The 144,179-nt window shown below is 38.5% G+C and overlaps 2 protein-coding genes across 2 annotated transcripts; both read right to left on the reverse strand.

Annotated features, from left to right (window-relative positions):
- Positions 1-2,461: 2,461 nt before the first annotated feature.
- Positions 2,462-62,106, reverse strand: MMP2 (matrix metallopeptidase 2). Its single transcript, XM_072422956.1, has 13 exons — positions 61,812-62,106; positions 52,124-52,347; positions 51,330-51,478; positions 48,672-48,800; positions 42,984-43,157; positions 41,111-41,284; positions 38,157-38,330; positions 34,983-35,138; positions 28,167-28,308; positions 22,231-22,367; positions 21,853-22,012; positions 4,298-4,407; positions 2,462-3,201 (listed from the first exon to the last, which is right to left on the reverse strand). Exons 1-13 carry the CDS (start codon positions 61,950-61,952, stop codon positions 3,098-3,100), a joined length of 1,974 nt encoding a protein of 657 aa, XP_072279057.1. The 5' UTR covers positions 61,953-62,106; the 3' UTR covers positions 2,462-3,097.
- A 54,226-nt stretch (positions 62,107-116,332) lies between these two features.
- LOC140338667 (nuclear transport factor 2-like) lies at positions 116,333-144,007 on the reverse strand. Its single transcript, XM_072422957.1, has 5 exons — positions 143,910-144,007; positions 135,189-135,301; positions 127,732-127,803; positions 121,761-121,859; positions 116,333-116,844 (listed from the first exon to the last, which is right to left on the reverse strand). Exons 2-5 carry the CDS (start codon positions 135,282-135,284, stop codon positions 116,725-116,727), a joined length of 387 nt encoding a protein of 128 aa, XP_072279058.1. The 5' UTR covers positions 135,285-135,301; positions 143,910-144,007; the 3' UTR covers positions 116,333-116,724.
- Positions 144,008-144,179: the final 172 nt, after the last annotated feature.

Genomic DNA, 144,179 nt, shown 5'->3' on the forward strand with positions numbered 1-144,179 from the left:
TAACAACTATAATCGATATGATTATAAATTTGATTTTTTTTTCTGATTATTTTATAATTATGATTTTAAAAGCATCAGAAGGCAAACAAAGCTATTTATCTATATGATTTATTTTATGATATTATCATGGTCTATGTGCAAATTAATATGTTCAAAAAGATGTTTTAATGTTTTGTAAAATAAAAATTAGCTTTTTTAATTAGGAGTTTGGTACCTTGAAAATCTCTCTTTACAATATAGTTAGTCCTGCTTTGCCTCTCTTTTAAACAGGACTAACAAATATTTGCCCTTTACTAATTAGTTTGAGGTGTGGTACCTTTAATTGAATTTGATATACAAGTGGGTTAAGAAAACTTGTGTGATTGAGCTGGCAAATAATTTCCCAGCAAAGATGTAAGTAGGTGCATTGGAAACAGTGAGAAAAGAAATGTATTAATGGCAAGTATTTGAGAGATGTGGGAGGCCCAGGTAGAGGAATATATATATATATTTATATATATATATATATATATATATAGTTTATGTCTTTTGGAGAGGCTCTTCTGATGCCTAGACATACAGAAATTATTGGTATAGCCCTTACATATTCTTCTCCTAAGTTTATATTTACAATTATGGTCTGTTCATATGATAACAATTCATAGTTTGCTTTGCCAACCAGATCACATAAAGGTGCAAGTTAGGAAGGGGAGCAAATCAGCCAACAGGTACAACTAATGGCATAACTTACTTTTCCAGATTGACATTTCTTTTGGTTTGCTTTAAATAATTATACAAATTGACATATGATAATCTGTGGCATGTAAAGTGTCAGTAAGACAAAAAATGTATTTTTATTAAAAATATGTTTCAATGATAATGTGTGCTCTTTTTTAAAAAAAAAATAATTGCCTGATTATCAGGCCAGTTACTGCTACTTCCAAGTTGAAAGTGGAAACACTATTCAACCTGATCTTCTGTTTTCTGTGTTGACACACATATGCTGTTATTGTATATTGAAGCTGTGTAATTTCAAACACCGCAGAGCAATAAAGTTGACTAAGAAAAATAAAAAAAAGTCTTTACACTTCCTATTACAATAAAGCTAATTGAAAAAGAGAAAAAGGCCTCCACGTGAAGCCTCTTAGCTTTTCCAACATATCAGACAGTTCAATTGGAGGACATGAAGGATGTCCACATGACAACTGTAAAGAAAAAGAGGAACATACTATTATTGTAAAGTTTCTGTTTATTCACTATTATTTTCATGTATTTAATCTATGCACAAATTGCAAAATGGTGATAATGGGTTTATATGTACTTTATTTTCAGGGTTGTTATTGATCTTGATATACTGGAGTTAAATTCACAATATATTTGTTTGTACTCATCAGAGTGCTATGTTATTCAAGCATTGTTACATAGCGCTACAAAGGGGAAATAGTTTCTGATATTTGTGACAAGCAAAAAACATTGGGGATAGTTTTACACAAAATATCCTACTATAGATTTAATTATCCTAGAACAGCGGTCACCAACTGGTGGTCTGCGAGAAGATTTTGGGGGTCCACGGCTCTGGTCCCATTCAAATCCCTCGCTCAGAGAAGTGGGCAGGCTGTGTTTGATGACACAACCCGCCACTCTCCCATCGCAGGCTCAGATCTGCGATGGCAGAGTGAACGGGGTTATGGTGTTATGACAGCACTATGGGGGAGGTTCCTCCCCTTTGATTGTCAACCGGCTCCCTATGCATGCGCATTCAGGAGCCGGTAATCTTAGTGGTCCAGGGGACCAAAGAGGTTGGCGACCGCTGTCCTAGAATGCATGTGTAATATTTACAGCAGCACATACAAACTTACCACTTTTAAAACCAATTGCTATCAATTGGCAAAATAAGTTGATTTATATTCAATATGTTGAAGGCTATATAAGAAAGCAGTGTTCCTAAAGGGTGAATCTTGGCCTTTATTGTGTTGTTTTCATTGATTCCTGTCCACATTTTTTTTCGGGGCATTCACCAGCCACAGCCACCATGCTTAATTAAAGGTTTTCAGCAGCTTCAGCCACCAACTTCCAGACTTTTCCTAGCTACAAACATCTGTCCTTATTCTGGAAAGACTCTCTACAGATACTACCCATATTCCAATTATGACAATGGTTTTACATACAGTAGTCCAAACAAGTCTGGGAAATAATACAATTATAACAATTGTAGATTTTATTTTCTGCCTTCTTAGGATCCTAGCCCAGTTATGCTCTTTTGGGTGTCTTATGATAAATAAATCTATTCCTTTTAAGCTTAAAACATTAGTTTCTGCTAAATGCTATTATTGTGGTAAAAGCAGTATTCTTATCAGTCAATATTAAATGTAGCATTGTATTTTATAGGAACACAAGTGGGTTACTTAATTAGTGGTTTTGCGGCACTAATTCAGGCCACTGGATAGTGGTATTTAAACAAATCAACAAATTCAAGCAAACATAAATAAAAGAGAATTTATTTTGCCACTCAAATATTTTTAGCAGTGCAGTATCTCACCTCAATATCTTAACACATTTGCTAGTTGCGATCATAATGTTTATTCAACTAATCAAACAAAAAAGGGAATGTTTGCAGATATTGCTTTGGTGATACAGTTGTGCATATTTAAATATGAGAGCCTTATAACTGTACTTTTATTTTCTCCTGAAATTTAAAGCATGTTTATGTCTAGAATACATTGTTTGTTTCAGTACTCAGTACAGACCAATTATATATAATGCATATCAGCACCATATGCCTTCCTGCATGTATTCTATTGTGACTATGATCATAAAAATGCCACATTGAAAACAGCAAATTTCAAAACTGCTGTTCCATACCAAAACAGAAATTAAATAATCATCTTATAGAAAACAGTATATCAAGCTCAAAGAATAGTTCACATAACTGAATTAAAACACACAATGCCTCATTAAATATTTCTAACACAAAAATGAGGTGCATTTACATGCACGGTCATCATACCAGTGCCAGACTGGTCCTTCACAACAATTCTGTAACCAGCAACAAAAATCATACACATGTAGACTGGAATATTACAAAAATTAATGTTTTAAAAATGTAAAAAAACATTCTTCAGCAAGCCAGCCAATCGTTTTTAATATTTCCAATTTTAACAATCTTTAGTATTCTATCTTCCATTTCATGATAGTATTGATCTTTAAAGAAATAGCTGTAGCCTGAAAGACAAAAAGGGGAATTAAAAATGGAATAGCATTTAGTCACATTTAAAAGAAAACATAAAGTACACAAATCTGAATCAAAACTTCCTGTATCCTGGTCAGCTATATGCTTGATTTATTGATTTATGGCTAAAGGTTAATTGTATTATATTTGGCCTTTCCTATCCATTTATAAACATGCTAATCAAAATTTTTAATGAAGCTAGTTTTTATTACATACCTTATTTTAGACCCATTGATGTCATCACTTGGTCTCTGCTTTTCTATTTAATTAACTGAGATTTGGGGGGATTCTAAACTAAACATAATCTTAATCATAATAGTCTGCTCTAATTCAGTTTCAATGAATATGCAAGAGCTGGTGGGTCGGGTGAATAGCTGTACTTAGCTTTCTGAAAACAGGAAGTTGTGGTAATGCCCACATGTAATTCTAGAGCTCCATAATATATTTCAAAGAATGAAAGGGATTTCAGTATTTCGTATTTTCTGGCATTTGAGTAAGACTTTATGTATCTTCTGATGCACACAGAGAAAAGCCTACAGTGTCCAGCAAAATCAGAGTAGGTAGGACAAACTTCAATGCAGAGCCCTACTTATTGGATTTATTACTGTTTTATTGCTACTGTTGTCACATTAACATGTATTCATTGAGTGTAGATTAATGTAATTGAAGAACAGCCTTTATGATACACTGAACTCTATCATGCTTAATATTGAGACATGTTTCCTAAGATAATATTACCATTGTTACGTTAACATTTTTTGTGGCTGAAAATTTTTAACTAGTTGAGATAACATGGAAAAAGCATTCTTCATGTCTTTGACTTTAGTACCAGTCAGTCATGAAGAAACATAGCAGTTTCTACCAAAACAGCATTTGGATGTAGTAGAGCAAGAGCGAAGCCAGGACTTCATAAGAAATGTGAGCAGGGTCCATGATTAAATGGTAGCAAGGCATGTTTTCAGAACTAACTATTTGAATCTGGTTTATATGGACTCCAAAGGGCCTCTCCTGTCTACAAGAATTTTTTGCCTATTCCTGTCTTCGTTATTTGTAAAGGATGCTAACCATGCAACAAGGAAAGTTTCTTACCACTTCCACGAATTTCTGCCACAGCATCTAAATTATCATGTACGCCATTCCATGCATCTGCAATAAGTTTTGGGAAGCCAGGGTCCATTTTCTTTTTTGATTCATTATATCTGAGACAGTAAGAATAAGTAATAAAAAAGTATTAATTATTTATAAATGTAATGTTTATCAGAGTTATCCAACCAAAAAGAACATTACTTTTGCATGATAAGTCCTTTGTGCAGGGTCCTCTCCTCCTCCTCTGTTTGTCATTTGTAACCCCTATTTAATGTACAGTGCTGCTTAATATGTTAGTATAAATAAAATATAATAATAATAAAAATTCTGGTGGCCTGGCTAATCATCTGCCTTTAATCTCTTCTGAATGACTGAATCAAAATAAGTAAGCAGCTCAGAATAAAGGACACTCTATAAATCTAAAAAATGACTTTTCAAAATTCCATAAATTAGGATCTATGCTTGGTGTTTTGCCTGGACTATAGGAACCCATTCCTTTTGATTACACTGTAAAAAGTAGAAACCTAAACTGAATCATTTGGTCTTTTGTACAACATACAGTATATTGTCTTTATTGAAACAGCTTACACCAGTTTTGTGTACATTATGTTAACAAGTTAAACTCTCTAAATCACTCTAAAATCTCTCCATCACTAAATAGCAAAAATTTTAATATTAAAATCTCTAATGCTTACCCCCTATTTTGGTTAGAACACCTCCAGATTATACTTGGATATCTTTTTTTTTATACTAGAATGTTGCGCTTCAATATGGCATCTATAAATTATTAAAAGAATGCTAAAAGATGTCCGGGGGCAGTACCCATGATGGCGGCTGCATTTTAAATGTGCTCTGTGATTCCCCCCATTCTCCCATGAAACCTCTACCACACAGAGGACTACTCACCTCCACTCTTTTTGGGCCATTTGCAGCTTTGTGGCAGTCCTGAGCCAACAACTGGGACAAATTCCATTCCCTTTGCACCAGGAGTCAGTGTTCACTTCTTCCCGGACACTTTAGCTTAACCGGAGCACCAGAAGCTCCTTTCTCCTCTCTGCCAGATCTGCAGGACTACTCACCACCGTCAGCATCTACCCAGGGACATGTGGACTTCATCCACCTAAACCAGTGAGGGTAGCTGAAAGTCTCCTGCGCCTCGTTGGCACCTACCACTGCCTGCTTTCCTTCCCTGTCAGCTCACACAGCTGCCTGTGTCCAAGAGCCAGATTTAAACCTGTGTCCTGCTGTTGTCCTTCTGCCTAGCTCCTCTAATCTCACCTCATAGTGTGGGAAACACCATGTTTCCTCCAACCCATCCTGACCATAGGCTCTTTGTACCACTATTTTCACTGTCTACCTGTGGCGTTTACTACTAATTCTTTCCTATCTTCACAATAGCATACCAATTGGTAAGCTACCTTGCATGGCTGCACCACCTGGATATGTATATTTCCCGCACCACTCCAACTAGAATGGGAAAGCAGAAAAAAACCCGCACAGCACCACGGTCCCCAGACCATTATGGTACATCAACTCCTCCATGACTCGTGATCTTGAGGCATCATCCTCCCTGCCTGAAACCCCATATTTAGACTTCTCCACTCAACCTTCCCAGCAATCCCATTATGCTACCACTCCAACCTTCTTCTGCCATACTTTGAAAAAAATTCTCCTCTCTTCAGTCTACAATTGAATTGGCCCCTTCAACACGTCACCTCCAACACCACCAGAAATGCTAAGCTCGAGCAACGCACTAGTGACCTGAAGGACCAAGCCATTGAGCGCCAAATTTCAATCACATCCCAACCTCTGTCTGACAAGTATGAAGACCTGGAGAACAAACATTGACATGCCAACCTTCAATTGATTGGCATCCTGAAGTCTTACAAAAGCTCTACAAATGGACCCTCTTCCATAGCAAGCTATCAAGCGTGTCCACCGCCTTGGCCCAGACCAGCGCACTTCAAACACAAAACTTTGAGCTGGTATTGCAAAATTTTCCACCATGCAGAAAAGGAACTTATCCTCTTAGCTTTCTGACGGTTAGGATCCCTTCTGGTCCAGGGTCACAAGATCCTGATTTTTCAAGACTATTTGGCAGCTATAGCCCAGCAACGGCAAGCCTTCTCTCCTTATAGAACGCAACATCTGCTTCACACTACTTTATCCAGCTAAGCTCCGCGTCTTGGTCAATGGAGCTCCTATGTTTTCTGAGAAGCCCACCTTGGCCCTACTCTATCTCCAGGTAATATTTGAATCTGACTCGGCTATTTGATGCTGCAAATTTAGAACACATCTTATCATTTGGACTACAGCTTATTACACCATCCTTTTCTACTCATGGTTGGTAACTAGGCAACTAGTTTGTTATTACTGATTTGTATTTCTAATCTTACCTTATGTAAATTCTAGGTGTATTGTAATTTTAGTTCTTTCTTATATCCTCTTTTGATAAGTTCTTTTGTTTATCAAAAAAACTGGCCTTCTCTGTCCAAGTAAAACACTGTTTTTCTCTGCTCTTGCTCAGGAGTGAAAAAATATGCAAAAAATTACGTATCACCAGCCTTACAACCCTATCAACACTAAGCCTAGATTTTAGGAGTTACCCCAACCAGTCGTTTGACATTGTGTTTTGGAGTGGTCCCCCTTTTCCCATACCCATGGAGGGTCTCGGCAACCTGTGACAACACAGCCCACTCTAATGGCTAAATGTAGATGGTGCAGACTGACCCCCTTACTGCTAGCAACCCCTCCTCTACCACAACATCTACCCTTAAAATAATGTCTTGGAATATGGGAGGCCTCAAACACCCCATCAAAAGGTGTAAGATCACCTTGCGCACATATTTCCCTGACCTGGTTTTTCTCCAAGAAACGCGTTTGAAATCATTAGACCCACTACGTAAGTCTAGATTGTAGGTAGGGAAAGTGATTACTTCTTATTCCAAAGAAAGCGTGGAGTGGCGATACTAATGTGTGGGTAGTTACAATTTCCAATCCTTGATTCTCATATAGACCCCAACTGTTTTATTTTATTGAGGGCAAGCATCCAGGCCACTCTATACTCATTTCTCAACATTTTTGCACCCACCGGGCCCAATGCCCATTTCTTCAACCAAATTCTGAAACTTCTCTTGGAAGGCAACTATTCAAATCTTATCATTGCAGTAGACTTTAAAAGTACCTCAGACAAAAACCTAGATAATTCTGCCTCCAAAAGAACTGATGGCCCATCCCCAGTTCACCAATTTTCTAAACACCTTTCCCTACTAGACGCCTGGCGGGTAAGAAACCCCACAGCCTGGGAAAACTTGTGCTGGTCGAGAGCATACAAAAATCTTCTCCTGCATTGACTACTTCCTTATACAGGATACCCTACAACAATGTAGCATCGGCATACCACTCACATCAAAAATCTCTAAATGAAGAATCCCGGCTTCAGGCGGCTATGATTCTAGACAACCATCTTCACACTCTAGCCCAATGCTGAGCGTGACACATTAAATATAAACACCACCATTGGGGTAACCAAATAGGAACACTATTGGTAAAGTAAGCTACACCCAAGGGACCCAATAGAACGGTACACACATTATGCCACCTAATACAGGGATCCAGACATCATACTCATCCCAAAATTTCACACCATTTTTTGAACAACAGTTTTCCGCTGTTTATTCAGCCCGACCCCCAAACTGCCAAGAGTTAAATTCTCTATTACTGGAAGCTAAATAACCCCTAGAACCCTATCTCTCACCTTTGCTAAAGGAAATCTTTACTGGCATCCCCCTAAACCAACTCCATTTTCCCTCCTTCCAGACGCCCACACGTCCCTTATTCCTAACCCACATAAAGATCCTGAGTCACCCTCTTTTTGCAGGCCTATTGCTTTGTTGAACAACGAACACATTGTGGCAATGGCCAACCGCCACCACCCCCATCCTCCCTTCCCTCCTTACAGATCAACAACTGGGTTTCATTCGCAAAGGACACATATCCAAAGGGATCAGAACAGCAATTGTAGCCATCTTGATCCCTTACAAAAAAAAACATATTTTATTAGGCATTGATGCTGAAAAGGTTTTTGACAAGGTTAAATGGCCTCATCTACATGCTCTACTAGCACATCACGAATTTGGACCATACTTTTCCACTATTATCGTTTCCTCGACACAAACCCTACTACTTCACTAATAGTCAACAATGAGCTGACCCTTACACATGCCAGGAGGCACCCATCAAGAATGTCTTTTGTCCCCACTTCACTTTATTATCGCTTCACGTAACATGCAAGACTCCTTCAAGTCATGGTTATCATCCCGCCTCACTTTTATGAACCGCATAGCCCTGATAAAAATGGTAGCATTCTCCATGGCTGCTTTTCCTTTTTCAAGCACTTCCTGCTGTTGTTTACCCCCAAAAAAACAGTACATGAATGGTTTACTTAAGCATTTTATCTGGGGTGGCAAACATTCCAGAATCCATCGCTCTATTCTCCACCAATTGGTGTTCAATGTAAGCCTACCCAATGGAAACTTACTTAATATTGCGCTGTACAATGAAGGCGCACTTTTATGCATTCTCAGAGACTGGCTCCATGGCACCTCCTTCTATACTACTTTAAATATAGATTTTGTTCTTAGCTGCCTTCAACATCCCATTTTCCTACTACATCTCCACAGGGAGCATTTACCCGACCTCACTGAAAAAAGCCAGCTGTTGTACTCGCACTTGCACCCCTGGCATACCCTTCACAATAGAGCATTCCTTGCCCACACCCCGCTTTTTCTCTTGTTGTGGGGTAATTCTGAATTTGCTTCTGGACTCACTCCCCCTGCATTCCGGCTTCAGACGCAGGTAACCTCGGTGCGATCATTACTCAACCCTAAAACGCGCAAACCTTACTCTTTTTCTGAAATACAATCAGAGTACCCAAAACTGCACAAAAATTGTTTGCTCTCTTCCAGTCATGTGGGTATGGTTCATTCTCTTTAGGCTGCAGTTTGACATAATCCCTTAGACACCATGCTGTTATGCCCCCTGTCCCCCTCTAAAGTGATTTTTTAATTTTATAGATTTCTCAAGGAGGACCTGGATTACAACGAATCTGTGAGCATCTTGGAGAGTGGTGCCGTCAGTACAATACAGTGAGACGTTCTTTAAACTATTCTATAAAGCATATATTTTCCCATCACAGGCACACCACATGGGCCTGTCAGTAGTTGCCATAAATGTGGTGCAACACAAGCAGATCTTTATCATAACTTATGGGACTGCACCCTTATTAAACGTTTTTGGAGACAAATTTGTATACTATATCCAAATGCACTTTCAGTTTTTTGCCCTTCACCTCCTCTTGGGCAATTTTTGGTATGGTGGATGGAGACAGTATCCGCTACTCCTGCCAAAAGGTGCCAAAAGTTTATTACTCATCCTATCCGCTGTAGGAAGGAAATCTGTTCTCCATTGTTGGATATTTACTGCCCCCCACACACACAACCACTAAGACTCAACTTTACAAATGTTTCAATCAATCTACCTGGTATTTTACTAGACTTTTCCACTAATCTCCAGGCGGATTAGCATTCAGGTAAAATCTCCCCCCATACTTTCACCCCCTATTAAAAAATTAACAGTTTTTTTACTGATACTTTTTTTCCACATTGATAAAATTGTGTTAAACTGACCATTTTGTATATTTGTATACCCTGTCAAATTGACTGCTCTATCCTGTAACACATATGTTATTCTGTTATTACTATATTTATTTTTCTTTTGAATGCGGGTGTAGTTCAATACAAATAAGTTTAAAATGCTAAAGAACTCCAGAATAGAGTAATAAAAACAATATTTTAGCTACATAACTTTGCCCAATTCTATGAAGTAAACAAAACATTATTACATATACATATACATGAATGTGCATTGACACAACATTTGCTTACAGATTTTGAAACATATTTGATTATGACTAAATGGTTTTAGTCAAATATGTTAAAAACATTTGTTTATTGAATTGTAATATGCACTGCACTTCAGGTGCATACATTTGAGGATATGTTAAGGTTTGTATCATAGAAATAATTTACATTTACTATTACTATTTAATATTATAGATATTTTATATTTCAAAGTTAAACAAAATATTATATTAAATTCCATTACAATCACATCCTGGTGACAACACATACACAAATATGTCTTCTCTAACTGATATGATTTAACCATTATAGTTGTTGAATCTTTTTATCCGTCGTGGACCAGAGAGATTTTTACATTTCTGCTATGGACCAATTTTTTTCTTTTATAGCAACAACATTGGGGAACGAACTGGGCTTACTTTATTTCATAAGTTTATTTTATTTTTTAGGTAAACTATCTTTTAATTCTTTGCTCGTCATTTTGTCCATGGGATGCATTTGAATCCTTATTCATTCATGTTTGAAACTCCACTCATTCATAAAATCAAGACAGTTGTTGGAGTCAATCTTTTACCTTCTCTATTCATCTGAAGAAAAAAATAGCTGATCCTTTTCTGAATTGCAGGGCAAAGAACTTATATATAGACCCGAAAGATGCAACAATGCATTTAAGTGTTTGTTTTAAAATGTATTTATATTGTATAGAAAACTTTTTTATTTTATTCTATAATTTTTCCCACAAAGCATGGCAAACTTGTTTCTTCTATAAATAATTTCCAGTTTTGCATTTTCAGTTTTACATGTTTCAATGCTATACTGAAAAACCTTCAAACAAAACAAAAACCCTCCAAAAAATTATTGGTTAAAAAAAAATCTGAAGTAAAAAATGAGTGCAAATACAAATAAAGGAAGGACTTGCTGACCAAGGTATTGGTGACTTGTTGGCAGAGCTGTGGGTATTTTGAGTTTTTTTTTCATTTATTTTGGATTTTGTGAGTGAGCTGACTCTATCAGCCGTGTTTTGATCAAGCTTGACCTTTTGGTGCAGCATCTGCACAGACACCCTGCCAAGGTCTTCAGTTATACATAAATGTCAATTGCAGCTTTGATCAACTTAACTCGACCCAATAAATTCAGTTGCCTGGTTACTGCTGGGTGAGGCTCATCTCATTTTGTGGCCAATCAGTAGTGTGCCTGGGCTGCACAAGCTTTTCCAAAGCCTTCTCATTTGAAATGTAATAATAGTTATTATTGCATATTAACAGAAGTCAGAGATACTATAAGTTTTCCCTACATAATAAAAATTTAGGCAAAATAATCCTATGCAGGGCCACAAATACAAATTTCAGAGTTTAAAAGGTTATAGCACTGCAGAAGTCAAGTTGGGAGTCAAGGCTAACCAGCTAGTGAGCTGGGTGCAAGTGGAGGGTCTAGGATAGCCAGAAAGGGAGCAAAGTGCAAGTGTGGGGTCTGTAATAATCAGAAAGGGAGACAGGTGTAAATGGAGCATACACTTGCACCTGACTCCTTCGATGAATAACCCAGAGCATAGTTAGCAAGGGAGTCATGTGTAAGTGCAGTGTCAGGCTAGCCAGCAAGGGTGGAAGTGGGGCATCAGGCTAGCTTGCAAAGAAGCCATGTGTAAGTAAACTAAAAAACTCCACATGTACATGAATCACTTGCTAGCTTACCAGAACCTCCATTTGCATTTGGCTCCTTCTATTTTGACATGACCCTTCACTTGAACCTGACTCCCTTGCTGGCCACAGCATCTAAATTATCATGTACGCCATTCCATGCATCTGCAATAAGTTTTGGGAAGCCAGGGTCCATTTTCTTTTTTGATTCATTATATCTGGGACAATAAAAATAAGTAATAAAAAAAAAGTATTCATTATTTATAAATGTAATGTTTATTGGGGTTATATAACCAAAAAGAACATTACTTTTGCATTATAAGTCCTTTGTGCAGGGTCCTCTCCTCCTCCTCTGTTTGTCATTTGTAACCCCTATTTAATGTACAGTGCTGCCTAATATGTTAGTATAAATAAAGTATAATAATAATAATAAAAATCTGGTGGCCTGCCTAATCATCTGCCTTTAATCTCTTCTGAATGACTGAATCAAAATGAGTAAGCAGCTCAGAATGAAAAATAAAGGACACTCTGTAAATCTAAAAAATGACTTTTCCAAATGTCATAAATTAGGATTTATGCTTGGTGTTTTGCCTGGATTATAGGATCTATCCCTTTGATTACACTGGAAAAAGTAGAAACCTAAACTGAATCTTTTGTCTTTTGTACAACATACAGTATATTGTCTTTATTGAAACAGCTTACACCAGTGTTGTGTACGTTATGTTAGCAAGTTAAACTCGTCTTTTTTTTTTACCTTACCATCACTCTAAATGGCAGAAATTCTAACATTAAAATCTCTAATGCTTACCCCCTATTTTGGTTAGACCAATGCCAGATTATACTTGGATATCTTTTTTTTTTTTACTAGAATGTTGCGCTGCAATATGGCATCTATAAATTATTTAAAGAATGCTAAAAGGTGACTTCTGGGGGCAATACCCATGATGGCGCCAGCATTTTAAATGTGCTCTGAGATTCTCCGCATTCTTCCATGAAACCTCTACCACACAGAGGACTACTCACCTCCACACCTCAGCCCGGAGTCAGTGCTCACTTCTCTCCCAACATTTTAGCTTAACCGGAGCACCAGAAGCTCCTTTCTCCTTTCCGCCAGATCTGCGGGATCAGCATCTACCCAGGGACATGGAGACTTCATCCACCTAAACCAGTAAGGGTAGCTGAAAAAGTATCCTTTTCCTTCCCTGTCAGCTCACACAGTTCTAGAGCCAGGTTTAAACCTGTGCCCTGTTGTTGTCCTTCTGCCTAGCTTCTCTGACCCAGCTATTTGATGCTGCAAATTTGGAACACATCTTATCATTTGGACTACAGCTTACTACACCATTCTTTTCCACTCATGGTTGCTAACTAGGCAACTGTTATGTTATTATTGATTTGTATTTCTAATCTTACCTCATGTAAATTATAGTTGTATTGTAATTTTAGTCCTTTTTTTATATCCTCTTTTGATAAGTTCTTTTGTTTATCAAAGTTACTGGCTTTTCCTGTCCAAGTGAAAGACTGTTTGTTTTTCTGTGCTCTTGCTCAGGAGTGGAAAAATATGCAAAAAATAACGTATCACCAGCCTTACAACCCTATCACCACTAAACCTAGATTTTAGGAATTACCCCAACCAACTATTTTATTTTTTTGAGGGCAAGCATCCAGACTATTCTATACTCATTTCTCAACATTTTTGCATCCACCGGGCCCAACGCCCATTTCTTCAACCAAATTCTGAAACTTCTCTTGGAAGGCAACTATCCAAATCTTATAATTGCAGTGGACTTTAAAAGCACCCCACACAAAAACCTACATAATTCTGCCTCCAAAAAATTTGGTGACCCACCCCCAGTTCACAAATTTTCCAAACACTCTTCCCTACTAGACTCCAGGCGGGTAAGAAACCCCACAGCCTGGGAAAACTTGTGCTGGTCGAGAGCATACAAAAACCTTCTTCTGCATTGACTACTTCCTTATACAGGATACCCTACTTCAGTGTAGCATCAGCATACCACTCACATCAATAATCCCTTGAATGCCATGAAGAATCCCAGCACGCCTGGCTTCAGGCGGCTATGATTCTAGACAACCATCTTCACACTCTAGCCCAATGCTGAGGGTGACACATTAAATATAAATACTACCATTGGGGTAAACAAATAGGAACACTATTGGCAAAATTAGCTTCACCCAACTGTCCCGAATAGAATGGTACATACATTATGCCACCCAATACAGGGATCCAGACATCACACTCAACCTAAAATTTTACGCCTTTTTTTTGAACAACATTTTTACCCTTTTTTTAAAGACAGAATTTTAAATTCTCTATTACTGGAAGCTAAATAACCCTTAGAACTCTATCTCTCACCTTTGCTAAAGGAAATCTTTAATGGCAACCCCTCAACCAACTCCATTTTCCCTCCTTTCAGAGGCCCACACGTCCCTTATTCCTAACCCACATAAAGATCCTGAGTCACCCTCTTCTTACAGGCCCATTTCTTTGTTGAACACGGAACACATCGTGGCAATGGCCAACCGCCACCACCCCCATCCTTCCTTCCCTCCTTACAGATCAACAACTGGGTTTTGTTCGCAACGGACACATATCCAAACAGATCAGAACAGCAATACTCCCTTACAATAAAAAACATATTTTAATAGGCATTGACTATGAAAAGGCTTTTAATGAGGTTAAATGGCCTCATCTACATGCTTTATTAGCACATCACGAATTTGGACCATACTTTTCTACTATGATCGTTTCCTCGACACAAACTCTACTGCCTCACTAATAGTCAACAATCAGCTGTCTCAACCCTTACATATGCAAGGAGGCACCCATCAAGAATGTCTCTTGTCCCCACTTCACTTTAATATCGCCCTTGACCCTCTCTTACGTCTCTTCACCTCCAAAATCCAGCCTGCCTCATGAAATCAATTTTTCCCCTCCCTTACGTAACATGCAAGACTCCTTCAAGTCATGGTTATCATCCCCCCTCTCTTTTATGGGCCGTTTAGCCCTGATAAAAATGGTAGCATTCCCCAGGCTGCTTTACCCTTTTCAAGCTTTTCCTGTTGTTCTTTAACCCAAAAAACCCAGTACATGAATGGTTGACTTAAGCACTTTGTCTGGGGTGGCAAACATTCCAGAATTCGTCGCTGTGTTCGCCACCAATCGGTGTTCAATGTAAGCCTATCCAGCCTACCCTCAAAGACTGGCTCCATGGCACCTCCTTCTATGCTAATTTAAATATAGATTTTGCTCTGAGCTACTCTCTACATCCCATTTTCCTACTACCTCTCCACAGGGAGCTTACCAGACCTCATTGAAAAAAGCCCGATATTGTCCTTTAGCTTTATCATAACTTATGGGACTGCACCCTTATTAAACGCTTTTGGAGACAAATTTGTATACTATATCCAAACACACTGGGTCAGTTTTTTGCCCTTCACCCCCTCTTGGGCAATATTTGGTATGGTGGATGGAGACAGAACCTGCCACTCCTGGTGCCAAAAGTTTATTATTCATCCTATCTGCTGTAGGAAGGAAATCTGTTCCCCATTGTTGGATATACTCTGCCCCCCCCCCCCTACTGCTCACAATTCTTTGAAACATGGGGGAGTTTTATTGAAACATTGGACACAACCACTAAGACTCAACTTTACAAACGTTTCAATCAAACTACCTGGTATTTTACTAGACGTTTCCACTAATCTCCAGGGGCATTAGAATTCAGGTAAAATCCCCCCCCCCCCTCATACTTTCACCCCCTATTAAACCTAACCCTAACTGTTTCTTCACTGAAAAATGTGTTAAACTGACAATTTTGTATATTTGTATACCCTGTCAAGTTGACTGCTCTATCCTGTAAAACATATGTTATTCTGGTATTACTAAATTTATTTTTCTTTTGAATGCTGGTGTAGCTCAATAAAAATAAGTTTAAAAAAATTTTTAAAATAATGCTAAACAACTCCAGAATAGAGTAATAAAAACAATATTTTAGCTACATAACATTGCCCAGTTCTATGAAGTAAACAAAACATTACATTTACATATACATTGAAATAACACCTAACTTGGCTTCTTCATCTATTCTGAGCCCATGAGATATGCCACAACATTTGCTTACAGATTTTGAAACATATTTGATTATGACTAAATGGTTTGTCAAATATGTTAAAAACATTTGTTTATTGTATTGTAATATGCACTGCACTTCAGGTGCATACATTTGAGGATATGTTAAGGTTCGTATCATAGAAATAATTTACATTTACTATTACTATTTACTATTTAATATTATAGATATTTTATATTTCAAGGTTAAAACATATTATATTAAATTCCATTACAATCACATCCTGGTGACAACACATACACAAATATGTCTTCTCTAACTGATATGATTTAACCATTAAAGTTGTTGAACCTTTATATCCGTCGTGGACCAGAGAGATTTTTACATTACTGCTATGGATAATTTTTTTCTTTTATAGCAACAACATTGGGGAACAAAATGGGCTTACTTTATTTCATAAATGTATTTTATTTTTTAGGTAAACTATCTTTAAATTCTTTGCTCGTCATTTAGTCAATGGGATGCATTTGAATCCTTATTCATTCATGTTTTAAACTCCACTCATTCATAAAATCAAGACAGTTGTTGGAGTCAATCCTTTACCTTCCCTTTTCATCCAAAGAAAAAAATAGCTAATCCTTTTCTGAAATGCAGGGCAAAGAACTTATATATAGACCCGAAAGATGCAACAATGCATTTAGGTGTTAAGCTGCGTACACACGTGCAATTCTTGTCGTTGGAAAGGATCTTTCACGATCCTTTCCAACGACAAAGGACTACACGATGCATGAACGAGTGCTGTACATACAGCACCGTTCTGCTCTATGGAGAGGGGAGGGGGAGAACGACAGGTTGGCACCCTGCTGCGCACTCTCCCTCTTCCCTTGCATTAGGATCGCTCATCGTTCATCGTCCATGGATCCGCCAGGACGGATCCACGGACGATGAATGACCTGGGCTGTACACACGCCAGATTCTCGCCCGATATCTGGCCGATGCCGATTATCAGCCGAGAAAAATTTGACGTGTGTACGCAGCTTTAGTTTTAAAATCTATTTATGTTGTATAGAAAACTTTTTTTTATTTTATTCTATAATTTTTCCCACAAAGCATGGCAAACTTGTTTGCTCTATAATTAATTTCCAGTTTTGCATTTTCAGTTTTTCATGTGTCAATGCTATACTGAAAAAGCTTCAAACAAAACAAATAAAAACCCTCCAAAAAATTATTGGTTAAAAAACAATACAAATAAAAAATCTGAAGTAAAAATTAGTGGAAGTACAAATAAAGGAAGGACTTGCTGACCAAGGTATTGGTGACTTGTTCCCAGAGCTGTGTGTATTTGTAGTATTTTTTCATTTATTTTGGATTTGTGTGTTTTGATCCAGCTTGACCTTCTGGTGCAGCATCTGCAGCTTGGTGACCCAGTGGTGCAAGTTAGTACATGGACGCATTGGGCAGAAAGCAGATATGTCTTGCTGAGGATCTGCACAGACACCCTGCCAAGGTCCTCAGTTATACATAAATGTCAATTGCAGCTTTGACCAACTTCAAGTTGCCAACCCCATATATACACTGATATACAGTAGCAGTATGTATGATTGCCAGACCAAGTTTGCAATCTTAGACACTTAGCTCTGGGCAGAGACCCAATAAATTCAGTTGCCTAGAGGACCATCTCATTTTGTGGCCAATCAGTAGTATGCCTGGGCTGCACAAGCTTTTCCAAAGCCTTCCCATTTGAAATTGTAATAATAGTTATTATTGCATATTACCAGAAGTCAGAGATACTTTAAGTTTTCCCTACATAATAAAACTTTAGGCAAATTAGTCCTATGCAGGGCCACAAACACAAATTTCAGTGTTCAAAAGGTTCTAGCACTGCAGAAGTCAAGTTGAGAGTCTAGGCTAACCAGCTTGTGAGCTGGGTGCAGGTGGAGGGTCTAGGATAGCCAGAAGGGGAGAAAAGTGCAAGTGTGGGGTCTGTAATAATCAGAAAGGGAGACAGGTGAAAATGGAGCATACACTTGCACCTGACTCCTTCGATGAATAACCCAGAGCATAGTTAGCAAGGGAGTCATGTGTAAGTGGAGTGTCAGGCTAGCCAGCAAGGGTGTAAGTGGGGCATCAGGCTAGCTTGCAAAGAAACCATGTGTAAGTAAAGGGTCAAACTCCACATGCACATGAATCACTTGCTAGCTTACCAGAACCTCCATTTGCATTTGGCTCCTTCTATTTTGACATGACCCTTCACTTGAACCTGACTCCCTTGCTGGCTAGCTTAAATCCAGCACTTGGATCTAAATCTCTTGCTTGCTATCGAGATGCAGTTAAAGGGTCTGAGCTAAACTAGCAAGTAAACCAAGTCCTACATGTGTTGGATTTGATCTAAACTGGAATGCAGTTGGTCAGGCTAGACTAGTAAGCAAGGAAGCTGGGTGCTAAAAATTGAGGATCAAGCTACCCTGCACATGAGTCTGTTTTGCACCTGGCTCCCTTGCTATTTAGCTCAAATCCTACCCTTGCAATAACTGGCTCTGATTTAGTCAAGACACCCCATTTGCACCTTGCTAGCCAGCAAGGAAGGCAGGTACAACACAGGGGTCTTAGCTAAACCAGAAAGGAAGCCGGTCCCATCCCCCTTCCCATGTAATGGGGCCTACACCTGTTCGGGCAGCAAGCTCTGAATTTCAATATACAGTTTCCCCAGCAGTCTCCAGTTCAAACTGCACCAAACCAAAAAATTGAAAAATTGACACACCTACTTTTGTCTTGCTACCAGGAGTCAGACTTACTTCTAGCACAGGAAGAAAGTGATGCACCAACTCATCCAATGCCATCACTTTTGTCACCTGGTTGCAGTATACAGCACAGGAGATGTCCAAGAAATCTGATTCTGGTCTTGGCTGGGATTTACCAGCACAGCAGAGTTGATGTGGCCAGCTATGTTTTCTAGCTTATATAAACTATGCTATAATGCAAAAAAATTACACTTCCTGGAAAAAGGATTTTCAGTCCTACAGAATTCCTGAAAAACTTGCAAACAGTTAAAAAAGCTTGCAAGAAATGGTAAAAAAAAATATCATTGGAGGTGGTTGGGGTGGCAAAGTACCCCTGAATGCTGCATGTAGAGTTTGAAAAAAAATGCTTGGAAATGCTACCAAAGAAAAGACCTGTAATAAAAATGAGGAAAAAAAATGGGGTATCTTATTATTGTTCATGAGGTTTTGGGACTTAACAGTGATGCTGTATGTTGGCGATTTGTACTTTCTATAAAATTTTTAACAAAACCATGTTTAGAACATAACATCAGCAGCATCACCCAAAAAACATTAGTAAAAAGAAATGTCTATGAATGAATTGTAGTATAAGCCTCATCTGGTGTCAGTTTAGCAGTGTTAATTATGCTTTGGTCTACTCCCAAACAAAAACGAACATTTTGTGTTACCCTTTATAAAAAAATAAATAAATAAAAGAAACCAGTGTTCTGGGTGGCATGACTGTCATTTTTAGATATTATATTGTTTGTCTCCTAAAACTGGTGCACTTTAAAGATATAGTAGAGAAAATGACCCAACATTGGCCAGCTTAAACCTCCCAGCCCCCCTGTACCTCACATATCAAAATAAGTCAATGTTCAGTAAGCTATGAAAAGGTTCTTTGAACTTCTTCCCATGCAAAATCTCTTATGTTCACCAAAGGACTCTACAATAGGTAGTGAGAAGACATGTTTCAATATCCCATTTAGGCTTGCTGATGAACAACTGAAAAAACAACTAGAAGGAGATAATAAAGACATTTTGTGCACTGATGCCAAGTCTTTATTTTCCTTTGAAGAAGAAAAGCATGAGGACTGGTAAAGGGGAACAATAGGTTGTGTCAGTCTGTGAGGGCAGAACTCTACAAACCATGTCCAAAACTAGCTAGAGAAATGAAGAGAGATGCCACCAGCTTGTGATTATGGGGCTAAAGCGTGAGTGATGGCAGAGGGAGAATAAACAGGATAGAGAGTTTCACAACAGCAGCATCCTGGAAGAAGGAACAGAATGCTCAGAGCTATCAGAGGCCCCAAAACCAACAGGGTCCCAATGCAGCAATTATTAATTAGCAGCCACATCAAGCTGTTGTCAACAGAGGTATTCAAGAACAGTTCCAGCCCACCACCTAGCCCTATTCGGAGGACTTCTTCTGTCTGGTTGTTCTTTCGCAACTCACCTTCTGACAAAACCTTTTTATCTCCTACATCTGTTACCAGGACTTGAAATGGGGCACAAATGTTTACAACTTGGGAGGAATCTACTAGATTAACCATAAGAAGCTTCACCAGTCAGTTCTTTTGAGCATTGTCAGAAAAAAGTCCATTAACACGCAAAAAACAAAAACAAAGCGCACCACCCATTCATGAATTGTGAACTGTTTTAGATGCAAAGGTTTCAGGTAGCTGCTTTACCCCCCTTCAGCTGTCCAAGGAAGCTGTCTATATTGCCTACCCCTTGTCCTTTCACCTCCTCTAGCTTTGTCCCCTTCTTGCCACATAAGTAGTCTTTGATGCTTATTTAAACATAGGCAACATTGTACACAGGGTTAGGCAGGACACACTGCTTTCCTTAGTACTTCCAGCAAAAGACTATAATTTAAAATAAAAACAAACCCCATGCTTACTGACTGTCAAAGCATACACAGTAGGTACAGCCACAACTATGTGAGATTGCCAAATTTGTGTTCTTTTCAAGAAATTTCATTAAATTCAATGAATGAATGTGTTATTGATGAGTCATCAGTTACTTAGTCATTTAATGAACAGGTTGGCAAGTGTACATGTCAGCACACATTGTGGTTGGCATTCATTGCTGGGCAATGTGATTTTGTGAACTTTGGATTCACTTATGGGGAACTAAATAAAGGTGATAAAACAAAATCAGTATGTATTGTGTTTTTGTGTAACATAAAATACTTTTTCTATGAGATCAATGTGACTATTTTTTGGTTTATTATTTTAAACTTTCTGGTAATAACTAACAATCTCCATACAGATCCCACTACCAAGTCATAAATGTGAGTTAAAGTAGTTAAAATTAATTTGGCAAAAACAGTAATAAATAAAATAGTCCTGTAACAGTAAATAAATAAAAGTCCTTAGTAAATATTACAGCTGCATTTTTTAATTAAACATTTCCTGGCAAATAGTCCTCAAACTGATATGTAGATACCAGTTAGCCCCTTAATATTACCTATTTTTTTTGTTAAAAATATAAGTTTTAAAGTAAAAATTAGCGTTAATGTAGTTTTTCTGCAAGGAAAATAGTGGACAGCCTACAGAAGTACACTTAACTTTTTGGATCTATATAATTATTCTAGGGTATTATTCTGTATTCTTTAGTGGAATGTATGATATCTTTGTTAACAGTAAACTAACCCAGAACAAACATCTTTAACTTTGAAAGCATTATATACTACAGTAAAATTACATTCATACATTTTGAGAACCTCTGTAAGACCTATGATATCTCCCAAAGAAAAATAGGCATAGGAATACACTGTATACTTCTAAATTGATGTAAAAATGCATATAAATGTATAACTCCAGCCTATCAATGCTATTTAAAAATGTATTTATAAAAAAATATAAAAATATTTGACAGAGAATTTATGGAAAATGTTAGTACCATTTTCTCTCTTTTATGTACAAAACTCTTTATTTAGGAAAAACTCTTATAAAAAAATTGTTTTTAAAATGTACCTTAGTATCTATGATTTGCACTCCCAAGGATCTTATAGATTAATAGATAGGTAGCATTACCATTTTTATCTCTTCCCTGTTTCCTAATTGTCCATTTTGCATTTGTGGAACACTTTCTATGCATTAGCTAAATAGTATTCATGCTAATAATTGATATTCATGTGACATGTATTACCTCCAAAATTTGTCACCAGCAAAAATGTATGTTTTCTTGTTTCTGCCCCAGTTAAATGCAGCATCCACACGTTTGAGATCTGGTGGCAATCCAAGGTTAGTCAACTTCTTTGGGTATCCACTTTCTAGTGCGCTTGAAGAGTAAATCCAATATTCATCACCTGTTATTCAGATGAATAAAAAAAATATGCGAATTGAAAGCCTATCAGTAGTATGCATCAATATAGTCAGATAGATGTTTTGGACAAAAAACAACCACAGAATACTTTCTACATGTAGTTTCTCCTAGAAGAGTATTGTTGTGTTTAGTGTAAAAGGCTATTTAAATACTTTAAAAATATATATTACCTAATAATTATATATAAAAAAAAAATATCACCTGCAAAGAAAACAGTTTTCTCCTCTTCAGGGTCTTCATACACAGCATCTATTTTATCGGGTAGCTCAGGCCAGAATGTAGCAACAAGAAGAGGACCTGATGGCTTCTGTCTGCGGTTCACAGACCGCCATATGAACCTAAGAAAAAAAAAGCCAATATTTATAATAGGAATGTATACACACAGGTTAAATTCATTACCAATTTTTAAGCAAGCAACCATAAGAGACAGGTAAATAGAACTTTACCAATTTTTTTTTAACTAAACACAATTGCACCTGTTTACTAAACTATAAATTCCCTTCTTACGCAATGGCCCTGATTTATTAAAGCTCTTTAAGGCTGGAGAGTATACACTTTTATCTGTACTTTGTAATGTATTGTTTGCTTCCTCAATAAAGTAGTTATTTTTTACCATAGAACAGGGGTGGGCAAACTTAAATGAAATTTGACAGAGGGGCTGGGCCGATGGGGGAGTAGGCGGGGCTATGCCATCATGACGCCACTGAATGTGACATCATGATGGCATAACCCCGCCCACTCTTCTATGGGCGGGTTATGTGCAGTGACACAGCCCATCCACTCTCCCATCACAAGCTCAGATCTGGGGAACGTGTTCAGTGGCTCTGGCCGGTGCCCTCCCCCCCAGCAGGGTGCTTCTCCTGACTCTGCTCGGGGTGGCACCGGCCAGAGCGGCGGACCACCCAGAGGGCAGAGAAACTTCCCAATTGACCACCCGCAGGCCGTAGTTTGCCCATGCCTGCCATAGAACATATGTCTTTAATATTATCAAACACTTTTATATAGCTGACAAATATAGAGGACCCCCCCTTAAAAAAATACTAATTTTCCTTGGACCACCTTCCTGAGACATTAAGCTAAATTTAAAAAAAAGTGAGAATTAGGGAAAAGAACGTAGGGTGTTATAACTTGTTTAGTATAATCCCATTACAGCATAATTTAAAATATCAAAGGCTTTTTTTTTCCACCATAAATTTCAAAATATTTAACTTCATAAACCTAAATTCTGATAAAATATATATGTATGATAGTGACTCATGCACCTTCAATTATAGAAGTTAAACATACAAAATGCAAAACTTTAGGTGGGGATGTTTATTATGTTTAGGCATGTTTTGCAGGGTAAACCTGCTTCTTCAGTGGAACATCACAGAAAAGCAAGAAAAGCAAAGGCGGGACATTAAATAAATAAATGGCAGGACTAAATAAATCAACTCACTGCTCTCATTGTTTTATTTTTTTTTTTTTCAAAATGTTTTTTTTCAATTTTTCAAATATACAGAGACAAGGTTTTATTTTTAAAGTCTAGTTCCACTTTAATGCACTGGACACATGAGAAGGACTTTACATTTTAGGGCTCTATTTATAAAACAGGGAATCAGACAATCCCTTAAAGTTTCCCTTGTGGGAATCTTCCAGGTCTATGTGTTTCAAATGAATAGTAAGATATAGACCTTTGTGTACACCATTTAGTTTTTTTTGGTCATTTTTACCATGTTTTGTGCTTGGTATACCCTGAGTATGCTGCTAGTATAAGCCTCACTATTAAACACATTTGTGTTTTAATAAATATTCTGTTATTCTTTCCATGTTTTCCTGTATGCATACCTAATAAACCCTTGTTTTTCATTTTATTCAGCACACTGTTATTATTCCTGTATGTCACCATGGAGCACTGCATACGCTGCTGTTATACCCCTGTGTTTTATCTTTGTTGTGACAAATATTCCCAAGGTATAGGTCTTGATTGCATTTAAACTCTTAAATGCTTATGTGCTTATGTTGTGCCACTTCCTGAACAAAAGATTTTCTGTAGCCATTTCCAAAAAAAAGTGTGCAAAATTAGGTAGAAAAAATTGACTGCTTGTGAATTTCTGTGCTTAATTTTATTTTCACATATGTTTATGCTACGTGATGCTAATATTACATAAATAAACTTCTAATCAGTTGAATGTCCTCGCCTGCCCCCCCCCCCCATCAACAATAAATAAAAAAAATCATTAATAATACATTAAATAAAAAGTATGGGGTAATGAATATGTATAATTTGTTTATCCATTGTAAAAAAAAAAAAAAGATGTGAACTAATAATTATATGAAGACTGTGCTTTTTCAAAACGACCATCAGATGGAGGTATAATACAAGGTAGGCAAATGCCAAGCCTTAGATTGAGATTAAAATACTAGGGTTAGTTTATTATTTAATTTTCTAAGTTTAGTGAATAAAGATGTAAACAAAGTGCATGTTTTTTTTTTAACATTGTGCTATCCTTGCATGGTGAGTTTCCAAGTGTGAGCTCCTTTAGTAAAATAACCCCTATGTTTCAATGGGGGGATGGGGATAAATCTATATTATATATAGATAAACATAAAACAGAGAAAATATATAACCAAACATGGTAACCAGTAGCTGAAAGCTGGTCATAGGAATTAAAAAAAACATAGTAAAATAATTATGATTCAATAAGAACTAGAAAAAGGGTGTACCAAAGTGGTACTAATGTCTAGTTCCTAACTTAGCCTCTTAGGGTATGCTAGGCATATAGCTCCAAAATGTCTCTTGAAATCTTTTAACTTTTTCCATGCATTCCACTGCATTATTAGAAATGGTTTCTAGCGGATTTACTGACAAACCTTCAGTAGAAGTCTAGTACTAGGTTTTTTTTATACATTTTAGATCAAAGTGGCATGAAAGACTGTAGTCCAAGCATCCTTGTTCTATCTTTTGACAAATGTCCACTAAAGTCACTTCCAAGGGGTATTATAGTTCCCATAAACTTTCTATTCAAAAAAAGGCTCCAATAGCAAGTAAGGCAGTAAACTAAGTGGTCACTGGAACCATTTATAAAAAGGCTGCCTAACTTCTGTCCTCATGGGCCAGTTTTTACACTAGTATTACTCTGACTTACAGCAGTAAATGTGGTAGGGTACAAAGAATAAGAAAATCACTGTCCTGTATATGGTCTGTGAAGTTTGGAGTTACAAAGCCCTAGTTTATAAACTGGGAAATACAGTAAATGCCTCTTATAGAATCATAAAATCTGTTCTCACTATGATAGTTGAAACTTTATGTTTGCACTTTACCTTTCTCTATAGCCCTTTGATGTACAATAAATGTAGAATTGTTATTAGAGAGTAGAAGGCAGGTCATGTAGGCTTCTTTTAGCAGATCTTTAACATAGAACTTTTCTACAAATGTTTGTTTGGAAATCTGTCTTTGTTATTTACAGACGTGAATAATAGGAAAATGTAGTATGGGAAGGCCCACAGGAAATGACAGTGATGATATCAGCAGGAAAAGGATTATAGTTCAAAATGGTGATGACTTTTCAATATCCCATGGTAAGGTTGGCATACCAAGGAAACTAAAACAGTTGTGTTCAGGGGATAACTTGTTCTACTTAAATAAAAACAAATTTCTTTATTTATAAACTGTCCCAGTGACTAGGAAGTGTACCACCTTACTGTACTTTAATGTGTAGGGAGAACTATAAGACCATTTTAAAACCGCTTCAGTGAACATAGCAAGAAAATGAGACAAGGATGTCTGAACTCAGTTTTTTGATCATTGCACCTTAAAACATAACAAATTTAACCTATTTTATAAGCCTTTTGCATATATTTTTTTTTTTACTTTTAAAGAATCTTTTCCACTTATACTGTGTTCCTCTTAACTTCCAGTGATAGAATGTACACACAATCCAATGGGTTGACATTAGGACTTTGTATGCCATATTTACTTGTGCCACTAATTTTATTAAGAACATTGGCTGCTGGTTGTATTTTAGATGGATACCACTCATTGTATGTATGGCAATGATGCTATCGCGCAGTGATTCTTCTGCACATCCACGCACAGGTCATTCTACTTTGCAATAGTCTAGTAGGTAGAGCCAATGTGGTTTTTGCTCTCTATTCACATTTCAGTCTTACTGTACAATCTAATTTAGATTTAGTAATGTGTTTATTTCATGGTTGTTTTATATATATATTTACTTGGCATCCTGAATCCCTGTGTTGAACAATATGTATCTGTGGCAATTTTATTTTTTTGATTGTCATTCATGAAATTATAAATCCTAATTTCGACATGCTCTGAGCAAACTTTAGGCTGCATAGCAAGGAAAGTTTGTCATGCTTCAGCCTTTCTTTGATTCAATTACAGAATGCACACAACAATGTAGATTGAGACTGCGTAGCAGGTTTTTTGGAAAAGCTATGAGCATGTCTTTCAGTGGCTTCAAAAAGCATGCCTGAAAAGGGTGTTTGAGTCAAGTGTCTGAAATACAGTACCAGTTTTTTTTTTCTCGATTTTTGGCTACCCACACTTTTGGGTTTAACCTAGAATGCTGGTGCCATTACTGATCAGGAAACATCTAAAAGTATAGCAGCACTTGATGTAGTAGCCTGGGGTTTGAGCGATACGTTGCTATGCCAGTCCAAAGTCCCCCCAACTTCTGTATGCTGTGGCTCCAATGTCTGCTATGCCTCCTGTGACCCATTGCCTCCTATGACAACAGTGTCGGATGTGGCCCTATGTTTGGCAGCTTTCATGTGTGCTCCTGGGACCTTTATGGTCCTGAATTTTGCTTTCTGCTTCTGCTTTGCTTTCTGCTTCTCTATCTTTGTGCATTTCTGAATATGTCTGTCCACCAGCTCCTTAGACTTGGAGCCTTGGCTGCATCATTTTCTAGAAAATAAAGTGCTCTCCATCTGGACAATTCTACTGTCAGAGGATTCTGACTACAGAATGTAACAGCAAGTAGAAATTAGGTTTAAAAAAAAACTTTGTAAGCACATATATCACTATCCCTTATATCCTTTAGTATGCCTCTTTAAACTCAATTTACTATTATACTGTATATTTTCACATAACATCTTTGTCATATTGTCAATGTACTATGCCCAATGTACTATGTACTCCCAAAGTACTATTTAATTTTCTATAATACTTCCATTTTGCTAAGCATTAACTGTTCTTTAAGCCAGTGGTCGCCAACGTTTTCGGTCCCGAGGACCACTAAAATCACTGGCTCCCGACCGGGCATGCACAGGGAATGGGGTGTCACTCAAAGGGGGAGAAACTTCCCCCAGAGTGACGTCACGACATAAACCCGGTCCACTCTCACTCAATTGCAGATCTGAGCCTGAAATGGAAGAGTGGACGGGTTGTGTCCAGGGACACACCCCGCCCACTTCTCTGAGCCTGGGAACTGTACAGGAGAAACATGGTCCACAGCTCTGGCCGTGTGTCCTCCCAGCGAGGTCCTTCTTCTGACCCCGCTCAGGGGTGCACCGGCCAGAGCCGCGGACCACCAGTTGGCGACCGCTGCTTTAAGCCTTCACTGATTTGTGACTAAAACATGGGTGTTAAAAATATGTTAAGTTACTAATAAGACTAATGAAATCCATGGAGCAACTGTGTAAATCAAATGGACGACATAATCTATGGAATTTTAATTTGTTTTAGGTTAGGTTAACAAAACACTAGGTAAACTAAGATTTTTATAAGCAATGCAAGTCATTTGTATTTTTCTACTGTATAGATTCTTTTATAGGTCATTATAGCAAGTAAGAATAGTATTTTATTAACTTTATTAGTGTTTTTCTTTTTATTTTATTACTGATGAAACAAAGAAAGCATAAATTATTGGTTATCCTTTAGTAAAATGTGGACAATACCATTCCATTTTTGCACTATATTAGGTAGAAAAAAAATTAAATTACACCAAATTACAGCAAATCAACTTGACTTGTTTCAGGAAATATCTAATTGCCGTTGAGAATTTTTTTTAGTTGGAGCAGGCTGGACTATGCTTTTTAAAGATACTTTTTTTGCATCTCTCTGAATCATCTTCTTTAGGTTTGTTAGGGTGAGGATTTTTAATGTTCTTTATATGACATAAAATGTATCTTACCGGTCTTTGAAGAAGAATAATTCTCCTCTGATTTGTGAAATGCCATCAAACACAATGTCACTAGCACACAGCTCTGGGGTTACAGGGCCTTGTGTGGGGTAAGGATCAGGTCCTGGTCTTGGTTCTTTTCCTTCTCCTCTTCCTAAAATATACCCATATATAATATGTCAAATAACAACAATAAATGCAAAAAGATAAACAACAACCTTGGATATTTAAAAGTAGATAGTAAAAAATATACGGTGTACCCTAATTAACATTAGGTATTATAGGTGACATTTTAGCAAAGGCAGTGCTATCATTTTATGTTCCTTCACCCCTTTACAACCTTACCAAATGACTAAGGAAAACAGAGGCGAGCCTGAGACCTAATCCTGTCAGTTGGTTTCCAGCCATATCATAGTTTGTGGTTTAGCCAATCATCGTGCTCCAAAGTGTCAGAAGACATGTACTCAGACTTTCTGATCACAACCATAGATTACTGGCTATGACAGATTTTGTATGTTATGTTTGCTTGTGTACAAAAATCACTAAAAAAAGAAACATGCCTGTGTAGGGATCCGGTTACATGTTTGGAAGATAAATGTGTAAGTCTGTGTACCCTTTCAAAGCGCTGTCCATAATTTACTTTTAAAAGACCCTATAGGGATCTAATTTATCCTAGGTTATCATTCATATGATATCAATACCATGATACAAATATCTGTGTACCAATCCAATATATGGTATATCCCAACAATGTAGGCTCTATCTGCTGTCCTTTTATACGTGGCGTTACAGTTTCCCCAAATTGTTATGGGATCAACTTTAGGTGCTACCTGTGGAAGTACGGGTATGATGTTTTTTGAATGTTATTGGATGCATATTATGAAACTATTGAATACTATTATTGTGTTTTAATAATGGAGGATATCTATTGTGTTATAGACCTCTATATGATGTTTCCCCTGAGGAAGCAATGGATGAAACAGGTTGAGGAGCATCGTATTGAGAATGTGAACTGCTTGCAACATATTATGTCATTGGAACTTATCAATGTGTTTGTAAAAGACGGAAATCGTGTTTTTTATGTAAATAAATATAATAAAATATTTGTCCCACCTATGTATTTCAAAATTGTAACTAAATCAATAGGGATGTGGTACAAATGATAACTGAGCCTATGGCCCTGATTTATTAAAGCTCTCCATGCCTAGAGAGGATACACTTTCATAAGTGAAGCTGGGTTACCCAGCAAACCTGGAATGGATTTCTTCAATGTTTTGAATCCTGGTCTATTTTTTTTTTTTTTTAATCTTGATCTATTCCAGGTTTGCTGGATCACCCAGATTCACTGATGAAAGTATATTCTCTCCGGCCTTGAAGAGCTTTAATAAAACCAGGCAATTTTTCTTAGAGTATTGTATCACAAGATTCATGTTTTTTTTTTTTTCATTTTGGAGTATTTTTTCCCATGTAAACAAGAGGGCATTTTCTTTCCGGCCACTGACACCACAGAATGTTTTCAAATTGCTACCACTGGGTTGGTTTTTGCTCCTGTTGACCATCAATGGCAGAACAATTTGATTTTTTCTACTGAACAATGATGCCAGGCATTTTTGACTAATGCTGGAAGGTACTTTTTCCCCCAATTACACTGGGCATTTTGGCTTTAAACAATGACCACCAACACTAGAGGGTTTTTTTTCCATCCACTGTTTATCAATGTTTATCACTGTTACATAATCCCATTCACTACAAACTGCACATTGTGTTGTTATGTATTCCTATTCCCAGTTCTTTATATAGTATGTCATATGGTATACAAGGTATAGTACTGATTGGACTTGTTTTAAAAGCAGAGATAGGCGCATTTTTTTCAGATGTAGCAAATAATCTTTGAAGTTGGCCAGTTTCATTTGAGTAAAAGTTGCACCAATGTTTTAAAATAAACAACTGCAGAAAGCTTGTTGTTAGAGTACACATAAACAGAAATTCCAGAATAGCTGTCAGGAGCGTGTTATTGCATGAACCACCAATGACAACCACTTGTAATGGTGCCTGCTGAGTACTTTTTTAACAACCAGCAAAGTTGTGAGCCAGTTGTTACCCTGCCAAATGCTTTAAATTTCCATGGTAATTACAAAGTGTTACAGGTGTTTTCATCAAGTTCCTATTTAAAGTAGGCTTGTGTAATGTAAGTGATATAAAGTACATTTAGTTCTGAGGTTAATGTTACATAGTTACATAGTAAGTCAGGTTGAAAGAAGACATAAGTCCATCAAGTTCAACCGCCAGGGAAATACAAATATCCCAGATATAAAACATAGTTGATCCAGAGGAAGGGACAATTGGCTTCAACAGGGGAAGAATCCTTCCAGATTCCATAAGGCAATTGGATTGCCCATTTTCACAGACCTTACAGTGAAGAATCCCTTCCTTCCGGAGAAGAATCCAGAGCTTAAACTTCTTTTCCTCCAGAGGCACAGGACTGGATTTATTAAAGCTCTCCAAGGCTGGAGAGAATACACTTTTATCAGTGAAGCTGGGTGATCCAGCAAACCTGAAATGGATCTGGTCCAAAATTCAAATCATTTGCAAGTCATAGCAAATTACTTTAAAGAAATCCATTCCAGGTTTGCTAGATCACCCAGCTTCACTGATGAAAGTGTATCCTCTCCAGCCTTAGAGAGCTTTAATAAATCAGGCTCACAGAGTGACCTCTTGTTCTTTGTAATGATCTCAAAGTGAATAATTTGGACGAGAGTTTTCTATATGGACCATTTTTATATTTATACAGGGTGATCAAATCCCCCCTAAACATCTCTACTCAAGGGAGAATAGATTCAGTTCAGCTCATCTCTCCTCATAGCTGATCTCCTCTATTCCTTTTATTAGTTTAGTTGCCCTTCTCTGCACTCTTTCCAATTCCACAATGTCTTTTTTTGATGATGCCCAAAACTGACCTGACCAATGCTTTGTACAGGGACAGGATTATGTCTCGATCTCTGCAGTCTATTCCTCCTTTAATACAAAAAAATACCTTACTAGCTTTAGCTATTGCAGCTTGGCATTGATTTCTGTTGTTAAGTCTATGATCTACCAGAACCCCCAGATCCGTTTCCATTTCTGACCTCCCCAAATGTATTCCCCCTGGACAGTATGAAGCATAAATGTTGTTAGCTCCCAAGTGCATAACTACATTTCTCAATATTAAATGTCATTTGCCACTTGGCTGCCCAATCAAACAGTACATCCAGGTCTGCTTGTAGATTATAGACATCCTGTATAATCTTAATCCCATTACTTAGTTTGGTGGCATCTGCAAACACAGAAGTGGTACTTCAGGGCATGTTCAGACATCTATTTTTTCAGACATTTTTACAGCCTGCAAACGCTAAAAAAACCCTTGTAAAAATAGTTTAAATGAAAGTGAATGGGCCTGTTTTTTGTGCAGGCTTTCACAGCTTTAAGCCTTTAACAAGCGTTTGTTCCAAAGCTCCATGTAGCTTCCAGACTCGTTTGGCCATCCAAACATCTACATAAACTTGCAAATACCTATAAAAGTATGTACAGGCTTTTGCAAATACAAGCTTTTTTTGCCTGAAAAAGATTCTGGAAGCCTAGCTGTGCAGAGTAGTTTTTTCACAGTGGTCAGAGAAATCTTAGCAACTATCTAGCCAGACATAAAAATTACTTTTGCATGTGACTGAAAACTGACTTGCAGTGCAGTGCTGATTTCTGGGAAAGGCAGTGAGCAAATACCACAAGCAGGAAATGAGATTTCTGGGAAGTTCTATACAATGCTTGTGTGCCAATATGAAAAAAATGCCATTTCAGACACAGAAACATACCGGAGTTGTGCATATACTAAACAGCTACTATTAGCACAATATATTTCTGGCATCTTTTAATAGACAATATGTAACTGCATTCTATTTATAGTAAAAAAAAAGTATGTGTGCAGAGATAAAAGACTTAATGCATAGAATGACTGAAATCTGGTATCTCAGTGTTCTGGGAAAAGCAATGAACAACACACCACAAGCAGAACATACTATTTCTGCTGAAGTTCTGTACACAAAGTACATAACACCCCTAAGTTTACTTACTGCAAGGAAGCCACATAAACTTTTTCATCACATTTAAAAAAATTTAATGGCTGCAAATGGAAGTGGAAAGCATAAAAAGGAGTTACAGACAAAAAACACAAATGTACTGTAATAAAATAAACATTAATGTGCCTATAAAAAATCATAAATGTTTATTAGAAGCTAACATTTTTTTTGGAAAGGGTAGGTAATGTTTAAAATAACAGCAATGTTTTTTGGGTTTTTTTGTTTTTCTCTCCATTTCAGGGGATTTCCATGCACTTCCCTTCCTGGTGATTTAACAGTGTGAGGAATACATAATAAAAAAAAGCTAATAAATATTTATTCCTAAAGTTTGACTGCCAGACAGACCATAGTTACATTTCTTGTAAGTTAACAGTGAATAAATATTTGTTTTTGCAAAAATCACCCATCTATCTTTATGAAGACACAGAGGCCCATTTGCAAAGTACCATATTTTAGAAAAGTACTATTGACATCACCCCTTTTATAAAAGTATCAACCAGCTAACATGATCAGCACTTTTTTAATAATTGCCAGTTCAGAAATAATCTGGCAATCACTACTATTTTCTACTACTGACTAATAAGATGACTTCATGCGGTTCCAATGTCACTGCATCAATTTCTTTTACATGCAGGTACTAGTTACATAGGGATTATTTTGTACAGGCTATTGTCTCCAGATTGCTTACTTACCATTTGATAATAATGAGGAAGAGGGATTTTTAAATGTAAAGATTTTTGGGAACTTGTAGGAACTCAATATTGCATCACTGGCAGCATGACAAGCTGCAACCATCTGTTCATCCCCTACAGAGACCTGTATGGTGACATCAAGAGTATGCAAAAAAACCTTGAGAGGTCCCCATCTTCCTCCCTTATCACCTCTCCTCTGACGATTAGCCTGCCAAAGTCCAGGCCTAAGGAATACCCCCCTGGAGACCCAGGCCAAAAGGTGAGCCGCCATGATGGAATAGTTAATAATACTAGAGTTTCACTACATTAATGATATACTGTAAAGAAAAAAGGAGAGGAGGAGAAGAGGAAAGAGGGCTTTTGATGGCATCGGATTTCAGCAGATAAAAATTATTACATTAATGATTTTTTACAAGATATCAGCCTATCTTGGACACTATGCTTACGGATATGCAGATATCCCTAAAGAGATCTGATTACTATGAAGCAACAGCTCACATTCGAAATGACAGACCTTGTAAAATGAAGTAGGCCATATTGAGAGTAAAGTGAGTAACTACACTTAAAATGAGTGAGCTAACATGTTACTAAGGGTGAGTATATCCAACAGGTTAAATTTAAATTGTCATATTTGGAAGATAGATCCCGTGAAAAAAATGTGAAATTTAGAGGTGTAGCCAAATATTCATGGCTGACTTGACCTTTGCTACACCATCTTTTCAAATTGCAACCTGGATAGGAAAGTAGCCCTGTGGATCTGTTCAATGTATAGCATTTATCTGGCCCTTATTGGGCATCCAAGAACACATACCACAGCTCCGCTAGTGCTGTGGGAGCAATCAGGAGAGCAGAGCTGTCAGGAGAGCAGAGCTCCCCTGATTGCTCCGCTCTGTGATTGGCTGAGAAAATGGAAACCCTGATGATGGCTCAAGCGTCATCAGGGTTTTCCCTTTTCTCAGCCACTCAGCACTAGAGGTGAATGGGGATAAGTCTCCTCATTCGAGTCTAGTGCTGCATGATTGAGAAAAGGAAAAATTATTAACCTCAGTTAACCGGAAACTACACTTATGCGGAATCGGCCATTTCCCAAGAGTGTCAGGTAACAGAGACAAATTCTCATGGAAATAATATAAAACATTTGATTAAATCAGCACAATGTGTTAAAGGTAGACAAGTGTCTGATGGTACATTATCTTAATGTTAAACCTAAGACACCCAATTTAGCTCTAGCCCTAGACTCAACAAAGGTGTTTGATAAGATACATTGGGAACACAAATTTTATAACCATTTATATTTTAGCTTCATAGGACACAATCAAACAGTCAATATAGTATTGTGTACAGTACTAATCCATCTGTGTATTCTGTATATACTTCAGGCATGTTAAACAATTTTCTAAACCAATGGCACACAGCCTGCCCTCAGCATCACAATAAGATTCATATCAAATATATGTGAATTCAAAAAAGAAAGCTAAGCCCTGCATTTCAGGCAAGTCTATCCTATTGCTGACAACTCAAGGACATTATTCAGTTGGACCCCGAATAGAAGTGATTCAAGAATGGAGGGAAAAAGAGCCTAAGTGTGTGGTTTATTAGGTTAGCTCTTCCCATCTTCTTCCCTTCCATACCACCTATGATATATCTTTCCTTTATGTCCTACTGAGATTTTACTCTTCTGTAAATATTTATCTCTTAGGTACTTCCTATATCAGATAAATCAAATCCAATTTTAAAGATCTTCATTATTATTTATTATTAATACACATCCTTCATCATATTGTGATAATGTCTTCGCAAGGAATGTACACCAGCACTACACTAAGTAACATGATGCTTTTTAAATGCTCTGACTGGGCTGAAGAACAGAATTGTTCTTGTGATTTTTTTTTTCCACAAAAACTGCATATTTCCACAGAAAGGTATCATAGAATAAAAAAGGTACCATCCTTTGTAAACACAAACACTTTCAATCTATAATCTTTGGTCAATTTAAACAGAATGAAATGACTAATGAAAGAACATACCATAAAGTTCTTGGATTCCACTGATATCATCCTGTGATAGGCGGAAGTTTTTAGTGTAGGTATAAATTGGAGCCATTAAAGCACCTGGGTCATCAGAATGTTCCAGTCCAAGAGCATGTCCAAATTCATGAGCAGCCACAAGAAACAGACTGTAACCTGAAAAAAATCAGAACATTTAAATTTTAATATGTCCTGAAATTATCTTGCTAAAATATATTTAGTAGTTAGTATTGTTTACAACAGTTTTCATAAGGCTTTTTCAATTATAAAATTTTTCTTGGCACATTTGCCAGGTAAGCATAAGATTACATCATAGTCACATATTTTAGGGCAGTTTCTGTCTGTCTGTGGCCAGGTAATGAGATGAATCCTGTACATACAAGCAGGATGGACACGTGCACAAAAGTATCACACTAAAGTATACAGACAGAAACTTCGGTAGTAGCTCCTGACTAGAGATGGGTGGAGCAAAAAAAATGTACAAAATCCAACTAGATTTGCAAATTCTAAGTTTGAAAGAATTTTGATTTTTTAAGAATATGTTTAAAATGATTACTTAAGGTGAAAAATCATGGAGGTAATCTGAATCCATTTTTTTATTGGTTCTTCTATAATTGTGCTGTTTGTTGAAGGCTAGGGCTGTTTTTGTTGGTGGTACAATTACTCCTTGTCATTAGGAACAGGTGGCTATAAAAGGTTGCCAATTGAGGGTTGATTCATTTTAATGAACAGCAATCATTCCACCTGTTGTACTGAAAACTCTCCATGACATGACTTGTGGGTGGACAAAACAGCACCTGGATAAGATTTTTTAGATAATTCTGTCCAAACATCGTGTTTATAGGCCCAGTAATCCATCGGATCAAGAGTTTAATAATCTGCCACTTCGGGGCACACAAGATAAGATGATACCATCTGTCCTATCTAATCTTCCAATTGAACAATGTCCTGCTTCCACTGCGACTGGAAATAAATGGCCACATTTCCGTGAGGCTGAAGTTGTCCCTATATATGGTTCTGCTATTGTTGCTGCTGGGTCTGGCTGCAGTGGGAAAGAAAGGAAAGCTTGCTGATGGGATGAGGCTATCCTGAGGTGACTGCACAATGTTTCTTTATAACAGCAACATTTTACCTCCCTTTCAGAAGGCTTAAACATTTTCACAAATTTTCAGTAATTGCAATGGTCTAAGAATAATACTATCCAATAGTAATCTCTATTTTTTATTTGAATAACAGGTTTGTCGCTACTAAAACAAGCAAGCATACAACTTGTCATGTCCTCAGAGTGCCAACAAGGATGTCTACTAGACTGAAAATAAATATTACCTTCTAGCATCATACCTGGCAATTCTTCATCCCTCTAGTTCCTCCTGCTCCTCATCTTCTCATCTTTTTCATGTACCCCACCCCTCTATACTTCCTGCTGCGGTGAATGCTCCCTATAAGTCTCACCACCCACAAACACCCCCATGGTTTTTTCTGTCAAATCCAAACTGCCTTTTAAAATAAAACTTAACAGGATGACATTACTGATAGTGTTGTTTTCTTGACTTACAAATGTAATTGCCTCCTCAATGGCTTCAATATTTTACTGTTTAACATCTTTATAAAGATGTTAAACAGTAAAGGTCCCAACACTAAACCCTGGGGTACACTACTAATAACCTTAGACTATTCAGGGTATGAATCATTAATCACTACTCTCTGAATGCGGTCCTTAGGCCAGTTTTCTATCCATTTACAGATTGACTTTTCTAAACCTATTGACCCTAACTTGCAAATTAACAGTCTGTAGGGTACAGTGCCAAATGCTTTAGCAAAGTCCAAGTACACTATATCAGCTGCTATTCCACTGTCTACCTGTTTACTTACTTCCTCTTTCTTGAAGCCATGCTGACTATCACTTATAAAAATATTTCCTAGCAGAAACTCCTCTATGTGGTTATTTATCAAACTTTCTAGGATCTTTCCAACTATGGACATAAAACAGGCCTGTAGTCACCTGGTAATGACTTTGCTCCCTTTTTGAAGATAGGCACCTCATTGACCTTATGCCAATCCATTGGTACCATGCCAGTGATTAAAGAGTCTCTAAAAATTTGAATTATTGACTTTGAAATAACTGAGCTCAGCTCCTTGAGGACACGTAGATGTAATCCATCAGGTCCTGGTGCTTTGTCAACCTAAATTTTGCCCAACTGTTTTCAATCATGTCAGTTTTGAGCCATTGTGAACCATTTAAGGCAGTGACATTGCTATGATGTCTCGGCTTCCCTTTTGTTTCCAAGGTAACCATTCCGTCCATCATTGTTCTTCCATCTTCCTGTTTTTTTTTTTTTAGGTTAGAGGAAAGCCCCTACAAGCTCTATCCCAAGCATGCGCTGAGGAAGCAGCCTGCAGCCTCCTTGGATATATGACATAAGTAACCTAAGAGGCTGCTGGTTTCCCCTCCAGTATTTGCTGCTGCTAAAGCAATGTTAAAATACATTTTTTTAAAAATTACACGCATTATTTTCATTGTGCAAAAGGGCAAGCCACATTTTTACATAACATTGAAAATGTGATGATAGGTTCCGTGTTATATATATATAATATAACAATTCTTAACCTTTTTTTCTAGCACTGCAGTGGATGGGAATGTTTTTTAATGTAAAACATACACTTTTTTGTACTAGTTCAGGTACTCTTTATTATCGACATACCAATACATTGCCATATAAGTCAAAAGATATGTAACAGATCATCTTTATGGTGCTCAAAAGGATAACATCACATGCCCTTCCTAACACAATTTTCTTTCTCTGTGTAAAATACAAATGATCTTTTGTCTGTTTTTAAACTCTGTGATACAAATCATTTTGATTTGCAGATATTGGACATGAAGTTATAAATAGATTATACAGTCTGATTTTGGTATAGTTCTGTTGAATCAAGTGAGATGGATGAGCTGGTTTCATAAGAACTGTTAGGATTCTCTTTTATTCAATTTTGGCACAATTATTAGTAGTAGTTAGTGACATTCATCTGGACTTTTTAATGTTAAACAATTAGAAAGCTGAATGTGGCTACTGCTAGTTGTCCCCCAGACGCTTTGTTCTTACCTAGTTAGTTTCTTATTAATTCTTAGATAATTCTGTAATTCTTAGTTTCATTATTTTTATATATTATGATTACCTTGATCAGGGCAGAAACCCCATTTGCGGTCATTATCGTAGTTACTGCTTGTTGCACACCATAGTTTGCCATCACTTCTTCCAGTGTTGGTGCATGAGTTATATTTATTGCCAAGAAAAGTAAAAGGAAAAACACAAGGAGAGCCATCTGAATTTCCACCCACAGTGGAAAGAGCTGAAATAAAAAGATATATAACTGGTAAACCCACTGAACATCAAAATAATATTACAATGAATCTGATGTTTTTTAGCATACATATTATACATTATGTACTTTCAGTCATTTGCAGTTTTACTTTGCTGATACCTTTTCTAGCAACTGAAAACATATTGTAACCCCATATAGTAAAACCCCCATCATTATGTACAGTATATACTCAATATAACCTGATCCAAATATAAACTGAGGTACTTATCTATTTTTTACTTATCTTATATTTACCTGAAAAGAACAGGAAACTATAAAGAATCAAATACAAACCTAGAGCATGAAATGTGGTCAACACTGCTAACATTCAAAATAATAGTAATCAACAGGACTGCTAATACATTTATTGTAAATAAAAACATCCATGTTGAGTTGTTTTTTAAACATTTAAAAATGTAAAAAATTAAAATCACATCACACGGTTAATCTTTTTCCTCTGTTTTATGGGTTTTAGTATTGTGTATTATTTGTGCAATATTGTTGCCTAATAACCTCCATTCCTCTTGTACAATAAAATGTATAATGACTTCTTGTCCCGTAAAATGTATAATAACTTCTCAGACAGCAAGTTTGTAAAAACATTTTGTGTGAGGACACAATGCCACCTAATTGATTTAGTAAAAAAAAATCCTGGTTTATACTTTAATACAGGTAGTGCCCGGGTTAAGGACATCCGACATACGGACGTCTCCTAGATTCTGCTGTGTGCAGAACGGAGGCTTGGAGGGGGCAGTTTGCATCACTTGCAGAAGAAATCTTTTGCTAAACACAGGTGAGGTTGTGGGTGATGTTAAGGGGATGAGCTTTTTCTGCAGCCAGTTCACAGGACATTAAATTGTGTGACCTGTGTGAAAGGTTTTCCTTAGTATTCCTTGATAATGCTACTTAGCAAGGGCTCGATTTTGATGGGTTGGGGATGTGAGGATAGCAAAGCTGGGCCCCATAGACACCCTCAGTGTCCTAGGCGCATTTGGTCATGACTGGTGTTAGCCCAGGAAGACTTTTGTCCAGAGGTAGATATATCTTGCAGAGCACTGGAAAAAGCAGAAAACAGTAAGTAACTAGTAATCTGGCCAATCGGCACACTTGGCACTTCCAATTTGTGGCATTTCAGGTATAGACCACTGCCCTTCCCAGTGCTTCTTCTGAAAGCAATGTTGTGGTGTACAATCTTTGTCTGCAATGTATTACTTCTGACAATGACTGTTGTGAACTTTTCTTACTGTGTGTGATGTTTTAAGAACAACAAAACATTCACAAATCATTCAAAAATTATAAAAACATTTTGTATCGCACTAGAAAATCACCACTATCTAAACTAAGGACAGAAACATTTTTTTACCTTGCCTTATGCCCTGTCAATGTGAGACCCAACGAATCATTTCTATCCAATATGGACCCCTGATGCTCCCTTTTTGGGGTAATGCTCACCTTGTTCCAGGTTACCATCTGGCATCTTTCAATAATAGAATAATTAGGGACTTGCTAAGAGGTCAGGTCATTATTAGTTTAAATCCAATTGAGAATCTGTGTCATGACGTGAAGAATAATGTACAGTAACACAATCCAGTTGGATTTGGAGCAGTTTATCCTTGATGAATAGTCAACATTTCCAGTGGCTAGGTATGCTCAGCTATTAGAATTATGCAAAGTGCATTGCAGCAAATGCTGGCTCAACAAAGTATTGACTTTGGGGGAATTTTTGTCTTAATAATTATTTGTGTCAGAATAAAAACTATTTTGCTTCTTTAGTGTGGTATGCATGTTGTGTAAATTAAATTATGTTACCCCTCTGACATCTATTTTAATTCCAGGTTGTAATGTGACAACACAGGACAAACACTGAAGGGGATCTCAGGGATTGCATTTTTTGTTATTATAGGATAAGAAAGAAGGCTTCACTAGGTTTGCCGAAAAACTTGCAAAGATTTGTCAGAAAGGTGGACAGACCAAATATGCAAGGATTATAACATTTCCAGTGTAACTAGTGCCTCTCCACCAAGCAGGGAAAGTCACAATTATGTCCAAATCTCCATGCTGAAGTTTAAACTACCTCCAGCACTTTCAGAAATCCACAGCATAGTCCACCAAAATGCACATTTTTGTTTTGCTGCAGGACACTATTAAAAGTGTGGTTCTTGGGACTTACTGAATCCCGATGCACTGAAAAGAGCAGCAAACAAACTACAAATATTGCCAATTTGTGTTACTTACAATTTGTGACTACTAATCCAGGTACAGACCTCTGCCATTCCCAATGCATATTCAGAGAGCACCAAAAGAATTATTAGGATATAGGATTGAATCCTGGTTAATCCTAATTATGGTTAGATTAGGATAGTACATCTTTAGGAGACCATATGCTAAACTACATATTTTTAAAACTTTTTTTCTCTGGAGATATCTTTCCACAGGTCACTTGAAATGTTTACCAGTTCATTAAATAAAGCAACATTTGCCAACACCTGTTATTCAAAGTGAATGTTCTTATTGTTCAATTCTTTATTCAGCAAATTCTATAGTGGTAGGGACAAAAGTGATACGGTTTATACTGTTTATGGTGTTTGAAACTGTTTACAAGGGAAATCATTGTATATGTACCTGATTCACCTGTCTTGTAAATAAACAGACAACATGACATCACGCATGCAGAAATATCCCATCTCTTAATCATTTAAAGAAATTTGGACTAACGCATTTTCAAACTTTGAAGACACAATGATATGGGAATGTGTTTAATTTCATACTTGTTTCTGGACAGAATCCGTAAGTCTTATCCTTGTCATAGTCGTCAGTGGTTGCACACCATCTATAGCCGTCACTTCTTCCCTCAGTTGTGCAGCTGTCATAGGTGTTTCCTTGAAACTTAAAAGGCAACTTGCAGGGTTTTCCATCTGCATTTCCACCTATTGTGAAGAGTACTGAAAGAAAAAAAATATTTTCAATTGTCACTTATCCTGCTGCCCTTCCCTGGAGAATAATCCTACTGCTAAACATTATTATTCACTAGATTCACTGCAGAGTAGTGACATTATACAAGTGTAGATGTTATTATGCATTTCATTTTTAAAGTTAAAAAGAGGGTACTTACCTACCTTAGAGGGCATGTTTGTATTCCTTATGACATGTGTCCTATATTACAGGGTTAACGCTATTTTTTAAATCAAATTATAAAAGAACATTCTATCCACCGTTTGATTTATACAGTTACATGTTTTTTCATAAGGTAAAGGCATCAATAGACATGGGCAACTGGGCATTTATGTATAAACATTTAATTTGTATTTTTATAGACACAATTCTTTTAGTGAATAATGTACACTTTACATTAATGTATTAACATCATTTTATAGAATACAGACGGGAAGAGATGATAAATGCTTAACCATATCACATGTAAATAAAAAAACATGTAATTGACATAAGTGTGCATAAGATAACATATATGGTTCAAACTTGAAAATATCATGACATTTCTTTAGGAACACATTTTAACATAGAAATGGGAGAACAGTGCATACACAAAAACTATTTAAAAAAAAAATAAATTGCAAAATTAGAAAGCAAGGTGAAATCAGGAAAAAATTGTTTTGTAAAATAAATATTTCCTCCGTGCTTAGTGAAATTAACATATTTTCAATTGCAGCATCTTCAGGTATATCATCTACAGCAGTGTTTGTCAACCAGGGTTCCCCCTGGGTTTGCTGGGGTTTCCCTAAACAATGAACAGTCTGTGCAGTCAATTTAGGTAGAATTATTTATCTTTTTGGCTTTCTATAAGTGTAACATTCCACTGGCCAGCAATGTAAAAGCCAATCTTCCCACTGACTACCAAGCTAGAATCCTGTGATCTGTGGATGTACTTAATATAGAAGGGGTTCTCTTAAGACCAACATTTTTTAAGGGTTCCCCTATGTTAAAAAGGTCGATAAAGACCGATCTACATTATTTTCAGTGCAAACTGGATACTTTTTTTTTCCAAATTTTATAAAAATCTTAATAATGTTTTTTTTTGTCATAGAAACAATATTTTTATTTAACATGATTCTACCAGGATTGCTTTAACTATGTTAGGTCTGGATAGATAATTTATTAATTTAATTTTTATTTAGTCATTTAGGTAATTAATTATTATTAATTTTTATAAGCTTTAGGCATATCTCTGCAAAACTAATAACTTAAATCCACGGGGCACTTTAAAGCAAAACACCGAGACCCATGGACATAACAAAAGCGTTAAAAGTTTCATGTCCAAAGGTCTCCAACGAATGAGATGGCTGCCTGATGTCTGAAAAAGCAGTTTATCAACCAAGTTAGAAAACCAACCTTAACTAGATGGGGATCAGGGATCACACTAAAACTTCCTGCTTCTAGGCTAACTGTTGCTTTTCGCATTCTCCCTTTAACAATTTAGTAGCTATCCTTACATAGTATCACACCAACAAGACAGACATCAAAACCACACAAGGCATGCAAGGGCTGGAGCAAATGTGGCTGAAAAGGGACAGTTTGCCAATTCTACTTCAGTAAACCGTAAACAGATGACTAGAAGACTAATACAAACACTTCACTTATAATAGTAAAATGAAATATACCTTTGAAAGAATGTGTAAGACTTACATTCATGAGGACAGAATCCATATTTTTGATCTGTATCAAAGTCATATGTAGTGGAACACCAGATAAATCCATCATTGCGGCCAGCATCAGTGCAGCTGGTGTACTCTTTTCCATTGAATTTAAAAGGAAACTTGCAAAATTCTCCATCAGCACTTCCATATTTAACTTTCACAACTAAAAAGGATAGTAGGAGTTAAAAGCAATCACTCTGATAATGATAGTAAAAGCAAAGTAGTGCTATTTTGGAATATTTACATTTTTATATTATATTTTGATTCAACATGATTCCACCAGGATTGCTTTGACTATGTTAGGTCTGGATAGGCAATTTAGTAATTTATTTTTGTAATTAGTGATTTAGGTGATTTAATTGTTAAGCTTTAGAAACTTTAGGCACATCCCTTCAAGTCTAATAACTTACAGCCACGGGGTATTTTAAAGTAAATCACTGAGGCATATTCTAAACTTCAAGCATGTTTAGATAGACATTGCATAAGGTGCTAAGGTAAATAAAATATACAAAAGTACAAATACATTTTAAAAAAAACCCTCTTTCAGAGCTTCCATTTCTGGTGATTGATAAAGTAAGCTATATGTGTCTTTACTACCTTTTCGTTTGCCCCTTTTTCAGTGATTCTCACTAATGGTACCACCAATGGTGCCATAAGGGAGAGCTTTGCTATTTTTGTTTATGACAAATTCTGCAAAAAGAGCTTTATCTCAGGAATTGTAAGAGGCGTCAACGCAAAATGATGGATCAGGGCGCAGAAGCATGGAGCATAGATGAGTAATCGAATAACATTCACATTGATTGGCCAAGGTAGCTTCACATATACGAGTCAAACAGATACTAAAAGTTTTGGGCAACACCACCTATGCTTTACAAATTTGTGTCAAGCTAGATGACCTAGAGAATAAGTCTTGCTGTAATAACCTGAGGATTATAGGTCTACCTGAATTAATAAATCTGGGAAATTTGCTTTATTTTTGTGTTACGACTACCCCTCATTCACTGTGATTTGTACACCCCCCCCCCCCCCTAGAGTGGAACAATGTCATACACTGGGCCTGCTACAACCAAACAACAACACCCTATGTCCAGTTATTGTACATTAACTAGACTTCTCAGGCTGGTCCTCTGCTCTTTGGGTGTTTCTGATGCTCTGTACTTTGATAGCAGAAGGCAAAAATTGCTGCTATTCACTGATTATTCTGCTGGAGTAACCAAACAGTGGAAGACATTTCATCAAATGTGACAGCAGCTGGTGCAAGGACATTTCCACTTCTGCCTTAACTAACCTGCTATGTTCAAAATCTCCATAATAATCTACCAACATCTGCATGCTCTCTCTTGGACACGTCCTCCACATCTTCTCTATCTTCTTCATAAACACCTGGGCCTGATGTTAATTCACCGGTTATGCTTTTATGAGCTAAGTGTCATATCTTCATCTAAAACCTAGTGTGAGGGTTTAGCATCAAATTCACTCACTGAAGAGGTATTAATTTTAATTTCAATTTCAGGGCAATCTGCCAACTTTTATTCACAGAAAAAACACCAGCAAAACATAGTCAGGGTTTTCCCTGATTCCCTGGGGATCAATGTCATCACAGCATGACAGACAAATGACCGAAAAACACAAATTTAGCCTCCTGGCTTTGCCTCTATTGGTCCCACAGACCCAAACTTTGAGAGGCCTCTGGGCTCCCAGCATACAGGATTCACATAGCCTTTCCACATGAGCCACCTGTTCTCAGGCTACAAATATCCCCTGTCTCAAAGACCTGCTTCTTTTTATCATCCATGGCCAGGTGCACCAGAGCCATCTTCAATTTCTGGCCTGTAAAAAGGTGGAGTGCCTGGCCCATCCATTCATTTAGGAAACTCCGGGCTTGTATCCCAAATAAAAAGCTGCAAATGTACAGCACAACACTTACTGACAGCCCTTTTCTTTTGACTGGTCACTGAGTTATCTTCTACAAATCATGGAGCCCCAAGTAAAGACAGTTGCATTTTGTTTTGATTTAACTTTTCACTACTGTTTGGACTAATTATCATTCTATCTTCATCCATACCAGATTATTCAGCAAAAACAGAAGTCCCCTACAATGTCTGCTTTGCTGTTCTCATCACTCAAGTGTTTACTTTTCATGTTCAGGTTTTCAGATCATTGCTGATTTAATTTTTTTATTTGCTTTTGGCTTGTTACTATGTTTGTCACAAGTGGAGAGGTTCTCCCAGACATCTTCTTTTCCAATTTAGCTCTTGTATTGCTGGGGTGTGACTTCTTCAAGAATAATTTCCCCGGGAACAGAGATTGTTGCAGAGCTAAAACTCCCATCCCCCCCATTTTCAAACATTTTAGTGCATACAGTTTAGTGCAACTGTCCCCAGAGCTTACATTAGGTAAAGCTTTTTTAGACAGAGGAGGCAAGAGCACACTGGGTCAGCTCTATGGTCAGGTTAAGGTAAAGCAGATCAATACACTTGAATTAGACAGTATAAAATGCATATTAATTTACTAACTGGTGTTGATTTTCAGAAGCATGGTATCATAGAAGGTTCTTTACTTGTAAGATGGCTAAAGGCCATTTGCCCCACAGCAACATAGTTCAAGGATAGTTCAGTCTCTAGAGACTATTATTGTAAATTTTACACTCAAACATCTCTTCCCACTTGAATAGGGCATAATTTTTCTAGATGCTTTTCTGGAATTTTTCTTTCTGACAAAGATGTATTAATGGTAAGTGCCGACAGCTTACAGCTTGGTTTATTAGTTCATGACATTAGTTCACCTCTGCCATCCTGCAAAATAGTATAGTACATTGTCATGCCTATTCTACTACAGAAAACAATGCCTATAATAAACTAAAAAAGGCAAGAATCCCTTCCATCCTCAATTCTGTTTTCTTAGCTCCATACCTAATCAAGATGTTAGATTCTTATCTAAACTTATCGGTAATGGACTAGCTTTGGTTCTTCCTAAACTAATCTCATCAATCAACCAACCAATCTAGATTTGTGATGGGGAGGTGTTCAACTATTAATATAAGATGGTTGTTGGCAGCCATGTAGTATCATTGACTGACGACCCTTATTAGTTCCCATAGTGGAGAAAGCCCAATAATGTGAATTGGCATTGGGTTTATTCAGTTATGTCTCATAAAGGTACAAATGGCACTTTTTCTGATTTCGTCTCCACTGTGTATTTCTCTCCTGGAGCCTACATTTGTGCAGAAAGTGCTTTGTTGAAGCTCTTATTTATTAGGAATATAAAGTGGGTCGTCCAAAGTTGAGAGCCTACTAGTTTTCACATGATATACTATTTCTGTCAGATCCCAAGTTTTTTACCACTCATCTGATACAACCAATTTGGCTTTTTTTCTGCTCCTCATTTAAACTGATGTTGCTGTCTACATGAAAGCAGATGGTGAAGGAACTGTTGCTTTCAGCTGGAAGCATTTGTGCAATTTGACTTAGAACATCCTTGCTTACGGTGAAGACCTTGGATAAAATCAAGACTGCTAGGCTTTATTATGTTAGTAGTTGGAAGTTCTCTGATGTGATCCCTAGTCAAATGCAAAGAAAAGGAGTAAAGACATTAAATTTGGATTTTTGTGTTCCACCGAACACAAATTTTACTAGTAATAATACAATTATTAATAAGACAGGGACAGTATTTTTTATTGTGTCATTTGTCATCAAAACTGCTGTAACTGCTGTGTCACAATTGTAAAAATGGGACACAACAAAGTGCACTTGCTTAGTATATAAGATTGTGGGAATTATTGGAGTTCCAATTTTACACAAACTACCAAAGTTTTTCCCAATTGACTTAATTAATTTGGGTAATTAGACCCCAGAATTTTTGAATGAATGTCCACTAACTTTATCCTACTAATGGTTTAGGATATTGGGAACGTGATGTTCCTTTTTTTTATATAATTCAATTGTTTTTATTGAAATTTTGATCAATATAATTACAAACAATAAGGTTTAGAAAAAGGGATGAATACATTTAGAATGGAAAATAACAAAACTAGACAATAAAACAGAAACAATAAACAGGGATCAAAGAAAATACCAGTATAATATTTCAGGCGAAAATGCAAGTCCAACAAGATATAAGTATAATAAAACATCTCGTTTAACACACAACATTGCAGAGAGGAGGATCAAGCCTGGTTTTCCATTTACTATAGAACTTATCATATGACATGCTCATGTTGGCTAAGAGTTGCTCATATGCACAACATAAATAAGGATCTCCAACAATATCTATATGGCTTGGGATTGGAATTGTTTTCCACAATTTAGTAATATGCAACTTTGCTAACAGCAGAATATGAATAACAATTGTTTTACTGCTACTAGGGATTTGTTAAATATTTATATGTAAAATAGACAGTTCCAGAGTAAGGGTAGGGTCAGATATCAGCGGAAACACTAAGGTCCAGTAGGTTCTAATGGACCTACAAAACCACAGTAAGTGTGACAATGAGCCTATATCTCCATATTGTCTCCAACAAGTAGCAGACTGATCGTTTGAAAATTTTCATAATTTGTAGGGTGTAAGGCACTATTTATTAATAATACGTTGGAAGAGATCCCAATGATTGTTTACATCTAGTGGCTTTATAAGTATATTTTAAAGCTTTAGCCCACAAATAGGATGTCTTTACTTAATTCCTTGGGCCATTTGTACATTTGAGGAGTTAAAGAAAACTCTAGATTCTTGATCAGTATATTATAGTATTTAGATATAATTCCTCATTGTATAACAGACTGTTGGAAAAATGATTTTAAAGAAAGATCAATGTTAGAATCTGTGCGCAAGGGGGATGTCTTAATAAGACGTTTGATTCTAAGGTAAGTAAAATATTCCCTGCCAGGTAAGTGATACATGGATTGTACCGAAACAAAGGATTTAAGTTCCTGTGCAGTCAAGATATCATTTAGATTAGATATGCTACAACTTATCCAAGTAAGTAGAGATAGCTATGGAATTAATGTTTCCATCACTCAAATACTAGGATAAATCGTTAGACATGGGTAGGTTTCCATCAGTGTTAGGACAGATCTGGCCCAGATTTTGAGTGTAGCTTGCATAGTGAGATAAGGAGAAGAGGGGATTGGAAATCCCAATTTAAAAGCCATTAACAAATGTTCCAAAGTAAAGGTGGGAAGAAAATGTTTAATCGTAGCCCAGTTTATGGGGAGAAGGTTGCCACCAATAAACAGTCTGTGAAGCGATCGAAGCAGCATAGTAATACAAAAAATTCGGTATACCCATACCACCAAATTTTTTGTGTCAAGTATCCTAAAAGCGCATCTAGGTCTTTTCTTGTTCCAAATAAAGACCATAAGTATAATTTGTAGTGTGGTAATAATGTAAAAGCATGCTGCTTCTCTGGTGTAGAGGGTGATATATGTTTTTTTAATTTAAAAAGCATACCTAAATGATTTCATTATCCACCAATTACATTTAATATTTTATTATGTTTATATGATACAAACATATTATGCAGCACTTTTACTAGCATGTTGGTAGGTTGGAATATAGGAGAAGCCCAACATAAACATGAGAAGAACATAAACTACATTCACATAGTATATAAATATATTTTATTCCAGCCTTTTTAAATATTACCCAAAAAAGTGTGATCATACAAAGGAATCATTCTTACCTTGCCCTTCACCTAGGGTCCAAAGTTCATCATCATCAAAGTGAGAGTCTCCACCAATACCGGATCCTGGTGCAAAAGCATGAGCCAATAGTCCATCTTTACCATCAAATGGATATCCATCTCCATGCTCTAAAGGCCATGTGCAATAAAATTAAACACATAAAAAAAACATTACGACATTGTAGAAACAACACCCAATTTTTCTATGACTAAAAATAAGTGGATGATCCAAACAAATCCTAATTCAAAATAAATAAATGTGGTTCAAATATAAAAAGTAAAAAAGTTTTGACAGCCAGCACTGAAATACCAATCCCAATGTGCCATAAATTGTGGTTGACAAGTTTTCCAATTGTGCTTTATTGATGTTCCAAATATCTACTTGACTCACCATTCACTTACCACATGCTATCAGCAGGGGTGATGAGAATGAACTGCATTCTTTGTATAAGTGGACATAATGTTTTCTTTTTTTTCCCTGCAACAGTCTCTGGACCATGATACAAAAAAACTAAACTAAATTTTAAAGATTTGTAATATTGAGATTATGTGGCACTGTAAACAAGTACTGAAACATCTTAAAATTCTTTTTTGAGTTTTGAAACCATTTTTGAAAAAATAAGCCTGTAGGAAAACTTTGTAGAAACTTTTTTTATTTTGCATACTTTTATGGTGCTTACTAAAAAGTATTTAACTTTTTGCACATTGGAAACTTTGCACACTTTGAAAAACAAAAATGTCCTGTTGCTGGGCAGCAAAGCAATTTTCCACATACACTTGATAACATCCTATTCGAGGGGTGGTGAATGTCACACAGTCAACATTTCTAAAACATGTTGCAAACTGCTGGTTTTGATTGTCAATGGTATTTTGGGAAGTGAAATCATTTTGTGAAAAGACACACAAATTTGTTATTATTAGTGGTAGTGTATGGCACAGTAAAATATTTCTGATTCTATTTCCAAACTGCATAATGTTTTGTAATATCAGTGCTTGAAAAAGTTAAATCCTTTTCTGACTACAGAAATGTAAAAATGTTATGTTTTATAGTTGTACCACATGTACCACTGTAATACTACATTTCCAGTTTCTAAATTTCTAACTTGTCTTTTAGGTAGAATATTTTGGGAAATGACTAGCGCACAATTTGATTCATGTATTTGTTCATTCTGGTGGTTTATTAGCTTCACGTGAGTTTTCTAAACCTGAAAATCACAACATGGTCACATGAATCTTCCTTCCAGATTCCAAGTTTTTTGCCAGATTCATGAGCCTTGCAAAATCTCCACGGAATATCCATTAAAGGCAACATAACTGAAGTTTCACTACTTTATCAGACTCTCTAATTGTATGAAAGGCATGTCTATGTAATGTGTATGGAATCTTTTTATGTGAAAAGCTTAACAGTGTTATTATTTCCTGTTTTACCCCGTCCAAATATTTTAATATGTGACAATATTTTAATGTGCTTGTTTGTGTGCCTGTCAAACCTCAAATACATTAAAACCTCTTTATACACTTTGGAACCTCATTGTACAATTTCCTTTAAATCTATCGTCAACTATATAGTGTAAAAGCCTCTCTCTTTTTATGCAAATTGGATAGATTGATTGGGTTTGTTCTCATATTGGGTTATTACAGTTTTGCTATGTTTTAAAGTGATTGCTTTGCAATTGCAAAGTGACAATTCAATTGCAATTTCAGGCGTCCCACCTTTTCTTCAGAAAAAGAAAATCTTTCATGCATATATTGTAATATGATTATATCTTATTAGGAGCAACTAGAGCATTTGCCCTGGGTGAGCTATAATCTGCTTCTCCATGGGAAGATAGGGGGTTCCGCTCTTGCATTCAACATGGAAGACTCTTACATTGTGGAAGGCACATATGAGAAAAAGTTCAAGAAGAAGTGAGTACCCATGGAGGTAAAAGGGAGTAGTTTGTGTATGGTGGTGCCAAGAAGAACATGTGTGCTTGAGGGGAAGGGGTTGTAAAAGAGGACATGTGTGCTAGGATAGCAGAATTGGGGTATATATACTTGGAGAGAAGGAAGGATATGTGTGCTGGGGACAGGAGGACATGTGTTCGAGAGGAGGTGCCATGGGTTTGTAAGGGGACATGTTTGGGGGTGAGGGGTGATTGGCAAGGAGAACATTTTAAAATAGGCCCAGGGATACAAAGGAGAATGTGTATGCTGCCTGATATACACCTAATGATGATAACTAACTGATGATACCTGACATTATTTTGTCACATTTACTACCAACATAAGAATTGTTTTCCTCAAACTGACCACAGATGCTGAGACATGTATTTTGTTTTTTTTTTTTTGTTTTTTTTTTCTGAGCACTGTTGTTTTTACCTTTTATTGATGCACATATTCTTCTAATTTAAGCTGAGCCTCTTTTTTTTGCTGCTCTCGGCACAATATGCTGGGCATTGTCCTGACTGTACAGGACACTACAGCGATTGTTATAGAAATATTTCTATTCTTTTATCAAAACAAATATTACAGTCTTATTTTTGTGGAAAAAAATATTTTTGTGAAATTTGTAATATTGTATTGCCATGACTAGGATCAAAACCAAGATCTACTTAAATATTGGGCAAATCAGATGTCATATGATTTACTCATCATTTTTTAAGGATATTGAATTACCCCAACGGCCAAAGTTAATCATAATATCAGCATCTCCATCCATCAATCGAGTGAACTTCAGAGGTGTTACATCACTCCAAACTTGAAATGCTCGAGCAAATGCATCATCCACAGTTTCAGAATCCAGATCAGTAGTGTAACCTAGAATCCTAAAGAGAGCAATAAACCTTTTAGTGCAAAATATATATTGCACAAAGGTAACATTTTACTGTAAAGTTAACAATAATAAATATATTGTGTTACCTTAAATCAATGCATTTGTTTACTTTAGGAAAGTAACAAAAGCATGGAAAAGCAGTTATGGGAGGCTTGCAATAAAGCTTTCAAAAAACTAATTCTCTTAGACCTAGTTAGCTGTACAAAAACTGCAAATAATGCATGTAAAAGAAAAAAAACACAAACTTTTGTGTGGGAAACCTGTTTAAATGCATGAGTGTATAAAACTGTGCAAACGCGCAAAAGGCATATGTGCACTTTGATATTACCAATACAGCATACGCTATAACTACAATTTAATTAACTAATTTGTTTTGTTACCATAAAAAAATTTGCATGTCAAATCTTTAAAAGCTATTAGATTGTCCCCATAGAAGTTTAGGAACATTTCACATACGTTAAAAAATATACACTGTACATTAATCAAACTTATTAGTAATTGCTAGGTATTGAAACGTTGTGAATGTAGTAAATAGGATAATAGTAAAATAGTTTGTCTGCCCATGCATGATCAATGTGCTGGTCTATGCACGTAAGCTTTAATAAATCAGGCTCATAAATCAGGCTCAGCAATTCACCTGTATGTAATATGGTTCTTTTCCCATTTGGGCTTCCTTGGGAAGAATTGGTAGTTGGACACATCTGGGTTACCGCATCTTGGCTTTTTCATTGTATCAATAGTTTTTTGATCCATCTCTCCCGTCTCAGGGATATGGAAAAATTTCTGCATTTTCTTCAATGTGTCTTTCAGTACCATAATACATCCATCTTTAGGGCAACCATAGTATTTTAACAGGTATTGCTGCATGAATGAATAAAACGAATACATAAATTTTAAAGCTAACTTTAAAACATTTAAATCCCATGTCTGAGCATATATTATTAACTAAGTTTTGATGTATAAACAAATGTTACCTTAGTTGTAATACAATATCTGATCACTTCAAAATACTATTAACAATAGATATCTTTTTCTAGACAGTAAAGCTCACTAGTAAAAGTAAATAACTGATTTATTAAAGCTCTTCAAGACTGTGGAAGATACACTTTTATCAGTGAACCTGGGTAATACAGCAAACTATTTGTTAGCAAATGTTTTTAATGGTAGACCAGATCCATTCTAGGTTTGCTTCATCACCCAGGTTCACTCATATATATCTTCTGTGTATCTTCTCCAGGCTTGGAGAGCTTTCCTAAATCAGGCCCAGTGTCTCTGAATTTTTTTTTGTTTGGTCATTCGCAAAACACAGGCTGCATTTGTTAATGGGCATGGAAAAATATATAGAGAAATGACACTGCAGTCACAAGCAGGTTGAAAAAAGGGTTCTAACACTATATCCTAGGATACACCACGACCTTGGACCAGTTGCAGTATGAATCTTTTATCTTCACTTTGCAAATATGGTCTTAAATATACTTCACCTTCAGTCTTGTGTAGTTCTAAATGCACATCTCCTTTACTAGTACTGCTTACTGAGATCTCACTGAACACTATGTTAATTTCAATGTGTATTACACACAGCATCAAGTCAAATAAAACCCACCTCATTTACTGGCTGTAGGAATGTTCGGCATCCTCTGACCCAGCAGTCCCCAACTGGTAGTTTGCAAGAAAATTTTGGTGGTCTACGGCTCTGGCCTGCAGAAGGCCGAAGAATGACCCCGCTTGGGGGGGGAGCACCAGCCAGAGTGGCGGACCATGTCCCCCGTATGCATTGCAGGCTCAGAGCGGTAGGTGGCTTGTGTCTCTGGACACAACCCAGCCACTCTCCCATCACAGGCTCAGACCTGCTCAGACCTGCTCAGACCATGGGAGAGTGGGCAGGTTCTGGCATCATGACGTCACTCTGGGGGAAGTTTCCTCTCCTTTCAATGACACACGGCTCCCCGCACATGCGCAGTCTGGAGTCTGTAAATTTAGTGGTCCGTGATGTCCGAAAGGTTGGGGACCACTGATCTAGCCTTTTTCTTCCCTGGACCCACCAGATCATTTGTTGACTATCAGTTCTTTTAATCACAAAGGCCTTACTTAGTAAGTATCTTTATCTAGGACAGTTTGAAGCCCACAGGCTTAAATGACATCTGGAGCTATTATCAGATGGATTCACTCTGATTATACCTGTCCAGTAAAAACTATGTTGAATAGTATCTAGCCCTGATGAAAGGGGGACCCTATGAACCCCCAAATCCTGTTGGCCTTTAATGATGTGAGAGTGTTATATAAAATAAAATAAAAATAAAATCTGAACATGATAAATTTTGGCAATTTCCTTGTTGCATATCCAGACTCTACTTATGAAAAGAGCTATCTTGGCCACTGCTCCAAGGTAAGGTGAATAAGGATTCCATGTACAGTTCTTAAGATGGGAAAATATTTAGGTACTGGCTATAAAAAAGCTATGTAATGGAATAAGAATTATTTCATTACATAGCTTCATTACAATTATTATTTAATTAAAAATCCATCAACAAGGAACTACAAAAATGCAAACAAAAAATACAATACAATACACGCCCCAAAATAATTTTTGTCATGGGAGTTCAATCATTTGCAGCAACCAGGGATATGAGCAGTCTACATTGAAGATGCAATTTGCAATTTTTGCAAACAGAAAGGTAAGTTTTGTTTTTTGCAAAAGGGACCTGGTCTGATGCCCAATAATCTGGGAGGAGTAAAAAGCAATCAATCAAAAGTCTATTAATCTACATTGAGAAAGGATTTTACAAGTGGAAAAAGACAAGATAGCTGCCAATATTCCCAGGAGTGGATGTCGCGGCAAATTCCCCCTAAATTCACCACAAAATGAAAAGTGCAAAAATCCCAAAAGCTACATCTCAGACTCTACAGGCCTCAGTTAATATGTTAAAGATGACAGCACAATTTGAAAAAAAAGTTAACAAGTATGGCATATTTGGAAGGGTTGCAAGGTGAAAAGCTCTTCCCTGTAAAGCACCACAGTCTAGGTTTGCAAGGTTTCAGCTGAACAAACCACAAAGCTTCTAAGACAAAAAACAAAAAATACAGCATATCAGCACAAAGACATCATAACCAGCTGTCAAGGACATTAGTGGAGAGGTAATGATTTGGATTTATTTTGCAGCCACAGGACCATTAACTTATATGTAAAAAGAGCCCCATCTTAAGTGTCCAACAAATTTAAAATGATTCTGTGAATTCCAAACCAAGATACTCAATATACAATGAGCAGAGGGAAAATAGGGATTATCAAAAATTGGGGTTAACGGTCCCAACTTGATGGGGATATATTTCACAGAAGATGGCTCCACACCTTTAAGAGAGCCCCAGTGATTAAGGAATAATATGGTATCAAGAACTACCCCCCTGATAACCTATCTAGGGGATGGACCAAAGATCCAACAGGACCATAGAGTACTCCTGTTCCACCATAATTTATATGCTTTCTATTATGGGACCGATCAACAAAGAAAAATGAATAAGGGTAGACCTTCCCCTTGTACGTTCTTGTTATTTCCAGCCCCTGAGATTATTTACGAATATAAAAGAAGAGAGACAAAAAGGGCTTTCATCAAATGGCTATATATAATATACATTATCAGTATGTATGTGAATCTATAGTGAGTAAATTAAAACTGAGTAAATATATTTTTGTTTCTATTACCACTACAAAGCCCCTCTTGTCTATCCCTTGTTTTTATCAATGAATAATCAACTAAGAAGCCTGATCATTTAATTTAGCTTTTGGCATCCCTGTTTTCTCTCCCCCTTCGCCTTTCTTAGACGTTGACGGATTTTCCGAAGAAAGTGGATGGAAGATAGATTGGCAAAGTTTGTAAAATGTAAAAAAAAAAGTAATATATCCATTGTAACAAAATTTATCCAAGTAAACTATGAAAGTAGTAATTTAGAAATCTCTTTGTATTTCATTAAGAAGCAAATGATAATTAAGCTCAAAAACCTTGTTGGGGTCTGAAGGAAGCTGCGTACCCAGTTATTTAATAGGTTCCCCACATTTTCTAAAGGGAGTATTGTCTGTCAGTTGAACCATTTGATTTGAAGAAATATAAAAAATATATATAAATATATATACATGAATTATAACAGGCAAGGTTGGATAAAACCTTGCAAATAAAACAGCATTTACTTTACCAGACTGTAATTGTATTTACCAAGGGGTAACTTGTTTCCAGATTTGGGTGACATGTTCTAAAAAAAACTATTTCTGAGCATTTCCCTAAATAAGTGGCTAAAAGTGTCTGTGCATATTTCACGTAATACATTTGTACACATTTAATCGAGCGTTAATTGCTGAATTGGGTGACATGTTCCTAAAAACAATGACTTTTATTTATTTAATGTGTAACAACAATTTTGTTTGTATACAATGCTAGTTACACATTTTTGTTAATAGATAGTTTTGTTGAGCTGATTAGCTTCACATGATTTAGTTGGCTTAAAGAGGATGAATGCCAGGTTCTATACACAACCCGGGGTTTGTTCTGATACTGCTTTAGTCCTGAATCTAAACAGCAAAACAACCTATTTTAAATATTCAGAGTATATATCCACATTAACTAAAAGCTTTTAAAAATTTATACTGAGCCAAACTGCTCAGGGCACAAGTTTTTAAACTGTTATAAACTGATACAAAAGCATGGTGTAACACATCTAGGGTACCAATCACTGCCTTTGTCAAAAGTAAATTCCTTTTTCGGTAAAGTATGTAAACTGTGATTATTGCAAAACTTTACTTTTTCCCCATCTCAGCAAACAGTTTTTAGAAGTTTGGTATAACAAAAGAAACCTTAAGAAACAGCATTTCTGAAAATAAACCTGACAAGGAAAATACAGTGTTATTGATCAACCCTGCACCAAAGCCATGGGATAGCGCACACAAAATAATAAATATTTACGTGTGCTCTATTTTAACTACAGGTTTATTGATCTTAACTGTTACTATGTCTTCGCTGTCCAAAACTCTACTGATTTTTTGATAAGTACTGCTCAAACTGAGTATTCTGGTTATAAGTTCATGCACCACATCTACCCCAATCCCCATTGTGCCCTTCTATTCCACCAAGGCATCCTTTGTCTCATTGTTCACCTACTTGGCCACCACTTTGCACACTGTGATGACCATCACCAACTTTAAATCTGTTATCTTAATATCCACTACAAGAGTAGGAAGAACACTGAATTATACTTAATATCCTTTTTCTCTGGTATCTGTTTTCACCTTGAAACCCTCCAACTTCTTGATATCTGGTGCCCTCCTCCATTATTACCATTGTAGCCTACAGTTTTAGAACCATAATCTTTAAAGCCCCCATCTTCCTAATGTGCACCATAACAACTGCCACCACCATGAGGGCCAATTTTTTCAGCCACACCAGCATTATGAGTGAGAAGATCAGATAGAGCAGAGATAGTTCCTTATCTGGTATGGCCCAAAGTGCCAGAAAATTTAACCTACAATAAAGGATTACTATGCCAAGAAATTGGCATTTGGCTAAAATAGTACGCCATCTAGGTGATGCCTGGTTTACCATTGAGTGCCATGTTGAGAGAGCTTTCAGTGCAGAATGTGGTATTGTCATTTCAAAACCTGTTCCTAATGCCAAAAAATAATTGCACCACCACCAACCACTAACAGCACAATTAGAGATAAACCAATCAGAAACATGTAATTAGACTACCTCGTGCTGTCCAAGGGTCCTAAAACTGAACAAAGAAGCAATTCATGGTATTTTTTCACTAAAATATTAATATTTAAACCTGAATTCCAGGGTGGCATTTTAAATGTAGCCATCAGATTTCTCATCTGATCAGACCTAATTTGATTCAACTTAAGAGTTAAGCGATTTCACTCACTGAGGAGCAAAATGTTTATTTTTTTGTGACTTTTGTAAGGAGTGTAAAGAAGAATTTGATTTAGGTGGCCTAGTGCTAAAGATTTAAATTTATATGGGTCAAGCAGCACAACTGTGTCTTTCGGCTGACACCCCCCCCCCCCCCCCCCAATTTGAGACAATGATTGTGGTTGAGGCTAGAGGCACACTGTTCCATGTTTATTGCATGCATATGCGTACGTGTGAATGGGCCCATATGATCTGCAATGTAATAATATAACCCAAATTGAGTTTGAATGTTAGGGAACCCCTGGGGGCCACTTTCATTAGGGTACTGTGCGCTGTGATGCCCCTTAAAGTTCACAAAACTTCAAGACTGCATTCAGACTGGCAGTGAGGTTGTAGTACGGTTACCCCTTCCTCATGCCATGGAACCCTGCCTAGGGGGAGACACTCAGTACCGCTTACTGCCGCCTGGAGTCACATCTGCAGACGCTGTGGTGCGAAGGACTGAGAGGCTGGCGTTTTCCTGTTACACAAAGCTGAACATTTACATTTTGTGGCCCTCAATGTCTCTGGAACAAAGGGATGTTAGCAACTGGTCCTGAAGATGTAGTAGTAAGAACATATAACCCTTGGCTATCTGACACATGTATTGCATTTCTCTGGAAGTATCCATTGCAGAGATTTTTGATTTGTCATCTCTTTTAGTTGGTGCATGCTAAGGTACTAGAAAGATTTCAATTTTATTTATTTTAAATTTAATCTATTCTAGTTTTAAACATACATCTTTAATGTTTGGCTGGCAAGTTTTATCCCAATGTCAACCTTGGCCCACAGATGAAAAAAGGTTGGGCATCACTGCCATAGAGCATACACAAGCATGTGCTGGCAACATGGTGTAGCTGTTGGTAATAGCATAATAGACCCTTAGGGTTTCCAGAAAATTGTGAGCATGATTTAAGGATCGTACAGGGCTATAAATTGAAGGAATTGCATCTTTCCCATGTTGCCTTCTAAGCCATATAAAATGTCAAGTTTTCCTTCTCTCTTGCCATTTTGGTGACTTTAAATTATTTTGTCACTCTTCTGAGACCAGAACAAGCTACCATAATTTATCTGCTATTGATGTAAAGGTGTTCAAATTCAAGATATCCAAAATACCAAGTGTTTAGACTACAGGAAGAACAGCCCTTTAAACAACAGTTTGCTCAAAAACCACTACCATATTGAGCAAAGATGGCTTTGCTGCTAGTCTTCCAGACCATTAGGATCTGAGCTAGACTAGCTGTTACTTCAAGATTTAGTTAGGGATCAGGTGCTTTCTGATTTGATGGAACAGGTAATAAAGTACATCTATAATGATGGAACAGGTAATAAAGTACATCTTTATTGTGGTGCAGGACCATAAATAAATAAGTGTAAGTAATTTATGTTGTACTTATTTTTGATGTGTTCACTCCATATGCTATATTGCACATACAACAAAATATTCATTGTCAGCGCTGCGTAATATGTTGGCGCTATATAAATCCTGTTTAATAATAATAATAATAAAATTGTCCTAGCAGTTGCCAATTGCTAAGTAGCTCCTGACTATTTTAATGTAGCATACCACATTGTTCCTCATCCCAGGGTCAACAGCTCTACTACCCACAGGCCTACTAGCCTTCACCCTCACGCATAGAGATTTGGAAGGCAGGGGCAGATTGTATCATCCTCCTACAGCTTCTGGTATAAAAGAACTGGGCTATGTTGATAAAGTGTGAAAGGGATCATACATGAGGAGTAGACAAATGTCTTGGGGTCACAGAGTAATAGTTTCATATTCTTTATAGACTTATCCTAGGCAGTGAAAAGGAACATTTTTGTTAGTTTTTAACATCCCTCAAAAAAAACCCTTTATACCTACCTATCCCCCACTGCCTGTTTCTAGAATTCAAGCTTTTTTGCAGAGCAAAGCCGCCAGCAGAATCCTCTCATCTGACTCAGTTCCTGGTATGCTCCTTAGATGGGATGGGGTGGGGGGTATTAATTACAACCAGCCTGGGGCTAAAAGTATTCATAATCCATTACAACTTAAGGACCCATAGCTTCAGCCTAAGACTTGTGATAGATTGTCACCGTCACTCTCTGCATGTCAAAGTAGTCTTTTCTAAACAGTTGATGAATGAAATTAATTATTATATCTATTAAATTGATTTTACTATTGATTTAGGTTGAATATATGCTTTAGCTAATGGATGACTGGTTCTCCTATCAGAGTAGTAGTAAGGCTGTTATCTTTGAGCTTTGACGGAGTTAGTTGAGATAACAGTAAAAATTAGGTTTCCATTAGGTGTAGTATTATGTTGATTCTATGATGTTTATTTAATGTAACAAGAATAATATATCGTTTTGGGGTTTGATTTGGTATCTGTTCAGAATTTCAGCTTAAAAGGGCCTGACTTGGGGCTAGTAGTCACATCTTCTGATTGTGTGCCATTGGGTTTCCACACGTGTGCTTTGCTTACTTCTGTCTTTAAATGTTTTACTTTGTAACCTTTGTTGTAGATAAACTCTCTAGATCATCTCACAGTGGACAGATGTATTCTTTTCCTTATCAGCTGGAGAAATTTTGCGGCCTTTCCTGAGGATCAGCTGTTTCCCTTTCTTGTGCACCACCAGACCTGGAGAACTAGGATGAACTATTGCGAGATTTGCTTACCAGTCTCTCCTTTTCTCTTGATCTGAGGGATCACTTGTGGGGGGTACGCTGACCAGAGACGCTAAGGTCCCTGTGCCAGTGAGATTTTATATATTGCTACCATTCTATTACCTTTTTGTTATTGTCATAAAAAATCTCATCACCCATTTAATTTTTTGATATATAAATCGTATAGCATTTTTAAAACATACATCTTAAATAAAATCAAAAAAATCATTTAAACCATATTGCAATTGTAATAAAAAAAATTCTCCCTTTTCTGCTTTTAAATTTTCCAAAGATAAAAAAAATCCAATCTGCTGGAAAATAACTGCTTGATTAAAACTTCTTAGCTTGAAAAGCAAGAATGTATTCACTATGCAGATAACTTCTGGAAAACTTTTTGGAAAACACTGGGACAATGCGGAATATGCAGAACGTGCACATGTCAGCATTTGTAAATTGTATGTAAACTCTAAGGATAAACTTCTCTTATTGTCTTCCTTTTGGTTGGCTAAACAAAACATTCAAATAATTTGATAATGTAACTCATTGGAAATGTCATAGGCAGGACTGACATTATGTGCTTGGAAGGTAGGAGCATTCTATATTTCTGGAGCATCAAGAGATATTTCTCTGTACTTATATATAAAACACAATGAAAAAGAGGGGATAGGCCGAGGACAAGTTACCGCCCATTTGGGACCTTGGTCAATCCAGTTAAATACTGGTGTGACTCAGATAAAGCTACAAAGGTGTAAAGTGACATTTCTGCACAAAAGGACACATATGAAAAAGGAGAATAAATTAAATGAAGAAGAAAGGAGGAGAGAGTTGAAAGAAAGGTGAAAGGGTAAGTGGGGCCATAGGAAAAAAAGTTTTGAGTGAATTTAAGTGAAAAAAGAACAGTAGAAAGGGAATACAAGTAGGGGATAATAAATGATGCACCAGAGAGCCCAGTGTACAGATGTAAGTTTGATTTGTAAATTACAATGATATATTGGGGGACCAATACGATCAGTTTCTGTTCTAATTTATATTTGAGATTCTGTCTACTGACATGGTTAATCCTAAACATCAAGGAAGGTTTAGTAAAGTTAATACACTGTTACACTGTTACTTTGTCATTTTCCTGTAAAATCACTAATTTTGTACATAGAACAGTATAATATGCATAGTTTTGCTTTGTTATAATTGTTTATTTTCCTTTCTTACAATGTTTATGGTTACCTTTGTTGTCTCCAAAATATAAAATAATGCACTGTATTAGGCAGTATTTAAAAAGTAGTGTGGTTTATGGTTGTTTGTCCACAAATCCATACTGGATTAGCAATAAATTTTTATACTAGTCTGTGCAGAATTTCAAGCCCTTTCAATAGGGACTAACACAGAGAAGAAATTACATTTGTTGTAATGCATATAATTAGTAGCCAAGACTTAAGTTAGCTATACCACAAACATGTCTGTGCATGCAAGCCTTAGGGTAATAGTGATAGAACTAACACGTAAAGGAATGAAAACCAGATCTTGTGTAAAACAAATGACCAGCTCTAAATAAATTGGATTTGATCTTTTGAAAAGAGCTACAGTTAAATTCCATGGAAATTCAATTTTGAAAAGTCTTTAAACTTTAAAAATAACATTGTAGTATGCATATAGATTAGACATTTTAGGGTTCACTTTTATGCATTGCCAGACTTTTTGCAGATAACATATACTTTAAATTAATACATTCTTAAAACCAGACTTACGGTAACCATTTCTTTGTCTGTTTTGGGCGACGTGTCTCCTGGAAACTTAATGATGGGTGAGGGTGCAGCATTGTTCTGGTGAAACAGATCAAAAAAATGGATATAAAAGGCACAAAGGTGAATCGCTTGTACAAACTTCATCCTTAGCTGGCTAGTGGCACAGCCCAGGTTATAGTACAAAGCGCTTTTCTAAAAGGTCTTGCGCCCCTAAATTGGTAACTCTTTATCTTGTCCTGACAGCAGCCCAACTTTGCAGTCTGATGAGTTTCTTTGTGTGGAACGTAATCCAGATGTACTGTACTTTGTGTAGCTAACTCAGGAGAAATTGGGAAACATGAGAGGAGGAGGGAAGCCAGATGTGGCTGGCAGGATGTTCTTAACCCCAGAGTTCCTGGTGTAAAGCATAGTGACTAAAAGTGACACAAAGGTTTTCTTTGTGGGTTGTTTTTTAAGCCTTTTTATCCGACAGCATTCAAACATGAACGAAGCTCGAACCTAATATTAAGCATACTGTACTAAAAAATTTGAATGACTACCGAATAAACAATAGGTAATATAAAGTGTAAATATGTGTGCTGGTATATTTCTTGCACTCCATAAACATTCAGAGACTAAACATTTATCATTCGAGTGTTTATTGATTTTTCTGATTTTTATACCTTTGTGAAACAGATATTAATTACATGATTCTCTGAGCCAAAAGAGCTTAAAATTATTATACCAGGAATGTCCTGGGTCAAACAGGGTAGCCTTTCTTTTGCCATCTCTTGGATAGATGGCCTAAAATAGAGGACTCAGTAGCTAACTTTATTCTGCTTTCAGCATCAGAAAACACATAGACATATTTTCAGTAAACACAAGCATAGGGTGCCCCTCTAAAGCAAAAGTCCCTTTGTCCCTTCAGTTTGTAACTATTACTTTTTTTTAAAAAATAGAAAAGGTAACTGGATCTCCAAAATAATGGCTCAACTTATTAAAGTCTGATGTCCCATAGTAGTTCATCAAAGAGGTAGGTGTTAGGCATCACCAAGGTTTATGTGAGTTTTGATTGACCCATATGAGGGCACGGCCTTCTTCGTAAAAAAAAAAAAAACAGCCACTGGTGATGTTCAGGCCACTTTCTCAGAAACAAACTGTACCATTTCACAGGTACAACAACCACTTTTTGTTGCAGTATCTCTATTACAGTAAGCACAGTGGGCCTGGTTTTTAAACCTCTCCAAGGCATTTCATCAATGAAGCCAGGTGATCTAGCAAACCTGAAATGGATTTCTTTAACCTGCTTGGCGGTCTGAATAATGAGTATTTTTAAATGTAACCCTTTTACATTTAAAAAAACTCATTATCTGTGTAGCCTGGCGTTGCCCGGCCAGCATCGCCAGGGGAAGCAGATGCCGGGCATCGCTGGAGGATGCCACTGGAACGTGGGAACCAGGTAGGACCTAAAAACTGCCTGGCAATTCGGGGTTACTGATTTTGGCATTAAAAATTAACCCCGAGCCACACTCAGGATTACGGTTAGGGAGGTTAAAGCCATTTGCTAGGAAATGTTTTGAATCCTGGACCAGATCCATTCTACGTTTGCTGGATCACCCAGCTTCACCTAATGAAAGTGGATTTTCTCCAGCCCTGAAGAGCTTTAATAAATCAGGCCCAATGAAATTTGGCTACATTCTCAGTAGACATAATTTACACAAAATTCAAATCTGAGGGGATTTTAATGACATCAATATTACAACAATTTTTTTTAACAATTTTTGTGAAAATATTTTTATAAAATGTTAAATGAACAGCATATATCAATAAATTGTGTTTTGCCAGAAATATTTTCCACATATACTTTAAACAAAACTTTATACAGCATATCAATTAAATAATTTAAAACCTGTCTCATAAATGTTTAGTCAAAGCATTTTGCAAATTTATGATCTGCTGCATCATAAAAAAGATGAGACAGGAACTATACAGATTCTAAAAATATAGTAACAAAAGTATGTCAACACTAATGAATAACAGTGGGTAACGCATTTTTTGTTGAGTTGAATCTTACACTTGATTTTTACTAATTTTCTGGTGGTGAATCCAGAAATGACCCCATTTTTTTTGCTATCTCATGCAGTTTTTACGATACAGGGTACCCTCCATTTTTGTCAAAAAACATAAAATTTTACATACAATGAAAAAATAACATACAATGAAATAATAACTTGAATGTACTCTTTATTTAAATTTCTTTTGTTCATACAAAGGATTTATTGTTACTCTATGACATTTTGAAAAATAATCGGGTAAGCGGTTAAGGTAAAAATTTACGCTTATAGCTTTTCCTGGAGTGTTCAGTGTTGGGACAATCCCACCAGATGCTCCAACAATAGTCAGCAATCATATGTACATCCCATCCACGCTGATACTGTCCTTCCATGACATTCAAATCTTGGTGGAATCGTTCACCTTGCTCCTCACTGACTGCACCAAGGTTATCTGGAAAGTTAAAAAGATGGCTATGCAGAAAATGCACCTTGATGCAACCAAGCGTTTTGTAGCTCTTCCATAAGTTTCTGTGTAAATATTTGTTCATGTGTTTCCAAGAAAGTCCTTGACAATGGCTTTGAATGATAATCAAGCATTCTTTTCAACTTCTGACATGACAGGATAGAAAATGTCAAAATTAGGTACTTGAAACAGTCTCCTTCAGTTGGCAAAGCTTTAACAAACTGCTTCACCAGACCCAGTTTCATGTGCAGGAGCGGGAATATAATATTCTTTTAATCAACAAGTGGCTCATGTAGAATGTTTGGATCACCTGGTTTTAGGGCAGATCTTGGAGGCCAATTCCTTTCCACCCAATGCCTCTCACAAGCTCTGCAGTCACACATGCACAGATAACAGTGACACTTAGTGTATCCGCGTTGCTGACCAAGAAGGAAGCATACCATTTTAAGGTCAACTCAGATGACCCAATTGTGTTGGTGATATTGCAACAACTCAAGGACTCTCTTTATGTCTGCATATTCTTCACAAAGAGAAACTGAATTGCCAGTTGGGACTGACCCAAATATATTGGAATTGTGAAGGAGGACACATTCTATGCTCTGCTTTGAGCTATCGATGAAAAGTCACCATTCAGTTGAGTTATAGATTGGAATTCCCAATTTCTCCATTAAACCAGCTGTGTTATGGCAATACACAAAGCCACTGTCAGTTCTAAAGTACTGCAGAAATTCAATTTCTCTGGTTCGAAAGTATGATACCTTTTTCATATAAATTTTTCTCATGCAGTCTTGATGCTAGGAGTTCTGAAGCCTTCATCGATAGTCACAAATCACATGCCAAATCACTCAACTCATGCTGATCAAATCCCTTTACTAACAAATCCTCTTCAATTTTAAACACTTCATCGTTGTTGTCACCTAGTTCATCACCATAATCATGTTTTTCGAGAGAGGGTAAAAACCGGCACTGGGATTTCATATGAATGAGCCACTGGGCGTATAGCCGATGGTAGACCAGGATACTCTGTTTTACATTTATTTTTTTTTGTTATATCCTGAAGTTTTCAGTATACAAAAGTAACAGTCACTGAAATGATTTCCTGGCTCTCCCCAAACCATAGGTATACCAAATGGCATCTTATCACGTGTTCCCTTTATCCACATCCGTAAACCCTCGACACACTTTGCACACCTTATGAGGGGCCCAAGACTTATCTTAATCACCAAGTTTAACTTTGAAATATGCCAAATAAGCTTGCTCTATAAATGTGCTGATGTTTGCCCTTTGACAGGGAATGGTGAAACTGCCACAGATATACCAAAATGAATCAGGCTTGTTTAGGCACTTACAACGAGAAACAGCAGAGCCAGACATGATCTGAAAGAAAGGAAATACGTGTGTAAGTAGAAAAATAAATTTTGCTTATTCACTACATAGAGCAGCGCACAACCTCTGACCACACTGTCTTACGTGTAAATGAATAGCCTATACAAATCCACACTACAATATTTGCATTAATATAAGCGGTAGAGGAAAAACCTGACATGATAGAAGAAAACTAACTGCACTTTCAGAATCAGCATACCTATTTTAGTGTAAATAAGTTTAAAAATTGAAGTCAACAAAAAATTGGTTCAAATTTATTCCCCAGTGTAATATTCAAACATACACACATGTTGACCCTACTGTATACCCTACTCTGCACTGTACAAGCCTGCCAGGTTTTCCTTCTTTGGTAGGTGCAGCGACATAGGTGTCATGAATTTTTATAGCAGAGTTTTCCAACTTGGAGGTGCTTTTGAGGAGTAGCAGCTTTGAATAGAATATACTATATATACTGATATTTGCTAAGAGAACAAACTGGCCCTTAAATCAAAAGAAACATGAAGACAGACAGGTTGAAGTCAGACCCCTTAAAGATAAATCACCTTGAATTCTGCTGAAGCTGACCCTGAAGAAAAATAATTTTTGCACTTGTAGATAACTTTATGTATGTATGTAGTTATTATATTACTATTTAATATTATAGTTATTATAGCTATTACACTTTATTTGTAATTGTGTTCCTTAAAAAAAAACAATTAATTTGAGATTTTTATCCTTTTGTCTTTTTTGCACTACACAGGAGAACCCCACTGTTAAAAAAGTAAATAAGTACCTTTTTAAATTAGCTACTTTTTACTTGACTAAATTTTAAGACTTGGTATTTTACATGTACTTTTTACTTGAGTGAAGTATTTTAGTACGCTTTCCATCTCTGGTCTGTAGTAGGGACAACAATATTGTGGTATAAAGTAGTTTAATAGGTTTTCATGAAAGCAAGTTTTGGTGAAATTCTGGTTTGTAAAAGTCATAGCATGGTTTAAAAGTTAAAGATTTTTATTACCCTGTTTCCCCGAATATAAGGCACTGTCTTATATTTTTTGAAATGCCAAAATATGCCCTAGGTCTTATTTTCAGGGGATGTCTCATTTTTCCATGAAGAAGACTACAGTACACATTTATTGTTGAAAGTCACTCATGATCACTCACAATCAATGGAACATGAGTGATCATGAGTGACTTTCAACAATAACTGTAGTCTTCTTCATGGAAAAATAAGACATCCCTTAAAAATAAGACCTAGGGCATATTTTGGCATTTAAAAAAATATAAGACAGTGCCTTATAATCAGGGAAACGGTAATACAATGTTTTAAAATGATCAAAAGAAATCCAACTTCTGCTGAATTTGGTGTTTCCATACAAACTACATATACAACATCCACATTACTGACTTGTGTTTGCTTCTATTCACAGATGTGCTTACTTCAGCATATAGGTTAAAAAGAAGTGAATATGTCACTGAAACATTCCCTGGCAAAGATTCGGCTACTGACACTGACACACATGGACCTGGAAGATTCTGCACCAGGGAATGTTTCAGTAAATATCAGACCCACTACTTTATAAATAAATCCTAATTTGTGCTATCTCTGGGTGTGAAAGCAATAGCTATTATCAAGTAAGATAGAATATGTGCATCAATACGCAAGGTAGAAACCACAAGATATAATACAAACATCCTAGAGCAGATGCCTACTGATGGGGAGCAAACAGACACAATCATTCCACAGGAGCGTAGAAGCATATAGCACACATTGGTAAAGAGTGACACATTGTGGTGACAATAAGAGGGGCTTAAAGAGGCATGATTTGGTAGAAGATCTTAGAAGCTAGGATAATACTCACTATATACACTACACATATATACCAGTCCTTGTACCCACAAAATATGCTTTATTATTATGCAACAAGCAAAAGTTTAACAGATGCATACAAACCTCAGCACAGTCCCTTACAAAACAAATTTCTTTACATAGGCTGTTTTTACTCACCTAAAATAGTCAGGGACTACTTATAAACATCAACTGCTAGGAGTATAAACTTTTCAGAGGTATAATATATTAGTAGTGTAGGGGCATGTATATGCATGAGTCAGGCAAGTTATTTGCCCAGCATATATAGTGCAGAAGCAAGGCATATGTAATGTGCAGCCAAGTATACAAAGTGCAAGGGATCAGGATTAGGGATGAGATTCAATGATGGACACCTTTCCTTTTTAATTGCTAGTCCTTTGATCAGTCACTCACTTTGCTATCTTTTTTCTTTTTATAGGTGATTTCATGTTTTTAAATTTGATTTGCTCACTCTTTTCCGCTGTCCCTTGAAACTGTTTTTTGTTTGTGTTTTTGAAGCTTTAAAAAATAGGCTTTTATTATAGATGAGGAACATTTCTGGGTTAATTGTATAGTGTTTTAATTCTAGGTTGCAAGGACCTTTCTTTTTATGTTTTAGGAACTTTAGGTTCTAGGAAATTTTGAGTTGTTTATGACCCTCTGTTCATTGGGCTGCTATAGTAAAAATAAAACTTAATCATGCGCTGTAAGCTGATTACTCCTATTCTCCTTAAATAGAAAATAACAAACAAATCTACCTGTGCCCTGGGTCATTTGAATTATTTGGCCTAGTGTTGTTCACACTATTCCACACCTTCCCTCAAACTCTTATCTAACAGACCTAAGTATGTCCTTTTATATATAGATAATAATTGGCCAGTGGCACCACAGTTGGATTGTAGCCACAATAGGCCTAAATGTGTCACAAAATACATATAGCTATGCTCCAAAAATGTAAAAATTAAGCTGCAGTATTTAGGAAAGTTAAACAAGAAATTGGCTATGTCATGCACAAAAAGACAGGATCACTAGGGGGCACTACGGCTTGCACGAAGGTGGTGTAAGCCCTGAGAAGGGCCATGCCGCAGAGTCTAAGCAGTACCCAGGTCTTCTCCAGAGCCTCTGATGGTGAGGACATTGCGCCGCTGGTTACTGTCAGGTTGCGGTCCTTGGGCACACCAAGGTGGGCAGAACACGGTACCAAATCACAAAGCAGAAGGATAGTCGAGGAAGACCGGGGTCGAGGCAGGCAGCAGGCAAGAGAGGTCAGGTCACATGCTAGGTGTGCTAGTGTCGGCTTTTCGTAGCAATGTTACTCTGAAAGAACTGATGACCTGCTACTTTTTCAAACTGCTAAACATTCAGAAAGAGGACATCTTATGCTTACAGGAAGGCAAAAATGGCGAGCACTACCTTACTTTACAACAAATTACTCATTGCAGTGCCCTATACAACACGTTACTTAAGCAAACAGACAACCTTGCCTTTTCTGGCTTAGAATTTGTGACATTGTACCAAGGAGGAGAAATAGATATCATCTTTCCAGTGCGTAATTCCTAAATGACCCATGAGAATATACATTTTTGCTTTCCAGATACTGTGATAAAGTACGTTTCATCCATAAAGTGGAAAATTTATTTGGAATCTGGAAGGGTAAATATAAATTTATAGGTACACTCAGGCCAGATCCAAGTGAGAGGGGAGGTGCTATGTACCCACCTGCAGCGTTTACTCTTGGGAAAGATAGATGCTACAATTTTTACACTGGTATGCCTACGTACTGTCAGGTCTGTAAAGAGTATTGGCACACCGTTGCAAATTGCCCCAAAAGGGCTTTCTGTAGGTGGTGCAAGCAAAGGACACTCTATGGATGAATGTCACAATGGTATTGTTTGTAATACCTGTGGTATATCTGGGCATAATTTCAGGAACTGTAGGAACTTATGCATGACATGATCGGAATGAAAAAAATGTTGTTGAAACTTTATATGACACTCTTTTAGGTAACTGGATCTTGGATATGTCCAACTCGAAGAGGGCACCGCCGTGGAGGATGTCCAAGGCGAGGAAGTGGCAGTTCCTGTTGCGTCTCAGGTAAACCAAGATGCTCCTGCAGTGGCAGAGGCTGCTGCAGTTGAGCAAGCCGGTGGGGAGGTCCTGCCATTGGCAGTAGCCCGGACCGATGGCCATCCCGATCCTGGCCAGTCTACTTTCTCAGGTAAATGTGTCACCATGTGAAAATATGTCAGCCCAAACAAAAGCCCTAATAACAGCTATATAGAAACCACCCTGAGGAGGAGGAGTCCTCTGGAAGGCTGGAGCCTTCAAGTAAACCTGCAGTGTGTGAGGAGGAAGAGGAGATGGATTTATCCACAGCCATAAAAAAAAAGGAAAGATGGGATTGAGACAAAAGTTGTTGACAAGCCATGTTGTAAGTGGAGCTACAAGAGTGGGCCTATGGAAGAGTCTGATCCAGCAATATTCATTCCATCTCCAGCTCCACAGATACGGAAAGCACCACCCTAACCGCTGACATTGCGACTTGCAGGACGTATATGGTCCAAATTTTATCAAGGGGATCCTGGCTACACATGGGGCACCTCCATAAGTAAGTCTGGGATAGACTTTCGTGTTCTGCAGCAAAAATTTGTCAGCCACCCAAATGTTGTTGCATGATAATATATTTTCTAACCATAAAAAGGTTAACAGTTACCATTGACCTGCCTATAATATCTAAGGGCCTAATAGTCTGGAAGTTAAATACCCAGCTTCTAGAGGCATATCTATGATGGAACAGATTAAAAGCATCAGGTGTGAAATAGCAAAAACTACTAAAAGGAAAGGGAAACAAATGATATACAACTCAAAAGTAGAACAATTGAAAAATGAGGTAAACTTTTCACGTTTTTTCTTTAACCACCTTGCAGTTAAGCCCGACCTTCGCTCGGGCAAAAAAAAACTGCAAGGATGGTTAAGCCGGAGCGTCTTATACGCCGAAAAATACGGTACTTCCCAAACTCTGTGTGGGAATATGTTGTTCTTCCTGATCTTTCCAAAAAAGCACATTTAACAACATAACAAGACCATGTAAGTTAATTTTTATATTTCTGCAACTTTTATCATTTTTATTAAATATATAACTAATGTAGCATATATATTATGCATAGCAAATCAATATGCATTTTACTGTTTACCTTTCTAGATGTCATCTTGTTGAAATGTTTGTATCTACCCTCACATCTTAATGACAACCCTAACATATATAAACCTTATATATATGTTTAATAATTTAGATGTAATAATTGCAAGTGTTTAATAATCGCCGCTACCCTTGAGAGGCCAAATAGGCCGAAATGCGTCAGGTACAACGGTCAGCATGACAAATACTAGTTTTCACAAGTTATTAATACGTATGGCGATTTATGTGCATAACGTGTTAGATGTCGCATGTATAGTACCCTTTAGGGCCAAAGTGACACTGTCTAGACTACAAGAATATATAGTGGTCTTTGTGAATGAATATAATTTGTATTGTTATATATGAATAATTATTACACAATGCATCACTTTTTTTGTGCCAAAAGCCCTGCTTTCTCTTGCTCTTTATTATTATACCATTTACAAGCCGAGACTATACAGGCATGAATGGCAACCAATGAATAGATCCTGCAAAGAACCACTTTCATTGGATAGCTTTTTTCCTCTTTTCGTTTGTATTTTCTCTCTAAATTCCTATCCCTTGGAGATGACCTACTTCCCCTTCAAGAAATTCATGCAATCTGATGCATCATTTTCCCCACTGGAACCCACACCACAAATGTTAGATGTTGACACTTCAGTGCTTGTTGCTGCTTTTGCATAGCCTCCTTGGTATTGTTTACAAGCACTGATTTACCATCTCTGCTCAACCAACTCTCTAACTTTTCCTGCAGCACATCACAATTGTTCAGAATTTTTACAGCCAGATTGCAAGGGTGTGGTGGGATTAGTGGAGGGAGAAGAAACATCAGATGCTGGCTGCATAGTGTCTGGTCTAAGTTTTGGGAGTAGGGTGATGCAGTCTTTAAAGATGCAGACTACTTTAAGTACTGTAGATAATATGGTTGTCATGGATCTGCCACAACTGTGGGGAAGTAGACCCTATGTGCAATCTGCACGTTTGGCGGAGGTATGAGCTGAGGCGCAGAGTCTAAGGAACCGCCCAGTGTTCACCAGAGCACCCCGAAAGGAGTGATGGACATTGCTGCGGACAGCACCCAGGTTGCGACCCTCAGACACACCCGTGCTGACAGCAGCTGAGTGCAGATAGAACCAAAGTGTAGAACCAAATTGCTGGACAATCTCGAAAACGGGAACAGGACCAGGTCAGGACAGGCGGCAAACAAAGTCAGAACAAGCCAGAGTCAGAACCAGGGAATCAGCACTCAGAAATAGACACAAGCTGGAGCCTCAAGTAAACACACCTATTCCAAAGGCAAGGAGTGTCAGTTTGAACACAGCTTATATAGTAAGGCTAACAGGCAGGCCAGGCAGGGACTGGATGAGCAGCTGCGGATAAACCAGCTGGAAAGGTTCGGCGATGCCTCTAACTCCAGAACCTGGACAGAGCAGCTAGAAGCAAGGTAAATGCAACCAACTACTGCTGATCTGACATATGTCTGGTGAACAACAAATACCAGATCAGCTGTGCTGCTGATCTGGGAAAGTACCCCCCCTCTTAGGACCCCTCCTCAGAAGGGATCCCCCCGGTTTCCTGGGAAACCGACTATGAAAGTCCTTCACCGGCAGAGGGGCATGAAGATCTGTGTGAGATACGCAACATCATTCTTCTGGACCATAGCCTCTCCAATGGACCAGATATTACAACTTGCCACAGAGCAGTCCAGAATCATTGATGGACTCTACTTCACAAACTCTTCCTCAGAATCCACCTGCACAGGAGCTGGAGGAGGGGATTTGCGAGAATAACGGTTGAGAATGAGCGGCTTCAGGAGAGACACATGAAAAGAGTTGGGAATCCGAAGACTGGAGAGCAGCCGCAACTTAAAGGTCACCTGCTTGATCTGCAATAAGACAGAGAAGGGTCCAATAAAATGGGGAGAAAGTTTTGGAGATGGGACCCGCAGATGTATATGCTTAGTAAACAACCAGACCTTATCTCCTGGTGCAAATCTAGGGGCAGGCCTCCTCTTTTATCTGCCTACTTCTTGTAGCGACGAGAGGATTTATGCAATGCCTTCTGAGCATCTTCCCTGACATTGTGGAAGCTGGCTCTGACTTCTGCGGTGCCTGGAACCTCTGAACCAGAAGGAATGGGAGGAGGTACTCTGGGGTGACACCCATAGGTCAGGAAGAAAGAGTTGAAATCAGTAGATTTGTTGACACCGCTAATATGAGCAAACTCAGCCCAAGGAAGTAATTCACTCCAATTGTCCTGCCTGGCTGATACATGGAGACGGAGAAAGTGTTCCAGGCACTGATTGACTCTTTCAGTCTGACCGTTAGACTGTGGATGGTAGGCAGAAGAGAAGTCCAGCTGAATCTCTAACAGATGAAAAAGAGCCCTCCAAAAACGAGATGTAAATTGAACTCCTCAATCTGAGACAATGCTGGAGGGAAGACCATGGAGGCGGAACAAATCCTGGAAGAAGATTTTAGCCAAAGCTGCAGCTGAGGGAAGCCCTTTCAATGGAATGAAATGAGCCATCTTGGAAAAATGATCCACTACAACCCAAATAACTGTGCAACCATTAGATGAAGGTAGGTCTGTGATAAAGTCCATGGAAATATGGGTCTAAGGACACTTAGGTACAGGCAGAGGAGAAAGTGGGCCAGATGGTAATTTTCTTGGAACTTTATTTTGAGCACATTTGGAGCAGGCGGCAATGAAGCCTTTAGCATCTTGACGCAAGTTTGGCCACCGATACAGGCGTGGGATAAAGTCAAAGGTTTTTCGCAGCCCTTGGTGACAGGCAACCTTGGAATTATGGCCCTATGCAAGGATAGGGGGACGGAGAGTCCTTTTTACAAAATGTGTACCAGGAGGAATGTCTTTCAAGCGTACAGGGGCAGCATAGAGAATTCGGGAAGGATCAATGATATGTGAAGGTTCTGGTTCAGTATCCTCAGAATCAAAGAAGCAAGACAAGGCATCTGCCTTAGTATTCTTGGTACCAGGGTGAAAGGTTAAGTGTAAATACAAATCTAGAGAAAATAGGGCCCAGCGAGCCTGCCATGGATAAAGTCTTTGGGCAGTTTGGAGGTACAGGAAGTTCTTGTGATCTGTGTAAATCGTAACAGGGAAGAGAGCTCCCTCAAGAAGATGACACCATTCCTCCAATGCAAGCTTCACAGCCAGTAACTCTCGATCCCCTATAGTATAATTCCTTTCAGCCGGCAAAACAACCTCATTAGGATTGCAGTTTGCTATAGGTGCCTTGCTGGGAGAGAACAGCTCCTACCCCCACAGCAGAGGCATCCACCTCAAGAAAGAATGGCTTACTTGGGTCAGGGTGCATTGTGAAGGCCTGCTTTAAGACCCCGAAGGCCTGAAAAGCCTCCTTAGGCCACACCTTGGAGTTGGCCCCCTTCATGGTGAGGACTGTGATGGGAGCCACAATGGAAGAATAATTCCTAATAAACTGCCGATAATAATTGGCAAAATTTTTGAATCGCTTTTAGCCCTTAATGTAATGGTCACTTCAGAACAGCGGAAACTTTTCCAGGGTCCATATGTAATCCCTGATTGGAAACAATATAGCCCAGAAAAGGCACTTCAGGGAGTTCAAAGAGACATTTATCCAATTTGGCATAAATATGTAATCCAGGTATACTTCAACACAAGTGTAGAGGAGGTCACAGAAAATGTCATTAACAAAGTTTTGAAATACTGCAGGGGCATTACAAAGCCCAAATGGCATGACCAGGTACTCATAATGACCATCCCGAGTGTTGAAAGTGGCCTTCCACCCATGCCCTTCTTTAATTCGGATGAGGTTGTAGGCTCCCCGCAGATCTAGCTTAGTGAAAACAGTGGCACCCTGGATGCAGTCAAAAAATTCTGAAATCAGAGGCAAAGGATATCGATTTTTAACCGTTATTTTGTTCAGGCCCCAGTAATCTACACAGGGATGCAGGGACCCATCCTTCTTACTGACAAAGAAGAAACCAGCGCCAGCAGGTGAGGTGGACTTGCGAATGAAACTCCTTTCGAGGTTCTCCTTAATATTTTCAGACATGGCCTGAGTTTCAGGTCTAGACGGGGGACAGACTTGGCCACGAGGAGGCGTAGTCCCAGGTAAGAGCTCAATGGAGCAGTCATAAGGGCTATGAGGGTCTCGGCCTTTAGCTTGGAGAAAACACAAAATCTTTGTAGGAATCAAGAAGGTCAGGCAAAGGTGCAGTCTCAGTCAGGCAAACAGAACATGCTGGTTTAATCCACTGAATACAGTGGTGAAAACAGCTAGAACTCCAGGACAGAATGTCTCCAGAAACCCAGTCTATCACTAGAGAGTGTAGGTGAAGCCATGGCATGCCTAGAAGGAGTTGGTTGACAAGCTTAGGCATTACCAGGAATTCCAAAGTTTAAAAATGGAGGAAACCTACCCGTAGTGGTCTTAAAATGAACGGGCTGAGGAATTACTGTACCATTGACCCATGAAATAGGATCAGGGCTACCAGCAGAATCCGGTGCTTGGAAACTACGCTCTGATCCATGAATGTGGCTGCGGCACTAGAATCCAGATAGGCCTCAGCCCAAATAGTCTGGTCAGGAAAGAAGAGCTGTGAATGTAACCTTTTTAGAGGGAGTGCTGAATGAAAGACCTAGGGAATCCTCCTTACCGATCTCTAGGGTGTTCCAAGAGGACAGGTATTTCTATAATGTCAATTACCTCCACAATACAAACATAAATTTTGTGCACAGCGGCGTGCACGCTCAGAGACTGGCAGTTTAGACAGATTAGTCTCCATATGTTCTGCTGAAGGTTCAGTAGCTTCTGGTGGGTTAACAACAGGGAAAGAAGCTTCTGGAAACTCTGCTGCACGTTCCTGGCGATGTTCCCAGAGGCATCAGTCAATTTTAAATGCCAGCTGCATGGCTGTATCTAGATTCTCAGGTGGAGGATAGTGCACAAGAGAGTCTTTTTCTTTTCTGACAGTCCTAGCCGGAACTGAGAATGGAGGGCGGCATCGTTCCACTGCGAATGAGCAGACCACCGGCGAAACTCCTCCCCGTTTTTGTGTCCGTGGTGCAGGAAACCAAGAGGAAATTTTGCAGATGCTGCCCGATCTGGATCATCATATAGCAGACCCAGTGCCAGTGCCCGGAAGAAGGAATCCACAAAAAAAAGGGCAGGGTTACCAAGTAGCAAACTGAAAGCCCAGGACTGAGGATCACCTTGCAGTAAAGACATTACAGGGCCAACTCGCTGTTCCTCAGAGCCAGAGGAGTGTGGATGAAGGCGAAAATAAAGTATTCTTGAAGTTAGAAAATGTCTTCTGGTCACCGGAAAAACGATCTGGCAAATTCATCTTTGGCTCAGATGCAGGAGAGATGGTAGCAGGAGCAACAGCAGGAGCTGGGGAAGGAGTAGCTGCAGCACTGCCCTGCAGGGAGGTCTGGAGATGCTAGAGATGATAAGTCCTGCACCACCTGCACAACTTGATCAGTCTTGGTCTCTTGATGTTCAATTCGTCGCACCAAGGCATGCAGGGTGCTTGGCAGAGGAATGTCAGCGGGCTCCATGGCCATTGCAAACTGTCACGGATCTGCCACAACTGTGGGGAAATGGACCCTGTGTGCAATTTGCACGTTTAGCGGAGGTATGAGCTGAGGCGCAGAGTCCAAGGAACCGCCCAGCGTTCACCAGAGCACCCCACAAGGCCTGATGGACTTTCCTGCGGAATGCGCACAGGTTGCGGTAGAAGCAAGGTAAATGCAACCAACTACTGCTGATCTGACATGTCTGGTGAACAACAAGTATCAGATCAGCTGTGCTGGTGATCTGTGACACATGCCATTCTGGTCAAAGAGTTGCAGACGTGCTTTAATATAGACAAGAAGTGGCAGTTACTCCAAAAAGTCCATTAATTGAAAAAAAAAATACTCAAAGCTTAGTGGTAAGTCTTGCATTAAGGTGAAGAGCAGGCATTGCCAACAAAATACAATTGTCAGACATTTGGATAAAAAAATGTCTTTAGTATTCTCTGAAAATAATATTCAAATCATTGTAGTATGCACTAACACATTTAATAGCTTAGTGTTTTGCATTGACAGTCTTGACACTTTTTGTAACCTATGTTTTAAAAGCATGTTTTAAATTTAAAACAATCCCTCATACAGATATATGGTAATTAATGATTTGTCTTTTGTGTCTCTTGGAATCACAATATTGGCTGAAGGTATATAAATGAGTTGCATATGCAAAAATAAAAAATAATGTTTTTAGCTACTGGAGCATCACCACTTAAGAGGGTCTTCCTACAATGCCTGGTGTCTTTAAAGTAATAGCTTGTTATCTTGTTCTGACAGCTCCTTAACTTTGCTGTGTGTTGAGTTCCTTTGTGTGGAACATGATCCAGATGTACTGTACTCTGTGTAGCTAACTCAGGAGAACTCTGGAAACATGAGAGGAGGAGGAAAGCCAGATGCTGCTGCCAGGATGTTCTTAACCCTAGAAGTCCTGGTGTAAGTCTTGGTCACTGAAAGTGACACAAAGATTCTCTTTGTGGGCTGTTCATTTTACCTTCACTACCCTTCAATACTCATACATATAACTACCTTTAGCTATTTACAAATTGAATATTAAAATATTTTTTATTGTTGCATACTTTAAGTTTATATGGAAAACAAGCTTTTAGTGTGTGCTGGTATACTTCTAGCTGCTGGTGTGCTGGTATACTTCTAGCACTAATAATATGAATGATTGGAAATTAAGTAAGGTGTCAATAAAAACGAAATTAGATAAAAATTAATTACGGGTTAATACGTTTTCAGTGTTTTATGTTTTGATGTTTGCTATGTATGTTTGTCTACTTTCCTTGAAAACTCAATAAAGTTGATTGACACAAAAATAAAGGCAGTAAAATACTATATTATAATGTAATAACATTACTTAATATATATACAGTGTATTTCAACGTGTAATTAAATGAATGAAAGAGATGAATGCGGGTGGGAAAAAAAGTGATCAATAAAGTTACAACAATCCTACATTTTTCATTAAAACATTAGTAAATGATATATAAATATGACTAACATTGGTATAGCTATATGTGACACATGATATAACATAGTGTGACAATTGTAAGTAAATAAATACAATGTCGTGGAATACAGCTTCGTTAAAGAATCATATACCTAAATACAATGCGGTGAGTAAAGAACAATAAATAAAATTAAGGGTCAATCATAGATAAAAAAATCTTTTTTTCAGGTTTGTAAACTATAAACAATATGATACCTGTACAGCTAAAGGGTTAGGTAATAAATACACAAGAAATAGTATCCTGGTAAATTAGGCATATACTCTGTATTGTTGTAATGACTCAAAAACTAATCAATGTACTTTATAATACTAACGGTTACTTCATTCATTGGGCCTAAATTATCAAGCAAGTGCGTGTAAGCTCGCTGCGCGTATATACGCGCCTACATACGAGGTGTAATTTACGCAAGCCGGAGTCGGAGCCGAGTGCTAGTACTCTCGCCTTCACTTGCCAGCTGGGTTCCTGCTTTGAAAAATGAGCAATAGGGGTCGAGAATATGCCAATTAGGTCGATTATTTTGCAGCTGCGTGATTCAGGAGGATCTGTTAAGCTCTGTCAATGGTGAGGTTCATCAGTTTCAATCTTTAATGCTTTATCTTCTTTTGGGTAAGTGCTACATTTTTATGTTACATTATACTCATTCACAAAATTGATTCATTTATTGTTACATTTGTTGCACTGTTTTGTTGCCAAAGATGTTATAATACATGTATCAAGGACCATTTGGTAATTTCACTTGTGTGTGTATGTCAAAATACATTTAAATGTATATAAATACATATGCATTTTTATTACTACTATTTTAACTGGACTGGTTGGTTGGTTGAAATGCGTTGATGTGACTTTGTAGCAACATAGATTAGTAGAACACAGCAAACAACACCCTTCTATATATGCTCATGTTTATGCGCACAGCTGATAGGAATTCGCGTGTAATTGGGACATGCGCTGTCTATGCAATTTGGCAGTTTGTTTTTTTTTTGACAGTTTGACATTCCATAATCATTTATTGATATGATCCTTTACATTAGGCTTTTAATGTTCAAGTTATTAAAATTGTGTGTGTTTAGTGAAACTTTTACCATTTTTTATTATTATATTTTATATTATATTAATATTTTATTATATTATATATATATATATATATATTGTAACAGCTGGCCAAAAAAATCACAGGGTTTGCCCAGATACAGGTTATACGCAGAGTATTTTTTTGTTTAGTCAGACAGTTTTTCTTTTGACCTGAAGGTGGGGTTGAAGTACCAGGCTGAATGACAATGAGCTTCTTGGCCAGGTGGTGGAGCTAAAGAGGCCTGGGTATGATCAGGTGTAACTGTCTCAGCTGAAATGCATCCTGGAAATTAGGCTGGGGATATAAACTCCCAGCCTTCTTATTCCTGTGGCTCTGTCTTGGCTGGTGAGCTGGGAGGAGAGTTAAGGTGAACTGTGAGTAAAGGCAGACATTGTTGGAAAAGATGTATGGCTAGGGCCTTAGAGTCCTGCACAGCACTATGTTGGGCTGGATTGTTAGTAAAGGATCTAACAGTGAGTTAGGGGCCAGGCTTTATTTTTGCTGTTTCCTTGTTGCATGGATAACCTGCTGGCCCTGTTTCCTGTTTGAAACACACACACACCCTGTTGCTATGGGTGGTCTCACATTAGCCTGCATCCTCCACCATAGGGGTGTTTTAAACTGGAAATAGGGACAGCAGGTTATCTGTGCAACAAGGGTTTTAACCTGTATATAACCTATAACCTGTATCTGGGCAAACCCAGTGATTTTATTTGGGCTGGTGTTACTCTGCTCCATTTCAGTAGGTTGAAACAAAGATTGCATAAAAATGTGAGGGACTAAAGCCTTTTTTAACACAATCACTTCATTTCAGGGGCTCAAAAGTAATTAGACAATTGACTCCAAGGCTATTTAATGGGTTGGTGTGGGCAATTCCTTTGTTATGTCATCAATTAAGCAGATAAAAGGCCTGGAATTGATATTGGGGGGGCGGGGGGTGCTTGTATGTGGAAGATTTTGCTGTGAACAGACAACATGTGGTCAAAGGAGCTCTCCATGCAGGTAAAACAAGCCATCCCTTAAGCTGGAAAAACCCATCTGGGAAATTGCTACAATATTAGTTTTAGCAACTAAAATCTGCTGCAGTAAAGGCCTGGCAGAGCATTAAAAAGGAGGAACCCCAGCATCTGGTGATTTCCATGAGTTCAAGACTACAGGCTGTCATTGCCAGCAAAGGGTTTTCAACCAAGTATTAGAAATGAACATTTTATTTTCAGCTTTTTAATTTGTCCAATTACTTTTGAACCCCTGAAGTGATTGTGTAAAAAAGCTTTAGTTCCTCACTTTTTTTTCAATATTTTTGTTCAACCCACTGAATTAAAGCTCGAAGTCTGCAGTTCAACTGCATCTGAGTTGTTTCATTTAAAATTATTTGTGGTAATTTACAGAACCAAAGTTAGAAAAAATTTGTCTCTGTCCAAATATTTAAAAACCTAACACTGTGTGTGTAGATTTATATAGATATCTATGGAAGCAAAGAAGAACTTGGTTGGATGATCTAACAACATTGGCATTGGAATTGTGTTTAGTCAGTGCTAACCAATAGTGGTGTGATAGAATACACATGTTCATAAAACTATTTTCTAAATGCGGGTTTAGTTTTTCCCACATTATAAGATTCGCATTTACATGCGATCAAGTAAACCACTCAAGGTTAAGCAGTTCACAAAGTGTCTTGGGCAATGTACCAACCTGTTTAAGAGGGGTATACCAAGCAGAAGACTTGTGGCTTTTTATAGACTGTTCCACTTGAAATTTGAAATCTGTTTTACTGCATAATGGCAACTGCTATGCATCAATTCCAATTGGTCACTCAACAAAACTTAAGGAAGAATATAAAAATATCAAAATAGCTTTGCTATCCTGAACACCAATGGTCCATATGTGTTGATTAAAAAATGGTGAGTTCTCTACTTAGACAGCAAAGTTGATACACAAAGTACCCATGTTTCATCTACTTGTGGGATAGTAGGGCAAAGCAGGATAACGTGACAAAAGTAAAATGGCCTCCAAGGGAATGGTTGCTGTACCCACTTCTCCAACCCCAAGAAGGCCCCAAATCCCCCTCTATCCTATCATTGATTGTCATCTGTATGTCTAACTACCCCCCTATTCCCCCTTTCCTCATTGCAGTATTCTACACTCTTTACTGTATTGTAAATTTTATTGCAATGTTACTTCTGTTTATTTACACTATTCTTATAAATGCTCAGATGTTCTGTTACTGCTCATACTTTGTGTGCCCACTTAAATATTGAATTCACTGAATTTTTTACTTGCATGTGTATTATATTTGATTATCTGTATTGAACTTAATCTATATTCTCAATTAAAACATATTGACCCATAAATATTTTCTCCAACAAAATATATTTAGGTCTATTAATGAACCAGTAAATCTGATATTTGCCAAACATACTCTTGGAGAAGCAATCACTGCCAATGTAAAGCTCATAGACCTGGAAGATTCTCCACCATTTGGACAATGTCTGGTTCATTGCTTTATAAACCTTGTAGTATGGCGCAATTGCACAATTATCTTTCTGGTTACCTGCTGAAAATGTTTTTATATTTAACACAAGTTTTTCATAAATTATTTTGTTTTAGATAAATTGATGATTAATTTAATAAAATATGGTTTATTGTCAGACTAACAATTGTGCAAACTGAAGATTTTTGCTTCCAGTGCTGGTCAGGGGTTGCAGGATGGAGCAGGGGTAAAAGTGGTGTAAAACAAGTTACAAATGAAAGAGATGAATGGTGGAAGAGTTGATTAGTGGCGACTAGCAAAAAAACTTTTAAAAACCTTTCAGCTCAAGTAGCAGAAGCCTGGCAAGCTGGATGGTTCATAAAATAGTAGATGACAAACTTTTTGTTGAAACTATCAAACTGGAGTCAAACAGAGCAGTAAATCAACTTCTAACTACTCCATGCTGAAACACAAGACAACACAGTCTGCCTGGTTGACGTTCTGATCCATTGTCCTTAGTACCTTTTGAAACACTGACCCAGAATGAGTATGCATCTCAGGTATTCAGTGTTCAGCCAAATGCCACAGAATGTATGCAGCAGTAAGATGCATGCACAAAGTTTAGCTGAATTTTTTTTTGTCAGTTATGATTATTTAGAATGAGTTCAGCTTTGGTAGCTTACATATTCTTAGTGTTGTTCCTTAACTCCTTGCAACCCACATACATAAAAATAACTTGTTCCGTAAACAATTCCAATTTGTAAACAGTTAAAAGCATTAAATGACAATCATTCTCCACACAATTGTTTTGACATACAATGTATTTAAAAAAAAAAAAAAAATAATGGTCATAACATTGACAGTTGATATTAGTTATGTCTTTATGTGGATTACTCTTGTTTTTAAACTTTTTTTTTTCCTTATACTGTGTTTTTTTGTTTTGTTTTTTTTCAATCTGCGTTTAGCAGAAAATCATTGGGGTGAAAATGATTATTTAGTCTGTACTATGACCAATAGATGGCAGCAAGCACACAGCTAGAAACTAAAAGCTGTTTGTCTATAAAAACTACAAAGTAGTAGATAAGGTTTAAGAGGATACCTTTGTTGTATGAGTATATACTTCACCACAGATTAATTATAAAAAAAAAAAAAAAATATTACGTATTCAAAAATAAAATAAGTGCTTAATGGCATATAAAATGTTTGATTTCATATTTTATTTAGTAGCTGTGCTATCCAATTTAAACACCCAGTATGTTTTTTGACAATATAATTGTAAAGTTCTGAAAGTGTTGCAGAGATGAACTATCTCTAATCTAATACTGTTAAAACTTCTGTACTACCTATAGAAAGCAGAATATGTCGTATGGTCACAATTTCCATGTTTTTTAAACGTTTTGTTTTCACCAAACCTGGTTTCCTGTGGTCTGATAGTATTTCCTACATAGTAAAGGCAACATGGACATTTTAACCATAGATAGACCATGAATTGTTCTACAATTTGTCTTAACTTCTAATGGTTACCCACTTGATCATTGAACTCATGTGCAATACTTTCATTTTAAACAGTAAAAGGTATGTTAGATAATTTTGCAGAATACATTTTTAACTAAGACATGTTGTGGAGTTGTTTCTTCATTTTAGCAGTTTGGGGTTTTCTGTTTAGTTTCAGTTTCACAGTTCATAATTTTTTAAAAAACATTTATTAATTTATTGTTTCATATATTGTCATGAATTGATACTTAAAGGTGCTATTCAACAATACTGCCACGGAATGTAGGTAAACTACCCGTACTGCTTTCTTATTTTTTGGGGGGGCTATATATTTTTTTTTTTTTAAAAAATATTTTTGTTTTTTTTGGGGGGGTTTTTTTTTTTTTCTCTACAAAATATACTATTGGGTTTTTCAGGTAGTCTTCTTTATATTGTATACTGGTAAACCTCTATCCATACATAGAAATAAAAATGTTTTCCCTTCATACGCTTTAAGCTTTGGATCCTGTAGACAAGATGGGTCACTTTTTTCCAAAGTTCCTTTTTATTACATGTTGGTTTTTGAGTGTTGTGATATAAAACAATTGCTTACCCTGTAATTATTCTTATATATTTATTTTGCTAATCTTCACCAGTTTAGTCCTTTTTACACAACACTTTATTGCTATTGAATACTATAGGCCAGCGGTGAACCTATGGCACGTGTGCCAGAGGGGGCTGTGCCATTGTCCCTCTGTCAGTCCATGCTGGCTGTGGAAGTTCCCTTCTTTGGAGTCATTAGTTAACCCTCAGAATACCAGGCTGTGAGGAGGAGAGGCAGATGTCTTTTTTTTATTTTTTTTATTTACACTGTAGTAATAAAAACATACAGTTCTAACAAAATGAGTACATTGTTACCATTGAGAAACAATAATGATAGAATAATTACAGATTGTGATACATCCAATGTAACTCTATTCCTGGAACTACCTCAGTTTTTCTCCTATTTTTTTAAATTAAAACAATAATATGAAATCGGAGGGGAGGGAGAAAGAAAACATGCTAACAAAAGTATAAAACAACAAAATGCAGCATGTCTTAAAAAAAAAAAAAAAAAAAAAAAAAAAAAAAAGCAGATTAGCAAATTAGCAAATTAGCAGAGGATAGACATTAGAAATAGAGTATTTGGAGGTGGGCGTACGCAATAATTGTGATAAAGGAGATAGTAACTTCAAATGAGTACATGACTCTTTCCCTCCATGCTATCCGGGAATCTCTCAACAGCAAATTGTTACAATAGTCGCGAGGAATGGTACTGAAGGGTGTATATAATAAACCTAGTAAGGATCGGGGTCATACCAATATAAATTCCAATTTAGTTGTAGTATAGTGTGAGGTACTATGCCACCAGTCCTGCACATGACACATTAAACATGACAAGTTATATTTGCATATGTCTAGAAAATTCAAACCCAAGTGTTTGGGCTGTGACAACTTGACTTCTGGCAATACGTGTTGTTTTGCCTTGACAGCGACCCATCATTGACAAAGGCAGATTTTTCCACGACGATAATTCAGCTAGAATTTTTTTCAATAAGTGGGGCTTAATTCAGCCTATACATATCGGGTACATGATGTGTAATTCGCAACCCTAAATAGGTGATAGCAGTTTTTTTTTTTTTTAAACACTTTTATTCATTTTATTAAATTGTTCAACACTTTTATTCAATTTATAATTTATTTTATTCATTTTCCAAAAATAACAATAAACAAAACTCGGATACACAAGAAGTAAATACAATCAATAAATCACATCACTTTCACTATAAAAACAAATAATGGATAGCAAATGTCAATTACATTAGATAACACAGGAGAACTGTACTTCAGATATCTTACTGGTAGAGCATAAATTGTAGCACTGCATAAATGCCTACTCAAGACCCCCTCCCCTTCTGCCCAAGTATTGTGATAAAACCCTGACCTACAGCGAGGCCCCCTCAACCATAGTGATCTGGTGAGCGTTCCAGCAGTTTCTTATATTCTGCCATCTCCTGGAACATGATGCATTGAGCCCACACCTCCATGAACTGTTCCGTCCTGTTATGAAGCCCAGCAGTAAGGTCTTCCATAGTTTGCACCTCGTTGACCTTATGTATCCACATACTTAGGTTGGGGGGGTGTTTTTCCTCCATAGTTTTGGAATACAGACCTTGGCGGCGGTCACCAAATGCTTCACTAGTGACCTTTGGTAAACCTTCTGCGGCCAGTCATTCAGACTCAATAAGGAGAAGGCCAGGTGCTCATGAACATGCCGTATCACCATTTTTTGGCAAATTTCCCTAACACCTGCTCAGAAGATCCTTAGGTCCAGGCATGCCCAGAATATATGCAGCATAGTGCCTTTGTGGGTACCACATTTCCAGCAACGGTCCAATTCTGATAGGGACATATTATGCAATTTGTCAGGGGTTCTGTACTACTGTGCCAATATCTTATATCCCACCTCCTGCATGTTACTATTAAGTAAACCCAGAAGAAGTATACACAGAAGAGATCCCACGGTCTGTTTGACAGGGGGTAATTAGCATGTTCATTTTCCTCTCCCATGCCCCTTTAAATGTCTGAGTATAGTTCTCTGGTGCGTCATTGAATATGGAATATAGCTGTGATAATGCATGATGTGTTCCCCCTTTTCCCAAACATATTTGTTCAAATTCTGTGAGTGATCTTTTGAGGTCTAATGGGTGAGTTGGGTTCTTAAGAAATGCGAAAGTTAAGCTGCCTTCCAAAAATTTAGCTTAAAGGGCATAGAGGGATTCTGAAGTTCTGTCAGGGAGTACCAACCCTCCCCACTAAAAAAATCCAGGACCCGTGACATACCTTCGTCCCTAAACTTCTACAAGTTTCCCCCCTCCATTACTGGGGGAAACGCTGTGACCTAACACAGGTATCAGAGGACTAGGCTCAGGAGAGAGTGCCCTATGGGTGTGCCACTTTCCCCATACCTGCGGAGTAGCCTGCAGGAGTGGATGGTTCCTAGCAGCGTATTGGCCAGGTGATGCTATCTAGGGCAGGGTGTGCAAAGGGATTTCACTAAAGCTCTGTTCCAAGGCCACCAACTGTTTTGAACATGCATGGGTGCACTAATCCAGCACCAAATGGGATGCTGCGTAATAGAGGGGGAAGGTGGGAACTCCAAACCCCCCTACCTGTTGGTGTCAGAAAAATAATCATCTACCGATTCGCAGTCTCCTTCCTACTCAGGTAAATCGGAATATTTTGGAGTGTAATTGTTTAAAAAAGGTTAGGGGAATGTGTATGGGTAAGGCCTGAAACAAATACAAAATTCTTGAATGCGCCCTAGCCATGTAAAGGACATCCATTGTTCTAAATCACTGCTAACTTTCTGCAACAAAGGGGCAAAATTCAAGGGAAACAGATGCTCCAGCTTGGCAGAAATCATTACCCCTAAATATCTGATTGCATTTGGTTTCCACTTAAATTGAAAATTTTGGGCTAACTGTTTACACAGATCTGTCTCTAGCATTAGGTTGAGGGCCACACATTTTGAGTGGTTGACCTGGAAGATAGACAGTTCCCTATACTCTTTTAGTGCCCTCAAAAGATTAGGCAGGAAAACCAGTTCGTCGGCAAAAGCTGCAACCTTCTGTTCTCTACTCGCCATCTGAATCCCCTTGATATCAGTAGAGGCACAGACATGGCAAAGAAGGGGAATCCCTGTCTAGTACTGTTTGCAATCGCCAGGCTCCAACAAGAATCCATTCGCTCGTACCATCGCGGATGGCCATAAGTACACTAAGCCTATCTAGGCTAACATATTCTCCCCAAGCCCTATATGGGCTAGCATAAGGTTCATGAACTGCCAGTCCACTATATCAAAAGCCTTTTCTGTGTCGGCAGGAGGCATGCCGGAGCCCCGGACACTCCCGCTGCATAGATCCCCTCAAGTACACTAGTGGTATTGTCTCTCGCCTCTCTGGAGGGGACAAAACCAATCTGGTCTTGGTGTATAATTTTAGAAATGATTGTTTGGATTCTAGAAGCAAGAATTTAAGTGAACAGCTTAAGATCCTGGTTCAACAGGGATATTGGTCTATAATTTTTACAAGAAGAGCCATCCTTCCCTTCTTTGGGAATAACTGGAATATGGGCTCTGAGGGAGTCTGGAGACATAGTCCCCCCTTGAATCAAAGATTTGAAAGCATTTAAGAAGTGAGGCACAATCTAGTCACTAAAGGCCTTGTAATTATGCAAAGAAAGTCCGTCCGGCCCTGATGACTTCCCTGAAGGTGTGTTTTTAATCACAGTAAGGAGCCCTCTAGTGCTGCCGCAGCCATAATGGAGCCCTCTAGTGCTGCCGCATCTTCTGGGCATAATCTGGGGATACCGAATCTGATCAAATACTGGTTGATCTTCTGCTCCCTTCATTCCTTAACCCCTTTCTCAGGGCTAGGTGGATATAAATTGTATAGGGACTGGTAGTACTCCCTGAAACAAGCTGCGATATCCTTTACCTCCTCTGCCCCTTGCTATCAACAATAAAGGGTACAAATGATTTCACCCTTTTCATGCGCAAAGCATTGGCCAGGATCCTGCCACCTTTATTCTCAAATTCATAAAAGGTACGCTTACACTTTACTAGTGTCGACTTGGCTTTCCCCAGACAAAGTGAAGCCAACTTGTCCGATGCACTGATCAGGTATCTACCCACTACTACAGCCAAGGATCTTTAATGTAGCTTTTCCAATGCCCGTATCTTAACGAGCAGGTCCGAAATCACCTTCTGGTGGGTTTCTTGAGTCTAGACCCATGCTTAATCTATACCGCCCTATTCACCACCTTATGGGTCTCCCAGGGTACCATAGGACTCACTTCTGAGGTCACATTAGTTAGGAATTACTGTTTTAATTCCTTAGAGACATCAGTTCTGATAACCGGATCATCTAACAAGGCCTTGTTAAGTTTGTTAGGGTTCCAAACTTCGGGAACCAAATGTTTTAGTGCAATTAAGAGGAACACTGGGGCATGGTCAGAAAATGTTATAGCCCCTAGTGAGCATTGCACTAACTGGATCAAGTCAGGATGCTGCACCCAAAAGTGATCTTTTTGGAAGTATGATTGGTGAGATCTGGAAAAGAAGGTAAAATCTTTCTCAGAAGGGTCTAGTATTCTCCACACATCCACCAGTTATGCCTGAAAGAGGCAGCACTTAGGATGGCCTTGTCCCGGTGGACCCTGGTCAGACTGGCTCAAGACATCTAAATTTTGATCTGAGGCAAAATTAAAGTCTCCCCAAAAAATCACCAATTCCTGTCAAAAATCTTCTAAGATGTCTAAGGTTTGGGATAGGAATGCAGCCTGTGCCATATTGGTAGTAAATACCATGGCTACAGTCACCATCTGATCGTTAAGACATCTCTTCACAAACAAATAACGCCCCTCTTAATCACTCCGGACTTCCTTCGGACACCATAACAGTGAATTAGCGATGAGTATGCTTACGCCCCTGGATCTACAATCCCCAGAGCAGCCATGATAACACGTACCTACGGTTTCCCAATTTAGGTAGCTTGTCTTGTCTAAAGTATGTCTTCTGTAGATATGCTATATGGGCTCTGTATCTTTGGATTTCTGCTAAAAGGGCTGACCGTTTCTCCAGGATTTCAAGCCTTTCACACTTAAAAGTGACTATTTTAATTGTATCCATTAAATTTCCAATAGAGTTCCAATATGTGCAAAACAACAGCAAACCTTGGGGTAGGAAAGACCAGGGAAATCAGCGTGAGGGAGGGGAAGGACACACAAAGGACAATGAGTAGGGAAGGTTAGGGTAAACTGGTGTCACCCTTAGAGATTGCAAAGACTGAGTTGTCTAGGAATTCTCAAGGCTACACTGATCCAAGCAGGTTCTAATGGGATCTGGTTCAGTAACCAATCACCCCTCACTAGAATAGGAATAGGATAGGAACCCCCATCCCCTGTCAAAACAGCAAAAGAACAAATGACATTCAGCCACACAAACCATGTTGCTTTTGTCCCAAATACAGTAGAGTACACCATTTTGAGGATACCTTAGCTTGTTAACCAATCAAAGGTCTGGTATTCATGACCAGCACTAAAGAGAAGGTGTTTCCTCTAGGACTCCAGTAAAAGAGAGGACATTCAAGCTAAAGTGTTCAGGTCCATCTTTGAATGCTTCGTATTCTGTCTTCTCTGGTATATGGACCATGCATTTCCTATCAGGCCATCCAGGAAACTCTACCCCTTTGGCCAATCAGGAAGCGCTACTTGCGGCAATGAGAATGTAGCCAACAATGAAGGTAAGACAGAGGCACTACAGAATACTGCCGACATACTGTCCTTGCTTGCCATCAAGTGAAAGGGGAAGCCCCAACGATATCTGATCCCATGATGCTGGGGCACAGGGCCCAGCGGAGCCTCAAAGTGTGGTGGGACAAGTCCTGCAAAAGCATGACCGGAGCACTGTTGAATAAAATTTCAGATTGTGTACAAGAAGCTCTCAAAATCTCCTTTTTTACTGGAAATGAAGCAAACTTACAGATTGCATCTCTGTTTTTCTCAGGATTTTGGGGTCTAGGCCCTAATGCCCTATGTTCCCTTTCCAGTAAAATGGGCGATTCCACAGGGACCCCCAAGATATTGTTAAAGAGGGCGATGACAGCTTGCGGGGATCCTGGGGGGGTCCACCGACTCTGGGAGACCCCTAATGCGAATGGTATTACGCATTTTCCTATTTTCTAGGTCATCTTGCTGCAACACCAAACGCTGAAGTAACTGAGAATGTTCATTCAGAATCTCCCTATGGTGTTCAGCGGTAGTAGATAATACAGCTGTAGGTCATTCTTTAAAATGGCCAGCTCACTGTGTACTGTGGCCTCTATTCTGCACATGCAAGCTTCGAAGTCTGCCTTTGTAAGACCTGAGGCCTGTGTAACCTGAGGCCTGCTGATGTGTCCAGGGAGCGGGCTGGAGAAGTAGGTGGGCTGGAGGAGGCCAGGGAGTGGTTATCCTGTCCTGTTTCCCGGGAGGGAGACTCCAGGGATGGAGAGGTACTCACAGCACTGTTCATTTCCCACCCTGCAGTTCCTATCAGCGCCATCTTGGAATCACTGCGGCCCCCCTGTGGGGAAGAAGCTGCCCTGTCTGTTTTAGCAAAAAAAAGGTGTCCACCTCTTTAGATTTCTGGTGGTCTCAGGTGTGCTGTGTGGCTGTGGCTTGCCTGCAACCCAGCCTGATGAGGGGACAGCCCGATGTGCTGATATTTGCAGCCATTGAGACGAGTGGGACGGGAGCAGTCTCCGTGATAGCAGTTTTGTCAATTTGAGACCCAGAGTCTTAATCACATGCCAGCACATTAGGCGAACAAGGTGATTTGATAAAATACAACTCAATATTTGAATAGTTGATTTGGAGTCCCGAAACAAGACAAGATCTTTCTTCAGGTTATTTAAGAAGAGCATAATATCGTCTGCAAACATAGCTGACTTGAGCTGTTTGCCCTGTATACTAATGCTTTCAAAGACCACACATTGCTGGAACAGCCTAGCTAGTGGTTCTTTAGCCAAATTAAGGATTAGTGGGGATAATGGACATCCTTGACGTGTTCCTCTACCTAAAGGAAACCTACATGATAGAACTCCTACCATATTGATTTGAGCTGTGGGAAAAAAATACATGGAATGTAGAAATTCAGTTATGTGACCTTGGAAACCAAAGTTTTGAGTAAAAAATGCAACCAGCCCCATTCTATACTGCCTTCTCCACGTCAAGCAGGTTTGTCATATTGTCATAATAAAGCCATAAAGGAATTGATAATATGCACTACTGTGCAATGTTGTCACATGTATGTACTATTTTGACCAATTTTGTTACATATATGTACTATTTGGACAACATTTTATAAGTTTATTTTTTATATACATTGTAGTATGTCCATTATATTATATTTGTATTTTATACTATTGTACAGCGCTGCGTAATATGTTGGCGCTATATAAAGCCTGCTTAATAATATTAATAATAATAATAAATTATTATTATGAAACAAAAACAATAAAAATCTAGTGAAACCAAAAAAACAATACAACACCCCCTGAATTTTTTTTAAAGGGTTTGACACTGTGAATAGCACTTATGTTGCCATTTTTTGTTAATGCCCCCTCCAAACAAACCTTTGAAATGTGCTACTGGGAACCCTATAACTGTTGCTGTCCACAGGGCTTAAAAAAAAATTGTGTGCAATGTGCTGCAAGCTCTCAGGGCTGCTTTTATTTATCCAATGATGTCCTCTCCTGCACTGATTAGACTGAAATTAAATTAAAATATTTAAAGTTTATGTCCAGGCAATATATCTTTTTTAATAAATAGAGCAGGGAAAGCTTAAAACCCTAAGGTTATTAATTATTATTGTTTTTGCTGTCTGCACCCTACTAGGAAGATGTTGATCATTTTCTGTCTTAGTGACAATGTTTTAGTTACCGAAATAAATAAAGACTGTAATTCTGCACTGTGGTGATGGCATCTAGCCTAGATGCCTTTAAGAGGGGATTGGGGGAGTCCATCTTGGGTTACTAGCCTTGATGAGTATGTGCTACCTCATTATAGATGTGGGCCACTGTGAGATACAGGAGGTGGACTGGATGGGCCATTGCCCTGACCCAATGGGCTCTTCTAATGTTCTTATCAGGTTTTCAGTCTTATCAGGTTTTGTGCTCATTGCTGGTGTTGGGTTATGGATTGGTTCTGTCATAAAGAGCAATCTGTTCTGTGTGTCTAGTACACGAAAGGTTACAATGCCATTTCATAGTAGCAGGTTGCGTTTACCTGACATCACATGACCTGTGTAATGCTTGGTGTGCTGTGATAGGTTGGTATGCAGGGCTCAGCTCTCTATGACCTGTGTGTGTGCTATAGGAGAGGACAGGACAGACATAGCAACTATTGTACTGGGATTGTCAGGGGGAACTTTGTATTGGCTGCTGTTTATAGGAACCAACCTGGGCTCCTGCTAGAGGGAAAATGAGTGCTTCTATGGATGATCAAGGTCTGAATGCCTCCTGTGTATGGGAAATGTGCACTACACCTCTACTACTTCTTATTTATCCAAATTCCCAAAGAAATAGGTACAACGCATGTACAGCAGAGGTGAATCAAAGATAGGAAATGCACCCAGGTGCCTTTTTCAGAGCAGGCCAAAAGCTGGTGATCAGTGGAGCACTGCCCCTTGTGCTGGTGGTCAGCAAATTCAAAAGAAACCCCAGCTTGAGAATCACTGTCGTAGATTGTTGATTCAGAAAATATCCATTTTCTTTACTGTCAACTAATAGTGTTAGCTATTATTGGTATAATGATAGATTTGTATTGGGTGCTTCAATTTTTTTTAAAGTTTTGTACACCCAAAAATTAATATAGCAAGGAAGATGATCATTCCAAGAGGCCTGGACAGAGTCATTTGGAGTGATTGAACGCAATGGGAAAGCATTATGTAATCTGTGTATGACACATGACAGTGTTGTGTGTGGCACGCCAACCAAAAGTGTTGCCAAATTTCATGAAACTGAAAGAAAAGAGTTTCCTAAAGGGAAATTGATCAAATATTATTCCCAGTTTCTTAGTTTTTGCAACTATCTTTCTAGAACAAATCATCTGACAGCTGCCAATTTTTAAATTTCCCTGTGCATAGCAAAACATGGGAAGCCCCCCTCTGATGGGGGATATTATCAAAGTGGCAATGTTGTCTGGGAGTAATTCCCTTTTTCATGATTTCCCAAACAAGAATAAAATTATTTAACGCATCTCTATGAGATGCAGAAATACTATTAAAGATCAAGTCCAGCGCATGGTAAATGATGTTAGTCAGCAGCTCACCACTGACTTACAAAAGGCAGCCTGTTATTCCATGTGCTTGGATGAAAGCAGTTATAATTATTCATGCAAGGCTGGCAGTAATTTTGCAAAATGCTGTTGGTGATATCATGAGAGAATAGTTGGTGAAACTGGTGTCTTTGCCTGAAAGAACACACGGGATAGATAGCTACAATGCTGTGATGGAGGTTTTTTTGTCACAAGACATGAGACTAGAAAAAGTGGTTTCAATTACTAGTAATGGGTCACCTTCTATGGTGGAGGCAACATCTGGTTTAATACAGTTCTTTGTTAAAGAAACAAAACAACAAGTCATTCAATTCCAATTTATTATACATCAAGAATCTTTGTGCCTGGGAAAGCAGCAAAGAATTTGACGATGTCCTCATGTCACAAAAATAGTGAATTACATCATGGCTCGGGGTCTGAATTTTTGACAGTTTTAATGACTTCTTGAGGAAGGTCAGGCATAGTATAATTGTATACTTATGTAAAATAATGTCCGTTGGCTGAGCAGAGGACGGGTCCTAGAGAGATTTGTAGCCTGCTTGGGTGAAATGAGTCTTTTTATAAATGAAAAAGGTTGTTTTGTGATGTCAAAAAAATTGAGAGACAACTGCAGGTTTTTGAAAGAGACCTTGAAAGTGGGCTGCTGAAATATTTTCTAAATCTAAAAATGCATTTAGAAAATTCTACATTTGCAGACAATCCTACAAGCCATCAAGAAATCTACAAGGATTTTTTTAGCATTGTAGCAGCTGCAAATGTGAGTTTTAGTATCAGATTTTTAGTTCCATAAGATAGAGACAATCCTGTGTTTTATTCTCCAGATAAACCAATATTTGAAGAACTTGATCTTTCCTGCTTACACTGGTTAGATTTAGGAAATCTGGAAATGAAGCTATTGCAATTTCAAGAAAGCTCTATCTGGAAAAATAATATCTATGACCTGCGTAAAACACTTCAGAAGATAGAAGGGATGGCAAATGACAGCACAGTTATTTCTGAAAATGAAACACTTAAAAGTGTGGAATTCTCTGCCAAATAATGTTAAATCAATGAAAGCATCAAGGATTGCTTTACCTGCTTTGTTTGGATAATCCTATGCTTGTGAGCAGCTGTTTTCAACTTTGAATTATATCAAATCCGACACCAAAAATAGACAGATGACCTGAGTGCTGTATGTGTTGCTCTCAAACTTATGAGCCAAGGTTAGACAAATTATCAGCACGCATACAAAAGGCAAAAATCAGATTAATTTTTCAAAAGCATGCCAAATGCTAACTTTTACCTTTCAATAAAGTTGTTTGTATCATAAAAGACTCTGTTACTGTGTTTTTCTTTTAAGACGATGACGATGTTAATGTATGAGTTGCTTTTTCTAAACTAAAACCTCAGTATTCAGTTTACAGTGCCCAGTTGCCACTTTGTGATAAATTAGTGGGTTTTGGGATGCAATTTGGGCATCCTGTCTCTGAAAGGTTTGCCCTAACTGCTATAGGGTATTTAGTTGAAAGTTCACTGAAACTGTCTGAATCCTTCTACATGTCTTCTTTCAGTGCATAATAAAACAATGACTCACTCTACCACCTAGGGGCCAATTGTCAAAAGTGCACAGCAATCACAATAGGAAAATTAGGCAAAATTAGGTTGAAATGACAGGGGAATAAGTTGTAAACACACCCCAATGTGTTAGCAAAACCACTTTAGACTTGATGTGAAAAATGGGGCAAGGACAAAAGAAGCGTATGAAGTACAGGTATATTTATTGGGCCATTGTCAATGCATAGACTTATAGGGAATTTGCAATGTTCTTGCTTTCCATTTATGTAAAAACAAATAAAGATTCTTTTTGTTTGTCAGTTTTAATCGCCTAAAAACAATTGGCCAAAATGATGCTATACTGTAACAAACCCAAAATGGAGAGGTTTATCATTTGTAATAAATCCTGCTCTATTATGCCATTTTCTGAACTGAATATTTAACCCCCCTAGCGGTAATCCCGAGTGACTCGGTGGCTTTTACTTGCAAAAAGCGGGATTCCCGAGTCACACTCGGAGTAACTTTAAGAGCCCCCCTTACCTTTGCCCCACGCTCCAGCGGCGACCCGATGGTCCTGGTGTGATGCCCAGGCGCCGGTCCGTCGTGGGATGTGGCCGGGTGGGAAATTTAAAAGCAGATTACTGAGTAATCTGCTTTTAAATACCACCCGGGTCCCTGCCATGCTGCTGCCCGCATCTCCAGAAAGATGCAAAGCACAATGCAGGACTTCTGCATTGTGCTTCACATCTCACTGCAGATGCCAGCAGCAATAGCAAAATTCCGGGGTCACCTCTTCTCTCTGGGTTCCCAAGATCTCTCCTCAGGGCCAAACCCCTTCCAATCTACCAGAAACTGGGTTCTCCCTCCACTCTTCTTCATCCCCAGAATGGCCTTTACGTTCTCATCACTGACCGCTACGGGAGCTGAGACAGGTCTCTTGACAAAACGATTCAGGATGATGGGCTTCAGCAGGGAGACATGGAAGGAATTCGGTACCCGGAGTGAGGCTGGCAGCTTAAGTTTGTAGGAAACGTCATTGATTTGTTCCAGAATTTCAAAAGGACCGATGAAGCGTGGACCCAATTTGTAAGAGGGTATTTTGAGCCGATGTATTTTGAGGCGAGCCAGACTTTAGCACCAGGACGAAACTTAGGAGAAACTCTATGTCTCTCATCTGCGGATTTCTTCATGCGGACAGAAGCTTCCTTAAGAGCTTCCCTAGTCTCCTCCCAGATTTCAGAGAATTCTCATATGGTAGCATCTGCGGCAGGGATACTGGAAGAAGAGGACACCGGGAGTGGGATATTTGGTTGTTGGCCATAAACAATAAAAAATGGCGATTTCTTGGAAGATTCGCTGACATGATTATTGTACGAAAACTCAGCCCAAGGTAATAACTCAACCAAGTTATTGTGATGGAGGTTGATGAAATGTTGTAGAAAACTGGTCAGGATTTGGTTGACACGTTCCACTTGACTGTTAGACTGTGAGTGATAAGCTGAAGAAAAGTCCAGAGACACATTCAAGAGATTACAAAGAGCTCTCCAAAACTTAGACGTGAACTGTACACCTCTATCTGACACAATACGGTGGGGAAAACCATGGAGACGAAAAATATGTTCAATAAATTTTTTGGCCAGCTGAGGAGCAGAAGGAAGACCAGGCAGAGGAACAAAGTGCGCCATTTTGGAGAAACGATCCACCACTACCCAGATCACAGAACACCCAGAGGACAAGGGTAGATCAGTAATAAAATCCATGGCTATCTGTTGCCAAGGAGCCTCAGGAACGGGCAGTGGAAGCGAAAGGCCCGCAGGACGTTGCTTGGAGGTTTTATACTGTGCGCATGACGGACAGGCAGTGACAAACTCTTGAATGTCTTGCCGCATGGTTGGCCACCAGTTCCATGCAACAAAAGTCTTTCCGGGTGGAATCTCAGAAAGCTTGACAGGGCATACAGCAATTGCAGGATCAATGATGTGTTGAGGTTCCTCCTCTCGATCAGTAGTATCAAAGGACCTTGAGAGAGCATCTGCTTTGATATTCTTCTCTGCGGCACGAAAATGGAGAACAAAATCAAAACGTGCAAAGAATAAGGTCCATCTAGCTTGACGAGGATTCAGTCTTTGTGCAGACTGCAAATAAGTCAAATTTTTGTGGTCGGTGTAGATCACCACCGGATGAGATGCCCCCTCGAGAAGGTAACGCCATTCCTCTAGTGCATTTTTATGGCCAATAACTCCCTGTCTCCAATTGAGTAGTTACACTCGGGAGCTGAGAAGGCCTTGCAGAAGAAGCCACAGGGCAACATCTTACCGGAAGAAGATTTTTGTGAAAGCACCGCCCCCGCTCCAAGAGACGATGCATCCACCTCCAAGAAGAATTGCTTGTTAGCATCAGGGCGATGGAGAACCGGAGCCGCAGAGAAGGCCTGTTTGCAAAGTTTGCAAGGCTGATTCAGCCTCTGTTCTCCAATTCTTAGGGTTTGCTCCCTTACGGGTCAAAGCGGAGATGGGAGCAGCCAAGGACAAGAAGTGCGGTATGAACTGCCAATAGTAGTTGGCAATTCCCAGGAATCCTAGGTTTGATTTTAAACATGAAAGAATGAGGCCACTTTAAAATTGCTGACAGCTTCTCAGGATCCATCTGCAGACCAGTTTCGGATAATATATATCCTAGGAATGGAATAGAGGATTTCTCAAAGGAACATTTCTTGAACTTGGTGTACAGGCGATTTTGCCTTAATCTTTGAAGGCCCAAACAAACTTCCGGTGAGTAGCCAGGTCTGGAGAAAAAACAAGAATATCAAGATACACTACAACACAGGAATATAGCAAGTCTCTGAAGATGTTGTTACAAACTCCTGGAATACTGCAGGGGTGTTGCTTAGTCCAAAGGGCATTACCAGGTATTCATAGTGACCGTCACAGGTATTGAAGGCGGTCTTCCACTCATCCCCTTGGCGAATCCTAATCAGATTGTAGGCCCCACGTAGGTCTAATTTGGTAAAAAAACTTTAGCTCCCCTAAGGCGATCAAACAACTCAGGGATTAGGGGAAGCGGGTAATTATTCTTTACTGTTATCTTGTTAAGACCCCTGTAGTCGATGCAAGGACATAGGGAGCCATCTTTCTTCTTTACAAAGAGGAAACCTGCACCAGCCGGAGAGGAAGATTTGCAGATAAATCTTCTGTCAAGGTTCTCTTTGATATACTCGGCATTGGCTTGAGTCTCTGCTGGTGAAAGGTGGTAGATGCGCCCTCAGGGAGGCGAGGAGCCCGGAACCAAGTCAATAGGACAGTCATACTGTGAGGGGGTATCTTTTCAGCCTCCTTTATCAAAGACATCCATATAAGCATGATAGGCTGCCGGCAGACCCTGGAGATTGGGTGGTATATGCGTTGACCGAGGAGGCTGGACAGAAAGACATTTTTCATGACAGGATGGTCCCCAACACAGCACCTCTCTGGACCTCCAGTCAAGGACAGGTTCATGAACACGTAGCCACAGAAGTCCCAAAAGGAGAGGATGCAACAGACTTGACAGAACCAGGAACGAAGAATGAAGTGTTCCCTCCTGTAATTTTACAGGTTCCATGATGAAGTGTATGGACTCAGACAGAGCCTTTCAATCGATGGACGATATAGTCAGAGGCCTCTGTAGGCGTTGAACGGGTATCTAATAACGATCCACTAGGCATTGTTGCAGTTTGTTCCCTGCTGCTCCTGAATCCAGAAGCGCCATCTCAGTAAATTGAACATTGCCTAATGATAAGGTTACTGGCAGAGTCAGAGGAGGAGAGGAATTACCTACACCTAGGGCCGCCTCCCCTACGGACCCTAGGCTTGGAAGTCCCGGCTTCAGGGGACAAATGCAGAGCACATGATCAGAACCACCACAATGAAAACAAAGTCCTTCAGCACGGCGGTGATTGCGCTCCTGTTCAGACAGCCTAACCCGATCGACCTGCATGGGTTCAGGGACTGCCGACAACATGGGAGGCAGTGGGGTAGAAGCTTGCGGAGGTGAAAATGCCAGATGACAAGGACCCACTTCCCGAGCCACTTCTCTGGCACGTTCCTGGAACCGTAAATTAATTCGAGTAGCCAGGGAGATGAGGTCATCCAGGGAGGAGGGAACATCCCGACCTGCCAATTCATCTTTAATTCTCCCACAGAGTCCCTCCCAAAACGTGGCCACCAGTGCCTCATTATTCCAGCTGAGTTCCGAGGCTAACATACGGAACTGGACTGCATACCTGCCCACGGATTGCTTTCCTTGACGCAACCGCAGCAGGGAGGATGTGGCAGAAGTGGTCCGACCGGGCTCATCGAACATCTTGCGGAAGGTCTCCAGAAAAGCCTGTAGATCCATTATGACTGGGTCGTTCCTTTCCCAGAGGGATTGATCCAGGTGTGACATCAGAAAAGCCACTTTGGCTCGGTCAGAGGCAAATTTGTGAGGTAAAAGTTCAAAATGCAGAGTACATTGATTTATGAACCCCCGGCACTGCTTAGGGTCACCACTGAAACGTGGGGGAGCTGAAAGACGAGGGCCAGAACCTAGTACGTAGGAAGGTGGCGGGGCAGGAACTGAATTAGTCGGAGCCGGGAAGCTTGATGGCGCTAGCTTGGCAGATGACAGATCATTCAGGCGCATATTCTCATTGCGTAGATAGGACAATATGTGATTGCTTTCCTTGACGCAACCGCAGCAGGGAGGATGTGGCAGAAGTGGTCCGACCGGGCTCATCGAACATCTTGCGGATGGTCATTCGGGCGCATATTCTCATTGCGTAGATAGGACAATATGTGATCCTGATGCTCCTGGTATCCTACACTCCTGGTATAATTCAGTGGTACTGGGAAGGTCCGGATCAGCGGAGTCCATGGCCTAAGCAAACTGTAATGCAAGCGGGTGTGGACCCACTGACTGGGTATGCTCCAGAGGGGCGTAACTAAGCCGCTACCAGGTCTTCACTAGAGTCTCTGATGGTGAGGATAGGTTTGGGCCGTGGGGTAGCTGCCTGGTGCCACTCCAGAGCAATCCCCGAGTCAGTGGCAGCTGACCACAGGTGTCACCGAGGGGCTTGCGTGGCCAAGAAGATATAGGAGAGGTAGTAATTAAACAGGCGGCAATCAGGCAGAAGTCCATACACAAAATCCGAGGTCAGGGTCAGGCGGCAAACAGGCAAAGTCCAAGGGTTTGATAAGCAAGGTCCGGTACACAGAAAGGCAGACAGAAGAAGCACCTTTGCACTTGGAGTTAGACAAGCTAAGACCATGAGATTTCTCAGGCAACTTCCTGTAGTGGGAAGTGCCTTTAAATACTAGCAGGGCTCCAGCCATAGGCTGTAGGAATAGAGGGCGTGTATGTGTTGCCTCATGGATGAAGAGAGTCAAACCCACGCCAGCTCAAACACCAGTGCAAGTCTCCAGCAGGAAGGAAACTCTGGCATGGAATACTTGTACTGGGGTTAGTATACCTGAAAGATAGGAACCGGCGCCAGTGCCTCCAATTAGGAGCAGCGGCGCCAGCACGACCTGGAGGGCTAACAACTGTACAGTTGATCAATTGTTTTCTTTTAACTATGTTATACTGTATATGGCTTAAAATGTCACTGTGGTGTCTAAGTAGAAACAGATCATGAACCAGCTTTGGTGAGCGCAGGAGGTTTATGTATATAACCTACTAGAAATGAGCAAAACGTTTTAGTAATGTTGTTTTCACAGCTAAAACTGCATGTTTGAGAAACATTCCTGTAGAACAAGTCCCACGACTCTTTGAGAAAGCTCAGCAACTAGTTTATAAAACTAGTGAAACGTGGATTGCTTTTTCTAACTTTCATCAATTACACAGATCAACAAAACATTTTTTTTTTCAATATTTTTTTAATATATTTTAATAGGATTTTTTAATATATTTAGTGTTTTTCAGGTCTGCTGGATCCAGAAATGACATCAGTTTCGTTGAATCGGATCTAGTTCTTGTGATACAGGAATCGGAATAGACAATTTTACCAACAGCAAATGTGAACACAGCATATTATTATCAATCTTTATTTACACTGATGTTTTGCATTTTAAATGTTATAAATGTAGCATTATTTTCATGAAACTTTCATCTGCCTTCTTTTTATTCATACATTTTCTTTTTTTACAGAACTATGAGTTCTTCAATGAGTTATTTAAATGACCCCAATGTATTTTGATACATTTGTGGTGAATATTCTCAGCAAAAAAAAAAAGAAACATTACAGAATTTGTGAAACAAGCATATCTTGCATATTTTGGTAATAAACTGGGGGACCAAGATAAGTATTGGGCTCCCCATATGGTATGCAAAACCTGTAAAGAGTGTCTATGTCAGTAGAAAAATGAAAAACTGAAAAGTTTGAAATTTGGTGTACCCATGGTATGGCAAGAGCCCAAAAATCATCATAATGACTGTTATTTTTGTGCTGTGAATGCAAAAAAAGGTTTCATTCGTTACAAGAAAAACAAGTGGGAGTACCCTGATTCCCGTACCAGTGTTCGGAACACTCCCTGATATTCCTGTATCTGACATGGAGAATATACAGGGTTTGGAGTGTAATTCAGGAGTTAGCAGTGGAAGTAAATATGAAGGAAGTGTTTCATCAAACCAGCAGTTCTCCCATGAAGAGCTCAATGATTTAGTATGTGACCTAAGTCTGTCAAAACAAGCACTTGAACTTTTAGCATCCAGGCTAGAAAGGAACTTTCTGAGACTGGAAGTTAAAATAACGCTTTTCAGGACAAGAGCGTGACACTCCTACCATATTTTAGTGAGGATGGAGACTTTGTGTACTGTTGAAACATTCCTGGACTACTAGCCCATATTGGAGTATCAGAATACCGAGCAGAACACTAGCGGCTTTTCATAAACCATTCCACACAAAGTTTGAAATGTTTTACTGCATAATGACAACTGCTATGCATCAATTCCAATTGGTCATTCAACAAAACTTAAAGAAGAATATGAAAATATTCTTATATGGTCTTATAAAAGCTTTGCTATCATGAACACCAATGGCCCATATGTGTTGATTTAAAAATGGTGAACTTCCTACTTGGACAGCAAAGTGGATAGTAGAGAAAAGCAGCAAAGCAGGATCACAGGGAAAAAAAAGACATGGCCTCCAAGGGAAAACATGAAATATGAAAAAAGTTGCAGCGAACATCATTAACAAGCCAATGGTTGACAAAGAAAAAATCTTTTTCCTTCCACTACACATAATGTTGGGATTAATGAAGCAATTTGTTAGAGCTCTGAACAAGGATGGTGATTGCTTCATTTGTAGATTCTTCCCTGGATTGAGTACTGAAAAATTAAAAGCACGAATCATTGATAGACACCAGATTTGGAAACTGATAAATGATTCAAATTTTTTCAAGTTACATGACTGATACTGAAGCTTCTGCCTGACACAGCTATGTCATGGTTGTCAAGAACTTCTTGGTTAACCATAAAACACAAAATTATGAAGAACTGGTACAAAACTTGCTCCTAAACTTTAACCATTAGGATGCTACTATGAGCATAAATGTACACTGATCTCCTTAGCCATTTGCAAAAATTTCCAGAAAACCCTGGCGATTTTCAGTGTAGAACAAGGGGAGAGGTTCCATCAAGAAATAAAGGCGATGAAAGGAAGGTATCGGCTGATTGGATAGATACATGATGGCAGACTACTACTGCTGGAGTCTTCAACGTGATTGTCCTGATTATCAGCATAAAAAGAAACCATACAAACAGAGTTTTATAATGACTTCTTTGTGATTAGTTCTGTAAATATACTGAATATAGAATATATTAACATTAAGTATTACATATTAGGTATAGGTAGGCATATCTAGTTAAATTTTGCTTAATTTTCATGTTTCATTAGTTTTCTATGAGGTTATTATCGATATTATTTCAAAAACTAGAGTTAAAATAGCAAAACCAATACCATATTTGGAAACTGTGCATTAAACATAATCTAAAATTACTTTAATCTGTTTCGCAAGAAAATGTTTTTTGACCAGTATTTTGACATGAACTTGCTGCTAAAAGCACATATGTAAGCTGACAGAATCTAGCAAAAAATAACTAAATTGTTAGCACCCATTAATTTTGCAATCTGTATTTTTTCCAGGGTAGGGGTTTCTGCCATTTGACCATGTGTTGAGGAATGTGACTCCATCTTTTAGTTATTATGGGAATACAAAAATCCAAATCACCACGGACACCTTGCTGAGTGTGCATGGGTAGGAGAATATATCATACACAGCACACCAAAACTGAGTGTGCAGGACAGGGGAAGCTGTCTGAAATTAATTGTACCTTCACAGGCTTACTAAGGAGAAGCAACTCAGCCCTCAGTTCACAACCCAAGCGAATAAATAGTACTTTGTAAATGCTTAAACAGCTGCTCCAACAAGCACTCACATACCGCCCCGTGGAACTAGAGAGTACACCTTCTCTAGACAAAGAGTTGCCGTTGTTAATAAAGCCCATATATGAATGTCTTAACTCCCTTTGATAAGGTCACTAAGATGGTAAGTAAACAGGACACTTCGCTAAATAATTGCCCCACTCATTGACCTCATGCAAATTAATGAGGAAGAGGTTCCAGTAAAAGATCAAGGTTCTCAAGCAAACTAATACAAGATGTAGCACCTGGATAAAGAAGACAGAGTAAGGCAGCAGTTTGATCCTGTTCAGTTGAAATGCATGGCCTTTTGTGACACTCGGATACTGTATATACGAGAGGTTGCTGAGAAGTTCCTGACCTTGCCCAGAAAGAAGAGAGCCAGAGTTATGAAATAACACATTTATTCAACATTTTCCCCCCTGAAACTGATGGACTTGGTACAGCGTAGTTACAGCTTTTCTAGACCATTCAATTAAAAGTCCTTTGGTTGGGCTGCAAACCAGCTCTCAGCAGCATCTTTGACGTCAGAATCGCCCTCAAAACATTGCCCCTTCAGGTGTTTCTTCAAAATTGGCAACAGATAAAAGTCCGAAGAGGCCAGGTCAGGTTAGTAGGGGGGATGGTGGACCAATTGGAAACCCACAGCCACAACATTGGACGTGTGCGCAGGTGCATTGTCCTGCAAAAAAAGGATCCCCTTGGTCAATTTTCCACGATGTTTCGTCTTAATTGCCTCCTTCAGCTGGTCCAGGAGGTTAGTATAATACTATCCGGTGATACTAGAGCCCTGAGGTGGGTAGTCCACCAACAGAATACCGTCTTTGTCCCAGAAAACAAATGCCATTACTTTTTTGGCTGATTTCTGGGTTTGGAACTTCTTCGGCCACGGGGACCAGCTGTGGTGCCATTCCCTTGACTTTGTTGGTTTCAGGATCCCGAATGTGGAGCCAGGTTTCATCCTCAGTCACTAACCTAGCCAAAAAGTCCTGTGCAGCTTCAAAATGGTCCAAAACGGCTTTCAATGCTTCAACTTGTTCCTTCTTCTGATCACTGTTCAAATATTTCGGCACCCACTTAGCTGAAAGCTTGCGCATGTCTAGGATAGAGGTGATAACAAACCCAACAACCTCCCGTTAGATGTCAAGTATCTGGGCTATCTTTTTTGCGGATATTCGCCGGTCCTCAATAATCAGCTCATGGAAAGCATTGCAGGTTGCCAGGTCAGTTGAGGTTGGGGGGCGCCCACTGCGGGGCTCATCTTCAATGGTGAAATGCCCAGTCTTGAAACGAGATATCCAGGTTTTTACAGTGCTGTAGGAAGGACACTTCTCCCCCAGTGTTTGTGACACCTCAGTGTGAATGTCCTTTGCTCACTTTCCCTGAAGAAACAAAAACTTAATGATGGTCTCTGCCATCACAGGTTCTCACTAAAAGAAAAAAGTTTTAAGAATTGCAAAGACCTGATATTTGCACAGTTACATACTAAGATATTAGGCTGTCATATGCCCCCACACTCATTTTTCTATTTCATCTGGAAGGGGGCAAAGCCAGGTACTACTCAGCATCCCCTCTTATACAGCTGTGTTCAGAATAGCAGTGCGTTTAAAAACAAAAAAGTGAATAAAGCACAAAATCTTTATAACTTGAAAAATGTATCAAACTTGCATTATTCCTTTACAAAAAGTGAAAGTTGCGGGTGATGCAGCTGATGCTTATGGCCACACTGTGAATTGGCTTTCTGACACCCGGGCAAGCAGTAGATTTAGCTCTTAACCAAGAGGATTGTTTTGAGCCACATATCACCCCCTGATACTTAGGGAAATGATGGGGAAATCCTCTGGTGCAGCGAAGATGCAGTCGCGGACACCGGCATTTACTCCACGGACACAGAGCAAGATGGCGGCCACAACTTCTCAGGACAGAAAATTTCCTCCTTCTCCTGGGGATATTTTGGAGAAAAAACTCCAGTGATGGCTCTGTACTTTCTCAGACTGTTTTACAGGCAGATTCAGCATGTAGGGAGAGCGTGCATCTGGAGCAGTTTAAGCAGCTGCAGCACACAGAGCTCACGCAGGCTACAGAGAAACTTTCTTCAAATCTAACAAGAGAGATCCAGGACCTGGGTGCTTGTATACATGTCTAAGATGGATGACGCCATTACTGTTATTGACTCCCATGAGTAGGATCTTTCTTCTCTCCAGACAGAGTTGCAATCTACTTTGCTAAAGCTGGAAGATTTAGACAACAGAGGCAAGAGCGGAAATGTCAGGATTAGAAGTATTCCTGAGTCGGTTATTGATTTATCTGGTTTTGTATATGATTTGCTTCAGGATGTTCTCTCTGATTTCAACCCAAATCGTTCGGAGTGTGACAGAGTGCACAGATTCCTGGGCCCCAAAAGGCGGAATGGCCCACCAAGGGATATAATTATTAAGCTTACTTTTTATAAGATGAAAGAGGCAATCATAGGAGCGGCATGGAGCAGAAAGGATCTTGCTTTTGGTTCTTATACCTACCAAGTTTGCTGATTTGACACCTCAGACAATCCAGAAGCAAAAAACTCTTAAACCTCTTTTGCAAACTTTACAGGAATTGGATATAAAATACAGATGGGGTTTACCTTTTAGACTGTCCTTTACATATCTTGGGCAGCAGTATGCAATCTAAACATTGGATGAGGCGCATAAGTTGTTATAGAGTTTTGCATCAAGTCCGCGTAATTCACTTCCACCATCGCAAAGGTCAGCCCGTCTAGAACCCATTGGGAAATGAAAAGACACAGGAAAAGATCACCACTACGAAAGGCATTTGGAGCTAAACGCAATCTAAGTTCCTTTCAGGACTCATAGATGGTTAGTACAAATGTGTACTGTGTGGTTCAGAGACCTTGTGTTTTGGTTCGGTTCCTGGTTTTTATTTTTATTTGGGGGGGTTATTTTGTGGGGGAAATTTTTTTACTGCAGAGAAAATATGTAATCTTATGTTCTACGCTATAAGGTTTAAAATCTTACCCGTTGCTAATGTGACTTATGGATGATGACCAATGTATACTTGTGTCACACAATGTACAGGGCTTTAACTCCCCATAAGAGGAGAAAGGCTTTCAATTACTATGCATCGCTAAAAGCTAATGTACTTTGTTTACAGGAGACCAGGTTCTCCATCTCAGCATGTCCCAAGTATTTCCAAAGAAAATCCCCTAAGGTTTACACTGCTTCCTTTTCTGAGAAAAAGCGTGGGTTATTCATAGCATTCAACAAGAATACACTGTTTAAATGCACAAAGGAAGTATTAGACCCTACCGGTCCTTATTTGCTATTGAAAGGGTTTCCATATGACACGGAAATCATAATTGTTAATTACTATGCTCCAAAAGCTCATTAAAATAAATTTTTTAAGCACCTTTTTAAAGTGGTGGCGGCTCATAGGAAAGGTAGAAAACCTAAATGAAGACAAGAAAGCTGTGTTTTTTTAGTCATGCCTGTTTAATTCTCATAAGCGTAAAGACCAGTAACTAAACAAAGATTATCCCTGACTGGGTAGCAATAGTAGTAAGTAAGTATTGTGTGTCTCTTGTCCCAACGCATTTCGCCCAGTAGGCTTCCTCAGGGCATTGGATAAGACTTGCAAAATTTCTGAATAGAACATAGTAATACATTTGGTCAAAGAGAGAGAAGATTTTTGTGTAACTTATGATAATAGTATGATGTAAGTGGGTGTAAGATGTTAAATATGTTGAATATTGTTGCAAAGGATGTGTATAGCAAGGAATTATACGCACAATAATAAAAAGTAAGCAAACATAATAAATTGTCTGACAATATTGTAGTATATACGTTATGGTTGACTCAATAAAAAATATAGGTGGTGGTTTAAAAAGCATGTGTAATACTTGGCATGTAAAATGGTTTAAAGGGAGAGAGTAGTCTCTCCCTATGTGGTTGGATAGCATAAGTACATAAATAAGGATTAAAGATTGCAAAGCATTGTTAAACTTATTAAGATGACTTACTGTTACCTGGTGTCATGGATTGTTTGGTGTCGGTGGTGGTAAAAGGCAGAGGTAGAACAAAAGTGGAAGAGATCCACAAGTGTCTGAAAGGGGTGAATATAAAGTTTCATATTAGGGCTAGTTGATTAGGATATACATGGCGTACATGGCAAGCAGGTGTTTATACAGTTAGATCCATAAATATTTGGACAGAGACAACTTTTTTCTAATTTTGGTTCTGTACGTTCCCACAATTAATTTTAAATGAAACAACTCAGATGCAGTTGAACTGCAGACTTTCAGCTTTAATTCAGTGGGTTGAACAAAAAGATTGCATAAAAATGTGAGGAACTAAAGCCTTTTTTTTTTACACAATTACTTAATTTCAGGGGCTCAACAGTAATTGGACAACTGACTCCAAGGCTATTTCATGGGCTGGTGTGGGCAATTCCTTCGTTATGTCATTATCAATTAAGCAGATAAAAGGCCTGGAGTTGATTTGGAGGGGGGTGGGGTGCTTGTATGTGGAAGATTTTGCTGTGAACAGACAACATGCGGTCAAAGGAGCTCTCCATGCAGGTGAAACAAGCCATCCTTAAGCTGCAAAAACAGAAAAAACCCATCTAAGAAATTGCTACAATATTAGGAGTGGCAAAATCTACAGTTTGGTAAATCATGAGAAAGAAACAAAGCACTGGTGAACTCATGGAAGACAACAGTGGTGGATGATGGCAGAATAATTTCCATGGTGAAGAGAAACCCCTTAACAACAGCCAACCAAGTGAACAACACTCTCCAGGAGGTATGCATATCGATATCCAAGTCTACCATAAAGAGAAGACCGCATGAAAGTAAATACAGAGGGTGCACTGCAAGGTGCAAGCCACTCATAAGCCTCAAGAATAGAAAGGCTAGATTTGACTTTGCTCAAAAACATCTAAAAAGCCAGCACAGTTCTGGAAAAACATTTTTTAGACAAATGAAACCAAGATCAACCTTTACCAGAATGATGGCAAGAAAAAAGTATGGAGAAGGCGTGGAACAACTCATGATCCAAAGCATACCACATCATCTGTAAAACATGGCAGAGGCAGTGTGTGCTTGGGTGTGCATGGCTGCCAGTGGCACTGGGACACTAGTGTTTATCGATGATGTGACAGAGGACAGAAGCAGCTGAATGAATTCTGAGGTGTTCAGAGACATACTGTCTGCTCAAATCCAGCTAAATACAGTCACATTGATTCAGAGGCGTTATTACAGGCATAATACAGATGGACAATGACCCCCAAAACATACAGCCAAAGCAACCCAGGAAAGCAAAGAAGCAAAGAAGTGGAATATTCTTGAACGGCCAAGTCAGTCACATGATCTGAGCCCAATTGAGCATGCATTTCACTTGTTGAAGACTAAACTTCGGACAGAAAGGCCCACAAACAAGAACTGAAAGCCACTGCAGTAAAGACCTGGCAGAGCACTAAAAGGAGGAAACCCAGCATCCGGTGATGTCCATGAGTTCAAGACTACAGGCTGTCATTGCCAGCAAAGGGTTTTCAACCAAGTATTAGAAATGAATATTTTATTTTCAGCTTTTTAATTTGTCCAATTACTTGCCCCTGAAATGAAGTGATTGTGTAAAAAAAGTCTTTAGTTCCTCACATTTTTATGCAATCTTTTTGTTCAACTCACTGAATATAAGCTGAAAGTCTGCAGTTCAACTGCATCTGAGTTGTTTCATTTAAAATTAATTGCGGTAATGTACAGAACCAAAATTAGAAAAAAGTTGTCCCTGTCCAAATATTTATAGACCTAACTGTAATGTTGTAATATATGTTTATATGTGCTATGAAAAACTAACTATACCATGTTATATAAAAAATATATCATAGTTGTGGTGTTTTGCTGTGTGTAAGCTTATTGGGGTAGTAAGTTTTCCATTCATGATAGAGTATGTGTGCTCATAAATTTGTTTCGTGAGAGGACGTTTTGTCTTGCTGACATAGAAACCACCACATATGCATGTCACTAAATAGATGACGCCTGTAGTTGTGCAGTCAATATAGTGTTGAGGAAGATATATTTTGCCGTTGTGGAGGATGATGTTCAAAGCTTCTTGGATCCATGGACATTGTGAACAGTATCCACACCTGAATGTTCTTTTGCTTGATGTTAATGTAGTTTCTGCAATTAAGAAGTGACTGGATACCAGTTGATCCTTAAGTGATGGAGCTTTAAGGTAAAATATCTGTGGTGTTTGCAATGAATTTGCTGATTTGCTGATTTACAATGAATTTGGATCTGATTGTAGGATATGCCAATGTCTTTGGCAAATATCCCTGATTAGTGAGTGTTGTTGACTGTAGCGAGTAATAATTTGTGTTGTCGAGTCTGTGTTACTTTTAGTTTTGGTCTGACTGTTGTATAGCAGTTCATTTCTTGTGAGATCATAGGAAAGGTACTCTTTTTGTGATGGGGGACACAAACCTGGTTTTGAATGAGAGATTGGATAAGTCCTATGTACCAAGTTGTCCTAGGAGTAGGGAAGGACCGCCTAATTCTCAGAAATTTGTACAATTTCTTTTAGAACAAGGTTTAGTAGATGTGTGGAGAGAAATGCATCCGACAATGAATGATTTTACTTTCTTCTCACCGCCTCATAACAGCTTTACTAGAATAGATCATATATTTACCCAAAATCTGGGTTTTGGGTCCAGTTTTGGTATCCTGCAAGACTTTAGTACCAAAAACCTCAGTATTTCATTGGAGAATCAATGATGCAATCTTATCTAATCTCAATACAGTGAAGTTAATGGAGGACCAAATTTCTCTTTTTTTTTTTGCTGTAAATCAGGATTCAGTGGGACCCCCCATTGTTCTTTGGGAGAAACAATTATATCAGATCATTCAGGAAAAGAAAACTGAATTGAACATGTTTTTGGATAGTCAGGTTGAAAGGCATTTGAGATGGTCTAAGCAGAAGTACTATGCCAGGGCTAACAAACCTGGGTATATGATGGCTAAATTGCTTAATGCGCCTCCAGTACGTTCTTTGGTTCGCCTAAGGTTGTCTAATGCAGTGGTCCCCAACCACCGGGCCGCGGCCCACTACCGGTCCGCGGCGGTGTTTTCAGTGGGCCGCGAGTACATGATCCATTATTAAAAACGAAGCGGCACCCAACCACCATCCGCGGACCGGAAGTGGTCCGCAGCGGTGTTTGTATGAGATGCCGGTAAATGTACACAGTAGTCTGTGTACAAGCAATGCGAGCACATGACATGCAGCTCGATTGGCTGTCAGATGTCATGTGATCGCTTTGAAGCAGCAGAGGTGCACAGAGAGAAAAGAGAAGACGCCAGAGTATGTCTTCTCTTCCCCCCCCCCCCCCCCCCCGGTCCTCAGAGAAATTTCCTTCCGTGAAACCGGTCCCTGGGGCCAAAAAGGTTGGGGACCGCTGGTCTAATGAATTAGTAACAGCGAATCTACTGGTGATTGTTTCCAGATTTCAAGAGATTTTAGCAGATTTATACAAATCTACTTCATGTTTTGAAAAGTCGAAGGCAGATGAATTTTTTGCTAACATACAACTGCCAATATTGTCCAGAGAATTGGGTGAGAAACTGGGTGATGACATCACTATACAGGAAATTGTGGAAGCTAACAAGTCCTTATAGTCAGGTAAAGCTTTCGGACCAGACAGCTACCTATTATAAAAAAAAAATTGTACACAACTGGCTCCATATTTAGCTAATTTTTTAACTATTTGAAAAGCCACCAACAAAACCAGTTCTCTTCCCTTTCAGCACGTGTTTATGTTTCCTAAACCTGGTAAGGATACGTTAGACCCACATAACTATAATATTATTATTATTATTATTATTATTAATAAACAGGATTTATATAGCGCCATCATATTACGCAGCACTGTACATTAAATAGGGGTTGCAAATGACAAACAAATACAGACTGTGTTACAGGAGGAGAGGACCCTGCCATAAAGAGCTTACAATCTAGTAGGTGGGGGAATTAACACACAATAGGAGGGGGAGATATGTAGTGGTGGGAAGTAGTGACGGTTTCAAAAGACAGAAGATGGGTAGGCAAGTTTGAAAAAATGGGTTTTGAGTGCTCTTTTAAATGAGCAGAAAGTAGGAGCAAGCTAAATAGGACAGGGAAGACCGTTCCAGAGAATTGGTGCAGCTCTAGAAAAGTCTTGTAGCCGTGCATGTGATGAGGTTATGAGTGAGGAAGTCAGTTGTAGGTCATCAGGGGAGCGGAGAGAGTGACTGGGGGAGTAAATTTTTACCAGGTCAGAAATGTAAGTGGGACAAGAACTGTGGAGGAATTTAAAGGCAAAGCACAGGAGCTTGATTTTGATTCTAAGGTGAAATGGAAGCCAGTGTAGAGAACAGCAAAGAGAAGCAGCGGAAGAGGAGCGGTGGGAAGGATGGATGAGTCTGGCTGCAGCTTTTATAATAGATTGTACAGGCGAGAGTCGGGTTAGTGGAATACCAGAGATGAGGGTACAGTAGTCCAGACAAGAAATAAGAGCGTGTACAAGGAGTTTTGTGGTTTCTGAGGACAAGTAGGGGTGGATTATGGAGATGTTGTGTAGATGAAAGTGACAGGACCTGGAAATGTTCTGAATATAGGGGGTAAATGAGAGTCAAAGGTAACCCCAGGACAACGTGCCTGAGGGGAAGGACAAATAACAGTGTTGTTAACAGTTAGAAATATGTCAGGGGGAGATTTGAAATTTGAGGGGGGGGGGGGGTGATGATTTCTGTTTTATCCAGGTTGTTTCAGAAATCGGTCAGACATCCATCATGATATGGCTGACAGGCACCATGAGACTTTATCTGAAGGAGAGAAGTCAGAGGCGGACAGATAGATTTGAGTGTCATCAGCATACAGACGGTACTGTAAGCCAAAGGAAGATATGAGACTACTGAGAGAGGAGGGGAACAGAGAAAAAAGAACCGGTCCAAGGACTGACCCTTGGGAAACACCAACAGGGAGGAGAGTTGGAGAGGAGGAATTACCATTGAAAGAAACATGAAAGGAGCGGTCAGACAGATAGGAAGCAAACCAAGAGAGCAGTGTCACTGATACCAACGAAGCCCATGATTTGTATTAGAAGAGGGTGGTCAACAGTGTCAAAAGCGGAGGAAAGATCAGGGAGAAAGAGGAGGGAAAAGTTACCTTGAGACTTAGCTCTGATGAGGTCATTGTTCACTTTAGTAAGGGCTATTTCAGTGGAATGGGAAGCTCGAAAACCAGACTGGAGAGGGTCAAGTATGGAGTTGGTGCTTTATAGACCTATCTCCTTTCTTAAGCCCCCTAGTGGTATTCCTGAGTGTGACTCGGGGTGGATTTTACCTGCAAATAGCAGAAATCCCGAGTCACACTCGGGTAGCTTTAACCTAAAAAAAAAAAACCCTTGCTCCGTTGTCGTCCCTCGTCGTCCTGCTCCTCCAATCTCCAGCCGCCTGGTGCAGAGACGATCTCCGGGGTTTCCCGGTGCCGTTGGTGCATGCATCGGTGCGGACGGGATGATCGGCAGGAAATTTAAATAATTTTGTATTGGATTCAATACAAAATAGCTGTATTAAGCCCAATACACAGAAAAACAAAAAGTTTTTAACCCTTGTTCGTGCATGTTAAAACATTGCTGACAAGGGGGAGAAATTGACCTTTGACATGGATAGGTAGAATTAGTTCAGTCAAGATGAAGATATTGCCAAACATTTTATGTTTATTAAGAACGCTCTTAAAGTTCCACCAAGTGTCTTAAAAGGTTTTCAACAAGCTACGTTAGCATTTATATGGCATGACAAAAAAACAAGGATTGCCCAAAAAACGTTACTTATTAGTAGGAGACAAGGCGGGTTGGGAGTACATGCTTAAGTAACTCAAGTGGCTTTTATCCCAGCATTATTTGCCGGTCCTGGAGCTCCGCTTTGGGTCCAAATTGGAACCTATGCAACCCAATAGAGGTGACAGCCTTACTGTGGATAACACCAACACTACGCCAGCTAAGTTTGAGTGTTCACTTGAGACATGTAACAGGGTTTGGGACGGCATAAAATATTCCAGTGGAATAATGTCATCACATTGTCCCCTGCTTCCCACAAAGAACAATCCAATGTTTCAACCCGGATGGGATTCTCAAGCAGCATTTGCATGGTGGATATCCCATAACTATATTAATGTACAGGCATTGCCTAATGGGTCGACTATAGTGAAATGGGAGGAAATTAAAGCGTCTCAGGACGCTCCTGGTAAGGAGTATTTCAGATGCTTACAGCTCAGACACTGGATTGGATTGTTAATTTATACTACAGTTCGTCCGCCACGGCTTTCAAAGCTAGAGTGAATTTGTCAAGGAACCTTTTTAACTGGGATACGGATTTAGTTAGGATATCTGACCCTCATGGGCACAGATATGTTTCCCAATGGGAGAGCGATTTGGGGAGTGGTTACGTACATGGTCAAGGATGACAGGGTGTTCCAGGAATGTAACCACATTGGAGTCAGATTATAAGGTTATGGCGAAATTGTATATGGTTCCTTCTCGTCTCAAACATTGTACAAACCAAAGTTCTAGTCTATGTTTTAGAGGCTGCATGGAGGAAGGCACAGCTGTACACATATGGGGGAAATGCCTGTTTGTAAACAGGTTTTGGAGCAGAGTATTTACATTTTTGAATGGTATGTTCCAACTGTTTCTCCCCAAGGACCAAAGGCTTGCTACACTTCAAGCCTTTAAAGGTTACTAACAGGCAGTTCCAATTAGGTAACCACTTTCTGCTAGCGGCAAGTTATAGCGCACCATTGGAAAACGCAAACTTTACCCTTCCAAGAGGTCAAACTTTGCATGAACAATATATTGGTGAATGAAAAGTTGACGAGTATTTTGTCAGATTCTCATGAGTTTTTGTCGATATGGCCACGGTTGCGATACGCAAATCTGTCTATACCTCAAGCAACAATATCTGGATGGTAATACCCTACTCTGCATTAACCATATTAGTGCAAGATGTTAATCTTCCCACTTGGGTCATTTACAGTCCACAGTCCACCAAGAGTGGATTTTTTTTTTATGTTTATGTGTGCATGTATGATGGTAATTGTACTGAATGCAATCTAAATTCAGTTGCATGTACTGTTTTTATGCCCATTTCCTTTATTTTGTGGTAGGAAGCAATTGTTGTTTATATAAAAAATCATTGAAACCAAAAAGTGAAAATTAGGCTGTTCAAAATAAGTGTCTGTATTCTTTACAAAACTTAAACATTCACTGAATAAATGGAATTAGCCCAAAATCTAGTTTTTTAGGTTTAGATCCTTTTTTGTATGTATAAAGGAACTACATAATCATTAATACTAACATAACATAATAATCTGGTGGGGTGTTGACTAAAAGTGGTCTTGCCAACAATTTTTATTTGTTCAATTTTCTTCTGCTTAGCTAAAATGGGTCCCTTTACAATGTAACCTAAACATCACTACTGTAGTCTCACTGCCAAATTCTACCCAAGCAGTTCCCTAGCCAAAAAGGGGTCCTGCTAACAAGTGTTGCATGAATCCTGCTCAGTCCATGGATCAAAACCAATGTGAGACTTGACCCTTTAGCACAAACTGAGCATTATTTAAATAGCACATCCTTGTAACTGTTTCAGCCCATGTCCATATCAGTGTGAGCGCAGTGTAAAAATCTTTTAAAGAGCAGCTTGCAGCTGTGGTGGACTTGGAGATTCACTGCATGGAGGTGACGCTGATGAATCTGCAGAAACTGTGTTTTGCCATCATGTGAATTTGGGACCAAAATTTGTGAGCTATATTTCCAGCACTTTGTTAAAGCTAGACCATGAAAATTACAACTGCCCTAAAGGCAGAGAAAGAAGAGGGTGGCTTAGGGTTTAGTGTGCTTAAAAAAAGCAGCCACAAATGTATGTGCTTGAATTACCCAGCTTTGTGACCTTTTGGGTTTATTTTACCACATTCATTGGTCTGTGGTTCTGACAGTTACCAAAAGTTATCAGGCTACGATAAGATACCAATCAGGAGAAAAAATGCTAAATTTTGTACCGACAGGTAGCCATATACTTTCAATACTCACCACCTTGTCCCTATAAACAAGCAAGAGGTTCTATCCAGGGTAAGACTACAAGTTAAGGAACTCAACAGCTACAATTCTGCAAAGACCCACAAGTGCACATAGGGCCTGATTTATGAAAGCTCTCCAAGACTGGAGAGTATACACTTCATCAGTGAAGTTGGGTGATCCAGAAAACCTGGAATCTGGTCCAGGATTCAAAACATTTGCTAGCAAATGATTTTAAGAAATCCATTAAAGGTTTGCTGGACCCCCCCAGCTTCAATGATGAAAGTGCATGCTCTTCAGTCTTGGGAGAGCTTTCATAAATCAGGCCCATAGATCCAGAGACCCCTATATAGGGATGCACTAGATGTATCCTTTTGCGTCTCAGTTGAACACATTCCTTATAGGAGCATAGCATTCATCCACACTAGCATTCAAAAAAAGAGCCCCCCCACCATTGTGCAAGCATACTCCCAATACCAGTTAGCTCAAGGCACAGGTAAAGGCAAGTTTGTGTTCCACACCAGAGTAGATTCAATCAATTTTTATCCAAAATTTTCTAAAACAAATTTTTTGTATCTTGCATTGTACAAAAAATATTTTATTGTTACACACAGCATATGAATTTACTTTAGAATTGATAAAGCACATATATGTACATGAGGATCTTACAGCCCTAAACAAACCATAACTAGACATTACTGATGAAACACCTCATGATGTGCCACCCCCTAACCATCATGTTGTTTCTTTATGAACAAGATGTTCACCTATTGCAGAGTGGATGGCAAGTTGGTAGTATTTACCACTAGTAACGCCATCCATTTCCTGTGGGCAGCCGTTAACACTAGATATAGCATCTTAACAACTAGTGTGTTTCACTGGCGTGAGGAAGCAGTAACAGCAGCACAACCTCATAAAAGGTCTGTACTTCACCTTAATATCAAATATTCAGTACTTTAAGTGTCAAGCAGTTAAATGCATATATATTCATAGTTTCATCCCAAATATCCCTTGCAAATTGTTTTTACCTACAATGACCCCTAAATCTAACTATGCCCCAAAACTGTAAGAAAGCAGTGTTCCTGCTAATTTTTTTTTTTGTTTTCTTTTTTTTTTTAAATGTAAAGAAACAGAATGCTACTTGAAACCCACATGTAAAACTCAGTTCAAACTAATTTAGTCAAGGCATTTGTGATATATTTGTAATGCATATGGTGAGGAGGCAGCTTTGTACACCAAATCAGGTGTACATTCTTGGCCACAAACAGCACTCTTTCATAGGTGTAGTGAAGTGTGTAAGCATCTACACACTATGTCAAAGTGTTACCGCCATGGGCACCAGGTGAAAGAAAAAGAAAAAATATATATATACTTGAACTCTGAATAAATTAGCCCCTGGCAGCAGTAAACAAGTCATCACAAAGACAGCAGTTTTAGGATTAGCATAAACTGAAAATCAAAACCTAACCACACTCCTAAAAGCAAGTCATTACATTACCATAAGGTATTATATACAAAAGAAATAAAGGAGGCAGCATGAAACATATTCAAAAGAAAGCACAAAACATATTTTTGCTTTTATTTCCAATTTTGTTGATCACTAAATGAGGGGGAGATGTAAAATAAAGCACAATCTAGGTTGAAAGGTAAATGATTTAAATGCAAAAGTCAAGTTCCAAGAATTGTACACAATCAGCCACCATTTGGCAACAAGTTTAACATTTCCTTGTTCAGTAGTGTGTGTATGATATTATATATTTATACTATTTTGAACTTTGCATCAGAAAGTATTTAAAATGATAGAAGAAAAAAAAACAACAAAAAAAAGGGGAGAAGAAAAAAAAAAAAACATCCAAAAAAAGGGGGGAGGAAGAGAAAAGAAAAACAAAACAAAAAAAACAAAATATGGGCAGTTGATTTCTATTTTCCTTTCTTCTGTTAAGCACAACCAAAGTTGTGCAGTGCCAGTCGAAATATGTCATTTGTACAGACCCATACATCTTGAACATTCTTTAGTAAAAATATCTGATGAAATCCAATAATAGGGTCATCATCTGCCTGAAAACAAAGCAAATACATACAAATTAGTACAATTATTAAAACAACTTACTATTCCGATATTGCAATGATTCAAAGTGGACCTAGACATATCCATCAAGCAATGTGAGACATGTCTGTTATGGATGATATATAAAATACACTATGTATTCTGCAGCTCCTCTTTTTCATCTAATACAGTATTGAAGCAGAGCAACTCTTCCTCCTGCTATACTTTGTATTGTAATAAGCCAAAGCAGGTGTAGCAGAGGTATTGCTAGCCAATCTCCTGAGGCTTCTGTAAGTCCAGAACAAAAGTCACTAGTCGCGAAAAAGTGTAGTTTCTAATCAGGAATACTACCAGAACAGGTACATTTATTTATCGTACGGACACAAACTGTAAAACTAATAAACTAGTGAAATGAATGAACTAATCTGTGATGCATAGTCAAACTGTAAAATTTAGGTTCACTTTACCTTAATAAAAATATGCATACATTTTTTTTTTTAGTGTTTTTATTTTTTTGTTGACAAAAATGCTTTTAGTTTCAGGTGCCAACTCCTTGGCTCTCTCCTTGACCTCAAATATAATAGTCTCCAGTGATGAAACAACAAACGAGAGCTAAAGAAAAGAAAGGAAAGGAAAGAAAAAAGGAAAGGAAAACTCTATGGAGGATTAGTTTCTGCTGTCCTCCCTGGACTTGAATATCAGTTGTTCCCAATCCACCTTTCATTGATCAGACGAGAGACAACCATAAAAAAACATTGGCGAGTCCTGTACACATCATATTCTGACCTAAAACGAGCATGACGAGTTTGTCTCGGGCAATGATTATCTGATGTCCGTGTATAGCAAAACAGCTATGGGATTTATGGTAAATGACTCACTACTACCTGACCTGGTCACATTTATTTCTAGAGATAAAGCAGCATGGCTAGCAGGTAGTTGACTAGTTGTGCAAGTGCCTGCTAACCATACATATGTGAATAAGCTCTTGTGGGCTTCAGTGTAGCCAAAAAAAGCAATTTTTTTTCATTTTGGGACAAACATGAAATAAAACTATCCTGCATCTCGAAGCACTAAATTCAAGAACACACACCTCTCATACAAGACAGGAATCAATTTCTCATTGACCTCATTGGTACAAATCCAGACACCATTCCAACATTTTAATAAAAACACTTGCTGAAATCCAAGGATTTAGTTTTAGAGCAGAAGATTTAGATAAAAAAAATATATATTAAAAAATGTAAATACAAATATAAGTAACATAGAGGTGAAACATTAGTAGGAGGTTCTAAGTAAATCACAAATTACTTAGAATTACTATATTCCCTTTCTGCTTAATCTTTCGTCCGAAAAAAGCTTCATGAAACTTCACAAAAAAAAAAAAAACCGCACAGGCATGCACAGGTTTCTGTAATAAAACAAAAGCTACATGCACTGATTCACCCATAGAGTGAATGTTGTTTTAAATATTTTTTTCTTTAAATCTTTAATATAATATAATATAACCATTACACATGCCGCTTGAAGTTTGAATTTGTAGACTTTCTGTACACTTGTTGCCATGAATATATCTATAGTCTATTTAACTTTTTTCCCCCAATTTCAGATAGAATGAGCAAGGGTTAGAACCCCACAACCTGTCATCTGTCTGCTCAGGAGATTCACAATTCCTATTTGCCCTGGATACCATTGATACCAGTGCTCAAATTATTTGCAAACACAAATTTTTATTTTTTTTGTTGGGATCACACTTCTGAGATGCCTTAAACAGATGTGCAACAACTTTTTTTCTGGCTAGAATAAAAACATGTACAAGAATTTTTTTAATGCACTGCCACCTTTTTACTAGTTCTGTACACATTTGGACAACATGTCTCATTAGACAGATGCCAGATGATTGTCGCTGGAAACAATCTTTTGTGTGAGTTCCAGTGACAAATAATAAACAAGAGCTGTACACAGTGTGCTATACTGCTTAATGGGGAGGAAGGGGGACGAGTGATTGGCACTAAACTGTGCTCCCCCCAATAGAAGTACATTGTAGCCGTTCATCAATCTCAGCATCTCTTGGGAGACAAGCTTCTGACATGTATAGGAAGCTTTAACCCCCCTGGCGGTATTCCCCAGTGTGGCTCGGGGTGAATTTTTTTGTACCAAAAGCGGTAACCCTGAGCCACACTCCGGGCAAAAAAAAAAAAATCATACTTGCTCCCCACAATCCAGGGGGGTCCTCCAGCGACCCCCGGGCGGCTTCTGCATCACATCCTTGGCTTGTTTGATGTGATGCGTGTAGTGTCGGTTTGCTGGAGAGGCGTGGCTTACATTGTAATCTGCTTTTAAAACATTGATCACAGTGATGAAGTTATAAAAAATAAATCTAAAAGTTTATCTATTATTGTACCCTTGTTTGGACCAATTACATTTTTTTAAATAAAATTAATACATTTATTTTTATTATATTATTTAATTATTTTAAAAAATGAATATTGATAAATATTATAATTTATGATTTGTGTTTCAAACTTTATCATACCCGGGAGTTATTCCTAAGAATTACAGGCCTAAAATATTGAACAACAAATTTCCACGAAAAACAATGTACCGCTTTTGACATAAAGATACTGACATAATTAATAACATAGTTATTAATAAGCAGTAAAAAGGTAATAGACACCACCAAATATGGCAACAGTCAAAAGCAAAACAAGAGGGGCAATTAAAGTGTTATTTCATTAATGCAAAAAAAAAGGATTTTCATCCTAAAACAATAGGACATCTCAATGCATTATCTCAGAATGGTGGGCCAGATGAACTAAAGCATTGACCTACAGGGGCAGTCTGTACCCTCAATTTAAACCTCATGGCAAACAATCAAGGAATAGATCACATTGCAGGACTGTAATGCATAAATTGAAAACAACCATGAAACTGAGGCCAGAAGATTAAAGACCAAGGAACAAGCAAACAGAGGAGTTGGACTCCATCAGCAATGTCTAAACCACAAGAAACACAGGCATTTAGTGGCAAGAAACCTATATCTGAAGAGCTGCATGGATTCTGTTCCCAGAAAGGTATGCAGATTTTAGTAAAGCTGCTGCGCTCCTAGATTGGCAATAGTATCAAGAATAGCCCCTAGAACTGGTATTAGCGACTGAACAAATAGCCCCAGCAAAAATAGCCCCTGGAACTGGTATTAGAGACCACAATAAAAATGTCTAGGATTGTGGTTTAATATTGGTTGCCAGTGGAAGTGCTGGTTCCTGCTCCATTTCCCCACCATTTATTGTCTTTCCGCATTGTTTTTTTCCTAATACCCCGGGACAGTGTTTTTCAACCATTGGGTCAGGACCTAAAATTGGTCATAGTTGTGTTTGTGTTGGGTTGCCACATGACATGCATAGTAAATTTAGACTAGTTTGTTCCAAGTACATGATATAAATCATTTAAACTAATGCAGTCTCATTTGTTAGTTACAAACAATTTGGTCAATAAATTAAATCAATAAATTAAAGAAAGCATGCATTTCTATGGGATAAAAATGTAATCCTTATTCTTTCTGACATCACCCCCCCCCCCCCTAAATCCAGTGAAACAAATGCAACCATTATGCATACATGAGTGAAATGTATAGAGATCTAACAGACATGCATAGAGGGGGTGGGGAGGCAAAAGTTGTAAGGAGAGAAAACCTCTCAGCCTAAACCTTGCTGAAATTTTTATTGATATCTCCTGGGTTCCGGCAAGTTAACAATTTTCTTAACATCTTGAACTCAATACAATATAAAGAATTCTTTTATCCACCAAGCATTTTCTATATATGTATCTTTTTTGCAACTAATAATGGATACAACTATTCGAAACATTTACAATTTGCACGTTTTCTTTTTAACAAGAAAAATGTTTTAATGCAAATATAACATATGTATTGCTTTTTTTTTTATATATAACACACTGTATGTCATGTTAAGTATTGCTAAGCTATATGGATGTAATTTTGTCTTGGTAGATAAAAGTTCTTAAAAAAACAAAATAAAACATAAATGGAGTTAAGAGAAGGGAGGGAGATGGAGTATGACTGCCAAACGATACTGAAATCAAGAGGAGAGGTGGTTGTGTTGGGACACTAACTGCTCTAGGAGTTGCAGAATTTTCTAACATTGAAAGTAAATAAATATAGAAGAGAAAAAGAAAAAAAACACTGAACATTTAAATACTCTGAAGCAATCCTGCTGCCAACTGAAAAATTTAAGCACAACTAAACTTGGTGGGTGGGAAGCTTCTACCAGTCTGGGAGTATGCACAGAATACTTGCCGATTAGGGCACATACTTATCTTGGGCTGTCGCCCAAGGGATGAAAGGTCCTGGACTGGCGGATTTCCATGAAGAAGGTGACCATGTTTATTGGTTAGATGTCATAACATTGTCCCCGGTGGCTGGCTCTGTAAGCAGCGGCACAAGCTGCACTCCACATGCGCCATATAGTTTAGAGCAGAAACAAAAAGTCACCAGGAACCAGGGGGTTAAATATTTGACAAAAGAGACATACATACAATGTTCCAAAGGAGGGAATAATATGACCTCCAATGGACTTGGTGTGTGTCTCTGTTTTTTTTTTAATGTTTTTCAAAAGCTTCCGAGGTTGATTTTCTATGATTTCGGTGCTTGCTAAATATGTCCTGACATCCTGACAAATGCAGAAGGCATTTTATGGGGTTTAAAGGGGCAGATGTGAGACCAAACACCCAAGTGAACTTCACCTTAGAATAATTTTCTAAATAAATGTACACACTAAATTTCCAGATCATTTCATTGCATGCCAGGCAAGAGTCACTGAAAAAAACTATGAGCAAAATCAATATCCTAAACGTTTTAGCTTTTAGATCTTGCAAAACGCAAACTGGGAAAAAAAAGGTTCCAGGGTTTTACCTTAAGCTGGCCTACAACCATACAGATTATAGAGTTGTCAAATGTTGGCTGATGGTCTTGTGAGGTGATGCTATGCTGAATCTTCTGAAAGGGAAGCCCCTGGAAAAAAAAAAAACACACATCAAGGGATAAATTAAAAAGTCATGTCATGTTACCAGTAAAGCTATTATCGGGCAGTAAAGCTATTATTTTATGGCATTGAAAAATGTATGCTTAGAGTGGGGGAGGGCTAGAACAGTAAATCAGGGCCACATTAGAAAGATTTACCTTCAAAGTAGAACTAAACCCTGCTTTATTTACCTGTCCCCATTCCGTCAATTTCTTCCATCTTATATTCCTAGATGCGATCTTCAGCCGTTTTGATTGCCTGGGCTGGGGATAATGCAGCTTGCGCACAGTAAATCATCTTTAAGTCCAGCCAAGCGCTGGGGAAACTGGGATTGCCTGGTAACCAATGCCAGGCTGGGTATGCAGTCTTTTTGAAAGTTTTTCGGAGCAATCAGGCAGGTAAGAACGCTTATTACAGAAGGGACACCTGTCCCTTTCTGAAATAATGCCCTGTCTGATACAAAAATGTGACATTCTGTAAAACATGTTACACAAATAAACAAAGTAAAAAATGTTTTTCCCCTTTTTGTCCTTTTACAAATATGATCAGGGTAACTATTAACTAAAGTTAATTTAGGTTTATCAATTAAAAGCCTTTTGTGTCCTAAGAAAATATCTAAAAAAATTTTACAAGCAAAATAGTCACAAAAGTAATGCATTCAAAGACACCTGAATTTAGTTTGAACACACATATTTAATGTGGCTGAATTAATCTTCTTTTTTGAAACCCAGCAGATTTTATACAGAAAAAAAAATTTTTGGTTGTGCAGAATTATCAGTGTCCTTTTAACCTGTGAGCTGAACTGATTATCTGCTTTCCCATCTACCTTATATAAACTACAAACACCTTCCTTTCCTTCCAATGTCATGGAGCAAAGGACAGAAAGAAGTCTAAAGCAAGAAAGCAGCTTAGGAGGACAGCAGTGCTCTTTCACAGACGCAGTATTCAGATGGATGTCATTATGGAACCCAGTTTGCAGAAGGTAAATCCCTATAGTGAGGGAAAGAAATATACTATATGACCGCACTGTCTGGCTAGAGTGTTTGAATCAGATTGACCAGAATGTATTGCATAAGTATTCATGCTTCCTTCTGGAATTTTTCTCAATTTGTAGTGTAAGGGGCTAGAATTTTAATTAATCCTGGGGGTTTTAATATTTACAAAGAAACACTTGAATCTTCATTAGTGTACATAGTAATTGAAATATAGTGAAGAGTGACTTGGTAATTGTTCCCAGCACAGGTATACATTCATGACTTTAGTACTGCAGTTTTGCCAACTTTTGTCGAAGTAAGCAAGTAAAAGGCAGGTAAAGGTTTAGACCATTCATAGTTTTTATTGCTATCTATGCCTTTCTATAAAGATTAACTTTTTACCTCCCTCGTGACCAAGACAGGTAGTAAAGAAAAGACCAACATACATTAAAAATATTAAAATACTTCACAGCGGTATTTTACATAAAACACAGCAGTGTTAACATAAAAAATACATTTTTGTATCTAACATATCATAATAAAAACACCACAACTACCAGTTAGCCCCTTTCTTACACAGAATGTAGGTAAATCCATAACGTACACATCCATCCTGAACTAACTTAGGGAGGCCTTCCACACCATGAGTATACTATACATTAAAAAATCCATATAACACATTTAATCCCATTTCTAAAGAAGAGGGGAAAAAAAGGGTGAATGGAGAATGGAACAAAAAAGGAAACCCCACCATGTCCATCTCTAAATGAATATCTACATAATTTGGTAAAGCTCAATATGTCATCTCAATAATTTGTGAAAGAAAGAGGTTTGTTTAAATATTATCCAAGCAGCCAAAGTATCAAGACATTTCTTATTATGATCCTCGTCATCGGCTACCAGCTCCTCCATAAAATGTATATTCTCTAATATCTGTTCGTGCTGCAGTTAGAAAACGTCTAAGAATACATTAACCATTTTAAAGGATCCAGGGATCATGAATTAAAATATCAAATCCTGCTCATTTGGTACTAAAGAGTATTCACTAAAAATCCAAAAAACGTTTTTCTCAAAAGGTTTGTATTATCAAAAAACCCCCACCAGATGTGTAACATGGTAGACCTTTGGAAGACACATCACCAAAAGATTCCTGAGTGGTGGACAGATATTCTTCTACAGGTAAGCGGTACCATCGAGCTAAGATTTTATAATTTCTTTCCCAAGTTCTCTACAGTCAAGTGATGTAACATGTGTCAATACACACACCTTCAGGTCTAAAAATGAAGAAAAGAAGGGGGTTGATCTGTCTATATAGGAACAACGAAAGCTTAGTATCCAAAAAAGCCTGCAGATCAGATAAGATGGGGCGTCTACCTGCTCTAAGTATCCTGCGAGTTCCAAACCAATATTCGCGATATACAGTGAGCAGTAGGAAATTCAGGATTATCAAACAGTAGGGTTAGCAGACCCAACTTAGTTGATAGAGATGTAATTCGTATAAGTTGGCTCCACAGAGCCACAGTCATTGAAGGAAGATCATGGTACCAAGAACTACCTCCCTGATAACCTATCCACCAACCGAAGGTCCAACAGGACCATTGAAAACTCTAGTTCCACCCAATTCTTATGCTCTTTAATGTGGAACCAGTCCACCAATCTAATCAACAAAGACGTCTGATAATACACAACCCCCATATAAGTTTCCTAAGACATTTTCCAAACAAACTTCAATAGAAGATAGAATGGCAAAATTTGAAATGTATATTATAAAAAAAGATGTCCTTTTTAATATTTATCATAGCAAACCATGAAAGGGGTCATTTAGAATAACGTTAGGAGATCTCTTTGTATTTCATGAAGAAACAATGAATCCAGGATCGCAATGACCTAAGCCTAAGGCATATAGAAAGGGCCAACTCACTTGATTGAAGGCTTTCTCTGCATCTACTGAGAGAAGGCACATTGACCATTGGTGAAAGACAAAAGTTTTAGATCGGAATATTTTCATAAATTTTCATAAATTTCTTTAAGGAGAGAAAAACCTTTGAACAAAGAATGATAACTTTGAGACTTTTAGATGTTTTCATGAGAGATAATTAACTGAATGTGAACCTCATTTTTTTAAATCACTATCAGATAGTATCATGGCTACAGCGCTGCATAATATGTTGGCGCTATATAAATCCTATTTATTAATAATAATAATGGCGGTTCACAAGTCTGTGACTGGCTTTGTACTTATGTGAGATGATTGTTGTTCAATACGGGCTCATCTTGGGCAAGAACCAGATGTGTGTACAGCAGATGCCCCACTGAGAAGGTAATGGAGTAGAGCACAGCAGGGTGCTGCTCAATCATCCAAGCCTTTCCATAGAATAGAACAGCACTCATTCTGTCACCTGTCACTTTTGTCACTGAAAACAATCATTAAAGATAATTTCCAGTGATGAAAATTGCAAGTGTGTATGCAGCCCTACTCATAGTTCTCCCCAGTCCCCTTTTAGTGGGCAGGACGCCCGACTGCCGTGAGTCCCCCCCATGTAGCACTCATCCGCACCTCTAAAAAAAATCTACCTGTAAATGTATCCGCCTGAGTGGGTGTGTGTAGTGACATCATCAGAGCAGTCCGACAACTATGTGTGTTAATGCTACATGTCATACTCTGCAGCCTTACAGCATTCTGTGTAGAAACCTTCACATCTCCTAAACCTTATGTTATAATGACTTGAAATTTTCAAGGTGCACAGAAGTCCCTCTTAGCTAATAGTAACCACAATTTCAGCCCCCCAGACTTTAGGGATTTAAAGATATGGGGATCAGAATCTTAAAAACAACATTGGGGGGTCCTTTCAAAAGCAAGTGCATCTAGGAGTCCTTAATTGAAAATGCAAATTCGGGACCACAAGGCCACTTACATAGCAAGGAGCATTGGCATGGGGCCCCTAAATTATTACCTACCTGTCACAAATCTATAACTGTCATACTATGTTACCCTTTTAGCTTCTCTTCTTTGAACCCCAATATCCCCAAGAATTGTGGGGTGTACAAAATCAGAAATCAAGGTGCAGAAAAATGTTTGGTTTTGAGAACAGTACGTAAAAATTTAAGGTCTCCACCGCAATTCTCTTTGCTATGTAAGTAGCCCCGGGGGTCCCTAAATTTGCATTTTCAATTTTTGGCTCCAATATGCACTTTCTTTTGCAACAGCAACCAAAATGTTAAATTTTCACAAGTTTTTAAACTTGTTACCCCATATCTTAAAATTCTTCAAAGATAATTTGGTTACTAGTAGCTAGTATCACCTGGCTGTGTAGACTGAAAATTTCAAGCAGATCTGATGGATGGAACACAGTGAGTTGTTAGGCTGAAGAAAATCACAGCAGCCTTTACAAACACAGTTTTCACACTGCTGCTGATGTCATCACACTCACACACACGTGAATATATTTCACCGTTTTTTTTGGGTTTTTTTTGTAAAATACGGGCAGTGATAAGAGGGGAACACTGGCTGTCCTGCCCCCATCTGCTAACACATGCTCTTTAAAGCATGATTTCCTCATTTATATAATGGAAAAATGTGTTGTTTTTTCTGTTCTATTTTTGGTAGAGGACCCCTCCCTTTCCATCTTTACTACCACAGTGGTTAAGACTGAAGAATAAATCCGCAGCTTCCTGGGTCATTTGCGTCTCAAATCCCAGGTGTCTGTGGGCTGCTCCTTTGGGGCATGCCTAACATTGGGAATATATCATTAGGGGCATTTCCTATAATGTAAAAATTCTCATGCATGTGCAGTTTTTGTACTGCTAATGTGAACTAAATCACACTATTACACTACTACAAAGGATTATTACACTATTAAAACATAGAACACTAGACAGTTGGATCAAAATACAGAGCACTGAACAGTTTGGACATATTACAAAAAAAAAAAAATTGGACATTTAAAAAAAAAAAATTAGGGCTAACACTGCTTACTCTCCATTCCCCTTCCCAGGGCCCAATTCTGCCCCTTACCCATTACCTTTCTCATTATATTAATCTATGTCATTACAGTTTGGACCAAAATGGGGTTGGGGGAAAAAAAAATTGAAAAAAATGAAAAACTGAAAAAATGTTATAGGACTATAATATATATTTAGTCCTATAATAGTATAAGACTATACTATCTATTTAAAAAAAAAAAAAATATTAAAAAAAAAAAAAAAAGACAGGTAACCTACAGTGAGACAGCTGCTGCAATTTCAACCCTTACAATCAAGCCGATTGAACAGTGCATGAGGCAAGCAGTTGAAGGTGCAGAATACGTCAAATTTCCAGCTTGTTTTACTGACACAATCTAATGCGCCTAAACCAGACAGTAACTTTAAAAAGGTTGCAAATATTAGTATTTCATAGGTAAGCTTACATTGCTACACTATTTGATTTTTTAACTAGTTGGATGGAAGGGCTTCTTTTTCCAGTTTGCTCTGCTCCAGCCCTGGCTGGTTCACATTTACTCTTGTTGTTGCTACTATCTTCCACACCATTTCAATAGTTTATACAGTAGAACCCCGCTCTAGTTTCATATACCTTTAAAAAAAAAAAAAGGACTTGCTAGTAAAAGACAACAAAAGAGCCTGCAGGAAGAGCTTTAAGGCAAGGAATGTTACTTTCCAATAAAGAATGGATGACAAACTTCCTTAACCCCATGACCCCCATGATTCTCTTTATACATGAGACTCAGAATACATGATATTCAGTCAGAGCATAATCCCCTATACTACATCCTTGGAGGATATGTAAGCTTTTATTGCAAATTCATTTCAGTTTGACAAACCCATATGGGACTAAGTACAGTGTTTAGGAAATTAAAGTGAGAGGAAAAAATTATGAAAGCAAAACACTTACAGTTATTTTATTAATAATGGCATCCTTCCCTTGAAAATGCTGTCCTTCCCAGCTCAGACAGGAAGCATCAGTCTGCAGGGGGAAAAAAAAAAAGAGATAATTTTGAAAAAATATAAAAAAAAACACACACACTTATCAAATAGTCTATCTATATCAAAGATTTAAATTAAACATTAGGGAAATGAGACCTAAACAACTCTGAACCTGGACTACTAGTGAAGGTGGTAAAAGAACTGGGAATTTGCAAGATTTTAGAGCAGTGTTTCTCAACCATTCTAACGCAGGGGAACCCTTTGAAATAACTTTCTGGAGTTCAGGAAGAACAACTTGATGATGAAAGGAGTCAAAGGACAACGGCCTGTCTTATACAACTGTACAAACTTTGACCGTTGAAATAGTAAAGAGACAGTATGTTATAAAAGATAATATTATCGGTACCTTCAACATGAAATGCCACTAGACAAATAATCCCAGTTTATACTCGGGCCAATAAATGTGTACAATTTTTTGTTACACAGCACCATCTACTGGTGGCCAACAATACCGCACATCAATAACGCAAGAGGCTCATCATTCCTCAAAAATACCAAATACTTTAACCTGATAAAATGATGAAACTGACCAAGCCCATATGGATGTATTTGCTCACAATATTTATTTTTTTTTGCTTTGTTTGTGATGAGTGTGTGTGTGTGTGTGTGTGTGTTACAGTAACTTGCGTGTGTGTATTTTATACACAAACTGGTGTGTGTGTAGAGGGTAGCTAAACTAAAGGAAATTAGCAACACTTAATGGTTGTTAAGGTGCACAGTGGGGAGTGTTGCTGATTTTTGTCAGGGATGGTAATGCTCCCTGCTGTTTAACTCTTTGTTGTAGAATGATCTATCCTGTGCAGACTGCAACAGTACAGTGTAAAAAGGCTATGCCAACAATTGATACTGTTGCATGGAAGAGAAGACTACTTTAAAACAATTCAGGATGTTGCTGGACTGTATGGAAGGGCAAGTGTGTCTTTTATATTCGTGCAACAGTTTAAATCCCTTAAACTAATATTTTATTTCTATATTTTTTATCAAAAGTATTTAAACTTATTTGAAGGCAAATGAAAAACACAAACATTCTTTCCTTCTTAACATGTTTATGTGAAATTGGTTTAAGAGCAGATTTAAAAATTCACGTTTAAATTTCACACTCTTACAATACAGCACAACGCACATCTAAACAGAATAAAGGAGGAATGCAAATAAAACGTGATCAGAGTACATGGCAGGGCTGAGATTGAAAGCAGCAGCAAGAAGAGCGTACACATGAGCCATATAACGACGATGAACCAACAGCATGTCGCTGAGTACCACAGCAAGCAACCTGACCCTTTAGCAGTAATGTCCAGCATTTTGAAACACTGGACTAATGTGTATATTGCTTTAACCCATCTTCAAGCTATGCCAGATGTTTCATCCTACTAACAACGTAGTCTTGTATTTCAATCTTTTTATTCAATTTTTTGGGGAAAGCGGGGGTATGGGGAACAATCACATTACAAAAAAATAAAAAATAGCATATATTTTCGTAACATTTTTATCAAATCAACTGTAAATCCAGATGGGGAAACAGGGTCAAAATTAACAACAAACTAGGGTGGGGGGGATCTTTGTTTCTGTTAAGGCAAGAGTCCAGAGTTGCAGTGCAATAAGCAAAGGTATAAAGGTGCGTACACACTTCCAATTTTTATCGTTCCAATCGAACGACGAACGATCGATTGGGCAAAAAATCGTTGGTAAAAAAGTAACCAACGACGCCGACGAACGAGGAAAGTCGCTGGAAACGAACGACCGGACCGACGGATCGGATTGGACGACGATCGTTGAACATCGTTCGTGTGTACGGTCGTTCGTTGATCGTCCATGTTCAGAGCATGCGTGATGAACGAACGTCCGTTCACTTTACTGTCGTGCACATAGTTCCTCTGTCGCTCAAACGATCGTATCTATTGTGTGTACAATATCTATGAACGATCGTGTCGTTAACTCTATGTGCAGGATCGGTGCTATACGATCGTTCGTATATATCGTGCATGAACGTTCGTCGTTCGTTTTCCAACGATAATAATTGGAAGTGTGTATGTAGCTTAAGAAGTGTCCTTGAAAATGCATGTAAGCTTGTCATTGACCATGATCCAGTTGAGATTAGAGTATAGAGCTGCAAAGTTAACAGAGGAAGAATTTTCACAGCGATGCAAGCTGCTAGCAAGATATATCCCAACAGTTTTTCATATGTTTGGGTATTGGCACAATAACCATATTGAACAATGCACATTCGGGAGTCATTGGTATAGATATTTGCGAAGCCAAAGAAATCAAATCAAAGACTAGTAGGTTGAAAAAAAAAAAAGAGACAAGTTCATCAAGTTTAACGCCTAGGGAAATAAACATGGATATAAAACCCTTTGGACATAGTTGATTCAGAGGAAGACAAAAAAACACCCTGGTACATCTTGCACCAACAGGAGAAAAAAAAAATTCTTTCCTGATATCATGAGGCAATTCAGATGTTCCCTGGATCAACAGTCCCTGTTATCTTTACTTTAAAGCTTTAATACCGTTATATTCTGTGATTCAAGAGAAGCATCCAACTTTTTCTTAAAGCAATCTTTAGAACTTGCTGAAACTACTTCCTGAACTTACTCCAAATTTCTTTGACTGTTTGACAAGATCTTACATAGATCTTTCCCAAGTTGTTATATAGGTTTGGAAGAAGAGGAAGAGAGAGTAGAATTTAAAATAGAAAGTTTGGCCTTTAGATCCTTTATTGGATTTACAAGATCTTTCAAACAGTGCAGGTGGTAAAAAAAAAGTGGGCGGGGCTAGACACAGCAAATTTGGAGCTCCTAGTTATTTATGCCATAGATATCCAGTAACCCCTGCTATTGTGTCAGTGTTCTACCTGCCCCCTATACTTTGTTCCAACTTTCTAATGCCTGGCTTGTTAGAATGAACAATTTTTCCATTTTTTTGTATTATGCCCCAACAGTCTAATGCTGTGTATTTTACCCTCCCTAGCGGTTCATTTTATTCCGGTTTTATATGTCTACAAGCGGTACATTGTTTTTCATGAAAATTTATTTTACAGTATATTAGTATAATAAAGTTTGAAACACAAAATCATGTAAAAACAATAAATTGAATAAATTAAAAATTCTATATATTTAAAAAAAATACACATTATACTCATACTATTATATATACTGTAAAATAAATGTTCTTAAAAATAATGTACTGCTTTTACACATGAAAATCCAATGTATTGCATTCAATACAGTTATTTTGTATTGAATGAAATACAAATGAATTTTGAATTTCCCGCCCTGCCCGGCTGGCAATGTACACAAGCACCGACGTCCCTGGGAACTCCCCGGTGACCCATCAGATGCAGAAGCAGGAAGAAGAAGAAGATGAAGAAGAAAGAAGACGGAGATCGCGGCGCTGGACACCCGCGGATCAGGTAAGCGCTCTATTTACTAACTTTCCCATAGATTTACATACCACGAGTGTGCCTCAGGGTTACCACTTTTAGCAACTTTTTTCCACCCCGAGTCACACTCTGGGTTACCTCTAGGGAGGTTAATCCAACTCCCTAGAGTTCCATGTTTTAATAATGTAAACCCTTGTAGTAGTGTAAAATTGTGATCAATGTGGATTAACAAATTAGGCTTAGTTCACATTAGCAGTAAAATAATGCCCCTCCTGAGTTGACTACCTCTTGGCAACTGCTGGGCACCTGGGATTGGTAACCCGTGATAACTGCTGGGCACCTGGGATTGGTAACCCGTGATAACTGCTAAGCACCTGGGATTGGTAACAGGTGATAACTGCTAAGAACCTGGGATTGGTAACAGGTGATAACTGCTAAGAACCTGGGTTTGGTAACAGGCGGTAAGTACTGGGCACCTGGGTTTGGTAACAGGTGGTAAGTGCTGGGCTTTTCAGGCCTAGCAGTTTTTCATGCAGCAGTGGTTCATGACAAGAGAAAAGTGAGGGGTAAACGCAGCAAATGCAACCTACTGCCAATGTGAATTCAGCCTACCTTCAGATGTCACCTCGTAGCGGTATACCTAGGTAACACAAAGAATGTGATCCATGTGATCGCAGATGGGGGCAAGACAGCCAGTGCCCTCCTCAGTACTGCCAAAAACAAAAACTTCCTGTGAAATGTATCCACCTGCAGTGTGATAGCTGTGTGTGTAAAGTCTGCTTGTCAGATTCTGCAGCCTAACAACTCATTGCGTTCAATCCTTTAGATCTCCTAACATGTTGGTTGTAATTACCTAAAATATTTTGGGTACACAGAGGACTCTCATACTAACCAAATTTTATTCTTTAATTTCAAGAGTTTCAAAATATGGGGATCACGAGTTTAAAAACCTGTGGAAATTAAAGATTTGGGCTGCTGTTTTATAAGAATAGTGCACCTAGGAGCCCAAAACTGAAAATGCAAATTAAAGGACCCCTGGGGCTACCTACATATAGCAAGAAGCATTGGGTTGGGCCCCAAAAAAATTTGACCTACCTTTCACCAAACTATATTTGTAATACTATGCTGTCCTTTTTTGCTTCTGTTCTTTGAATCTCAATTTATCTGGAATGGGGAGGTGCAGGAAACTGAAAATGTAGGTGCAAGTGGGGAACAGATGTATAAACCCCTAAAATTTCTTTAGCAAGGCATCATTAGAACATAAGAACCTCTGCTCATCAGTGCAAGTGGAGGACACTTGTGGCTAACACCCCCCCAAACTTTCATCACCATGGCATCATTACATAAACTTTGCCCATCAAAACACGCTGCCCTGTTACCCATGACTTACCCTACCAGAACCTGAACCCCAATTTTGTTTTGATAGGCAGAGTTTTTTATGTTCTAAAGATGCCATTGAGATAAAACTTTAGGGGGTGTTATCCACAGATGTTCCCCACACATTTTCAGTTTCCTACACCTCCCCATTCCAGAGAAACTGGGGTTCCAGTGTTAGAAGTGGGCAGTAATGTGTAACAGGCAGTGTGATTGCCATAGAAACGAAATTTTAGTGTGTGTGTGTGTGTGTGTGTGGGGTTAGTCAAAGGTGTCCCCCACTGCACCTACATTTTCCGCTTTGTCCAACCCACCATTCTAGGGAAATTTGGGGTTCAAAGAACAGAAGCAGAGGAGGTAACAGTATGACAGGTATAGATTTGTGAGAGATAAGTATAAATTTAGGGGCCCTTCTCCAATGCCCCTTTCTATGTAAGTAGCCATGGTGGTCCCAATTTGCATTTTTTAATTTGGGAGTCCAAGGCGCACTTGTTTTTAATACTGTGACCCCAATGTTGTATTTTCACAAGGTTTTAAAATTCTGATCCCCATATCATGAAATTTGTAAAAGCTGGGGTGCTGAAATTGTGAATGGTGGTAACCTGGTGGTGGTAACCCTGTGCACCCTGAAAATTTCAAATCATTATGACATACAGTTTAGGGAATATGAAGGGTTATACACAGAGAGCTGTAAGGCTGAGGAATGTGACATGCAGCAATTATACACACACTGCTCTGATGATGTCATTACACACGCCCACTAGGCGGAGACATTATTTGCATGATGTTTGTTTTTTTCTCCAAAAGACTGAGCACAGCTATGAGAGGGGGAGGGAGAGCCTGTGTCCTGATCTCTTCATAGCTGTGCTCTTCCCACTCCGCCCGGCTCTAATCAGCTATCAGCTCTTATCAGCGGAGAACGGAGCTAGCACAGCAGCCTCTCCAGTGTCCCTTCAGAGGTGCTGAAAATGTGCAGGGCAGAATATTCACGGCAGGTGGGCAGCCCGCCCCCCAAAAACGAGCTGGGAAGAACTATAGCAGAGGAAAGGGAAACCGTGATGACGCTTGAGCTGGTTTCCCTTTCTTCAGCCAATCATGGAGCGAAGCAATCAGTGGAGCCCTGCTTAGCTGACAGCCTAGCGGAACTGTGGCATGTGTTCTTGGATGCAGAACATATGCCACAGCTCCGATCTGGCTGCAGGAGCAATCAAGCTATCAGCAGAACAGAGCTCCACTTTTTCTCATTTGCCCTCTAGTGCCTGGGGATCCCACACTGCCAGGAATCCCACAGCTGTGCTCATGTTATGAGTGCAGCCGTGGGAATCATCCTTTCATTGTGGGATAACCTGTATAAAAAAAAAAAAAAGTCCTAAGTTTGACGCATAAAAGTAAAACTTAAAACACATAAAAGTGAAAATGCTTATGTAATATTATTTTAAAAGGCTCGTAGAAGTGAATAAAAACGCATATAAGCGTGGCAAGAACGTTTACATGTGTTTTTAAAACCGTCCATGTAGACCAAGCCCTAACACCTCATATAAGCCAGGAAGAAAACTTCTCAAATTATTTCACAAGTTTATTCCTAATCAAGACTTACCTTAAAACTTTTGGGAGATGTATTAAATTAAACTGTGGCTTTAGAAGTACACTGTACAGAGCAGCCTGCCAGTAAACAACATAATCATACTCATGTTTTCAAAAACCATAGATTATACTGCCTTTACAGGAGGATTGAACACAATGGAAATAAGAGGACAAAATGGAAACTAGGCCCTGTATTTTAATCTGCTCGGTATGGCATGTCTCAAAATCCAGGAATGGGATTCTACAGTGAGCAAAACCACGCAACAAAAATGAGAATGAAAATGTCAATACAATCTTCTTGTACAAATTTGAAAAATGTGGTCCAAGCTGCAGCCTTACAAACTTAAAGCACAGATGCCCAATGGGAAAAAGGCCCAAGATACATTTCCTGTCCTAATGGAGTGAGCCTTTACTGAAAAAGTGGGTATGTTAACCATCATTTTGTAACACCACGACAGTATATATTTTTAAATAAATGTAAATGTTAAACGCTATACAAAATATTACTTAAATATGGTGCATAAAGCACACCCAAAAGAATATACACAGCAACTAATATTAGAAAGTAAAAATAATGCTTTGAATGTGTACTTGTGACTAAACAGCAGATACAAGGTTTAGGATATTATTGTACGATCACAATACAATTGGTCATTTAGCAAAATGCAAACATTCAAATAAGCCCGGGCATATACTTTCATTTACTTATGTACAGGAGAAACCCTTATTTGTATGCAAAACTTTGTATTAAAATAAGATACAGCAAAGCAGAATGTTCATCCAGAAATATCTCTAACAGCATATTGGACAATGGCATATAAGGTTTTATTGGCACCTTCTGGACTAACAGCAGATGTACAGTTCTAAGTGTGCAAGGTTTTAATGTATTCAAATTACAATTTGATCTTCTGGTTAAACTGAATGGACATTTTTTTTAAACTTCACTGTATTTATGTACAATTAAGCACGTGAAAATGGGAAAATTGTCTGAAAGCAAACAGGTAAAAAAAAAAAAAAAAGATACTTACATATATAGATTTTAGTTGTGTTCTATCACTGTCAAACAGGCGGTAATAATGTTGTACAAAGCTACACCCAATCTGCTCCCAAATCTTTTCTCCCATTGTGAAGACTTACAGATCTGCAAAGAGAACATAATTCTGAATTTAAAAAAAATTGAAATCCTCAGCTGAAGAGTACCTACTGCTCATAGAATAAAAACTAGTTCAACATATCACTTGTTTTAATATTGTCTATAGAACAGAAGTGGACATTTAAAACACACACACAGAATGGGAAAAAAAAGTTTTTGCTGTATACCAAAGATTTTTATGTTTTAAATCTATACTATTTTACTTTACCAACCAAGCCCTAACTAAAATTATAACTCATACAATAACATTACTTAGCACACAGCAAAAAACTTTTCTTTTTTTTTTACCCACAGTTTACCCAGTGCTTCTGTTAACCGTTGAGAGAGAGCAAACATATATGCACATATAGGTGAAATCCTGGCAACCTGGCTTCCAAGTTCTGGTGTTGTAGCACTTGGAGGAATCTGTGGGAAGGTGCTAACTTTCAACAGTGTCTAGGCAAAAGGGATGCATGATAAAAAGAAAGCCACAATTTTAATACCCATTTACAGTTTTTTTTAGTCCATTTTACTTTAAAGTGTAAATTAAAGTTCCATCCAGTCAAAATTACCTGGGCTTTCTTGAGAAGACCACCCAGCAAGGTAAAAAAAAGCCACATATTCACAAAGTAAAGAATTCGGTGTCTGTCCTCAACCAAGTGTACCTTAACTGAAAAACCACCAAGTTATAGTACTAACTGACAATAGAGACATAGAATGTCTTTTTTAAAAAAATAAATAAAAATAACTTCCTGGCGGCTTTTTGTTTAAGTTGTAAACTGTACGCAACATACGGGGGGGGGGGTTACGTGATTTCATGATTAAAGAGGATGAGACTATAAAGATCTTCCTAGGACAGGGGACGGCAAACTTTTGAGTTGGAAGAGTTAAAAATTACAATTTACAAAATTTCAAGACCCACAAAATTTTTTCTTGCCAACAATAAATAGTACTCGCATAAATAAAGTTTTTTGATAAAAAAAAGAATCTATTTATTCATAAGAAAAAATATCTATTTATTCATATATAAGTAGTGTTGTAGTGTTTTTCACAACAAATTGGATTATATATATATGGCATTATTAGATAATTACTTATTATTTAGGTAAAAAATTAAAACATTTACTTACAACACTAACTTGTCGTCGAAAGCGAATTAAAACCTACATAGAAACATCCGACGACGGCGTCATTCGAGAGCTTACGACGGACTGACGACAGTGACGACGCGTGTTACGGGGGAGGGGTGCGGTGAAAAGCGAGTACAAGTGGCTGAGAGATAGAATCGGTGCCTAATCCTCGTTAATCGATTCAGAACGATTTTGAAATGTTTTTTTTTTTTTGATAAAATAAATAATATTTGCGTATGGAACTAAAGAGCCGCAGCTTCACATCCAAAGAACCGCAGGTTGCCGACCCCTATCCTAGGATGAAGCGATCACAGGTCCTGGACCTGTCATCGCTGCAGGACAACTACACACATACAAGTATGTGCCATATGCAACTGTCTTTTGGTGCTGGAGTGTAAGCTTTAATGGAATAGCTTGCAGTTCTCCCTAGCAACAAGATTCAACCCAGTGGAAGGTGATCAGTGATCACTAAAGCTGTGACCATACAAGTCGTGGAGTTTCTGCAGTGTTAACATGATGGCAAGACACAACTTTGTAATTGTTACATAAGCTACTCCCTTGGGAGACAGCTTCCTGTACAAGAAGAAAAGATGGGATGTTCCTCCCCCGACTGGTTCACTTGATCCAGGACCGCACCTAAGCCATAGGCTGAATTGAAGTTTGCACAAGTATGGAGATATGGATGATCAAGGTCTAAAAGGCTTTTTTACATTCTGGAGTCCAGGAACCCAGTTTGGGCATTTTGGGCATTGGGTTCAGCTTCAAATGGTACTATGGTTGGCCAACACAGAGAGGGCAAGAACAACATGCTGACGCCATTGACAGACTTATTGCCACCAAAGGAAGATAATTAGCGGACACACCAGAACCCAGGTGAATTAAGGCATGATTTTTGTATCCTTTGACAGGCCTTGCATGGTGGAAGCACAACTTCAGAACTTTGCTGTTAAATCCTGCTACAATTATGCAGGTTAACAAAACATCTCAGGACAAATAATCCTGACAACCCAACAGCAGCCTTGGAACATCTGGCATGTCAAAACAAAGTATCTAGTGTTGACAAGGTAACCAGGCCTAAGTATCCACTGTAAATATCTATCAAGAGGTGGGGAAGAAAATTTTGGTCAATGCACACTTTTAAGACCCTGGCAGAGACAACCTGGCTCCTGGAGTGTAACTTAACCCCCCTAGCGGTAATCCCGAATGTGACGAGGGTGAAAAATACGTGCAAAAAGTGGTAACCCCAAGTCGAGGAACGTGACCGGGCGGGAAATTTACTGAGTAATCTGCTTTTAAATGGCGCCTGGGTCCTGGCCAAGCTGCTTCGCCTATTATCAGTTAGAGGGGATTTCCCCCTGGCATCATTCCCCGAATTTACTATAGCTGCTCGCTTCACCGGAAGAATGTGAAGCTTGCAGCCTCCGAGTGATGCGATAAGCATTGTTGGTGGATCTAGGGGAGCAGGGCGGGACATCCCCATCCCCGCAAAAGGGCGGGAAATTTAAAAGAAGATTACTATGTAATCTGTTTTTATTTTTTTTTTTTTTACAGTACAAAACACATAATAAAAGTACAAGTACATATTTTAGTGCACCAAGCATCTTTGCCAAGTGCCCCGATTTACATTTTGCCCACTATTAGCGCTGACCTTGATCTGACCCTTTGATGACTTGATTGTTTCTGACGGATTGGTGGAGACCAGGTGGCATCCAGAAGGCATCTCGCCGGCGCAAGCGCTGTTTTGGAGGAATTTGAAAGCAGCGATAGCGATTTGGAGTCCCTTGTGGCATCGAGCGATAGCGATTCACCAGGAATTTTGTCATCAGACAGCAAAAGTGAACTGAGCGACGATTCTGAACCTGAGGTCAGTGCTGTGCGCACATGGTGCTCCACGGACCTTGATGCGGACCAGGAAGCACCGCCAAGATTTCCATTCAGCGGCGCACCTGGGATGAAAATTGAGTCTGAATGCAATGACCCCCTGGCATATCTGAAATTGTTTTTGACTGAAGTTATCAAAAAAATTGTTGTGGAGACAAACAGGTGAGCCACTCTTGTGTTTGCTAAATTTTTTGCTAATTTTTTATTATGCAAACATGTGTGCTGCTCTGTGTTTGTTAACTTTTTAAACTTTTTTATGCCAACATGTATGTTGCTCGGAAATTGCTAACATATTACTTGCAACCTTCACCACACTATAAAAGAACATATACTAAAATTCATTTTTTGTTTTATGCAGGTACGCTGGACAACAACAAGGTGCTCCACACCTGAGGTTTGCAAGAAGCAGAAAGTGGGAACCTGTGACCAAGGGTGACATTTGGCTGTTTTTGGGCTTGGTGATCCTGCAGGGAGTTGTGGGCAAACCCGTGCAGAAGTGGTACTGGTCCAAGAACAAAATGATTGCCACTCCATTCTTTGGCACAGTCAGGCCAGAATACAGCATTTCCCTCATAATGAAGTACCTGCACTTCGCAAACAATGAAGAATTTTATAAGACTACCCATCCTGCACCAAAACTGAAGAAAATTTGGGAAGTGTCTCAGATGGTTCTACAAAATTTCCAGAAAACCTATGTGCCAGAAAGAGATGTCAGCATTGACGAAAGTCTAATGGCTTACAAGGGGAGGCTCAGCTGGGTGCAGTACATTGCCTCAAAGAGGGCACGATTTGGTGTAAAAACTTATATGCTGTGTGAATCCTCATCTAGCTACATCTGGAATACGGTGCTGTACACTGGAAAAGGGACACAGTTCAACCCCAGATACAGCCATTATGGATTGGCCACATCTTCAGTGCTATCCCTCATTGAGCCAATGCTAGATCAGGGCTATTGTGACATACCTGACAATTTCTACACCTCTCCTGAGCTTTACAAGTTCCTTCTGCAACACAGAACAGTTCCCTTTGGAACCATTAGGTTTAACATGCGCAACCTGCCATCAATGTTTGCAAAAGGGAAGCTAAAGACAGGAGAAATTGTTACCTGGCAGAAAGGCAAGATGATGGCCCTGAGATGGCGTGACAAAAAAGATGTGTGCCTGATGAGTACTGTCCATAATGCCTGCATTCTGTACAAAAAAAAAGTCAGAGGCCTGTGAATCATTCAGACTTCATTTTGCAAGTTTCCGAATCCATAGTCAAGAACCACCAAACACCATTAGTGGCTATGAATAGACCTAGATGTCGTGCTTCCACCGTTGTGAACCCAGAACGCCTGACCGGTCGTCACGTCACTGAATACATCCCACCAACCCAGAAAAAGGCGGCACCTACAAGGATGTGCGTGGTTTGCTGCTCAAAGACCGATGACAGAGGAAGGAAGAAACGTAAAGAAACCAGGTTCTACTGTCCTGACTGTGATGTTGGACTTTGTGCAGCACCCTGCTTTAAAATCTACCACACCCGGGATGTCTACTAAAAATGTCAACTAAAAATGTTAATATTTTTTTTTCTAAAATCTGCATTTAATTTATATTAATATTTATCAATAATATTGCACCCTTGATTGGAAAATTTCAGTGAGAAATTTTTGATAAAATAGTTTTGTGGTCTATTTCATTTTTTATGATTATGATTTAAAATTCTTATATTATAATTTATGATTAATTTATAATAAATAAATATAATTATTATACCCGGGAGTTAATCATAACAATTACAGGCCCACAATAAACAAAAATTTCTATGCATAAAAAAAACTGACAGAATTAGAACGCTAGGGGTGTTAAAGAATATGGACAATTAATTTACAATTACAACCAATAAACCCTGGGACAGCCCTACATAAATAGTCAGATGACTGATAGACTGAACTCCAACACTTGTTGTTTGGAAAACCACTTAGGAAGGGTCCAAGGTTGGATCCCAACTGTCCCAGTGATGACTCCATAATTTTTGAAAAGCTCAGAATCCACACAAATTTCCTACCTCAAATGAACACCCTAGGTGATATGAACGAAAGGTGGAAAAAAAAAAAATAGGGATACAAGTTAAAATAGTCATAAAATAGCTGGTCATGAGGGTATCCAGGGCTCATTCTCAACCTGTTAGACCGATATCTGAACTGCAGGTTCGAGAGCTTCCTTCACTATAAAGACATAACCTGGATCCTAAAGCCTAAATGAAAATATATTTCCTGCACAGGTTGGAGACCTTTAAGCTTTACCTGTGAAATCTAGTACTGGACAGGAAACTCCCATTAGATTTGGGAAAGTGAACAGGTTGAAAAGGGAGAGAAAGGACCCCTTAAGCAGATCAATGTTTTGTCTGGAACAAAACAGGGACAGACTGTGTATACACATACATTAAACTATGGTGCTGGCTACCTGGGATCTACCCAGGAACCCCACTCCAGTGCTCCTGCAGCTTTCAAATTCCTTATCACTCTGTTGCTGCAATTTTCCAGTCCTGGGGTCTTCAGCTATTTTCACTGATCTGACCTGGATAAGCTAGCTCCAGAAAAAAGAACTCAAGAACTCCTGACACATATTCATGCAGCAACTATACACGGAGCAGAATGGCTCAGTGTACACTATGAGGCTAAGAGTTACACTTGAAAAGTTTGTGATTTGCAGTAGGACAGGTGAAGCATTTTTGCCTGCCTAATTGCCCTGTGGAACTGCTAAAAATGGTTGCTGGGTTACCCAGCCCTCCTGGCCACCCCTGCAGTAAATGGGACTGAATGAAAATTGTGCGTGGGAGTTATGTCATTATTGCCCAGCCAATCAAGATGGCCAAAGATCACAACTAGGAAGAAAAGGAAGAAGATGGTGGCGCCATGAGAAAGAACGCAGACAGGCAAGTAGAGGGGTTTAGTTCCACTTTAATACAGATAAGGCTGATCTATAAAACAAACAGATGGAAAGTATTTCCTTAAAAACAAAACACAGCTCAACTTAAAATACAAAGAGCATGTAGAATTTTGCACATTGGTGTCATTTGCATGGTAAGCAAGGGGTTGACATTTTTAGAACAGAATTAAGTTAGATGGTCATTTTGTGTTTTTATAGCCATTTTACATGTCCCCTTGGGGACAGTGCTGCCCTCCCCTACATGTCTGGACCCCAAAAGAAGCTTATAGTGCGCAAGCTTATAGTTCCACAAAAATACTTAACTGGGATCAGGTAGATTTATTATTGCAGAAGGGACAGGCAATGTCACTTCTGCAATAAAAACACACTTGCCTACCTGTTCACAACCTTTTCACCTATCTGAATTTTTTTACTTTATATAAAAGGATTGCTAACCATTTTTTAAAGGGACTTTAAGGGGGGACCCCACCCTTCCAGCTTTAGCCTCACAGTGGTAAAAACCAAAAGGGAAACCCAGAGCCTCCTCAGATACATACGTCATGTATCCCAGGTAGCTGCGGGGTTGCAAAAGGGGCTTTCCTCTAATGTAAAATAAATAATACAAATGCAGTGAGATCAGCACTTTTTTTAAATTTTTTTTGGAAGAAGCATTACTCAATCCCACACCTCCACAGTGCGAGATCAAATGACAACAGTAGAAGAAATATAGCGGCGTCCTGCCCACGAAGAAGAAAGATAGGATGGCACAAGACCGACTGGACTAGGTAAGTGCCATAGCTTTAAAGTGGAACTCTGAAAACAATGTACACACGTGCAATATTTGTCGCTGGAAAGGATCTTTCACGATCCTTTCCAATGACTAATGACTCCACAATGCATGAACGAGTGCTGTACACTCAGGGTCGCTAAAAAACAATAAAAAAAAACCTAACTTACCTTCTTCCTTTGGCGTCCTCCAGCGTCCTGCTCGTCAGTCCAGGTCCTCTGGCGACGTCCTCCTTCTTCAATCTTCTGGCGACTGCAGAGACGTTCTCCGGGGTTTCCCGGTGATGTCAGTGCATGCTTCGGTTCGTGCCGGAGGAGCGGCAGGAAATTCTAATAATTTTGTATTGGATTCAATACAAATTAACTGTATTGAGTCAAATACATAGAAATCTTTTTAATATATATATATATATATATATATATATATATATATATATATATAATACATTGCGTGAAAATACAAACAAAATTAGAATGCTAGGGGCTTTAACTCAACATTTTTACTTTACATAGAGAGGCTAGTAAGGTAAACATGTTTTTTTTTTTTTAAAAAAAAAAAAAAAAAAAAAAAGAGTCTCTCTTTTTTTTTTTCCTCCCTCACCCGATCTTGTACCTGCGCTATGACGGAGAAAGAAGACAAAAAAGAAGACGAAGAAGACAAAAAAGAAGACGAAGAAGACAAAAAAGAAGACTGAAGGTGGCAGTGCCCGACGCTTCCTCTGCGCTGGGACAGAGAAATTCCAGGACGACGCAGGATCGAATTGTGGGAAGGACCAGCGCCATCGAGGGATCTGCAGGATTAAAGGTGAGTGTGATTTTTTTGTTTTTCGTTTAGTTCCGCCTACTTTATGGTGGTACTTATTACTTATATGTTACATCATCTGCTGGGCAACAACTTCTTCTACAATAGACGTCTGTCAATGACATCTCACTCCTGCACAATGAAACCCCGGGACAGTCCATGTAATAACATTAGAACACATCTTTTCCATGGCAACTATAAGCACTGCCATGTCAGTGTCATGTGAATATTTGAATGTATCATACCAGTGTCAATATTGAGAAAAGTGAGAAGGGGGTGTGTACATTACACTTTTTAGAAGAATAAAAAACATACCAAGCCCCGCAGCACATTTCCGCTCAGAGCAAATACATAAAAACATTTAGGTTTCCTTGGAGTACACATTGACGTGGGAAATTTGCAGAATTTTGTAACTGTAATTTTGCCTAAAGCTTACATTTTTCACCCAAAAAAAATGGAAGGGGAGTCATATCCAGCAATATATGAACTGTGAGGTACATAGAAACCATTCATTTATTGAAAAGTCATTTGTCAGAAGCACATTCTAGAAGTTCCTCCACATGCAGAATACTTGGGAACATAGAATAGCCTCACTCATAGAACCTCTGGCTACCAGCTCAATGGATTCATTTGGCAGGAAGTTCTTTCACATTCCATTCAGACCTAAAATAGATTCACCATAGCCCTCGTTTCTGCAATCCAATTTCAAATCTGTGCTTCTAGTGAGGCCACTGGATCCGCCTCTTCATGTGCTTCTGACCAAGTTGAAAAAAATGACGTCCCTTCTTATGACTGAGCAGGATTCAACTTCTTTATACAATTCTAAACGCTTTAATGTCACATAAAATGCAAGGAAATGTTATGGCACCATCACCACACATCTCCAGCCCAATTATCTAATATAAATGATACCAGATAATCGCCCTGACCAGCATGCTCCACACACGAGGCCCAGAGCCCATCATGCCTTTCAGCCAAGTCATGAAGACAGACCGGCCCGGGCATACCGATAAATATTCCCCTGCAGACTGGAACTGCAGCAATGCACTACAACCCCCAGCGGAATATTCTAGAAAGATGGGTGAAATATCAGTTCTACGTCTTACCCAGAACCCGACCGAGCTCTGCAAGGTCCCCCGCCACTTGCGAACCGCTGTCTCCACCCTCCTCCGTTGAAAATGTGCCCGGCCTTCACTAGGCGGATCCCGGGCGCAAGTGCTGCTGGGACTTGGAGTTTTTATGAACGGATAAACGACTACTGGAGAATGGAGAATTAAGGTGTAAAGTTAGACGGGTTACCCTTTATTCAGTGTTTTTCTTATGAAGTAAAGCCTAAAGCAGGAAGTCTGCAAAGAATGAAAACTGTAAAGAAAACT

Source organism: Pyxicephalus adspersus, chromosome 9 (assembly GCF_032062135.1).
Source record: "Pyxicephalus adspersus chromosome 9, UCB_Pads_2.0, whole genome shotgun sequence".
NCBI classification, from domain to species: Eukaryota; Metazoa; Chordata; class Amphibia; order Anura; family Pyxicephalidae; genus Pyxicephalus; species Pyxicephalus adspersus.

Excerpts from the sequence above, each read along its gene's own strand:
- LOC140338667 (XM_072422957.1), bottom strand. The coding sequence starts at position 135,284 with ATGGGAGAAAAGATTTGGGAGCAGATTGGGTGTAGCTTTGTACAACAT. Across the intron at positions 127,804-135,188 it reads CACAACTAAAATCTATATAT|ACTGATGCTTCCTGTCTGAG; the intron begins GTAAGTATCTTT and ends TTCCCCCTGCAG. Across the intron at positions 116,845-121,760 it reads TGGTTGTAGGCCAGCTTAAG|GCAGATGATGACCCTATTAT; the intron begins GTAAAACCCTGG and ends CTTTGTTTTCAG.
- MMP2 (XM_072422956.1), bottom strand. The coding sequence starts at position 61,952 with ATGAAGTTTGTACAAGCGATTCACCTTTGTGCCTTTTATATCCATTTT. Across the intron at positions 41,285-42,983 it reads TGGATTCTGTCCTCATGAAT|TACTCTTCACAATAGGTGGA; the intron begins GTAAGTCTTACA and ends TTTTTCTTTCAG. Across the intron at positions 38,331-41,110 it reads CGGATTCTGTCCAGAAACAA|CTCTTTCCACTGTGGGTGGA; the intron begins GTATGAAATTAA and ends TTTTTATTTCAG.